Source organism: Hevea brasiliensis, chromosome 16, assembly GCF_030052815.1.
Source record: "Hevea brasiliensis isolate MT/VB/25A 57/8 chromosome 16, ASM3005281v1, whole genome shotgun sequence".
Taxonomy (NCBI): domain Eukaryota; kingdom Viridiplantae; phylum Streptophyta; class Magnoliopsida; order Malpighiales; family Euphorbiaceae; genus Hevea; species Hevea brasiliensis.
In genome coordinates this window covers 55083583-55189111 of record NC_079508.1, presented here as the reverse complement: position 1 = coordinate 55189111, position 105529 = coordinate 55083583, and the positions used below count along the sequence as shown (strand labels likewise).

General features: G+C 32.1%; 9 protein-coding genes, 2 long non-coding RNA genes and 1 pseudogene across 13 annotated transcripts; 8 read left to right on the top strand and 4 right to left on the bottom strand.

Annotated features, from left to right (window-relative positions):
• The first annotated feature begins 6777 nt into the window (after positions 1-6777).
• LOC110639261 (cytochrome P450 71B10-like) lies at positions 6778-9001 on the top strand (annotated as a pseudogene).
• Positions 9002-11739: 2738 nt separating this feature from the next.
• LOC110639251 (cytochrome P450 71B10) lies at positions 11740-13583 on the top strand. Its single transcript, XM_021790119.2, has 2 exons — positions 11740-12747; positions 12847-13583. The coding sequence occupies exons 1-2, from the start codon at positions 11827-11829 to the stop codon at positions 13459-13461; spliced, it is 1536 nt and encodes a 511-aa protein (XP_021645811.2). The 5' UTR covers positions 11740-11826; the 3' UTR covers positions 13462-13583.
• A 1441-nt stretch (positions 13584-15024) lies between these two features.
• On the bottom strand, positions 15025-25624 carry LOC110643660 (stomatal closure-related actin-binding protein 1). Of its 2 annotated transcripts, none has more exons than XM_058138094.1 (13): positions 25212-25624; positions 24333-24632; positions 23867-23995; positions 23151-23243; positions 22200-22340; positions 21769-21837; positions 19694-19777; positions 19004-19184; positions 17664-17780; positions 17453-17511; positions 16000-16134; positions 15526-15675; positions 15025-15402 (listed from the first exon to the last, which is right to left on the bottom strand). In XM_058138094.1, exons 2-13 carry the CDS (start codon positions 24612-24614, stop codon positions 15358-15360), a joined length of 1485 nt encoding a protein of 494 aa, XP_057994077.1. In that variant the 5' UTR covers positions 24615-24632; positions 25212-25624; the 3' UTR covers positions 15025-15357. The 2 variants fall into 2 exon arrangements, with proteins under 2 accessions (XP_057994077.1, XP_057994078.1); XM_058138095.1 differs by having other exon boundaries at positions 25380-25624.
• Positions 25625-43222: 17598 nt separating this feature from the next.
• On the top strand, positions 43223-53457 carry LOC110643665 (beta-adaptin-like protein B). Its single transcript, XM_021796122.2, has 16 exons — positions 43223-43422; positions 43875-43970; positions 44100-44297; positions 45058-45171; positions 45376-45626; positions 46202-46337; positions 46460-46639; positions 46773-46865; positions 46978-47189; positions 47280-47343; positions 47437-47616; positions 49585-49677; positions 50195-50607; positions 51474-51663; positions 51750-51953; positions 52768-53457. Exons 2-16 carry the CDS (start codon positions 43884-43886, stop codon positions 53068-53070), a joined length of 2718 nt encoding a protein of 905 aa, XP_021651814.2. The 5' UTR covers positions 43223-43422; positions 43875-43883; the 3' UTR covers positions 53071-53457.
• A 6862-nt stretch (positions 53458-60319) lies between these two features.
• Positions 60320-63752, top strand: LOC110643668 (tubulin beta-1 chain). The gene is made up of 4 exons (XM_021796125.2): positions 60320-60473; positions 61031-61438; positions 61750-62019; positions 62807-63752. Exons 2-4 carry the CDS (start codon positions 61045-61047, stop codon positions 63481-63483), a joined length of 1341 nt encoding a protein of 446 aa, XP_021651817.1. The 5' UTR covers positions 60320-60473; positions 61031-61044; the 3' UTR covers positions 63484-63752.
• Positions 63753-73525: 9773 nt separating this feature from the next.
• Positions 73526-75711, top strand: LOC110643659 (early nodulin-like protein 18). The gene is made up of 2 exons (XM_021796115.2): positions 73526-73828; positions 75087-75711. Exons 1-2 carry the CDS (start codon positions 73627-73629, stop codon positions 75575-75577), a joined length of 693 nt encoding a protein of 230 aa, XP_021651807.2. The 5' UTR covers positions 73526-73626; the 3' UTR covers positions 75578-75711.
• A 1489-nt stretch (positions 75712-77200) lies between these two features.
• On the top strand, positions 77201-81417 carry LOC131174521 (uncharacterized). The gene is made up of 2 exons (XR_009144858.1): positions 77201-77482; positions 78226-81417. It is a non-coding gene; the product is annotated as an uncharacterized LOC131174521 (long non-coding RNA).
• A 3240-nt stretch (positions 81418-84657) lies between these two features.
• On the bottom strand, positions 84658-85375 carry LOC110643676 (splicing factor 3B subunit 6-like protein). Its single transcript, XM_058138269.1, has one exon. It carries the CDS (start codon positions 85249-85251, stop codon positions 84877-84879), a length of 375 nt encoding a protein of 124 aa, XP_057994252.1. The 5' UTR covers positions 85252-85375; the 3' UTR covers positions 84658-84876.
• A 530-nt stretch (positions 85376-85905) lies between these two features.
• Positions 85906-87021, top strand: LOC110643667 (uncharacterized). Its single transcript, XM_021796124.2, has 2 exons — positions 85906-86343; positions 86591-87021. Exons 1-2 carry the CDS (start codon positions 86329-86331, stop codon positions 86816-86818), a joined length of 243 nt encoding a protein of 80 aa, XP_021651816.2. The 5' UTR covers positions 85906-86328; the 3' UTR covers positions 86819-87021.
• Positions 87022-87544: 523 nt separating this feature from the next.
• Positions 87545-95077, bottom strand: LOC110643670 (dihydropyrimidinase). The gene is made up of 13 exons (XM_021796127.2): positions 94794-95077; positions 94474-94641; positions 93265-93316; positions 92769-93038; positions 92447-92658; positions 90383-90503; positions 90100-90187; positions 89910-89988; positions 89507-89594; positions 89365-89405; positions 89233-89285; positions 88909-89065; positions 87545-87842 (listed from the first exon to the last, which is right to left on the bottom strand). The coding sequence occupies exons 1-13, from the start codon at positions 94881-94883 to the stop codon at positions 87651-87653; spliced, it is 1611 nt and encodes a 536-aa protein (XP_021651819.2). The 5' UTR covers positions 94884-95077; the 3' UTR covers positions 87545-87650.
• A 2270-nt stretch (positions 95078-97347) lies between these two features.
• Positions 97348-102542, top strand: LOC110643671 (protein LAS1). Of its 2 annotated transcripts, XM_058138660.1 has the most exons (9): positions 97348-97738; positions 97885-97976; positions 98215-98286; positions 98574-98680; positions 99047-99102; positions 99687-99861; positions 100790-100873; positions 101215-101505; positions 101589-102542. In XM_058138660.1, exons 1-9 carry the CDS (start codon positions 97559-97561, stop codon positions 102491-102493), a joined length of 1962 nt encoding a protein of 653 aa, XP_057994643.1. In that variant the 5' UTR covers positions 97348-97558; the 3' UTR covers positions 102494-102542. The 2 variants fall into 2 exon arrangements, with proteins under 2 accessions (XP_057994643.1, XP_057994644.1); XM_058138661.1 differs by lacking the exon at positions 100790-100873 and having other exon boundaries at positions 97368-97738.
• A 60-nt stretch (positions 102543-102602) lies between these two features.
• Positions 102603-103562, bottom strand: LOC110643672 (uncharacterized). The gene is made up of 2 exons (XR_002492693.2): positions 103260-103562; positions 102603-103056 (listed from the first exon to the last, which is right to left on the bottom strand). It is a non-coding gene; the product is annotated as an uncharacterized LOC110643672 (long non-coding RNA).
• Positions 103563-105529: the final 1967 nt, after the last annotated feature.

Sequence of the window (105529 nt, the reverse complement as noted above, 5' to 3'; positions counted from 1 at the left end):
CAAGCCGTGTCTACCCTGAAGGACCAGGTCCTAGCGAAGATCTCAAGCCGTGTCTACCCGTCCTATCTGTCACACCTTACCCCTCTGTAAGGCATAACATGATCCCGTAGAATACCTAATAAACTACCGCATTTCACCTACCGATAACTCATTAAGTACCCTACAAGGGATTTTAAAACAATTTTCAAACAATTTTCTTACTTTTGTTAAGTGGTGAGCATTTTCTAATAGGTATTTAAAACATATGATTAAAAGTAAATCTAGTTAATATTTTTAGTCCATTTTATTTTTCCGCAAATTTTATAAAAATTTTGACAGAGTTCCCTCTGTATTTTGAGAAAACAGTTCTTCAAATACCTGTAAAAAGCACTTCTAAAAATTTTTCTCAACAACTACTTCAATTTCACAATCAAACTCAATCCATTTCAACAACTCCACAATCATTTCAATCAATTTCTCAAGTTCAAAATTTAATAATCCTCAAAATACTAGCAATACATTTCATTCAAATTAAATAAAATAGTTTCATTCATATTTCATTAGAAACAAAACAATTTATATACATCATTACAAAATTTACATTAAGAGAATTTCAAACTACAATATATATTACAACTTTATACAAATTTTATACAAACTCTGCTCAAGACCCATTTTTACATGTCTATACATTTATGTGCAATATATACATCAAAAGAAATATTTACAGTTAGGGTATAAATTATACCCGAAGACTTTAAGCTGATAGTTCCTCACACCTCAGCAGCTCAATCTGCTGCTCCTCTAGTCTCTCAGATTCATGACAAAGAATAGAAGCTATCGCTAAGTACTAGGACTCAGTGGTGCACAACATACTAAAATAATCTTTATGCAAAACTTAAATCATATTTATTCAAAAATTTAATTAAACATGAGCATTAAACACAAAACACGAATTATGAAATTTTAATGCAAACCAAGTTCATTTCGAAGAATCAAAACACATTTCATAAAATCCACAGTTAGATCATGCCATTCGAAACAAATAGAATCTCAATAGCCAGAGGCTAAAGAGAAATCACATCACAAGGCTAGCTAGCTCAAATATATGGATATCCATTCACATCCTCTTCTACTGGCACACCTCAACACTTCTCCAGAGAAGGAATCAAAATTTGAAACTAATTACCCCCACTAGTCATGCTAGTGAGGTGTTCAAATATATGGTCATGACACTGTGGTTTCAAAACTTATCTTAACAATTTGCTAAACATTGTCATTTCAAATATACACAATAACTTTCAACAATTTAAGTCAAAACATCATAACTAATGTCACAAATAAATTTTCAACAATTGAAAGCAAATGTAAAATACATATTTCATTCACTTTATCACTACATTTTAAAGCATAGTGATGTTGTGCACAAACCTCAAGCGAGTCGCCCCTTAGCCTCGACTCGGTTCCTCTGGTTCCTTCCCGATATTCTTTTCAACTGAAACACACAATTTTACAATGTTTCAGTACTAGAACTTAACATAAATCCAAAATAAATTTAGCCTCATTTTTAGCTAGCTCTAACGTGCTAAACTCGCCGTTCTTGAAATTTTGTGCTTCGGGTTACTATTCACTATACTATTCAAGTCAATTTGTTGACTTTCTAAGGCTTAATAGGTATGGGAATTCCAAATTCACCCACATACCACATTTTGGTCATTAAATTTGTTGGTTTTGGTCATTTTCTCAAAGCTTGAGTCCTTTTAGCAAAATTGTCAAATTTTTAATTTTGGTGCTCCTAGTTGCACTATTCCATTGGTAATTTTACTGTTGGAATTTGGCAAAACTTCCTTCATAGAAAATGTTCCTTATTGTCTTAAGTTTATTCTTATTTTTGGATCACCCCAATTGGAGTTTTGTAGCTCAAGTTATGGCCATTTGAACCATGGCTGCCGGATTGGAAACAACCCAGATTTTCTGGGCAACTTTGGTGCTGGCAGTTTTAGGTCACCAACTTGGGGTGGCCAAATGACTTGGTTGCTGGCAGAATTTGGGTTTGTGTTCTTCATAAAAGTTTTAGGTCTATATCTCATCTAACCACTGGTAAAATTTCAGGTCATTTGGACCGGCTTATCTCGAGTTATGACCAAATGAACAAACACTGTTCATTTGGTCAGTTTGTGCAAGGTAGCCTGCACTTTTCCAACTTTGGTCAATTTGTTCACTAAGTTTTGGTCACTTTTTGGGCATGGTTCCTAAATGAAAATTGTGTCATTTTATGTCTATTTTCATCTCCAATTGGTCCCATATCAATTGGACTTGTAAAATTTCATTTTTGGTCCCTCAAAGTTGACTTGGTCATGCTGCCAGCAGCATGACCACACTCCCTCCGAATTTGATTTTAATTCCAACCATTCCAACACAACTCATTTGGTCCCAAATGACCATTTTTAACTTCAAAATAGGTCAAACATATCATTTACCAATTTCTCATAATTTTGCCTCCCAAACCCTAGGTCAAAACCCTAACTTCCATATCTTACTCACTTGTTAAATTCTAAATGCATTTTTAGTACTCATACCCTCACTTACACTTAACCCCTTCATTATTTGTATCAAAATTACCCATTTCAACATTAGTTTGCTGCTGGCCAAAATTCCTAGGGTTCTAGATAGGCATGATTTTGCATGTTTTCATGTATTTCTAACCACTTTCATCTTACTTCTATACTTATAATTCAATCAAAATTAAGGAAGAGAGCTTACCTCAAATGGAGCTTTCCAACTTCTTGATTCTTCAAGCTTCTTTCAATTTTTCTCTTCCCAATCTCCTTAACAAGACTCAACTACAAGTTTTAATTAAGAAACTTATAAATTTTATGGCTCAAATCTTGGGTTTAAGAAGCTTTTTAGTGAGCTTCAATAGAGGAGGTTAAGAAAATGAGAGAGATGAGAGAGGAGATGAGAGTGACGGAAATGGGAAAAAAAGGAACTAATTTTTTTTTCTTTTTATTTTGTCTTTTAATCATTAAGATTTATCCCCAAATTTTCAATTATTTAAATATTAGGTTTATTGCATCATGCATGATGTCATGCATGATGTAATAACCTTTTTCAACCTTTTTTTTTCTCTTTTTTTTTCTATTAGTTTTTTAATTTAATTCCCAATTCCGAAATTTTCTTTTCTCCGATTTTATTTGACAGTTAGGTCAGGAGTCAGCTCTCTGGGTCAATTGACCAAATTGCCCCTCACCGGTTCAACACGGTTTGCAATTAATTCCATATTTCTTCCGGCTCTCTGACCTAATTATTTGACTGGCTTAACAGTTCTTTTTTGTGATTTTCTCTTTTCCACTGTGTTCATAAGGGTCCTAAGGATCGCAGCGTCACATTTTACGGTTCGAAATTTGAGTTTAAAATGACTTCGCAGTCATTCCCGAGAAGGTCACCCATCGCTGTGACTCTCGGCTCGTTTAACCTCTTATGTTCTGTTTTTCTTATTTATACTTAACTAATTGAACATTACTAATTATTTGTGTTTATGGCTTTTCTAATTGACTTAAGTGTGGTTCTAATCCCCTTAATTTTTCGGACCGACACCGGTCACCGGAATAGTGAAATCTACCAGGCTATGCAAACGGGGGTGTTACACTATCCATAGTCCACACCACATCACACGTACGCTAATGCACGCACACTGCTCTAAATTACCACAACAACATCCATGGCACTTTAACAGTTATGAATGCAACATAAATCGTGCCTAAAGTTTAACTACATAGATATATACATATAAGTAATGCATGGGCATGCTTGAACATATAATAATATCGAAATTACAATTAAAATTAATATTTTACTCACAGACTTGACAACGGTCACTGTGGCAGCTGGGCAGAGGAAGAAGGCTGTCCTGGCTCACCTGACAATCACATTATAATTATTTAACACAATTGACTCAATACAAATCATGAAAAGACCAAATACATCCTAAGTCGTGCCGAAAATCCGGCTGAGTCTCCCCTATACCTAGAACCTACCCAACCTGCAAAAGGGCTCAAAACACACTTCTATATTCGCAACTCATATATCCACAATTCAATCATATCACATAGCCCCTCCTGGGCCCATCAAATCAGTCATCCATCATAATATGTAAAATTTTAATTTAGTTCTTATAATTGATCATTTTTGTAAAAACTACCCAAACAAGCTCTAAAAATTCTAAAACTTTGCCCCGCGGTCCTTAGCAATATTACTAGGCTATTGCAAAAAGAATCATAACTTTCTGAGCTACCGAGAATATTTTATGGATTTTTAATCCTATTTAAGCACTAAAAAATTACGAAAAAGCAAGATTCGGGTTTACCTTTGCCGATTCCGACTTCGGGAACGCGCTCGGGATGTCTGACAATGATGGGGTAGCTAAAACCTCGATCCAGTTCGGAGACTTTTTCGGTAGTGGGTTTGTCTGGCCAGAAATTCACAGACCCGGACAACTGTCGAATTTCCGCAAATTGAGGATACCTACACGAAGCCCACAACACAGGGGTTAGTACATAAATTTTACGGAATTTTCTAAGCTCATTTAATGCTCGGAAAAACACTGCGAAGTTCCGTGGGACCCACCGAAAAACAGTGTCGAAAAAATTCAAAATTTATGTCACCGCGAAGCTCTCGATGAGTGGAGCTCTCTGGTACTCTCGGTTTTCTCGTGGAGTTCACGGTTTGCGAGAAATCTAGCCCAAAAGTCAAAATGGGCTAAAACTTCCCAGGCAAAAATTGGACAAACCGCTCAATGGATTTCGATGTTCTTGATGTCTATGGAAAGCTCTCGACGAGTAGATGGATTTAGACACAAGACTCGGTCCGATTGGTGGCCGGATCGGCCGTATTTCGGCCTGGAAGACGAATCGGCTCCCTTGCGCGTCGCGTCGCTTCGGGCGCCGTTTTTCAGCGTTTCAGGCGGCAGTCGGTGGGCTGGGACGGCTGGGGATGGGCGCCGGCGAGCTGGGGTGGCAGGGGAGGCGGCGGCGCGGCAAGGGGAGGAGGGAGGAGAGAGAAAACGGGAGAGGAAGAGAGGAGGGTCGGGACGCGCGCGGGGAGAAGAAGGAAGAAAAAGAAAAAGAAAAAGAAAAGGCCGGTCCGATTCATCCGGTCCGGTTCAATTCAGCCGGTTCAATTCAGGATACAAACTTTTAAATTTTTACTCTGCCTTGGGACCGAAAATGAGGTCCAAAAATTTCGAAAAAATTCTAAAAAACTCAGAAAATTTTGTAGACTTCAAATATATTTTTAGTTTTGACACTTGGTCTGTAAATAAATTTTTAAAAATCATCAAAGTTTATATTTTCAGAAAATCGAACCCGATTTTTAAAATTTGAAAAATTTCAAATAATTTCTTAAAATTTAAATAAAATTAAAATATCAATAATACTCATAAAATAATAAAATTTAAAATTTTTAGGTGTTACAGTTATCCTACTACTATCTTGATATAGCTTTTACTATCGGGATACGTAAAAGATTTGTGTTCTTAAACTTTTCAACTCAGTTATTTCAATTAATCAAAATGAATCATTGATTAAATTATTGATCAGATAATTAAATTATTGACCTGATAATCTAATCTCTTCATTGACTCAATTTTTAAATTGAATTTAATAATAATAGTAATATTATTAAATTAAATATTTATATATAAAATTTATATATGTATTATAATAATTTAATTAATTTTATATAAATTTTAATAAAAATATTTAATCTAATTATTATTATATATTTTCGTTAACTTTCCTCTCTACCTACTAAATATTTTAATCGACTATGTGACGAGCTAAAAATTAGAAATTAATGTTTAATAAAACAGACATTATGCATGCTAGTACGTCATACGATAGCCACAATTCAATTCTTAATTCCCTTTAAAATAATTTATATATATATATATATATATATATATATATATATATATATATATATATATATATATATATAACTGCACAGAAGAAGAAGCTTTTTCTCAACACTGAGGAATCGATGTCAATCCAATTGATTGATTTACTGGTGTCAAATCAAATATCTATGATTAATAATTATAATCCAATTATTTTATTTTTAATTTTTAATTATTTAATTATAATTTTAAATTAATAATAAATATATATATATATATATATATGTACGTCCTTTTACCAATTATTTTTTAAGTGATTCAAATGTTAAGAAATATGAAAAGTGCTTTATAATAAAATATTTTTTACAAAATAAATAGAGTTTTTATTTCATATGTTTTAAAACTTATAGACTCTTTTATTTAGCAATTTTGGAAAAATATAGCTTTAATTAAACTCTCTAATGATAAATGTTAGAGATTAGGATATAGTTATAGTATTCCTGTACTAGTCTATCATAGTTTTAGATGGATGATCAACATCACTAGAAATCAAATTCATGATAATATTAATCAATGAGCTTTAATGGAGTCATCTCCAAAGTTATGAAGTTTGAGTTTTATTGTTTTAATTTTAATCAGAATAAATTATATTAAAAAATTCATAATATTAATATATGGAGTTAGATTTAATAATATAGTTTTTTTGTTTTTTTTATAGGATTTATTCTACGTCTAACTAATTCATAAAATAATTATTTATTGCAAATTTGCAATCTCTATGCTAATTTTTCTTTTTAATTAAATGAAAAAAAATATTATGATATAATACAGTTAAGAAATTTGATTCTTGATATTTATATATCCCTCCCCTCACTCACGCTGAACGGCACCATCCCCATCTCGTTTCATTTAATTGCCATCGACACCACCTCCACTGAGGGATACCAACTCTGGCAACACCACCACCGCGCAACGGCCAAATGGCTTCTCTTACCCTGCCTATAATGTGGTCACTTCCTCTTGTTCTGTTCATCCCATTAGTTTATATCTTTAAAAAGAAACTTCAAGCTAAGAGACAGAGCCAGAACCGGCCACCAGGCCCTCCTGGGCTTCCAATCATAGGCAACTTGCACCAACTGGGAATATTGCCTCATCGCTCTCTATGGCAATTCTCCAAGAAATATGGTCCTGTGATGCTTCTTCAATTTGGTCGTATACCAACTGTTATTATCTCCTCTGCAGACGCAGCTAAGGAGGTCTTGAAAACCCATGACCTCAACACTTGCAGTAGACCTCTCTTGGCTGGTACTGGAAAGCTATCCTACAACCATCTTGATATAGCTTTCACTCCCTATGGAGATTACTGGAGGGAGATGCGAAAGATTTGTGTTCTTGAGCTCTTCAGTGCCAAAAGAGTCCAGTCATTTCAATTCGTTAGAGAAGAAGAGGTTGATTTGCTTATTGATTCCATCTTGAAATCTTCTTCTTCTTCTCCTTCCATTCCTGTTGATCTCAGTGAGAAGACTTTATCCCTGACTGCGAACATAACTTGCAGAGTATCTTTCGGGAAGAGTTTTTAAGAGAGAGGGTTCAGCAATGAAAGATTCCAAGATGTGATTCATGAAGGCTTGGCTATGCTTGGGAGCTTCTCTGCAGCTGACTTCTTTCCTTACGTGGGCTGGATTGTTGATAGATTCACAGGCCTGCATGCAAGGCTTGAAAGAAACTTTCAAGAATTTGATGTTTTCTACCAAAAGATTATAGATGATCACATCCAAAAAGGAAGGAGAGATCCTGGACATGAAGATATTATTGATGTTTTACTAGAGTTGGAGAGACTTCAAAATGAATCTGGTTCAATTCATTTCTCCAAAGATCATATTAAAGCAATTCTCATGGTAAGCTTAAACTATTATTCTTTCTTCTTTCCTTCTGTTTTTTTCCTCTTTAATGATAATTATGATAGTCTTTCATGGTTCACTTTAAAAAAAAATGGAATTTTAGTTGGTTACAATCACCATTAGATCTAGAAATATAAAAATTAGCAGCGATTGTCACTTGATGTATAGAAATCACATAATTAAAAATTTTAATAAGGCCACAAACATTTAGCAACATGTGGATGCTGTTAATTATTGCTTTTTAATATTAAATTTTAATTGAAATTGATGATTTTAATTCAAGATTTTGGGAGATCGAAATTGAAACAATATGGCTGTTTCAATTTTAGTTTTAGTTTTGATTTAGTTTTAATTTGATCAAATTTAATGATTGAATTTTTTTTTAACTCTAAAAAAACATGATTTTGAGTTGAAATGTTTGACTTTAGATTAAACCAGTTCAGTTTTGAACTAATTCTAATTTTGAATCGATCGTTCAATCGGTTTAGTTTGCAACAAGAAAATATTGAATTCATTTCATCTTTAAATAAAATTCATTGATAGAACTAACTAATCGACTCTGGTACAAAAATCCTATAATATATCAGAATTTATTTATAGCTGGAGTCGACACTGGAGCAATAACCTTGGTCTGGGCCATGGCAGAGCTCGCTAGACACCCTAGAGTTATGAGAAAAGCACAAGAAGAAATTAGAACTTGTGTTGGAAAGAAAACAAGAGTATCTGAAAATGACATTGAGAAGCTTGGATACCTAAAGATGGTAGTGAAGGAAACACTGAGACTGCACCCACCAGGCACACTACTAATTCCAAGAGAATCCATGTCCAAATTCAGCATCAATGGCTATGAGATTCAACCCAAGACCCGAATCCATATCAATGCATGGGCAATAGGAAGGGACCCCAAGATCTGGAGAAACCCTGAAGAGTTCTTTCCTGAGAGGTTTATAGACAATCCCATTGACTTTAAAGGGCAAAATTATGAATTGTTACCCTTTGGTGGTGGCAGGAGGGGCTGTCCTGGAATCTCTATGGGACTAGCTACAGTGGAGCTTGCGCTTGGAAACCTTCTCTTCTGTTTTGATTGGAAGTTGCCTTACAATATGAAGGAGGAAGATATTAACATGGAAGAGGGTTCTGGCCTTACAACTTACAGGAAAGAAGCTCTAATGCTTGTGCCAATTCAATATCAACCTGCATAAAAACAAAAATTACATGTACTAAAGAATAGCTTTGCTTTGTACTAATGCTTTGTTTGGAATAAAATTAACGAAATAATTTATTTAATTTGCCATGAATTATAATTATATATGTTTTTCAATTAGACTACTGTCTTTGATTTACCAGTTATAATAAATCATTGATGATTAACTATTAATAATTAAAAAATTAAAAAAAATATGAGAAATCAAAAGTAAAAGATTTCTCGTGAATACTGAAGCTGGATCTATTATTTTTTATTTGAGTTGGTATATTGGAGTTAGTATATACATATAGGTGTCACCAACCAAGAGGAAATGGCTAGAAGGCACATCTTAAAATTTAATATTTGTGTAATTGTATATTGCTACCATTATTAACATCAAACCATCCAACATATACAAATGTGAGCCAATAATTTATTTTGCCCCCAACATATAGGGAGCTTGCATCAACTTGTCGTATTTTCTCATCGCTTTCTATGGCAATTCTTTAAGAAATATTGTATGCTTCTTCAACTTTGTCTGTTACAACTATGACATGGCCAAATCTCATTTGTTTGTTATATATATATATATATATATATATATATATATATATATTATCGTCAATTCATAATTATGTAATTGTGAGCATAACTTGCCAAGAAATTTTAATATTTTTTATTCATTAAATGTTAATCTTTTGCAATAAATATAAGATATTATGTGTATTTGGTATTGTGATTTAAGAGTTAAAAATTAATTTTCAGAGAAAAAAAGTTCATTTTTAATGTTATTTTATTATTCTAATATTTTAATAATTAAAATTTATTAAATTTAATTTTAAATTTTTTTAATATTCTCTATCTAATAGATTTAAAAAGTGTTTTTTTCAACTCCAACAAAACAAACTTTAAATATATAAATAGTGTTTTTGTTTTACTATTTTTTTAAATAGAAGGCTGTATAATTTTTTTCATTATTTATTTAATAAGATGCTTTTTCTTTATTAGTACATTTTTTACTTGTGGTATCAAAATTTTAACCCTTGTTAAGAATGTGAAATTTTACAAAAATTTAATTCAATTGATTCCCATTTTACAAATGAAAAAATTTAATTTTTTTAATTTAAAATAATTTTTCATTTTAAAAAGTAATAGAATTTATGTATAATTATGTGAGAATTTTTAAATTTTTTTTTATAAATGATTTATTCTAAATGAGCCTTAATATAATTTTATTCAGAAATTTTAGTAATTTTTTTATCCATTAATTATTGGTGTGTAGTGTATATAAATAGATTTTCTTTATCCTGTTAATGTTTCAGAGAGGATGAAGTATTATTTCTTCTTTATTAATATATTTCCCATCATAGTCGTGTACCAACAGTTATCGTCCGGCAACCGTCAGAGGCATAGAGGGTGACCTTAAATTCAGATTCAGACATTCGATGAATCGGAATTGTCGATTTCGGGTGTGAGTCCAATTCCCTGTTGGATTTCCCAGGAGACTAAAAGCAAAGCATGCATATTGAACAAATCCTGAAGCTCCAATTTTGCCAAGAAAGGCTGCTAGAGCTCCCGTCAAACAAGGCTGCTAGTTGCTAGTGCTAGAGCAAGAGAAGTGAAACTGTAAGTTCACCAAGATTGGTCCAACAAAGCAACTTTTATACCAAAGATATTGAGTTTTTGGGAAAATTAATTTTTTTAAAAAAAAAAAAAAAAAAAGAATGCCTCCCTTGAGAATTATTGGTGCCAATCTGGGTTTTGCATTGCGCAGAGACGCAACATTATGTTTGAAATAAGAAAATATGGAATTGATTTCTTTTTAAATTAAATTTTAATAATAGAATTATTTAATAACTGAATTATATATTGTATTAAATATATAATTTACATACAAAATTTACCAATTTTAATCAAGTTAAATTTAATAAAGTTTTTGCTCTTAATAATAATTAATATATCATCTCATTACAATTTGAGGGATCTATGATTAAAATCTAGATGGACTAAAAATTTTATAAAAATATTATAATAGAAAATATATAATTAATGACACTATATCTAAACAATGAATTTGTCCTTTATGTTTCTGAGTTCATCATCTTCCAACATTATTTAATTATGAATAATGATAATATAAATAAATTATTTAATTATGTAGATTCTATTTCAATATAAAATTAAATTTATTTGTAATAATAATCCATATGTTTAATTATAATTTATATATAAAAAAAAAAGAATTGAAAGGTAAACGTTTGATTATGAAATCATTAAAGTAGGACTAAAAAACCTAAGATTGAATTGAAAGGTAAAGGTAAATATAAATTAAATTAATGGGACTGAAGAATGTTTAAAATTATCATATATATATTTTGTACACGTAAATAAAAAGAGGCGTGTATAAACTAAATCTTTCCATTAGTCAAAAATAATGATCAATTAGCCTTTTGATACATTGATTCGGTCTATTTAAATCTTACTACGCCGAGAAGCAAAGAGCCATTACGCAATGTCACTCGGTTAATAATTTAATATAATTAAGCGTCTGTGTTGTATTGTACAAAATTCAAATATATATATATATATATATATATATATATATATATGTTAAATATATGTACGTGAATAATTTTATTTTATTTTTTATTTTTATTAAATAATATATTTTTAATTATTATTTATTTTTTAATTAGTATATGATAATATGTATATGTAAAAAGTTTAATAAAAATTGAATTATAAAAATCTAAAAAGTATTAAAAAGAAGTGAAAATGGTGATTTTTTTCCCCCCTCGGATAAGGTACTCTGTTTGTCTCAGAATTTCTCTATATATAGAGAGAGCCCATGAAACATTAGAAAGATGAAAAAAACGCAAATGGCTTCTCCTACATGGCTGCCTCCTCTTCTTCTTGTCATTCCTTTATTATTCTATATCTTGAAAAAGAGACTTCAAGCTATGAGATCACAGAGCAAGCACCAACCTCCAGGGCCTCCAGGCATTCCAATCATAGGCAATTTGCACCAACTTGGGAAATTGCGTCATCAATCTCTATGGCAGTTCTCCAAGAAATACGGTCCTGTGATGCTTATCCAACTTGGTCGTGTACCCACACTTATTATCTCCTCTGCAGATGCAGCTAAGGAGGTCTTGAAGACCCATGACCTCAATACTTGCAGTAGACCTCTCCTGGCTGGGACAGGAAAGCTATCCTACAACTATCTTGATATAGCCTTCACTCCCTATGGAGATTACTGGAGAGAGATGCGAAAGATTTGTGTTCTTGAGCTATTTAGTGCCAAGAGAGTGCAGTCATTTCAATTTGTTAGAGAAGAAGAGGTTGATTTGCTTATCAATTCCATCTCCAATTTTTCTTCCTCTGCCACTCCTGTTGATCTCAGTGAGAAGATATTGTCTCTCACTGCGAACATAACTTGTAGAGCAGCTTTTGGGAAGAGTTTTCAAGAGAGAGGGTTCAGCCATGAAAGATTCCAAGAAATTATTCATGAAGGTATGGCAATGCTTGGGATCTTCTCTGCAGCTGATTTCTTTCCTTGTGTGGGCTGGATTGTTGATAGACTCACAGGCCTCCATGCAAGGCTTGAAAGGAACTTTCAAGAATTTGATGCTTTCTACCAGCAGGTGATAGATGATCACATCCAAAAGCGAAGCAAACAGCATAGACAGGAAGATTTTATCGATGTTTTGCTTGAGATGGGGAGATTTCAAACTGAATCTGCTGCAATTCAATTGTCCCAAGATCATATTAAAGCGATTCTCATGGTAAGATGACTAATTTTTTCTTTCTTGTTCCCCTCTCTATTTCTTTGTTGATTAATATTTGATTTGATAACAAAATCTTACTGAAGTTTTAATTACCAGAACATATTCCTGGCCGGAGTCGATACGGGAGCAATAACCATGGTTTGGGCCATGGCAGAGCTTGCTAGACACCCTAGAGTTATGAGAAAAGCACAAGAAGAAATCAGAACTTGCATTGGAAATAAAAGAACAGTCTCTGAAAATGACATTGATAAGCTTGTATACCTAAAGATGGTAGTGAAAGAAACAATGAGACTGCACCCACCAAGCACACTACTAGTTCCAAGAGAAACCATGTCCAAATTCAGCATCAATGGCTATGAGATTCAGCCCAAGACTCGAATCCAAGTCAATGTGTGGGCAATAGGAAGGGACCCCAAGATTTGGAGAAACCCAGAAGAGTTCTTTCCGGAGCGGTTCATAGACAATCCCATTGACTTTAGAGGGCAGCATTATGAATTGTTACCATTTGGTGGTGGCAGGAGAGGCTGTCCTGGAATCTCTATGGGAATAGTTACAGTGGAGCTTGCACTTGCAAACCTTCTCTTTTGTTTTGATTGGAAGTTGCCTTATAATATGAAGGAGGAAGATCTCAACATGGAAGAGGCTGCTGGTCTTACAACTTACAAGAAAGAAGCTCTAATGCTTGTGCCAATTAAACATCAACCTGCATAAAAACAAAAATTACATGTTCTTAAGTTGCTTTTCTTTGCATTAATACTATATGTATGGAATAAAACCAACAAATAATTCATTAATTTGAGGACGAATTTAATAAAAAAAATTTTACGAATAAATTTTCATATATATTTGATATAATATGTTTTATTTGATTTTATTTTTTAGATAATTTAGATGACATAGACGACAGGGTCTTACATTCTTGATTGAGAAAAGTTAAGATAAGCCCCTGAATTATAAGTCATCCTGACTCCTCTCGATCAGCAAGCTGCTGAGTTTTTCTGCTTGGCCATCTGAATCTCCTCGGCAAGCGAAGGCATGCTGTTGTAAGATGGCAGGGCGTGAGCAAAGTCTGAGGATGCGAAACCAGTAGGCTATCGCGTTGCTGACGGCGGGGTTTGGTGATCATATTAGATGCTGAGATGAAGAGAATCGACGGCTTTAAAATCTCGATAAGGTCGCCAGAGAGGGAGGAGAGACATGGGGTGAAGCAGAGCTGCTTTCATGGAGGAGAGTTTAAGCAGAGAGAAGAAGGGACGGAGGAAGGAAATGATGAGGGAGGAGAGGTAGGGGCGACGCAGACAAAGATGAGGGGAAAGGAGAGCTAAGACAGAAAGGGAAGAAGAGCGTTCATGGTGGATGAGAGACAGAAAGAGAGGAGTGAGTGAAAAGATCAAAGAGGAATACTCTGATGCTTCAAGCTTCCAAACCCACACCAGAAAACCACAAACCTCCAGCAACCACACTGTAGCCATCAACAAGGCTATTCAGGTCTGCAGAGACACCCCTCAATGATTTAAGCACCGAATCTTCAAAAACACCAAAACAACCATATATACAACCACCATCCAATACTGGGGAGGAGATATATCTACTGTCATAGTGAGGGGATGAAGACCCCACCCTTGAGGAGTAGAGGAGGCCGCTAAAATAAATAATAATAATAATAATAAAATATACTAAAAAGATTGAGAACCCTAGCTCAAGGAACCAGTGAAACTAGAGAGAAAAGAGAGTTATTCTTTCTTCTTATAACAAAGTGACACTTGATAGCATACAAAGACCTGAAGCACACAAGAAAGAAATATGAATTTGGAAGAACTTTTTATTTGCTTGCATCTTATATCATTTAAAAGGAAAATTAAAAAAAAAAAAGATTTTAAATTATTTGCATTACTCTCTTTTTTCTTTCATTGATTAGTAATTTTTTATGTTCCATCCAATTAGTTTTCACAAAGTGTGCAGATTTTTATTTAAAAAAACAAAAAAAAAAGACCTGTGCTGGTTCTTAAAAATGGAACCTGCATTTGTTCTTAAAAATGGAACTTCTTACTAAGTGCAAATGGGAAGATCTGTGCTGGTGCAGTATGGAAACTGCTTACTAATGCCAATGCCAGTTTCTTCATTTCCATCTTTATTCAATTGACAAGTTTAGAGAAAGACTCTTAAATATGAACATATAAAATGCCATTTATACATGTAACAAGATTCCATTTCATTCCATTATAAAATACCAGAAAAGAAATAATGATTATTCTAGGAAAATACAGAACCATCTTCTCTTGTAGCAAACATCAATTATGTATTAGTCATAATACATAAATCTTGCAACACCTGCTGTTATTTTTTATAGGTATTACATACAGCTGCAATCAATCTCCATCTGTAATGGAGAATATGTTACACTCATACAAAAAAGGCAAACCAAAAAAGATGCCTTGGTGTTGGAGCAGGAGAAGAAAGAAACAAAAAAGAAATTGAAGGAAAAAAGAATGGTGGAAGCCCATAACACAATAGGACATGCCAAATCCTACTATTACAAACCTATAATACAAGATGAAACTCAACATAATAATTACAATTAGTGAAATGGAATACCATGGGAGTCATTTATGTTCCTAAGGGAGATCTGTCATCAGGCCCAGCAAGAATGATCTGGCATTTCAAGAATTTGCTAATGCATGTTAAAAGGAAAGGGAACAAAAAGATAAAGGAAACAGATTCTAGTACAAAAAACGTTGTCTGAAAATCGATTTTACAAATTTGAGAAATACTTACATTGCAATCAAAGGCAAACCTCCTTGCAAGCATAACGGCTGCATTTCTTTCTCTCTCTGATTCAAATGCTAACACAAAGGAGAGCCCTTTATTCACTTGCCAATACAAGGCCTGTGTTGCAGCATTCCCACCTCCTCTAACTCCACATAGCTAAAATATAAGGAAAGTGTCAGAAAGAGATGACCATTTTCACTTGGAAACATTTAAATGTATTAAGGGTACGCAAGCACATCAGAGAGAGAGAACAAGACAGAGTCGATGTACATTAGGTACACTGCTTGTGTGGACATTGTGAATTTTTTTTCTCCCCTATGCAATGTCCTTTGTAACAGTTCTTTGACATAGGTTGAATGAAACATTGTTTAATTAATTAAAATGGGAAAAATTAACCAAAAAAAATATTTAAACAAGGAATAAAAATTTCCAGCATCAAACCATATTCTGAAAACAAGATTAACTTGCAAATCACCTTACCTGCATTAAAGTGGAGTAGTACTCTTTAGCAACTGTCGTCTTTCCTCTACGAAGCTTCATCCTCATCTTTCCCACATGAACCACATGAATAGATTCTGATTTATGATCTACACCATTCATCTGGGTAACAACCACCTATAGAGGTGAAAACATAAAGACAGTGAAAATGGTCCAAAAGGATATCAAGAGAGTAGAGACAAAAATAACATATTTTCAAATATGTTAAGCTCAAATTTAAACCCATAAAGATGACAGGGAAAAAAAACAGATTAACAACATCCAAATATTATGCCACATAAAACTATTTTAATCCATTTCAGAAGCCTGGGTTGGTTGGACACCCATAACTACTGTTTGTTGCTGTTCAGTCTAATCTAATGAACTACTGTTTTGCCAGGGGAGACCCAGAGATTTTTTTTTTTTTTAGGGGACCAATGTGATATAGATTCGAAAAATGATTAACTACACTACCTGTCTATATATTTAGAGGGGGCCTATGTTTATTAAAACAAAGCCATAATAGAGCGTAGTTAAGCACTTAAGCTAGAAAATTTTTTTTGAGGTTGTCAATACTATAAAAGTTATTGGATATATGATGAGAAATAAATGGTTCTAATTTTCATATTACCAATATCATGATAAAACAATGAATTATTTTTGGGGGCAATAACCAAAATAAAATAAATTTTTTCTGGGTACATATATATGCAAGGGAATTTTAGAAGTGTTGGGGCTAAGACTTCCCCCTTGTAACCCCAGCCCCTCCCTCAGCCCCTGGTTGTTACTTCTTTCCCCATGCAGGACTCAAAAGCGAATCCACAAGCAATGTGTTATCAACAGATCTTCACAACAAATGAAATAATTTAATCCTTACAGCACATTTTCTAAGCAATGGAAAATTAGCAAGACTTCCAGAATTTGAAATAGAGGAAATAAGAAAATGATAGATTCTTGATTGCTCTCTACATCCTCCAACAATTTCTTCTCTACCAAAAATTGGTTTTAATCATAAGAAATGAACCTACCAGACACTATCTAACTAAATCATGCAAATTTTCTGATAAGCTCTTAGATTTGATATCAAGCAACAACAAAAGAAACCTAAGCTCTTGCCAATCTGATAAAGTATACTGATGGTCATTATTTTGAATAAGAAAAGAAAAGGCCATGTATGCACACATTCAAAGTTCACATACATGCACCCTTTTCTTTAACAATTGAAGGCAACGTCTAGGGAGATTTCATGTAGTGCCCCAGTTCGAGACTGACTGAGCAACCAACACAAAAGTAAGGCCAGCCCGAACATGAGCCATCTCCCACCCAACACAACAAAAGAGTGATTGTAGCATCACCACAATGATCATAAAAATGCACTACGTGCAATGTCCAAATAATCTAAATAATTCTCAATCACAATCAACAAAACAGTTCGAATGATACAAATACAACTTACATTGAATTCAACATCATGTTTCCGCACAAGCGCCTCCACGTAGCTCCCCAGACCAGCGGCTGGTAACAAAATTATGTCAGTTCTTTTTCCTATCGTAAATCAATTTGGGCAATCTATACAATAATGGCTCACAGAGTGAACCAAAAAAATCTTAACACGACAAGGAATAGTTGACTCATATCTTAACAAACTGAACAGAACAAAAGCAGACCAGGATCAATTGCACCCGTGGTAGTCAACATGACTTGCTGTCCATCAGCAATAATTTCCACTTGCAGGACTCGCCCAACATCGAAAGGCTCTGGAGCATAAACTGATTTGGTTGCTCCTGAAAGGAAGTTGAACTAATGAAATTAGCTAAATGTCAACGGTACAATATCTCACCACCAGCAGCCAATTTCAATTTTGGCAATCATCTCATCTGTATTAGCATCCTGATTTAAGCTATGGTTTTGAAAATATATCTTTTACAGAAACTTTTTCTCCAATATCTGTTGCATACCTAGCAGAAATCACACAAAAATAGAAGTATTTTCTTCCCATTTCATGAATATTTCCTTATTTTCCCTCCCCCCAAGTGAGATAGAGAGAAACATCTTCCTCAAGTTCCAAACTCAAGTGGCTTAACTGATAGCAATTTGATTTATTGTAAATTCATCAAAACTTCTTGGAAATATAATAACCATTTTCACAAAATTCATCGTACATGTTCCATTGTTTGAACTTAAAACAAGAACATTATGTTAAACTCAATTTGGGTTGTCAAATGAAAATAGTTTCCAACTAGATGCAGCCAAACTTCCAGATATCATACATTATCAGAAAGTCCCTTGTTACCACCAATAATTATATCAAAAATTCAAAAATGAATTTCACTAATTCTGATGCTGAACCTAATCTATTTGCTTCACTTGCAACACACAAAAGGAGGGAAGTCAAAGTGAATCACAAGTGGAAAGAAGTGAAAAAGGCAGATGGATACGAGAGAGAGAGAGAGAGAGAGAGAGAGAGAGAGAGAGAGAGAGAGAGAGAGGGAGAGGCTTGACTGTGGATATCAGAGAAAAAAAAAAACAAAAAGATACTCCTGTACTTAAGGGAAAAGAACATCTCCCATTGCCAGAGCTTAAAAGGATACTGAAATTATAGGGACCTAAAGGCTTCAAACAGCAGTTGAATTTTGGTAACTGAGGTAGCATGGCCCACTAGTGCCTGCTTGCTTGACCAAAAAGAGTAGTAAAGTCCATATCTATTCATGCTTTAATAAGTTTTGTCTTTCCTACTTCACGTTTGCACCAATTTAATACATGTAAGTATGCGTACCTTTTCCATGCAACTATTTGGTTGATGAAACAACAAAATTATTAGAAAGAAAGGAACATAATAAAAACAGTCCAAATTCAAAAGGACAGAACAGCCAGAAAATTAAAAATATTAAGCACTTATGACATCGGTATTTTATAAAAGCAGAATCAAACACAAAACTTCTATTGTGCCCTTGTTCTGATCTACTAAATCATGTAGACAAAGTAATTGTACATTGATTAGGGATACCTGATATAAGTTCCTTCTTGCCACCTTCAGATGACACACGATACCACTGAATTAAACACTTAGAAAGTTCTGGAGAATTATCAGAGCAAGGATTGATCTGTAAATAGGAACCTAAAGCTTCAAAGCCATCTAATTCATATGATTGGGATATGTTCTGATCAGCTCTCTTGCTCCTTGCCAACTGAAAAAGTTGAAAAGGAAAGCAGAAAGTTGAAGAAGTTGGTAATGGAAGCCACTTCATCACCATATTCATATGTTAATGTTCACATAAAAACAACACAGAAACATGTGCGTCTGGATGAAAAATCAGAAACGTGTCAACATTTTTAAAAGAGTATGTGTTTGTGTGTTGAAATTATGGCTCTTATTCAGAAAGGGTATTGTGTGCTTATGCTATAGGGAGAAGGTTCTGCATGGAGGAGCAAAGCACGAGGGACAAGTTTTCATTTGGAGGGTATTCATTTCTTTATTTTTATTTTTTTTCATTTGCTTAAAGAGCAATACTACCATAAAATGGATGTAAATTATATGATTGTGTATCTATCAATCAAAACCTCAAAGTGAGGTGCAGCAACCAGTAAGAAACTAAGCATATTCAGGACGTGCACTAAGCCAAGAGACCTTTGAAGAATAGGTTGGGAAAGTTTTCTTTATTTTCAAAAAAATACTAGCATAAAGTAATAAACTAACCTCTTTCTGAAGTAGAAGAGAACGTTTAGACTTCTCTGCAAGTTGAATCCTCAGTGCCTGTAGCTCATTTTCCATGTCCATAACCTACAAATTAAGTTCAACCCACTCATTATCAACAAATAAATTTTGGTCAATATAAATATGAAATTTCAGAAAGCTATTGATCCTGACAACTAGACAAGAGAAAGAGGGTTGCAAAAACATGAAATTAATGCACTTGAAAGTTGATACTAAACTCCCATTACAATTGTATTTAGAAAATGTTTAACATTTCATACCATGCCCTAGGCCCATTCTAAAAGCTCATAGCCTCATCCATATAAATTTGATAATAGAATAGATGCCAACCAAAGTTCTAGCAAATAAATAGTTTTGACCCCCACAAAATTGATCTACCATCTAAAAAATCATCGATAATGTCATATGTTGCTAAAATGGACAAATACATGCAACTAGCAAAATATGTGAGCATTATAATTTAAAAATATGAATGTTTAGTCAATTGCAATTACAGATAGATAGAAGGATGATAGATCAAAACTCCAAGAAAGCCAAATGTAGGAGCATAGTCACAAAAGTGCAAGGCACTTTGTCACAAAAAGTATCTGGGGCCTAAACATATTAAGCAAAATTTTATTGATGTGCATGTAAAATACTCACGTAGTGTTTTAAATTCATAGGTAGTAACAATTGAACACAAAAACATTCAACTATTCACTAAACAAATGAATATTTAAAAGAAGATAATTACTGAATTAGTTCAACATAGTCAATATGCATGCTAGAGCATAAGGAAATTACAAGCCCAATACGCACGTAACTAACCTCAAGCCATATTTTTATCACAGAAGCCAAGTGCAAGCAAGAGTTCAGAATATAACAACCACCACCATCCATAGCTCAACACACACACAAAACACTGCTTCTTCCTCTTCATCCATCTCGTTTAAATTAGTCCCTTCTCTGTCTATAATTTCTAATAGATCGAATAGTCCTAAACCTAGAAGCACTTCTTTGCCACTGCTCTAGACATTCAAGTTAAATGGAAGGGAGAAAGGCAACTTTAATTTGGGATTAGAACATCAAACCACAATGTGATATTTACCTTATAAAAGTTGATTCTATGCAATTGTACTTGTTTTATTAATGTTGAGATATCCCTCATCTCTTTAGGTTATATGTTGTACGTAAGTGTTACAATAATAGGAATACACTACCTATTTGTAATTTAACGTATATATATTCGTCTCCCAAATCATTCCCTTCTTCTCCCTTCTATTCTTTTATGGTATCAGAGCCTCGGTTCCAGTCCCTTAGCTCACAGTCTCTGCTCCTCAACCCTCGAAGCACTTCCTAGTTTGGTGGGAAGTTTTAGGTGTCACCGCCCACCTAGAAAGAAGCGCCAGATGCCAGTGAGGTCCCCAATAGAATACTGTCACCAGAGAAGGCGCTTGTGTTTCACATGCTCCATTTTTGTCTTTCTGCCCTATTTGCATGCGCCAGCGTGTGAGAGAGAATACAGCAAGCTTTTTCACCGGCACCAACTCTGGCTGACTCGTCTCTAACCAGCGACCCACCTGGGCTATTCACCACCTCCAAGCAGTAGACATTTCTGTGTGTTCCTCAAGTCACCCGATAGTTTTTCAGACCTTCTACCTATTAGACTTAGGAAGTGTATTCCTATAATAACACTTACAATAGATAACCTAAAGAGATAAGGGATATCTCAACAATTAACATAGATAGTAAAGTGAAATCACAAAGTTATAAAGTAAAAACATGAAACATTCAAAAATACAAGTAAAACCAACTAATAAAGAGTAAAGAAAGAAAGCAACCTCAGACACCTAGGTGCACACCTGACCCTAGGGATGAAGCCTAGCCTAAGACCACTACAGCACGTGACCTCAAGCATGGTTAAGCCTGAAGCCCATACAATCCTTTGATGATCATGTATAAGAATCAATTATGTTACAAGAACTACAAAATAATTAGATTAATGAAATAGTATAATTTGCTATACAACAAAATTTTGATCTGAAAAACAACACTAAGAACAAAGTTCAGATGTGCACCTTGCTTGGCTGATGCAACATTTTGATCCTTCTAGCCACTTGAACCTCCTTCATTAATTCCTCCAGATCCTAACGTCCCACACAATATTTTGTTAAAAATAAATTAGAGCATGACACGCTGCAAACAGATGCAGAAAGTACTAAATTAACAAATTCCAAACACAAGACGCCCCAAAAGAGAACATGAAAGGAATGTACATCTATGCTTATCCATTAAAAACTTTCAGAAAATTACTAACTAAATGGTAAGCATCAAAACTGCAACAGGTAATGCCACAAGGACATAATTGCCCATTGGCCACATAAAACTGAATCCATCTGTCACTATAACTTTAAAAGAATTAAACTCCGAGAATACTGGAACAATCAACTAACAAACTATGGAAGATGGACGAGTGACACTCTTAGAGCAAATAACAGATGATACAAACCAGCTTCCCTGAAGCTCGAGACATCCGTTCGTGTTCCTGAAGGGCTTCTTCCACCCTTTGAACTGCTGCTCTAGCACTCTCAATTTCTGCACGAGCAAAAGCTCTTTCCTCATCAACAAGTTTCCTGGCATCTTCTGAAGCCTACAAATGGATACAAGCACTCAGTAGTGAAATAGAAACTTTTTGCTACTTATCTCCCAGAAATATATATATAGTGTGTGTGCGTGTGTGTAAAAGCAGAAAGAGTAAGGACAGAAATTATATTCTATACAGAATATATATTACAACAGTAACAGACATGCAAATGATTTAAAAAAAAAAAAAAGAGAGAGAGAGAGAGGAAAGATCAAGAGGGAATAGAGAGAGAAATTTCTTGAGAGTACTACTAGAAATTCCAATATTTCTCTATCCCCATCCTTCCTGAATTCTCAATGGAAAAAAAAAGGAGGGCTTATCTCAGATATGTGGAAATAAGCAAGCAACAGAGATTTGTACTTCCAAAAATAGAAATGAACTTAAAGTATTAGAGGAATTCAAGGGAAAAAAATGCAAAATTTGGCTAAATCAACAAGAAGAAAAAATACGAATGTGTATATATATGTTTATATATATGGTAGGTTTATGTTTGTAACCAAAAAAAAAAAAAGTCTTGAATTGATATATAGTTATATACCATGAGTTAATTATAAGTTTTCCAAGTAACATATACTCACCAGCTAACTTGAATATTTACCACAGCAGGGGGGGGAGAGAGAGAGAGAGAGAGAGAAAGAGAGATGCAGGACGCAATATAAGAAATATGCAACATAAAGTTTACTCTTTTTCCCCATTAATAATTTGGCATGGTCCCCAAATTAGATAGGATAAGATCTCCATAAACATAATTTGTATAAATCCAGAATGGCATAAGACATATTCACAGTTTCTACTAGGAAGTAAGGGATACATCACCTGCTTAAGAAAATTAGCTAGCTTCTTCACTTCTGCTTTTTCTTGAATCAACACTCCTTCCCTTTGAGTCAGTTGAACTGCTAAAGCTTCAACCTGGAAGAAGTGACCACAATTTGGCATGTGTAAGTCATTTAAAAGGTACCAGAGGCAGCACCAATATGAACCAAGAACCTAAACAAACCCTAGCAGAACCATTCTAGATGGAAAGAAATCAAACTAGAAAAATACAAAGAATACTTATAGCATTAATTTGCTTTCCAAAAGGAAAATCTCTTTGATCATTTCCATTTCTATAAATCATTTCTATGCACATATTTCAGTAATCATTTAAAATAATAACAATAATAATACAAACACTTGGGCAATGCATTCAAGAACTAAGAAATGTTAAAACACAAGGCATAAAGTAAATGTGTGTACAAAAAACATAAATTCATCATAACTATTCTTGTTCCAAGCATAGGTTTCTTTGCAAGCACCAATTAGATTTTAGGCAATTTACAAAAATAATTCACATGCATACCTCGCTGATGAAGACGACCTTATATCACTATGCATTGTTGCAGTTTCAATTTTAATTACATGTAATTTACGTCAAGTTTTTTTATTTTCGTTTCACAGCTCAAAGTTTCAATTCAACAAGATATGATAGCTTTATAGTTTATAGTGGCTGTGCGGAAGAAAATTGATATAAGAAGCAATTATACAATACTAACCATTGCAATAGCCTCATCTACATCATCCTTGTTTCTGCCTGCCACACGCCCTCTTAACGATTCTAGTGCATCCCTAAGCTTCTTCAAAAGAACATGTTTTTCCAATGAAGCTGCCTCTCTGAGTCGAGCCTGTAATCCACAGATGACTAGCTTGAGACTTCTGACTTATTTTCAAACTTCATTCATGCTCCACTTAATCAGTTGCCAGACAAACAAAAGTATAGGAAGCCATATTATCACTCAACCAAATTTAAAATCAATTGGTAATTTGGTATAGTTTAACAAGGTTTCTTTATCCAATAAAAAGACCAAGGAAAGCATAAATTAGACTGTTATTTTCCTAATTCGATTCAATTTTCACAGATAAGTCAACTTGTCAAACAACTAAAACCAAGTTCTTCAACAATTCATGGAAAACTCAAAATAAGGCACCCAGAAGTGAAATACAAATTCAAACAAACTTCACCTCTTCAGACAGCTTAGCTGCAGCAGCCAACCCCTTCTCAAATTTACTGGCAAGGTCACGAACAGAGAGGCGTTTCTGCTGTTCTAAAAGCATTGCAGTCTCGCGGGCCACAACCTCCTTCATGGACAGTACTTTTGGGTCATGCTTTGTATCCAAAATCTGACTGTTTGCTCCAAGTTTGTAATTAGGAAAGCGACTTGTAGCAAACACAACGTCAGCTGATACAGCTGGGACAGCATCTTTATGCATAGTATCTCCAAAACCACGGCTTACCCTCGTCATTATTCCAAACTAACTACCCTGTTTGACAATCAGAAAGAGTAAGATCAACAAATAAGAAGTTAAGCTCATAATCATTGCAAAGAAGTAAGATTAACAAATAAGAAGTTAAGCTCATAATAATTGTAAAAGGACTTCTCAACTTAAAAGCAAAATGTGGGTCAGTGTTTACCAACCGAAATTAACTCGATCGAGTAATTAATCAGAGAAAGATAAAGCAGCCCTTTTGCTTGTTAAAAAATGGAATGAAAGAAAAGAACTTAAATTTCTCAATTTTTAGATTTTTAATCGGCTGGGAAAATTTTAAACTACAATACATTTTGTTTTCTGCTCCTTTCTCCCAGATTTCTAAGCACGCATACGCCATACGACAAGTTAGAACCAACCAAAATAACTAAATTTTTTAACAGGGCAGCAAAAATAAAAATTCAGAATGCTTGATTCTAGTATCATCCATCAATTTAAAACAAGGAAACCTTCAAATAACAGTCACAACATAGATCAAACAAACAGAAATTAACTCCAGCCAAAAACCCAGAAATTAACTTTTAAATAATTATATAAAAAAAAAGTAATCACATTTAACAATAGAAAACTCACATAAAAAACAAAGAAGTCCAACCCCAGCTCCGCTAAGAAATCGAAGAAAGAAACAGAGAAGAAAATGAAACCCCAACTAACTCTCTAACATTGTTTGGGTGGGAAAAAGCAATGCAAAAAATAAATAAATAAATAACAATGGAGACAAAAAAGGGAAGCTGAACTTACAGATCATGAAAATACATAAAGGGAAATAAATAAATAAACAGATAAATAAGGAAAAATAAGCAATGGGAATGTGAAGAATTTTAGATCAGACGCAAGGGATAGCTGAGAAATGGAAAATCTGGATTTGATTATTCACAGAGAGACAGAATGATAATTTTCATGGGGCAATTTAAGAAGATGAAGAAGAGAGAGAGAGCATGCAAAAGTGGGCTGGCTTGCTTTTTAAAAGTGAAGCAGATATTATAAAAAGAGAAAGAAGATAAAAGCCGCCCTTACGACTCCAGTGTTTCTTTTATTTAATTTTAATTTTTCAATTTTTTTTTTTCCAAAAAGGGCAGCAAAACCACTTGGATTCTATTGCTAGGTTACCATGTGTAGTATATATATTAAAAAAAAAATTTAAAATTAATTCTTTAACTACTGCAATATTATACTTATATATACAAAAGCTTCAGTAATTTTGTATGATAATATGAGAAATTATTTTATTTTTTATATAACATTGCACCTTTTTATATAATGTTATATATTTTTATAGGATATTGATAATTTTTAATACAAAATTAATAATATATATATATATATTTACATTCATTAAAAATTGTAAAAAAAAAATGTTACTTTTCTGTTTTGCAAGCATCATTGTACATGTCTAATGTAACAAGAAAAAAAAACTATATTACATTGAATTTGTACTATAAGTTTAAATTATTAGTAATATATCAATTATAAAATTAAGCCTTTATCAGCATATTTAGCAAAGAGTAACTCTAATCTATTATAGCGTAATAACCTAAACGTTATGGATAAAAAGAATTTAAGCATGATACTTAGATCATTAAGCTATTTTTATTCAGTGTCAATAAAATTATATTAAATAATTTATTTAAAAATTAATATGTATGGAATCATTTGTAATGAGTTATTAATTTGTTATGTTGTAGAAAAAAAATTGAAGAATTTGAAAAGGTTTGGTGTGAAATGGCTCTGAAAGATATGTTAATTTTTTAAGAGTCGATAATTATCACACATAATTATTTAATTTTATAAAATTTTTTGTAAAAATTATTTAAATTTTAATTTTTTTATAAAATATATTAAATTTTAATTTAATTTTATAAAAGTAATTGAAATCAAAAATTAAAAATTTTTATATTAACACGTTGATATATTAATTATTTTATAGATAAAATTACCTAACTAATAGCTATTAATAAAAAATAAATAGAGTAAATAGAGGTATAAATGAATTAATGACGAGGAAGTTAACAGGATGTATTTTATGCATTTTATTTTATATTTTTGAAGAAATTAAAAAGATAAAATAATTTTATTTATAAAATAATTTAAACCAGTGCATTAATATAAAAATCTTTTAATTTTTCAGTGACTGTTATAAAATCAATTTAAAATTTAATAAATTTTATAAAATAAATTAAAGTTAAATAGCTTTCACAAAAATGGTTAAACAATTGAGTGCGCATGAAATATTTATCCTGGAAGTTGAAATGGTCATTTTTAACCATTTTAAAGAAAATGGAAGGTGTGGAGCGAGCAGCGAGGGATGATGAGGTTTGTATATTTACGGAAATGTCCCTTTCTCTTCCGTTAGTTGACCAGATGCTGTCTGCATTAGTCTTCTTCACCGGAGCATCTGCACCTTATAATAATTAGCTACTATCAAATTTCTGTTTAATTCCAGCTTTGTGATCATTTTAATATTTTCTGATAATGACATTTTCTTTTATACTTTTTTATTATGCAATTGAGTTCATTTACTTCAACCCAACTGCACAACATATAATATTCATTCCTATAATCACCAACTATAACTAACACTTGGCTGAAACTTGTTAATAACTCAATCAATCCAATAAATTAAGACAGCTATATTAGTTGAGTTGATGTAAAGAAAGAAGTATGTCATGAGTTATAACTATAATTCTTCGAATTGAGCTGGTAGCTAGATTTAGCAATAATCTACTTTGATTGCAATATAAGAAGTTAATTTTCTATTATCATATTCGTCTATTTATCGAAAGTTTCACATATTTATATTTTAAGTATATAATAAATTAAGTTTAAATTTAATACATCAATTATTTTTCTTCCTTTTTTCATGCATTTTGCAATTGCAAAACTCATTGAAAGTACAATCTCTATTATATTAATCAAATAATCACATATTGAGCATGTCATTTGTCAAATCTGACGTAAACGATAGAAACCTGCAAGTTCAAAGCTTGTTTCAGTCATCAAATAAGTTTTATGGAAACTTTCTGGTCATACAAAGGCGATGGAGCTCAGATTCTTGGATTCCAAGAGAACACCAATCATTTCTGTTGACTCCGTGTAGCTCAAAATGAGCATTGTTTTTTATTATAACAAAACTCAAATAGAATCTATCCAACTCAATCTTAAGTGATGTGTAGATTCTTTCTTTTATTCATGAAGTATCTTTGAGGTTGCATATAAGGAGGAAGAGCACTCAATGGCATCTCAAGATGAATCAAAGTTGAGAAAGAATAAGATTATGAAAGCTAAAACTCAAAGTAAATGTATGAAAGTCATAGGGTTATAAATTGAGTCTTATGACTTGTGTAAAAAGAATAGATGAAAGTTTTAGTCAAATGGAGCTCAAAATTTATTTTTCTTTCAATTACTTTATAAAATTTTCTCTCATCATGACCTTGGATATTGCTATTGGAATATATATTTTTACTAAGGTCTAAATTTTATTTTTAAAGATTAAAATTTCAAACAGGCATCTGATAAATTAGTTTGCTAAAGTGTTTGCTAAAATATTAGTTTGCTAACTAGTTTACTAGGGGTATGCAATTTTCGGTTTAAACCGAAAAACTGAATCGAACCGATTAATTCGGTTCAATCGGTTCGTTTTAAATTTTAATCGGTTCGGTTCGGTTTATAATTTTGATAATTTCGGATTAATCGGTTCGGTTCGGTTGTTTTCATAAAAAAAATCAAAAAAACCGAACCGAACCGAAATTATTAATATATATAGGAAATAAAAAAATCGAACCAAATTGAATCGAATCAAATCGAACCGAAATCAAAGAAAACGGAACCGAACCTTAAGATTTTTTAGTTTTGATTTCTAATTTTTTTTGTTTTTATGTTTTTATTATTTAGATTTAATGTTAAAAATATGAAATTTTATAAATTTCAGTTTGATCGGTTTAAAATCGAACCGAACCGATATTTATCGGTTCGATTCGGTTTGATTTTCTCTTATCAATCGGTTCGGTTCGGTTCAATTTTTAAAATTTTTTATTTTCGATTTTCGGTTTTATCGATTCGGTTCGGTTTGGAACCGAACCGACCGTTTGCACACTCCTATAGTTTATTACTGTCGCCAAAATTTCATTAGTTTGCTAAATGATCAGAGTTGCTCAACTTCGTATAAAAAAACAAAATAACAGCTATTTTGCCTAGAACAGAGTGTATAACGTTTCAAAAAGATTTCAAACGTTTTAAAATAATTTTGGACTATAAATACACCTTCTTTACTTCATTTTACACTCGATGAAAGCTTACAATTGCACTCCAATCTTGATTTTTCATTATTGTTTTCGTTCAAGAGTTTTAAAGTGTTTGATCTACCATTGGCAAATCAACTCATCTCTCCTTTATAGTTTGATTTGTATTGAGCGAGAGTGAGTGTTAAAACATTAAATTGCATTTAAAAGAGGTTGTACAAGCACCCATTGAAGCTTGAGAGTGTGAGTGCTTGAGATAGCACTTGTCAAGGGTTCAAGCTACCTTGATAATAGCTTGGTGTTGAAAAAGTTGTAAAGAGCTTTTGGTCTCTTGCCTTTAAAAGAGCAAATAGTGGAGAGAAGACTCAAAGAGGGTTTTTTGAGAGAGTGGATGTAGGCTAGTTAAGCCGAACCACTATAAAAATTATTGTGTTTGATTTCTCTAAACTTAATCTCTTTACTTTTATGAAATTTAATTTCTATACATAATATTGAATGTTGATTAGATAGATTGAGTTAATATACTTGAAAATATATTGAGTAGGTTGAGAAATTAGTTGAATATTTTATGATGCATGTTATGTCAAAAATTGCTATAAATATCGATTGAAGTTTGAATTATAATTTATGGACATATTATTGAAACACATATCACTTTCACTATATATAAAGGAGCACCTAGTTGAATAAAGCCATAATTTTTTATTAGGCTACAAGCAAGGGCCGAAAAATTATTTAAGTCCAATTCACTCCCCTCTTGGACTATTTTGGGACAACAAATTGGTATCAAAGCTTATCTCTCTTGCTTAAGGTGTCACAAACTTGGAGTGATCCTCAATGGCTGGTTCATCTAGCAACACTACTGGTATGCCCGCACCACTAGCTGAAGGCTACTCAATTACTAGACCACCACTCTTCAATGGCACAAATTACTCATTTTGGAAAGTGAGAATGAGAAATTTTATACAATCTATAGATATTGATGCATGGAGAATAATTAAAAATGGTCCATATGTTCCTCAAAAGAATGGTCAAGGAAATACTAAAGTTCCTAAAAATGAAGATGAATATGATGACAATGATTAGAAGAAAATTTCTGTAAATGCTAAAGCTATTAATATTTTGCATTGCTCACTTGACCTTAATGAATACAATCGTGTTTCAGGATGTCAATCTGCTAAGGAAATTTGGGAAAAGCTTGAGGTCACTTATGAAGAAATGGATGTCGTCAAGGAGTCCAAAGCAAACCTCCTTATCCTAGATTATGAGCTATTTGAAATGAAGCCAGGAGAATCAATTGCGGATATGAGTACAAGATTTACCGATCTTATCAATCTTCTCAAAGAACTTGGTAAAAGATTTGAGGAAGCCAAACTTGTGAAGAAAATTCTTAGATCACTTCCAAAATCTTGGGAAGCAAAGACTACAGTTATCCAAGATACCAAGGATTTTAAAACATTCACCTATGATGAACTCATTGGATCTCTTACTGCACATGAGATTGTATATAAGAAATATGAAATTAAAAATGAGCAAAGAAGAAGAAAAGCATTGCTCTCAAGTCAAATAAGGATGAAGATAAAAAGAAAGGAGTTACTTAAAGTTGACTCAAGTGACAATTCAAGTGCTTCAAGTGATGATGATGATGAAATGGCTATGCTTGCAAGGAAATTCAAAAGAGCTTTCAAGAAGGGAGGAAGTAAATACAAGAAATTCTTGAAAAAGTATACTCCCAAGGATAAACGTTCCAAGGATTCAAAAGAAGAAATTATATGTTATGAGTGTCACAAACTAGGACATTTCAAGCCCAAATGTCCATTGCTCAAAAAGAAGAAAGGAAAAGAAGACAGGAGTAAGAAAGCTATGAAAGTAGTATGGAGCAACAGTGAAGAATCTTCAAATGATGAATCAAGTGGCAAGGAGACTGCTCACCTTTGTATGATGGCATTTGAAGAGAAAGTCGAAAGTTCACAAAAGGAAGAAGAAAGTGATAATGAGGTAAACTCTTTTGAACCTCCTAATGTAGAGGAACTTGAACTTGCATTTGCTAAAGTATACGATGAGTATAGAAACTATAAGAGAAAGTACACTAAAATGAATTTATAAATTGAATCATTGAGATCACAAAATATAGCCATGTCCAATGTGTATAAAGAAAATGAATTTTACAAAGGACAAATTGCTTTGTTTAAAGAGCTAGATTTGGAGTTAAAAAGCTCAAAAGAAACTTGTGAAAAGCTCATTGAGAAAAATAAGGTTCTTGAAGCTAAAATAAAATCTTTGACAAATGATTTGGCAAAATTTACAAAAGTAAAAGAAACTCTAGATGTACTTCTTCAAAACCAAAGAATTTCAAATGAAAAATATGAAATTGGTTTTGATGGTTTCATGAACTATGGTAAATACAAAAATCATTTCATTAAAGCATCTACATCCTCCTTGCCTAGTGTCACATTGTATTATTGCAATAAAAGAAGTCATATTATTAGTTCTTGTGCACTTAAGAAGGGTCTCCTTAAGATAAAAAAGGTATGGGTGCCAAAGGTAACCTTACCTAAAGTCACTAACCCACAAGGACCCAAAGTTGCTTGCGTACCTAAAGCTAAATGATTAAATTTCAAGTTTGTTTTAAAGAGATGAAGGAAAGTGAAAAATGGTATATAGATAGTGGTTGTTCGAAACACATGACCGGTGAAAAGGACAAGTTCTCAAAAATCACAATGGTAGATGGAGGACATGTGAAATTTGGAGATAAAAGAAAAAGAAAAATAATTGGAAATGGCACAATTAGAACCAAACCTTGCATTGAATATGTGTCACCTGTTGAAGGTTTGAAATACAACTTGCTAAGTGTAAGCCAACTTTGTGATAAAGGTTTTGAGGTAAAGTTCACTTCTTCGTACAATCAATAACTTAGATAATGACACATTGTTCATTGCTAATAGATCTAATAATGTTTACTTGCTTGACATGAATAACTTTGAAACTAATCATGATACATGTCTAGTATCTTTTGATAATTCTAGTTTTTTATGGCATAGAATATTAGGATATGCAAGCATGCATACACTCTCAAAATTGTCTAAGAAAGAACTTGTTAAAGGTCTTTCAAAGATTAACTATGAAAATGAATTTCAATGTAGGGCATGCGCACTAGGAAAGCATATTAGAGTATATTTTAAATCTAAAAATATTGTTTCTACCACTAGGCCATTAGAATTGCTTCATCTTGATTTGTTTGGACCCGTGTCTCTTGCTCGTTTTGGTGGGAAGACATATGCCTTAGTTATTGTTAATGACTATTCAAGATATACATGGACATTCTTCCTTGCTCACAAAGATTAAACTTTTGAGAAATTCACCTCTTTTAGTAAAATGATTCAAAATGAAAAAAGTTTTTGTATCACATCTATAAGGAGTGATCATGGAACTGAATTTGAAAATCATTTATTTGAGAAATATTGTGATAAACATGGAATCAACCATAATTTTTCAGCTCCTATAACACCACAACAAAATGGGGTTGTAGCAAGGAAAAATAGGACTTTGTAAGAAATGACTAGAACCATGTTGAATGAAAATAATTTGCTAAAATATTTTTGGGTTGAAGCTATTAATACTTATTGCTATGTGTTGAATAGAATTTTGATCAGACCAATTTTGAAAAAGACTCCCTATGAGCTTTGGAAATGAAGAAAACCAAATATTTTATATTTCAAAGCATTTGGATGTGAGTGCTATATCTTAAATAACAAGAAGGATAACTTGAAGAAATTTGATGCTAAATCCGATGAAGGAATCTTTCTTGGGTATTCAACAAAGAGTAAAGTATATAGAGTATTTAATAGAAGAACGTTAGTTATTGAGGAAACTATTCATGTTCTATTTAATGAGGCTAACCCTTCTATTAGAAAGAAAGATGTTTTTGATGATAATAATGAGCAGATGTTTGGAAAAGATAATGTAAAATCAAGTCAAGAAATATAACAAATTAATGACAAAGATAAAGAAACTCAAAGAGATACCACAATAGATGTCCATAATGCCAACAATGATCAAATCAATGAAGAAATGCCAAATTTGGAAGAATTACAAGTGAATGAACCCCAACATGAAGATTTACCTAAAGAATGGAGATTTCATAGAAATCATCCCCAAGAAGACATCATTGGTGATCTATCTCAAAGGATGATGACTAGAGCACAATTGAGAAAATATTTTGATAATGTTGCCTTTGTTTCACAAATTGAACCTAAATGTTTTAAAGAAGCTCAAAATGATGAAAGTTGGATTCTTGCCATGCAAGAATAACTCAATCAATTTGAGAGAAACATCAATTTGAGAGAAACAAAGTTTGGAATTTGATGCCTAAACCTAAAAATCATTCAATTATTGGTATTAAATGGGTTTTTAGAAACAAAATGGATGAAAAAGGCAATAGTGTTAGAAACAAAGCTAGACTAGTAGCTCAAGGCTATAATCAAGAGGAAGGTATTGATTTTGATGAAACATTTGCTCCGGTTGCTAGAATTTAAGCTATTAGAATGTTGTGTGCCTTTGCATGTTACAAGGATTTTATGCTTTATCAAATGGATGTCAAGAGTGCATTTTTAAATGGTTATATTGATGAGGAAGTATATGTTACACAACCTCCGGGCTTTGAAAGTCATGAGCATCCAAATTATGTTTATAAACTTACTAAAGCCTTATATGGTTTAAAACAAGCTCCTAGAGCATGGTATGAAAGGCTTAGTAAATTTCTTTTACAAAATAATTTCCAAAGAGGTAAAGTAGACAGAATACTTTTTATTAAGAAGCATCATAATAATATGCTTATTGTGCAAATATATGTTGATGATATAATTTTTGGTGCTACTAAAGAATTTTTTTGCAATAAATTTTCTAAGATTATGCAAAATGAATTTGAGATGAGCATGATGGGGGAGCTCACACTCTTTCTTGGACTTCAAATTAAGCAAATGAAAGATGACATCTTTATAAATCAATCACAGTAGATCAAGGATATGTTGAAGAAATTTAAAATGAAAGATTTGAAGAGTATGGGCACTCCTATGAGTTCAACAATTAAAATGGACAATGATGAAAAAGGTAAAAAAGTAGATATAAAGCTTTATAGAGATATGATTGGCTCTCTTTTATATCTTACTGCTTCTAGACCATACATACATTTTAGTGTTTGCTTGTGTGCAAGATTTCAATCATGTCCAAAAGAATCTCATCTAAGTGCAGTTAAAAGAATCTTTAAATACCTCATTGGCACACACTCAATTGGTTTATGGTATCCAAAATGTGAATCATTTAATCTTGTTGGTTATAGTGATTCAGATTTTGCTAGAAGTAGATTGGATAGAAAAAGTACTTCAGATACTTGTCAATTTCTTAGTCTTGCACTAGTTTCTTGGCACAGTAAGAAACAAACTTCAGTGACTCTATCTACAGCTGAGGCTGAATATATAGCTGCTGGTAGTTGTGTTACTCAAATTTTATGGATGAAACAACAATTGGAAGATTTTGATTTAAAATATAATCTTGTTCTAATTATGTGTGACAACACAAGTGCCATAAACTTGATCAAAAATCCAGTCCAACATTCAAGAATAAAATATATTGAGATTAGACATCATTTTATTGGAGATCATGTTCAAAATAGAGATATAAAAATTGAATTTGTTGCCTCTGAAAATCAACTTGCTGATATTTTTACAAAACCACTTAATGAGGAAACTTTTTATAAAATTAGAAGGGAAATTGGCATGAGTGAACGACTTGCTTAAAATTCAATTCATATAGATTTGACATATCTGCATATTATCTAATGTGTGAGTAATTTACTGTGATATTAGTTTACTAAGAAAACTCTAAATAACATTAGCTAACTTATTTTTATACTCGTGAAATTAATTTACTAAGTTGTATGCTACTGTTGCATACCTAAAATTAGTTTACTGTATCGTGTACTGTTCAATTCCAAGCCAAAAAGTGATTGTGCTTTGAATTTTCTGTGCGCCAATCAATGCACTTACTCATTCACATTTTCTTTGCTGTGTCAGATATATATATATATATATATATATATACACACACACATTTGAAATAAAAATAAAATTCAAATAAAGTACACTAGAAGAGGGAAAGCGCGGGACTCAAGAAACCTTACCCACTACTACACGAAACCTTCACCTATCAACACTCTATTTTTTTTTGCCATACCCAACTCTCTCTCTCCTCTGCATTGATTTATGGTACTACTCTTACCAATTTTATTTTCATTAACACTGACCCATTTTCATCAAAGCACCTATCTCACTCTCTAATCATCAATTAAAACTCTAATCTCTCATTCATTCCTCACTGTGCCAGAACCCATTTTAAAATTCCTAATTCTTCATCGCCTCTGGTTCACCATCTATGGCTTGCACCAAACGAAAAACCCCTACTGCTGCCGCCTCGCCGTCCTCTTCTTCATCTGAAGAACTCCCTATTACCACATTAAAAAGAAATTGAAGGAAAAGAGGAAAATACCAGAAACTGAGACCACCAGTGTATCCTCCGACCCATCTAAGGAAGTCGAACTTGCTGTGACAGCACCAGAAAAGAAAAAGGGAAGGAAAATGCGTGGGATTGATATTCAACGCAAAAAGGGTGCTGCAAAATCATCGGGCTCTGTTGTTGACAAAGCGTTTATCGACTGTAAGTTCATTAAATGGGATAGTTTTGATTAGGTTGATTTTCAATTTAAGGAACTATTTAAATTTTAAGAATGGATGAATGTTTGTGAATGCACTGATGTTTACTACCCTAGACTAGTCCAAGAATTCTATAGAACTTTAAAAGTAGTTGATGAAGAAGACATATTTGAGGTTTCTTTGAATGACAGAGCATATGATATTTATGTTGAATTGATTACTAAAGCCTTATAATTGCTGAATGATGGAAATAAAATCTCTACTCATATAGATGTTGCTAGAGTTCCAGGTTTTAATTTGACTGAATTTGAAAGTGAAGTTTTTCCTGCCAACACTACCACTAGTGAAAAATCCACTAGCACAAAAGCTTTTTAGCACATTAAGATTATTCACAGTATGATGAATTATATATTTTGTCCTAAATCTGACAGCTATGGATATTTGAATTACTTGGATATGTTCATCATGTGGCATATTGTTAACAGAGTAAGAATGAATTTGGCATATCTGATTTTCAAGAATACGTGTAAAGCTTATGGGATTGGGAAATTACCCTATGCACATCTCTTAACTGCCTTGTTTAGAGAGTTGGATATAAATATCTCTAAGGAGAGTTCTAGGGCAGATTTAATTGTGCTTAGAGAAATTCATTATGACACTGATGAAAGAAAGAAACGTTTTGAAAAAGGTGGATCTTCGAATTCCCAAAATGAGATTATGAGTGAGCTTCAAGGGCTAAGAGCTTTCATTAATGAGAAATTCAGTACATCAAATCAGTCTATTGAACTTCTGAGAAAATTTGTGGATATTGTTGATTACAAAGTAAGTCATTTACTTACTCTAAATGAGGAGTTAAATAAACAGATTGCAGATCTTAAGCAGGCACAGGAAACTGGTTTCGCAACCTGCAGTTGTAGAACCTGTAGTTGAGCCAACTGCAGAACCTACAATTGAGTCTACACAAAAGAAGGAAGACTCTCTAAAGGATCAGCAGGAGAGTGCTCCACCTTAACCTTCTGCAGCTGAAGCATCTCAGGCTAAGAAGAGTAAGAAAAGACTTAAGTCTACAGTGTCCAATCCATATCAGACTCTGACTGCTGCCCTTCAAACCCCATCTGATGAGGATGAGCCACAGTGTAAGGGGGACAGCCCGTTATCCCTCGAGGATTGGCCAACCCAGCCAAGCCGTAGGCCTATGAGATGGTGTAAGGGCACGATTAATGAGAATGAGAAATTTGGCGGACACTTTTATAAATATGGAAAAGTCCAGGGGGGTGTGATGGCTGAGACATACTGATGTCTCCTCCTACCAGAGGTCACTATGTTCCTAATGCTCTTTAGGGGGGTGTGACTAGTTGGCCACTGGTGCGCACGGTCGGGCCCAGCTAGTCTCCGAATTTGGTGTCAAGATCTCCACCATCCCCGGGGTCACTGGCACAAGGGCGTGACTCTAAGTGAGCTCCCTACGTATTCATTGTACTAGGCGGCAGGCATCGGGCTCTCGAGAGATAGGAGCTCGATGTCTCCATGAAGAAGGAGCTTCATGGACACTACAAGGCTGAAAGGCTTATAGTGCGCGTCTCTCCTAGGCCCGAGGTTTCTATATAAGGCCGACGATGCTGCTCGGTATACGGGCCAATGATGCTACTCGATCTAGGGGAACAAATATTCTACATTGGCTTTGGGTTCAGCCATACAGTCGGATGTTGCTTATTACCTTGCTGTCGGACGATGCTTGTTGCTAGGCTTTCGGTGGATGCTTGAGGATGTACACGATGAAGGGCGACATCGTGCTACAAGGAATATCAATGCTCGATGATCGGGCTAGATACGTGGGAGACCCTCGATAAGGATATTGGAAATCCTCTTTAAGGGGGAAAGACCCTTGAATACGAGTAGGCTGGCCTAGATTGGGTGGAAGTTTAGGCACCGCACGGGACTACTGTCTGAGCTAGGAAGTGGCCCTGTGACACACAGGAGCATGAGCCTTTGGCTGACCAAGTTTCTCAGCCACCTGCTGCTAAACCCTCCAGGAAGAAGATAGTGCCTTCCAAAGCTATTCGAATGAGCAAAAGACCTAATGTTTAGAAAATGATCTGCATTTTTAGTTTACTAATATGTTTACTACTGTTGTTGAATGCTTTTTCAGTTTGCTACTGTCTATCTTACTAATTTTCAGTTTGTGCTTACTTGGTTCTTTTTGGATTAATATCTCCTATTTTCTTTTTGGCTGATGACAAAAAGGGGAAGAATGGATGTATGCTTTTTTGGTTTTGGAAAATTGGATGTGTGCTTATACTTTGAAAATGAAAGTATGTTTATGTTTTAAAAATGTGTATGCAAACTATTGTGGCTTATGTGTGCAAACTATTAAGTTTAACATTTTGCATATTGAAATTGTGAATAGCTTATGAACATGTTTTGTAGCATAAATTCAGGGGGAGTTTTATATAGCTGTTAATACTTTTTTTTTTTTTTTAACTTGTGTGCATACATTTAGGGGGAGTATTTTCCACATAGTAACATACTTGGATATACATAAACTTATGCACACTTTTTATTTATTCTTGATTGATGATTCAGTTGAGTTTTGTCATCATAAAAAAGAGAGAGATTGTTGACCCCGTGTAGCTCAAAATAAGCATTATTTTTTATGATAACAAAACTCAAATAGAATCTATCTAACTCAATTTTAAGTGATGTGTAGATTATTTCTCTTATTCATGAAGTATCTTTGAGGTTGCATCTAAGGAGGAAGAGCACTCAATGGCATCTCAAGACTAATCAAAGTTGAGAAAGAACAAGATTATGAAAGCTAAAACTCAAAGTAAATGTATGAAAGTCATAGAGTTAGAAATTGAGTCTTAGGACTTGTGTAAAAAGAATAGATGAAAGTTTTAGTCAAATGGATCTCAAAATTTATTTTTCTTTCAATTACTTTATAAAAATTTTCTCTCATCATGACCTTCGATATTGCTATTAGAATATATATTTTTCTTAAGGTCTAAATTAGATTTTTAAATATTACAATTTGAAACAGGCATCTGATAAATTAGTTTACTAACTTGTTTGCTAAAATATTAGTTTGCTAAAGTGTTTGCTAAAACATTAGTTTGCTAACTAGTTTACTACTGTCACCAAAATTTCATTAGTTTGCTAAATGATCAGAGTTGCTCAACTTCGTATAAAAAGACAAAATAATTGTTATTTTGCTTAGAACAGAGTATATAATGTTCCAAAAAGGTTTCAAACGTTTTAAAATAATTTGGGACTATAAATACACATTCTTTACTTCATTTTACACTCGATGAAAGCTTACAATTGCACTCCAATCTTGATTTTTCATTTATTGCTTTCATTCAAGAGCTTTAAAATGTTTGAGCTACCATTGGCAAATCAACTCATCTCTTCTTTATAGTTTGATTTGTATTGAGTGAGAGTGAGTGTTAAAACATTAAATTGCATTTAAAAGAGGTTGTACAAGCACCTATTAAAGCTTTAGAGTGTGAGTGCTTGAGATAGCACTTGTCAAGGGTTCAAGCTACCTTGGTAAAAGCTTGGTGTTGAAAAAGTTGTAAAGGACTTTTAGTCTCTTGCCTTTAAAAGAGCAAATAATAGAGATAAGACTCAAAGAGGGTTCTTTGAGAGAGTGGATATAGGCTAGTTAAGCTGAACCACTATAAAAATCATTGTGTTTGATTTCTGTAACCTTAATCTCTTTACTTTTATGAAATTTAATTTCTATACATGATATTGAATGTTGATTGAATAGATTGAGTTGATATACTTGAAGATATATTGAGTAGGTTGAGAAATTAATTGAATATTTTATGATGTATGTTATATAAAAAATTACTATAATATTGATTGAAGTTTGAATTGTAATTTAGGTACACATTATTGAAACACATATTACTTTCACTATATATAAAAGAGCACCTAGTTGAATAAAGCCACAATTTTTCATTAGGCTACAAGTAAGGGTCAAAAAATTATTTAAGTCAAATTCACCCCTCTTTTGGACTATTTTGAGACAACAATTTCTTCACTCAATTGCCATTTCAATATTTAAATTTGTTTTAAATTTTTTAAAAATTTTATTATAAATTATGTGAAGTATACTTAATAATATATTATTATTTAATTTTATATATTTTAATTAATAATTTATATTTAAAAAAATAATTCTTTAAAATATTTAATTATATTTATTTAAATATAATATATAAAAATTTATAAATATTATCATAAAAATATATTTTATATTTAATTATTTATTTACATAAACGGATTCCTATAACTATTATTTGTTATATAAAACTCAAAATTAACACAAAATTATTTTTTAAAACTAATTATATATTATCTAAACTCATCGATTTAATTTGATAAAATTAAATACCAAAAATAATTAATCAATTGTCATCTCTAAATAGATTTCTGATACAATAAATATATATAAATAATTTACTCATGACTAAAGTATTTTTAATAAATTAAAATTTTGAAAAATTTTAACCTTTCAATTCATTATGGGGTTTTATTATCTTACATTCTATTATATTAAATTCAATTAGATTAACAACTATACCTGAGGTTGAATTGATAATTGAATTTGCTCTTAATTTGTTTTCTTAAATTCAAGTTCTATAAATAACACTCATAAAATAGAATTCATTCATAAAAATAAATTCATTAATTAGACATCACGTGAGTATAAAAATAATCAAAATATTAAAAATTAATACATATATAAAAAAAAATATTTAACACATATTAAAATAATTAAAAAAAATGTCGATAAAAATAACTTAATTATGTCCAATACATAAAATTAAGTGCGCTAAAATATAAATATAATCAAAGGCAGATTTAGGCCTAACAAAGTGGCAACAATTGACCCACTGTTTTGTGAAAATTTTATTATTTAAAAGGAGAATTTTCATCTAAAAATTATTAGTGACTTTATTTAAAAATTAATTATAAAAAATAATATTTCATAAAATTTTAAAAAATATAATTATATAAAATTAACAAATATCATCAAATAGAAAAATTTTCTATATTTGTATAAAATTTAAGTGAATTGATTTCTGTAATTTTTATTTCTATAATTTTTTTAAACATTATTTCTATATTTTTTTTAACTAGAGAGAAAATATTGAAAAAGATTACCATAATAATAAACATTATGCACATATGTATTACAATGTTTATATATATTTTTAAATATATATATATATATATATATATATATATATATATATATATATATATATATATATTTTATTTTAGGTATATTTTATAATTATTTTATTTTAATTTATTTTATTTTTTCTGTTAAATAAAATTACATTAATTTATTTAAAAATAATTATGAGTAAAATAAAATATACTTTATAAAAAAATTTGTGATTGAAATTGTTATTATTTTATTACGTAATTGTTTGGTCAATCTTTTTTAAATAAACTCACCTGAACTCAATTGCATTTCAACATTTAAATTTGTTTTAAATTTTTAAAAAATTTATTATAAATTATGTAAAGTATACTTAATAATATATTATTATTTAATTTTATATATTTTAATTAATAATTTATATTTTAAAATTAATAATTCTTTAAAATATTTAATTATATTTATTTAAAATATAATATATAAAAATTTATAAATATTATTATTAAAATATATTTCATATTTAATTATTTATTTATATAAACAGATTCTTTTAACCAATATTCAATGTATAAAACTCAAAATCAACACAAAATTATTTTTTAGAATTAGTTATATATTATCTAAACATATCCCAAAAAGATTTCATTTGATGTAATTGAATATAAAAAATAATTAACCCATTATCATCTCTAAATAAATTCTTAATATTATAAATATATATATATATAATTTATTCATGAGTAAAGTACTTTTAGTAAATTAAAATTTTAAAAATTTTCAACCTTTCAATTCATTATGAGGTTTTATTATCTTATATTCTATTATATTAAATTCAATTAGATTAACAACTATACATGAGGTTGAATTGATAATTGAATTTGCTCTTATTTTGTCTTCTTAAATTCAAATTCTATAAATAACACTTATAAAATAGACCAACAACTACTTCATAAAAATAAACTCGTTGACATGTGTGAAAAGTTAATTTATATCTCAGTGAGTATAGAAATAATAAAATATATTAAAATTATTATAAATATTATAAAATATTATTTGACACATATTAAAATACAATGAGAGAATAACTATTAAAATAATTTAGTTTTGCTCAATGCAAAAAATTAAGTGCTCCGAAGTATAAATGTAATCAAAGGCAGATTTAGGGGTAAAAAATAATAATTCATATATATTTTTTTGAAAAATCATTATATAAAATTGCAAATTTATCAAATAAAAAAAATTTTCTGTATCTAGGTAAAATTTTAAATCAACTAAAATAAAAAAATATATATCTTCTTAATTATTTCAAGAAATACTTAATTATTTTATCTAATGTCAAATTTTCGCCCCTTTCTCATTCTCATATTTATGAGAATCTTATCTTTCTTTTCATCTCTTTTTTTTTTTTTAAATTTTATTCTATTATATTATATTTCATCCTTTATCAATTTGTTTCGTTGTTTTTTAATTTTTATTATTTAATGAATCTTTGATTATTAAGAATTTTTTTTTTACAATATTGATAATGAAACGATTATACAACACTTACAAAAAAATAAATTTTCTTTAAGAATAATTATAAATTACAATTATTGTAAGAATTTATTATTTTGTGAAATTATTTTTATTTAATTTTTACTTTATTCTTTTACTTAGATATCAAATTTTTGAATGAATTATTTTTTTCCTCTCTCATTAAATAGTATATTATATAATATTTTCTTTTATTTGAATTGAGTATAATATTTTTTTATTTGAATTGAGTAAAATAATTTTTCTTGATCTCACTTAAAATTTTCACACCGCTCCAAATATATAAATTAATAATAAAAAAATGAAAAGATTAAAAAGAAAGGCTTAAAATGACAAAAAAAATAATATAAAAAATTTATAATTTTAAATATTAATAAAGATTTTAATTTCAAACAAAATTGAATAAAAAAAATCGATATAGCTGCTCTCAATCAATTAGGAATTAAACTTAGTTATTGCAAAATACTTTTATTAAATTGAACCATTTACAAATATAACTTTGCACAATTTAAATTATAATTTAATAAAATATAATAATAGTAGTAATAATAATAATATACTTTTATTTAGAAAATATAGTTTTTTAATATCATAATAATAACATTATTTCTATATTGTTTTAACTAGAGAGTGTTTGCATACTAGAAAAAATATTGAAAAAAATTGCCATAATAATAAACATTATGCACGTATGCATTAAAAATGTTTATATATATATATATTAATATTATTTTAAATATATTTTATAATTATTTTATTTTAATTTATTATATTTTTCTGTTAATTATTTTATTTTAATTAGCTTCAATTAATTTATTTAAAAATAATTATCAGTAAAATAAATTTTACTTCATAAAAAAAAATTGTGATCGAAATTGCCATTATTTTATTATGTTAGCGTTTGGTCAATTTTTCTTTTTCTTTTTTTTTTTTTCTCTAAACTCTACGACGGTTCGACTCGACTTGGTTCTCATACTTTTCTTCATTTCCTGAGATTTTTCATTTAGATCTACAAGGATTCCAGCTCTCAATTCACTCCTTCTCCGCTGCCTGAAACAACCACCATTGTGACTCCGCGGCTGTCGTCGTCGACCGCTGCCTGACGCCTCTATTTCATTCACTGATTCGTAAGTGGACTGTCCTCTTACCATTTTTCAACTTGCATTAGATTAGATCTAGGGGTTTCTCGTGATTTGATCGAACTGGATCATGTTTGTGGAACGATACGCTTGAACTTATGCTAGGTTTTGTGAATTTATTGACGAATGTTGTGATCTAGTTCAATTTGAGTTCGCTTTTGCTCAGCTAAACTACATAAATATGTGATTGTTTTGATACGGTATTTGAGTTTCTCAGGAATTCTGAATCTTTATTATTATAGAGGAAACAGAAGACCTGAGTACAGATCTTATGGATCGGTTAACTGATCCTCCCGAGTGGCATCTAATCTCTGATTGTTATTCTTCTTATTTTTTTTTATTGTTTTGCATCAAGGAAGATGTGCGTGCTTTTGTTCATGATAAGGAACTGTTTTTAAAGTAACCGGAATCAAATCTCTTTTTCTCTGCGTATGGTTCAGAGCCTAGCCATGAGTGGCCACGATTCGAAGTACTTCTCGACCACCAAGAAGGGTGAAATTCCTGAACTCAAGGAAGAACTCAATTCTCAGTACAAGGTCTGTTTTCCTCTCGCTCTCTACTCAAATACAACTTATATTTCATTCGAAGGTGTACAGGATTGATAGCTTGTAGGGTTCTGATTATAAATCCATGTGAAGCTGCCTCATGAATAACTTGTTGTGCAGGATAAGAGAAAAGATGCTGTTAAGAAGGTGATTGCTGCAATGACTGTTGGGAAGGATGTGTCTTCGCTTTTCACTGATGTAGTGAATTGCATGCAAACGGAAAATTTGGAGCTTAAAAAGCTGGTTTATTTATATCTTATAAACTATGCTAAGAGCCAGCCTGATCTAGCAATACTTGCTGTAAATACATTTGTGAAGGTAAGAACTACAGCAAAACCTCTAATCGCATACAGATTTATATAGTCTTATTTCTAACATATATACCATGGCTTTGAAATTAGTTGACATTTCATTTTATCTATTTTATATCTTTCTGAATCAATCTTTTGGTATATATAGTTGTTATGGCTTTCATATTGATTGAAACTTTTTTTTTAATTATTTGATAGCTTTCTTAACCTTTATTTCAAAGATTTTCTTTATGGTTGAAAAAATACTGAATGGTTTGCAGAGAAAAATGTGGTTTCATGCATTAATTGCTTCTTGTTCCTATACGTTCTTTAAATGACATTTATGCTACCATGAACAAGATTTTATTTATGTTTTAAACTTCAATTTTCCAAATCAATTGTAGAGCCTCTTAAGGCATCCTGGTGCTGTTGATGGTTTCTTTATCATAACCTTTTGCATCTGGTACAAATTGTTAGTTCAATAAAGAATTGTTGTTCTGCAAAATTTTCTCATACGCTCGGTACTGTTTTCATCATGGCCGAGAAGAGCTTCCAAGTATAGGTATTCATGTCATCTGGATTGACTTTGTGTCTGCTATAAAGGACTCTAAGACTAAATTTAAAATTTTCTGCAAAAGGGAGTTGCCCTACTCTCTCTCTCTCTCTCTCTCTCTCTCTCTCTCTCTCTCTCTCTCTCCCTTTATGTTGTTTTCCGTCATGTGTTCAACAGTGGTATCACATGCTTCTGTCACCTTTAAAGAACTTACTTTTTATTTTCATTTATGCAGGATTCACAAGATCCAAATCCTCTGATTCGAGCTTTGGCTGTACGGACAATGGGTTGCATTCGTGTTGACAAAATTACAGAGTACTTATGCGATCCTCTTCAGAGGTGTCTAAAGGTTGGGTTCTAAGAATTGATATAAATTTTTGTTCATTCCCATCTGTTGGAATTTAGTATTCTAGTTTAGTAGGTTGCTATCGTTGGATAATGCAGCTTTTCTTACTTTGTGTCGATGGAAAAAAAAAAAAGAAGAATTTGATTCTCCTATCTGGTGCCTCCCGTGTACCTTCTCTTATCCAGCATTTTGCATGTGTTTTAACAGGATGATGATCCTTATGTTCGCAAGACAGCAGCCATTTGTGTGGCCAAACTTTTTGACATAAATGCTGAGTTAGTTGAAGATAGGGGTTTTCTGGAATCTCTCAAGGATTTGATATCTGACAATAATCCAATGGTTGTAGCAAATGCTGTGGCAGCCCTTGCAGAGATTCAAGAGAATAGTAGCAGACCCATCTTTGAGATCACTAGTCACACACTCTCCAAGCTGCTTACTGCTCTAAATGAGTGCACAGAGTACGTTAACTATATTATGAAGTCATGTAGCCAAACTTTTCTTGGTTGGATGTGTAGAGACCCATCATCTATGCGGAACTGATTTTTGATGCTTGTTGCTTTTGTATTTGAGCTTGCTGAATAAATATGGAGGAAGCTAAAGCAAGATATTCAGAATCTGGTCATATGTACATAATGGCTGTGTGTGAAGTGTGTATTATGTGCATGTTTTTGCTTTCTTCTCAGCCCCTATCTCCTTTTCCTCTCTTGTTGCATTTTTGTCTCAAAACTAATTGAATGCTTTTTGTTGGGTTGAACATCCTTGTACTACTGTGTACATTCTGTTCTTTGTCCCTCTTGACCTTGTGTTGTATTTTTATTTAGTGCTTAGTGTGCATACTTGTGTGTGTTAGTACCTTGTTATGAAGCATACATGACACAATTTCACTGGTAATTGAGTGATTCTATGCTTTGAATTATATTACCAGCCACGAGATTTTTTTTTTAAGCATTAACTCAATTTCCTTGAACCTCTTGCAATTTGTTGCTGCTTGATTTGGTTTATGTCTAATTTGTTCATGTTTTACCTTTTTCAGGTGGGGCCAAGTTTTTATATTGGATGCTCTTTCTAGATACAAGGCAGCTGATGCTCGTGAGGCTGAAAATATAGTGGAGCGAGTTACTCCAAGACTACAACATGCTAATTGTGCAGTTGTACTTTCAGCTGTTAAGGTGACCTGCATTCATTGTTTTGTTGCTGTTCTGCTGCATTACTTAGATGTTGTTAACTTTGATAGTATTCAACTTGTCTAAATTTAATCAGTTCTTTGTTTTCCTCGTTTTCACCTTTATAGATGATCCTCCAACAAATGGAACTTATCACCAGCACTGATGTTGTTCGAAATCTTTGCAAGAAGATGGCTCCTCCTCTTGTGACATTACTTTCTGCAGAACCTGAGATACAATATGTTGCATTGCGAAACATCAACCTAATTGTACAGAGACGGCCTACAATCCTTGCACATGAAATTAAGGTAAATGGACATAGTCCTGTCCACTGGATGAAATATATAAATTCAGATGTGTAAAATTCCCACTCATACTTCGCATTCGATCATGTTTTTATCAAGGAGATCCTGCTCCAAAAACTTTTTTTTCTATTTCCAGGTGTTTTTCTGCAAGTACAATGATCCAATTTATGTGAAGATGGAGAAACTAGAAATCATGATAAAACTGGCCTCAGACCGAAATATAGACCAAGTATGCTCTTTTTCCTTTTCCTCTCTTTTTGTGGGGATGACCTGGTGCATGCATAATTTGTCTTTTTCGTCCAAGGGTTAACTTTTAATTCAAGTCTTGATGACTTTCGCAGGTTCTGTTGGAGTTCAAAGAGTATGCGACAGAAGTAGATGTGGATTTTGTCAGAAAGGCTGTTCGCGCAATTGGCCGCTGTGCCATCAAGCTGGAGAGAGCAGCTGAACGCTGCATTAGTGTCCTGCTAGAGCTGATTAAAATTAAAGTAAATTATGTGGTTCAAGAGGCTATTATAGTTATCAAAGATATATTTAGAAGATACCCTAACACGTGAGTTATAGTTTAAGTGCTCCCAATAGTTATTATGTGAAAGTCTGATTTCCTTCTAAACTTAATTTTGTATATCCTCTTCCTTTTCAGTTATGAATCAATTATTGCAACACTTTGTGAGAGCTTAGATACTTTAGATGAGCCAGAAGCTAAGGTAATTGTGTTTTTCTTCATTTTTTTTTCTATTATAGATTATGATTCTAGCTTATATTTTATGCTTTCCTATCTTTTCTTCTCCTCTCTTAAGGCTTCTATGATCTGGATAATTGGGGAATATGCGGAAAGAATTGACAATGCTGATGAGCTCCTGGAAAGCTTCTTGGAAAGTTTCCCTGAAGAGCCTGCACAAGTTCAGCTGCAACTGTTGACTGCAACTGTCAAACTCTTTCTGAAAAAGCCAACTGAAGGCCCTCAGCAGATGATTCAGGTTTTTATTTTATACCTAAATGATCGTACTTTAGGAAGTTATGATCTGGTTTACTTCTTCCTCTACTTTGACCTTGTGGCTTCTTAGACTTTGAACCCCTCTAGTTGGTACATCATCCGAGATAATAGAACTTCATGATATTTGGGCTTATGGGCCAATATATGGTAAAGGCTTTCAGCTTTTTATGTGGGGATACTATGAATCATGGAAAAGCCTATCACTGGCGTTTCCAAGTGTCGGAAACGTTTCCATCCCAGAAACGGTGGGACACGGCCTTGAAACGTTTCGGGGCTGCGTCCTGAAAATCCAAAAAAATGGAAACGCGTTTCCCATTCAGAAACGCATTTCTCCAAAAAAAAAAGGAGGAGAAGAGGACCCAACTCTCTTTTACTGTTTCATTTCCCATCAGCAAGCAACCAGGCCAACAAAATTTACCAAATCAACAAACCAAATCTTTTTTTTTTCCCTTTTAATTACTCAATAATACAAAATGTAATAAAAAAGATCAAGGCAAAGCAAAAGCACAGGAATTGAAAGATGAATTAGAAGAAAGAAAACCCTAGATTAACTAGGCAAAAGTTCAAACAATGACTCACTTGGAAGAGAAGAGATTAGATTGAAAAGACAAATTAGAAATGGAGGTTGTGAGATCTGAAAAAGTTGAAAGGCAATTAAGGAGAAAGAGAGAGGGAGATTAGGGTTTGATAGAATGGAACCAAAAAAGATGATAAAAAGCTAATAATCGGTGGACAAGAAGAGTATTAGAGAGAGAGAGCGTGAGAATGAGAAGAACGGGAGACTGGCTTTTAACGTTTTGTCGCACATGGCCAGAAAACAAATGCTAGAAATGCTAGCTTTTAAGGAGAGAGAGAGAGAGAGAGAGAGAGAGAGAGAGAGAGGCTGGCTTTTAAATTGAAAATTTTTATTGTAATTTTTATCTTATTATTTGTACTCTTTACATTATTTTTTGAATTGATTTTAATTGAGATGTAAACTCAAATTTTAATATCTTTAATATACTACTTTTTTTAATAATTATACAGGAGGTGGGAGTTTAAAATAAATAATTATTTTTATAATTTTTAATAGATTATTGATTTTATATATATACCCCTATATTTTTTATATTTATGCGTTTTCCCCACGTTTCCGTTTCTTATATTTTTGAAAATGCTGTTTCCCCGTGTCCACGTTTCTGTTTCCGTGCTGCATAGTGGGAATCCATGTGACTTTGTAGAGGGTTTGGTTTGGCTACAACATTTTATTGGAAGAAATACTGTCATTTAATTGGAAAAAATTGTTTAATTTTGTAATTCTGTTCAAGGAGAAATTGTTTAATAAGAAAGAAAAGATGAAGGAGAAAATCTGGATTCTCGGTAGCCAAAGAAAGTTCTATGTCACGCCTTGATCTAGTCTGTTTACTTTGAGCTAGTTGTCTCTTGGAGCTAAAGGTTCAAATTCAGCTTTAGTAAAGAGCTGTAAACTAATAATTTGCCATTCTAAGTAACTCACAAATTTAAAGCAGATATGCACATATCATTTACAAAATCTTTTCTGCAGGCAACAATGCCAAACTTTTCTGAAGCAGACAAAAGCAAATTTTTCGTTCAAAAAGCAAGGACAGTGCAGAAGTTGCGATTTGCAGTTCTTGTCTCTTGTTTCATCAAATATTCAAACATAGATTGATGAAATTTTAGTGTTATGAAGTCTAAGTTGTGATGTTGCGATACTGTATTGTATTGTCTATAGAAATTTCTTTTTCAACCTGCAGGCAACTAACATGATGTTTCAGCTCTGTTGCAATGTCTTATTGTCTAGCATCACTTTTTTAGTACTTTGATAATTTTTCCTCATCATAAGTACAATTTTTTAATTACTCTTCTTGATTTAGCGGTTGGTGCTTTAGTTACATTTGTTGACTTGGCATCTTTAAGTCAATTCTCATTGTAGAGATATTTTATTTCACAGGTTGTTTTGAATAATGCAACTGTGGAAACAGACAATCCTGATTTACGTGATCGTGCATACATATATTGGCGACTGCTTTCTACTGATCCTGAGGTGTGTGGTTTTACTTTTGACATTCGTACTGTGTTACAATCCATTTTCACATGCAGTTCATGTGTAGTTGTTTGCTTAAGTCGTGCTGATCCTTATTTGTAATATCTTTTTTCTTCTGTTTTGGGGTTGAGGCCTTTAGGGGTAAGGGAATGGAGATGAAGATAATTGTAATAGCTTTTTATCAGAGCACTCGTGATTATGCTAAATGTTCACAAGTTCATCCAGTTGGCTGCATGTACCTTAATCTGCTTGCTTGGGCTAGCTTTAGTTTCCATGTTGTCAATCTTGCTATTTTCATCCCTCCAATGGAAGGACAACTTCTGGATGATTTTGAACCGCATACAGTATTTGGACCAAATGAAATCTGAATCCCTCTGAGATTCTGCAGTTGTTATTACATCTGGAACTTCAAACTTTATGAAATTCTGTGTGTAAACACATGTATGCTGTGTGCATATGGAACAACTAACATTTTTGTCCAGCATGTATGTCTGAGTTGTGAATTTTAATCTTTCAGGCTGCTAAGGATGTTGTGCTGGCTGAGAAGCCTGTTATCAGTGATGATTCTAACCAACTTGATCCATCTCTCCTTGATGAGCTTCTTGCCAACATTGCTACGTTGTCCTCTGTGTATCATAAGCCCCCAGAATCATTTGTAACCCGTGTGAAGACAACAGCACAAAGAACTGAAGATGATGACTATCCAGATGGGAGTGAAACAGGGTATTCGGAATCACCTGCTCATCCTGCAGATGGTGCTGCATCGCCTCCAACCAGTTCAAGTAATGTTCCATATGCTGGAGCAAAGCAACCTGCCCCTGCACCGGCTTCTCCTCAGCCTGCAGCTCCTGTGCCGGATTTACTTGGTGACTTGATAGGCCTGGATAATAGTGCTATTGTCCCTGTTGACCAGGTGTCTACTCCTGCCGGGTAAGTGTGCTGGAACACCTGTGGATTGTCTTATTGAAATCTGTGGGACAGGGGACATGCGACCATGGTTTTAAATCGCGGTCACAGTCGCAATCGCGGTCACGATCGCAGGTAACGGAAACGGGCCTGGAAAGGCCGTAACGTAACGGTAACGGTCTGGCGCTACGCAAATTTTTTTGAAAAATTTGCAAAGTTCATAAAATGAGTAGATATTGGTAGAAATAAATAAAATTAAGATATACAACTATATGCTAAGCATTTATATATCAAATAAATACGTTATCATCTATCATATTTGGAAGAACAAATTTAGAATACTCAATAGGGGGCTGCTCGCTGCTGTCTTTTTGTTTTCAAGTAAGAGAAAATGAGTTATGAAGGTGGAGACTAGATAATGGAGCATTATTTGAAAGTAAAAAAGTGAGTTTGGACTGAATTATTACTCTGAATTATTCTCTGTTATTTTGGACTGAAATTAGGTGGTTTTTGGACTGTTTTGGACTGATAAAATCATGTAATTACTGCCCCCCACCAGCTCACAAATTCTGTCACATTGGTAACGGTCGTTATCGTTATTTAACGGCCATTACCGTTATTTAAAGGCTGTTATTCTGCAAATCAAAATAGGCCCGTAAATAACGGCCTAACGGATAACAGCCTCCATTAAAACCTGTAAATAAGTAACGTAACGGCCATTATTTGATTCCATACGTGCGACACTTGTATGGAATCACTTGCGTGCATAATGTTTGCAAAGCCTATTGTAATTTTATCATGCATTCATGTAATAATGAACCCTGCATAATTTGCAGCCCTCAATTGGTTGCCTAAAAATGATACTTACCAGATCTTTTAACTTGTCGCAGTCCGCCTTTGCCAGTTATTCTACCAGCATCAGCTGGTCATGGTTTACAAATCAGTGCGCAGCTAATTCGAAGAGATGGTCAAATCTTTTATAGCTTATTGTTTGAGAACAACTCACAGATTCCTATTGATGGGTTCATGATTCAATTTAACAAGAATACATTTGGTCTTGCTGCTGCTGGACCCTTGCAGGTAGTTTTAACTTCCATTGTTTTGACCCAGTAGTTTTATACCTTTCTCTCATATTTAGTATGAATTGACATCTTATTGCGTGTTAGGTTCCACAATTGCAACCTGGGACATCAGCAGCAACTCTGCTGCCTATGGTATTGTTCCAGAACATGTCTACTGCTCCTCCAAACTCACTTTTGCAAGTTGCTGTGAAAAACAATCAACAGCCAGTACTGTACTTTAATGACAAAATTTCATTGCATGTATTCTTCACTGAGGATGGGAGGATGGAACGTGGAAGCTTCTTAGAGGTAAAAGGAGGAAAAAGCTTTATCTTCTTTTCTTGGAGCATCTTGTGTCCAAGTTGATAAAACACTGCATTTGTGATGATATTTTTGGTGCTATTAAAGTGCACATTTGGGGATGATTGTGAAGCCCATCAGTTGATGTGCTTCACCTTAGTGCGGGAAAGGTCTGCACCTTTGATTTTGAACTTCATGTGCACTAGATGGTGCACCTAATGTTTAAGTGCTAGATCTGTGATTATTTTTATTATTAGTTTTATGGTATTTTAAACGCAACCCAGTGTTCCATATGCTAGCTACTATGCTAACAGAACAGTCTCGAAGACTGTATGAGGGGGGAAAGAAAAGAAAAGAAAAGAAAAGGGGTGGGGAACATGATTTTGCATAGCTGCTGTGAGTACTAATTAGAAGTTTTTAAGACGATGAATCATCTCATGTAGGATTTGGATTTACACAATTGGTGCAATAATAGCTAATAGGTTAATAAATCACTGATGCATTTTTTAAAGCTTTCTTTCCTATTTTATGTTGTATAAAAGCATCCATCAATCTTGACTACAGGTTTGTGTGCTTTCCTGCTCATGATGTTTTTCCCTTTCTTGGGAATTTGGGCTTAAATAGACTCATAATTTGTTAGGCAAAGCAAATACTTGTTTGGGTTCGACTCTAGTATGGGTTAGGAACTTGAATTCAGAAAACTTTTATCATTTGTCTCCGAGTAAAAGAAATTCAGAGTTGGCCATGCAAATGAAGATATCATTTGATCAAAGCTGTTTGTTGTTGTGTTGAAACCTGATTTTGCATGATGTTGCCCCTACAGACATGGCGGTCCCTTCCTGATTCAAATGAGGTCTCAAAGGACTTTCCAGGCATTGTAGTGAACGGTGTAGAAGCTACTTTAGACCGTCTGGCTGCATCGAACATGTTCTTTATTGCAAAGAGGAAGCACGCCAACCAAGATGTGTTCTACTTCTCCACTAAAATTCCTCGTGGAATTCCCTTTCTGATTGAACTCACCACAGCTGTTGGAACTCCAGGGGTCAAGTGCGCAATCAAGACTCCAAACCCCGAAATGGCACCACTGTTCTTTGAAGCTGTCGAGACTCTCCTGACTAGTTATTAGTTAATCATGTTTCCTGTGGCATGCTTATTATTTTTGTTTTCCATATCTTATTTCGGCAATTTTTGGTGTGTAAAATCTGCTTTGGGTAGTGAGGTTTTGATTGATAATTCTGACCTTATTAGTTTTTTTACTTTTTTTTTTCCTCCTTTTTATGACATCTGTATTAATCTGAACCATAGATTCTTGTATGATTTTATTGTTACTAATTTTTTTTTTTTTTGGGGCAGTGACTGAAGCACTTGTATTCTATTGGCTTGTAAACTACTTTTTTTTTTTTAGTAGTTTTTAGCAATGATGGCAAGAATTCGCAATGATTTTTCTCATCATAGATTCAGTGGTTGGGGGACATTGTTATGCATTGAAATCCAGAGAGATGCTTTTTCTTAACCGCTTATTTTTGCCTTTTTGATCCTTTTTTTTCAATTAAAGAGAATTCATTGCTAAGCCAAATTTGACAAAATGGACAATACAAAGTTGGTCTGATACAGAGGATTACAGCTAAAAGAAACGTATTGTTACTATTATTTCAGAGGATCATCGAAGTTATAGATAACTCGGCCTTGAATTTGCCTTGCATTGGGTTCCTCTGCTAATAAAAAAAAAAAAAAGAAACTATTTCATGTCAGTATGGTAAAATGTTCATGATGCACGTAGTTGCATGAACTGAAAGCCAAAAAATTAGGTATGTGCATCACCTTGATATATTGATCCCACACATGGTCATTTGCGATGACCATCTTTCTTGTCTCATCCCATTCAAAGGTGTTCTTTTAACTGTTGCACACTGCTTCTTCCATGTTTTCAGACGGTTTCTAACATGAGTTTCAGTCAAGTCAAAACGAAACCTTTCATTCATAGCCAATACAGCTGCTATTTATGCTGCCGGTTTTAATTTTTGTTATCCATTTTATTTTTATGTCCCATTCTCACTTACTCCACAAGTATCTTACTAAGACAGTGTTCCATATCTTTTGTTCGCATCATGTTCTTCACTTTGTCCTTCACTGTGCCTGCTTGTATAGGAAAAGCATCAATAGTCCCCGAAGCTTCATCAAAATTGCCCAAAATGAGACATAACTGGTCATAGTTCTCAATGACTTCTGCACGAAAAAAAAAAAAAATTCCTAGCATCAGGATTCTGTGGACAGAATAAAAGACTACATGATAGTAATGTCTGTCAGAATTTGCATGATCTACACATGAACAAGAGAATAGAATTTGAGATGAGTAGATTTTCATTGGAGTAGTATATGGTCTCCGGAAGTCCCCCAAAGATTCGCAATTTTATTTGGCAAGCCAGTTCAAATTCCCTAGTTTCCAGAGTGAATCTTTTCCAGCGTAAGTGTTTGTCTTCCCCAATATGTCCTCTCTGCAATCAATTGGATGAAACTCTGGAACACCTTTTGTTCTTTTGCCATCATCCCAAAGCAACTTGGTTTGCCTCCCCACTTGGTTTCAGCCCAAGAGAAGAAGGCTTTGGCTCCTTTCAAGACTGGTGGAATGCTATTCACTCTATTTCTCAGAACAGCAATCAAAATTTTTTGAGAATGGCCGCTTTAATTTGCTGGTATATTTGGAAGGCCAGGAATACTTTTATTTTCAATCATCTCAGCCTAGACCCTCTGTTTACTGGTAGAAAGGCTAAGAATGATATTAAGGAAGTGCATAATCTAGGCCTTCCACAACAGCATTCTTTGCCCATTCCTTCTCCTTCTGAAAATCAAGTTTGCAGAAACTGGCTCCCTCAGCAGATTGGAAGTTTCAAAATTAGCACTGATGCTTCATATGATTGTGCATCCAGTTTAACAGGTATTGGAGTTATTGTCCGTAATGCAATAGGAAAGGTTTTGGATGGATGCTTCTCAACTTGTATCGGTGCATCTGCTCCAGCTCTCTGTCTTGCGCTCAAAGCAGCTCTTGTTTTTGCTATAAATCGAGGATACACTAGTGCAACAGTTGATTCTCTAATTCTTGCTGAGTGTTTCTCTTGCCCTCAAGCTTCTATTCCTTGGCAGATTGAGGCTATTGCTCAACATGTTCATTTAATTCTGCAAAACAATCCTTTTATTCAGTTGTCGTTTGCCCCAGGAAGTGCAAATGCCTGTGCAAATTGGATAGCAAAAAGTGCAAGATTAGGATCTATTTCTGTTGATTGGGTTTCGAATCCACCTATTCAGTTATCTGTACTTCTTGATAAGGATTGTTGTAATTCTATTTCTTGAGTAATATTAATCTCTTTGCTGAAAAAAAAGATTTTCGTTGAAGTTAGACCTGGAAATGCTGTGATGAATATAAATATTCATCTGGAATTATACTCCAATAAGAATGCTGGTAATCTAGTAGAATTCTAGCGAGTCTAAGATTAAGCAACATTGCCCCATTTTATCCCATCAATTTATGTCCTGTTATCTTTCCAAATCACCATCATCAATGATTCAGGAGACTTTTTTCACTCATCAGAATCAGTGTATTAGCCAGTGGTACCCAAAGATTACTGTAAATTCTGGCCAGCAGCAGCATGCAAAAACATGGTAATAGTATCACATATTTATATCATAAACATTCATAAACTGGATTAAGTAAAAAATAAGTCAGTAAAATGTCTGACTGAAGCAACTTTTATCAGCACAGCTTCTACATTCATTGGGAACTGAAGGACATTAAGAAGGTCTTCAAGGCCAATGTTTCACTAATAATCAGATCCAAATGTGCTACTTAAAACCTTTTTGCAGTCCAAATGCACTCTACTAAAACCTTCTTTACAGCCCAAAGACTGTCAGGGTGCCATTATAAAGCATATCTCAAGCCACCCTTTATAATAGAAAATAACATATATAATATAAATTGCTTCATAGATTTGGATTCTAATCCTTGTGGCTAATAAAGGGAAAAAAAATCTCCATACAAAATGTCAAAAACATGATAAAAGTCTAATCTTGACCTGATTCTGAGCCTCTTGCTTTGAAATGAGCCAACTAGTGGCCTTTTTCTTTCTTTTTTTTTTTTTAATTGATTGCTTGTTATTTAATTATCCTACCTAACCTTATATTAAAACCTAAAAAATTCAGAATCTAAGGTATAGAGAATTACTTTTCAATTATGATAAGTCTATATTTAGATCAACAATCTCAATTATGCTTTGGACCAAACCATCTTCCTCACTTGGAGACAATGCTCCACTCAACACCAACCAAGATATAATCAATTCTTTCACATTTCTCTTCACATATATTTGGAATTCATGTTTATTTATTACTCCTTTGTCTATTTTTTTTGTTATTTAGTTTTAAAAAATAAAAAATATTATTATTTTTTAAAATTTCATTATTGTCTCTATTAAACACTAATTATATAATTTTAAAAAACTCATCTTAACACCCTTTTTTTTTGATAATTAAGTGAGATAAAGGGTAATTTAATCAAATGAAAAAATATTTTGTTAAAATTTAAATAATTTAACTGCTTTCATAATCATTGTATACATGAAAAAGTGAACGAAATAGTAAAAGTCTATTTTTTATTTATTAAATGAACCGCAAGTGCAATAAATTATACAATGAAAATGTCTTCAATTTGATGATTTTATATAATTTGTTTTAAATTAGTTAAATATTATTCAACAAGTCAACTAATGAAAAGTTTAATGAAATCCTTCATAAATCTGTTCATTAAATATTAAAATTATATATTTAATAATAAATTATATTTTTTTTTCATAAACTTTAATTATCATAATCAATAATATTATAAAAACTAAACCCACATAAACTATGAATCTTAAATTTAAAAATCCTTATTCTTTTTTTTTATTATTATTTTTGAATTAATAAATTTTTCACTCTCATATTGATAAAGGGGGTGAGAAAATCAATTAAGCAATTTTTTTAATACATTTATTCAATAAATAATGAGAAAATAGAAATTGAGAAGGTACTCAATTAATGTTTAGGTACAAAGAGAGTGAATGTGATATGTGAACTGGAATGAGATGATGGCAGTTGGTTGAGAGGTCATACGAGCTATATCTCTGTCTCATGTGTCCTTTGCACCAAGGTCTCTCCTCCCACCTATTTTTTATTCGCGAGAAAAGAATTTATAAGAATTTTTAAGCAATTATATATGAATTTTATTTTTTAAAAATAATAAATATTTTAAATTAAAAAATTGATTTTTTTATTATAAATATAAAACTAATTAAAAAAATTAATTAATTTAAAATTTTACAAAATTCTACATGTAAATTGAATACATATTAACCTTATTATCTTCTTCCCTTAATTTAACATGGACCCAACTCTAAATTTTTTAGAGTTATTGAATTTTTCATGTGAAATGACATTTTTATCTTTATCTTATAAGTGAACGTGAACTTTAATTAAATTATTATTAAATTTATTTTCATATAAATTTAAATTTCTATTAGACGTACCATATTTTTTATATAATATTATAACCTTTTTAATGTAATATTCAAAATTAATAATAAAAAATTATTGCATTCATAGAAAAAAAAAAGAAGGCATTTACAAATGCAAAACCTTAAGCATCTATGGCTAAAGTAAATTTTGTTCAAAAGTATGTATAAACCTAAAAAAATAATTAAATAGAGTAAACATTCCACCCAATTAATATGATATTAAATAATTCATCTAATATCTATAACTAAATTTATCTTTAAGTAATAAGTTTGTTGTCATCCAATTGAATGTAATGCATAGAACCAATTAAATCATTTATAATTAATTAAATAAATATTATAATTATGATACTGTTATTTGATATATTAATAAACAAATTCAGTAGGTAATATATATATATATATATATATATATATATATATATATATATATATATATATATATATATATATATATATATATCCATTCACATCATTTGAAAATCAATTTTTGTTTAATAATAATAATAATAAATCTGATTTTTTAGACATAATTATGACATTATCCCTTTAAAACATGAGAATTTGAAAATAAATAATGTTTCTTTTTTAAGAAAAATAACTTATAAAATTAAATAATATAATTTAGACTTGATAAATCAAACTTTTACTTTACTTTATTTTATTTTATTTTATTTTTTTTATGATAATGTACATTGAAAGACTTGCCTGCCATCCCACCATCATTATATTTTTTTGTAAAATTAACAATTGATCCTTTGTATTTTAAATATATAACTTTCTAACGATCTATTTAGTTTAACTATTAGATAAAACTGATAATTGTTAACTGATAGTTGTTACTATTAATTGATAGTTGGTAATTGATAATAACTGATTTATGTTAAGTATTTGGTAAAATTATGCTTAGCTATTACTATTGATATATAAATTGACTAACAAGAACATATATCATATAATTTATTTTATTATTAAAATAAAAATAAAATTATAATTTATTATATTATAACATTTATTTTGTCATTAAATTAAATATATAATTTTTAATTTAATATATTATATCATTTATTATATTATTAAAATAAATATATAATTACCTATTTAATATATTATATCATTTATTTTATATTTGAAATAAATATATAGTCATTGATTTATTATATTATATTATTTATTTTATTATTAAAATAAAAAAGTAATTAAATTCTTTAAAAAATAATTAAATAACTTTAAAATTGTAATTATAAAATAATAAAGTAATTATTATTGTTGATAAAAAAATTAAAAAAAAATTATAATTAATTTTAAATTTTTAGATGTAGAAAATTAAAAAAAATTATAGTTTTAAAAATAGAATCGATATAAACTACAGCTGAAGATCATGTTAGTTATTCATCGCTATAATTTTTTTTTTAATTTATTAAATACTCTAATTTACCTATTTAATTATCTAGCATCTATTAGATACATCCAAAAGGTGAATTAAACGGCTCATAATTCAAAACTTTTAATCATTACACCTAAGTTCAAACTCTATTGTGCTTCTTCTCAAAATTTAACTTTTAAGTTCTCAAATTATAAAGCTAGTTTCAAAATAAAGAATTCAAATGATTTAATTATTTTTTAAAATTAAGGGATATTGCAAAGTTTTTTTTTTTGTCAATTTAAATTAAAAATAATATTTAAAAGGTAGCACAGAAGAAATTAATATTAGAAAACAAATTAAAACTCTATTTATTTCTCAGAAAAATAATTTATTTATGAAAAATAACTTTTAAATAAATATTAAAAAAATAATTTCTATTGTTTCATATGATATTAAAAATCAGTTAAAAAATTAAATTTATTGTCAAAAACTAAATAAAAAATCAAAGATACTAATTAATTACTAGTGCTGTGTTGAAAATCCGTTAAAAAAATTAAATTTATTATCAAAAACTATGTAAAAAGAAAAAAAAAATACTAATTAATTATTAGTCTTAGTGATCCAAAAGTTTATATGGGCCCATAAAAAAAAAAGGACAAATGATAGTAAAGTATTGGGTAAATAATTTTCTAATCATTTTTTAAAATTTGAATAGCATTTTTATTATTAAAAAATATTTTTTTTATCATATTTTTATTTTTAATTTTAAATGATAAAAAAATATAAATATATTTTATACTATATTTTTTCATGAAACAAATAAAATTTAAGAATATAAGTCTTAAAAGGTATTATAATAATTCAAAATATTATAATGATTGTAAAAATGTCAAAAATGAAAGAGAGTGCGTAATCGCAATATCAACGTCCATTTTAATGTTAATCATAAAATTATGAAACAATTCAAATATTTATTAATATAAATATTTGAATTCAAAATTGAAACGTTTCTAAAAACGTTAGGTTTTGCTCTAACTTCGATCCTATCGTTAATCACCATATTATTATTATTATTATAATATCTGAAGTATAATTGACGGTGCATCCATACAAAATAAGTGGGCCTGGGTCATCCATGGACCCCACTATGGAGCCCACTTCCTCGTGCATGCCGGAGGACTATGATTTTTACTCGTCCACGTGGCGTCAGCAAGTTTTGGCCGTGCCGCTCTGGCTGTACAATAAAAGGGCAATATAGTCATTCAGGCAAGGCCATTACCGTCAAAAAAAAAATCTTAAGATTTTCAAAAATCAAATATCATTTCCTCGGTCAAAGCAGACCAACATCCTAACCGTTCAAACATCCCCATCCAACGGCATCCAGCATACCAAAACAAAAAATGGAGGGAAATAACATTAGCCGTCAGATCCTAAAGCCTTGCCCTATCTGTTTGTTATATAACCGCACATTTTATACCCAAGATATATTCGCAAGCACACCACACAAGCACTATTATCACTTCTTCTTCTCCATCTTCTCACTTTTTCGAGCCTCACTCGGGCCCTATCACCAGAAACAACTCATTTCCACCGACTGTCGCCGGTTACTAGACGTCGACTGTAAGTTTCGCTTTCTCAGTTCTGATATATGTTTCTAGTTTGAATTCTGTTTGGATTCTTAGAAAACAGAGGAAACAGAGTAAAATAAGTGAAGCCTTTTGTTTTGAGCTTCTATTTACAATTTATTGAGTTATTTTTAATGTTTATTTACTTGAATTCTCTTTTACTTTCCTGCATTTTCCGGCAGCCAAATAGGCAAGATCTGTGACTGCTTGTTTGTATATGTTCTAATTGAAGCTTAGTTGAGTTATTCTTTCTAGGCAATTGTATCCTTCAGTTTCCTTTTCTTTCTATACATTCTGTGTTATATATTGCAGTTAGATGATTGTTCTTAAATTCATTGAGATGATTGTTCTTAAATTCATTGAATCCATTGAAATTCTCGGTTGACGTAATTATGTTTCTTCTTCCATCCCATTTAATTTTCCAAGTAATTATTTAAAATTTTCTCCGATCCGATTTGTTTTGTTCTCATTTATTGAACTGTTGCTGGAATTCGAACGGTTTAGATAGATGATTGGGGTCCTGAAATTATTTTCGATGTCGTTTGTTTACAGAGAAACAAAGAAAAATGAGAGAAATCCTTCACATTCAAGGTGGACAATGTGGTAACCAGATCGGATCCAAGTTCTGGGAGGTCGTTTGTGACGAGCATGGCATTGACCCTACGGGACGATACACTGGATCTTCTGATCTGCAGTTAGAGCGCGTCAATGTGTACTACAATGAGGCCTCATGCGGGCGATTTGTACCTCGTGCTGTGCTTATGGATCTTGAACCTGGTACCATGGACAGTGTGAGGACTGGTCCCTATGGTCAAATCTTCAGGCCTGATAACTTTGTGTTTGGGCAGTCTGGTGCTGGAAATAACTGGGCCAAGGGGCATTACACTGAGGGAGCAGAGCTGATTGATGCAGTTTTGGATGTTGTGCGGAAGGAGGCCGAGAACTGTGACTGTCTACAAGGTGTATATTCTTGCTTGGTTTGTGTCCTCAATCATTCTTTAATCCATTTGATAGATGTAGAATCTCCTTCTTGACTGCATTTAATTTCATTTATGATCTCCAATTCTAGCTTTTCAAATATGTCCTTCAATAAGCTCTATGAAGTTCTTTTAAAAAAGCACTGAACTCATGAAATTGAGATTTCTGGTTGTGTTTCCCCCTTCGAACAAATTGATTTTTTTCCATTTCTTACTAACTCTTTCTAGTAATTGAGCTTTGTTTGTCATTTGATTTATAATTTATTCCATTTTATTTGTCTTCTGTTTGTGTAGGTTTTCAAGTCTGCCACTCTCTGGGTGGTGGAACTGGTTCTGGAATGGGAACTCTCTTGATTTCTAAGATCAGAGAGGAATACCCTGACAGGATGATGCTCACTTTTTCCGTGTTCCCATCACCCAAGGTTTCAGATACTGTTGTTGAGCCATACAATGCCACCCTTTCTGTACATCAGTTAGTTGAGAATGCTGATGAGTGCATGGTGCTGGACAATGAGGCCTTGTATGACATCTGTTTCAGGACTCTCAAGTTAACTACTCCCAGCTGTAAGTGCATCTTAGCTCTATGTTCCATCAAATGTTGTATATTCTAGTTAAGTGTTTGCCAATTATGCAAATTTGAAGGAATGTTTATTTGATTAACAAACGATGACTTTGGTGAAATTTTTGGATAGGTTGCTTTTTTGGGTTAGATGATTTTATTGCCGGAACATATAAACATATTGGAAAAATAATTTATGCAGTTGGTCGTAACTAACTCAGGGTTCAGGCTTAGTTTGTTGAGCTTTATAAAAACTGTGAATCTGATCTAAGGGAAAAAATAATGTAGAACATAAAAATCTTTGTTTTGATTGTATTAGGGGTAGCTGTTCTCATATCCTTGGTTGCCTGGCTGCTTTCTCCATCACTTGTGAAGACATAGGTTACTGTTGCATATAGTATTTGTATTTAATAGTTGCTTCTTTCATTTAATGTTTGCTTTGACTGTTCATTATTGACAACTGTTTGTTAGTTGTGAGTAGAAGAAAAGATTTAGGTCTGGTAGTCAGTGAAGTTTGCTTATTTGTTCAAAGACAACCCTTGTTTAATTTTCTAGACAACTGGCTTTGAAGAACAATGGATTTGCATCTCATCTTTATGAATTGTGGTCTTTTTTTTTTTTTTTTTGTGTAGACATTGTTATGCTTTTGTTCTATAGTATTTTATATGCTTTTTACTGTTGGAGGGATGCTTATATGCAAATGTTCCCATGTTTTCTTCATTGACATTTTCATGTTTTCTGTTTCGTATTAAGATTGAAGCTCTTAATTTGTTGTTTGTTGTTTTGTGACAGTTGGAGATCTGAACCATCTGATCTCTGCAACTATGAGTGGGGTCACCTGTTGCCTTAGGTTTCCTGGTCAGCTTAACTCTGACCTCAGGAAACTTGCAGTGAATCTCATCCCCTTCCCCCGTCTACACTTCTTTATGGTTGGATTTGCTCCTCTGACATCACGTGGTTCCCAGCAGTACCGAGCACTAACCGTCCCAGAACTTACTCAGCAAATGTGGGATGCCAAGAATATGATGTGTGCTGCAGACCCACGCCATGGGCGCTACTTGACTGCTTCAGCCATGTTCAGGGGTAAGATGAGCACAAAAGAAGTGGATGAACAGATGATCAATGTCCAAAACAAGAATTCCTCTTACTTTGTTGAGTGGATCCCCAACAATGTCAAGTCTAGCGTTTGTGATATTCCTCCTAGGGGACTTTCTTTGGCATCAACCTTCATTGGTAACTCAACCTCAATACAGGAAATGTTCAGGCGTGTGAGTGAGCAATTCACAGCCATGTTCAGGAGAAAGGCTTTCTTGCACTGGTACACTGGGGAAGGCATGGATGAAATGGAGTTCACTGAGGCTGAGAGTAACATGAATGATCTTGTGTCTGAATATCAACAATACCAGGATGCCACAGCTGAAGAGGAGCTTGACTATGATGAAGAAGAGGAAGGGGTTGCTGATATTTAATGAACTGGGAGATGCCTTTACCATGTCTTTTACAGCATATGATGTCTAAACATATGTTCTGCTTTTTGTGTGAATCGTTTCAATGTTGAAGAGAGTTGTAAAAGTGACTATATTTAGTCACATGGGTGCTTGTTTCTAGTTGTCAAATATTAGTGATGTGGGAGATGAGAAAGATGTTTTGTACTGTTTACTTATGGTTTCTATTCTGGCTTTGCCCTCCTTTTTCATATTCCTGTGAAGATAATGAAGTTTTTGGAGTCTTTTAAGCCTCTCCATGTGCCTTGGATTTTGATGTTTCAGGAATCTGAATTCTCAGACATTATGCATTTCCTTTTGTTTATCCAAGTATCAATAATTAAGTGATGGTCAGTGTTAGAACACAACTGTCAATTTGGACATTGACCCAGTATTATGGGCCTCAGTTTAAGTTTTAATTTAGGCTTTATTTTTATTACCACCTTTCTTTTTATTTTTCACTCACTTGTATGTCCAGACCTGTAACGCACAGAAACGAGGTAAACAAAAAATACTTGCTCTCATCTTCATCATTACTTTCCTTATCAATTTAGGTTGGCAGGCTTGCAGTTGTTGGGGAAGCTCCATCTCTTTTGGCCTGAGAAAAAAGACAAATGATAGTCTCAGGACAGCTGTCATTATTTGTCATGTTGTGTCTCGTCAAGCCGGTCAGGCTGTACGCTTGATTAGGAATGGGAAAAGTATCAAACTCGATCTACGTAAGCCATCTCGTTCAATAATATATTTATTTTTTATGAAAATATAATTTATTTTTATATATTTAAATATTATAATTTTAATAAAAATATAAATATATTATTAAAATTATAATTAAAATTTATATTTAAAACTTATATTTTATTTTTTAATAAATAAATTTACATTATATAATAATAAATTAAAATAAAAACTAAAAAAGTCGTCGCAATATAATTCACCCTGCTTTATATATTAACTGTCTTATCGTAAACTTACGTGGGGTAGAGATGAAGGAGCAATCCTCACCTCCAACCTATCTCCATAATCATTTTTATGCTATTATTAAATAGGATATATTCTATGCTTAAAATTATTTTATTATAAAAAAATAAAATAATTTAATAAAATTTTATGATCATCTTATAAAAATTTTATAAATTTATAATTTTTCGTAAAATTTAACCAAAATACTCCATTGTTCTCTATCAAATTTCGTGTAAAGAAGAGTTATCCACCTGTTCAAATTTTACATAAAGGCTTTCTAGACCTATAAATAGTTACAAAAATTCCATCCTTCATCATTATACATGTTGAAATTGAAATCTAATTTAGTATTTATAGTTGATCATTGAGGTTTCGTTTCACCTTTGCAAAAGAAATGCCAAAAATTTATCCAAGTACCTTACCCTCGTTAGCTTGACTCTATGATTCTCTCTCATTCATCAGTAATTAACAACCAAATCATGAGAGGCAATTTATCCCCATTGATTTAATTGAATGCACTTTTATAAGATGAATCACTCTCACCCAATAAAAGGATACGTAATTTATCTTAATAATTTTTATAAAATTTAGAAATAAGAGATTTAACTTTGAGATAATATATATTAAATCATAAAATTAATGTACGAATTTCCATACAAATACATTATTCTATCCCTTGTTTTAAGAGCGAAATTTCCTCTTAACAAAGTCCTTTCTTCTTTGAGCTTTCAAGCCTTTTTATTGCCAAGCAGCGATTGCCCTTGCCTTTAGGGAATAGGGGTGGCTCTCCATCCCTCCTTCTAGTTGCGGGTTGCTCTCTTCTACCTTTGGGAGGCTGTAGATAGGTTTTTGGTTAATGGTTCTAAGCAGATCAGAGTTTCAATGTAGAGAAAGCCTTGCCTTAATCTCTTATTCTTATTACTTTGGGTTTATTTTTTGCTGGCTTGCTGCGTTAATCTGGCGTCTATTTGAGCCAAGAGGTTTGCATGTGTAAAAGAACTAAGAAAATTTGGAATAAGAATTCTGATGTTTATTACCCCAGAAATCAAAGATATATATAAAAATTACAGCTAACAAATAAGTTCCTAATCAAGCTAAACTACCAAAATTGTATCAGAATCATACAACAAAAGGTAAGAACAGATATGCATACAAAAATTCCTAAACAAATGCCCTAAATAAATGCAAAATAAGTGGCAGCTAACAGCTGCCTTTCCAATACTCCCCCTCAAGTTGGAGCATGGAGATCTCGAATGCCCAACTTACGAAGAAGAAAGTCAAACTGATCCTTTCCAATGCCTTTGTGAAGATATCCGCAGTTGCATTGAACTACGTACATAATCTGTTCGAATGTTACCATTCAATATCTCATCACGGATAAAATGACAGTCCACTTCAATATGCTTAGTACGTTCATGATAGACAGGATTAGCAGCTATATGCAGAGCTGCCTGACTATCACAATACAAATTCATAGGTTCAGTATGCGCCACACCAAGAGAATTCAATAATCCTTTCAACCATTTAAGTTCATAAGTTGTAGTACTCATAGATCGATATTCAGCTTCAGCGGATGAGCGAGACACTATCTGTTGCTTTTTAGTCTTCCATGAGATAGGGGATTCACCCAAAAGAACAAAATAACCGGTCAAAGACCGTCTCGTCAAAGGATAGCTAGCCCAACTAGAATCACAATAAGCAGACAATTTGAGATCACAATTGGCATGCAGTAGTATACCCTGACCTGGATTTCCTTTCAAATAATGCACAACTCTAACAGCTGCCTCCCAATGAGCTTTCTTCAGTTGTTGCATGAACTGAGCAAGAATATGCACACAATAAGACAACTCGGGCCGAGTTATTGTTAGATAAATAAGCCGTCCACCCACGCCTATCTTGGCGAGGTCATCCATATCATCACTCTCGGTAAGGGCCAGCTTGTGATTTTGTTCAAGAGGAGTTTTAGCCGGCTTGCAACCCAGTAATCCAACTTCTGAAATTACATCCAACACATACTTATGTTGACACAAGAAAATACCATTCGAGTTTCTGGCTACTTCAATCCCTAAGAAAAATTTCAGCTTCCCCAAGTCTTTCATATGAAAGCAACGACTCAAATAGTTCTTGAATTTTTGTACAGCGTAAACATCATTGCTGGAGATAATAAGGTCATCCACATAAATAAGCACATTCAATTGAACAGTCCCAGCTCGAAAAGTGAACAAAGAGTAATCTGAATATGATTGCTAAAATCCATAAGCTTTCAGAGATGCAGTCAATTTCGCAAACCAACATCTAGGTGCTTGCGGCAAACCGTATAGAGATTTTCAGAGTTTACAGACCTTCTCTGGTGATTGAGAAGCAAATCCAGGCGGCATCTTCATGTAAACCTCTTCCTCCAAATCACCATGTAAGAAAGCATTTTGGACATCCATCTGATGGAGTTCCCAATTCTTTGCAGCTACAACGGCAAGAAAGGTGCGAATAGTAACTATTTTTGCTGTAGGAGCAAAAGTCTCCTGATAATTTATGCCTTCAACTTGATTATTTCCCAATATCACTAACCGCGCCTTATATCGTTCAACACTTCCATCAGAATTGTATTTAATTTTGTATACCCACTTGCTTCCTATTGCTTTCTTCCCAAATAGTAGATTTTCAACTGTCCATGTACCATTATCCTCCAAAGCCTGTATTTCTTTTCTCATAACCACTCTCCATCGTTCATCCTTAACTGCTTCTGCATAAGAGCTTGGTTTATGTCCTGTAGTAATAGCCACCAAAAAACATCGGTGTTGTGCAGAGAATTTATCATAACCCACATAATGTGCTATAGAGTAAGGCGTACCTGAGGAATCAGATTGGGAAGGTGAGCATATCGAGGGGCTTGTTTTGATGGCGTTTGTCTCATAATCCTTCAAACGAACACTAGGTTACTTGGCTCTTTGTCTCCTACCTAGTTGCTCTTCAACAACTTCACCTCTATCCACTCCCTCACTGTTTTCATGGATCAATTCTTCCGTTTCAGGATTCACCTCACTTTCTCTACCCACACTTTCATCGTGCTCCTTTCCCAAGTTGTTCTCTAAACCATCAACTTCATCACCCAACTCCTCAACTCCATTTTTAATGAGTTTATCACCCATTGTTTACTCATTTGCATATGGAAATTCTGTTTCAGCGAATACCACGTCTCTTGATACAAAGTGTTCTTTAGTTTCCAAATCATACAATCTCCATCCCTTCTTTTCAAATGGATACCCAACAAAAACACATCTACGACTTCTACTACCAAATTTATCTTTATCCCGATTCAGATTATGCGCATAGCACAAACAACCGAAAACCTGAATGTGTTTGTAAGAAGGTACTTTCCCAAAGAGCATCTCATATGGGGTTTTACCATTTAATAACATAGATGGAGTCCTATTAATCAAATACCCGGCTGCAAGTACACATTCTCCCCAAAATTCTATGGGTAAACTTGCTTGGAAACGCAAGGCTCTTGCCACATTAAGAATATGGCGATGTTTTCTTTCCACTCGGCCATTTTGTTGAGGTGTTCATACACAGGAAGTCTGATGCAACATCCTTTGTTCATCAAAATATTCTTTCAAGCACATAAATTCACTTCCGTTATCACTTCTGACAATTTTCACATTTTTTTCAAATTGGCGTTTAACCATCACAATAAATTTCTTAAGAACACAAGCTATTTCTTGTTTTCCATTCAGCAAATATATCCAAATAGCACGAGAGTAATCATCAACAATTGTTAAGAAGTAAATTGCTCCATAAGAAGTTGGGACTCTATAAGGTCCTCACAAATCACAATGTATCAATTCAAAATAACCATCAGCTTTATTGTCACTAGAAAAGAAAATCTCTCTTGTTTGCTTTGCTCTAAAACAAACTTCACAAGTTTTATTAGTTTTTCTAACTATGCTACCAGCTTCTGGAATTAACTCTATCACCTTATAAGAAGGATGATCCATTCTCTTAAGCCAAAGCTCAAAAGACCCCACATCAGCTACCTTGCAAGCATGTACCGATGTCACTCCCTTGAGAAAGAACAGCCCCTCGCGTTGTTCACCCACTCCAATCAGGTTCCTCGAATTTAGGTCCTGTATAGCACAAATTTTGTTAGTGAGTTGAATAACCAAATTTGAATCATTAAGTAGTTGTGATACAGAGATCAAATTGCAATTCAAATTTGGCACATAAAGGACTCGTTGCAATTTCAAGTCTCCTCCAAGCAACACAGTTCCTTCTTTCACCGCAAAGGTCTTTTCTCCATTAGGTAACCCGACTGAGCATGGCACAATGTCACGCAATTTACTCAAAAATGCCAACGTTCCTGTCATATGATGGGAAGCTCCTATGTCAATAATCCAAGGAAATATCCTCTGCGTACCTGTCAGCCTCTCATTGCCACCATTCTGACAAGAGTTCAACATGCCCAGCAAAACAGCCCACTACTCTTCATTTAATCCACTAAGACACTTTCGATCTAAATCTGTCACAATTTCACGCCCACCATCAACTCCAGTTGCTTGTGTGGCGTTGGCACGAGCAACTCCTCCCTTGCTACGTCTTGCTCCATTGCCACGCTTTTGACCTCCTCTTCGTCCAGCAAAAGTTCCACGTGATCTATTAACCCAACATTCTGGATAACCTATTAGCTAGAAACAACTTTCAGCATCATGTCCGTCTCAGTTGCAATTAGAACAAACTAAGGATTTGTCTTTATCCCCCCCCTGAATTTCGACTACCTGATCGAATTGCAAAACTCATAGGATTGCCTCTTTCTTCCTTGGTTCGTGTCATAGTTCGCACCCGCTCTTGCTAAACAATCATAGCATAGGCACGATTCAAATTGGGCAAGGGTTCAGTGCTCAAAATATTAGAGCGCACTGCTCCGTATCATTTTTCATCCAAGCCCATCAAAAACTGATGAACTCTCTCTTCTTCACGCTTTCTTTCCAATTCAATGGTAAGATTGCATCTGCAGCCTGCATAGATACATACTGGTATCTGATTATAGTTGTTTATTTCATCTCATAACGTTTTGAGTCTTCCGAAATAGGACACGATCGGTTGACCTTTCTGCCTACAATTCGCCAGACTCGATCTTAGTTGCTGCATTCGTGGACCATTCCCAATCAAGAACCTCTGTTTAATATCCTCCCACAGATCCTTTACGTTATCCATGTGAGAGATGGTCGAGCGAAGCGTCGGTTTAATGGTGTTAAACACCCAAGAAACCAGCATAGAGTTAACTGTCCACCAATCTTCGAGTTCCAGTGAGTCATTTGCTGGTTGCTTGACAGATCCATCAATAAAACCATATTTCTTTTTGGCCCGCAATGCAGTTCGCATAGCTCGCACCTATTCTTCGTAATTCTTGCCCTTCAATTGAACTTGGGTAATCAAGTTACCTGGGTTGTTATTTGAATTCAGTGTGTAAGAACTAGAGGTTTTCTTCCCTGATCTAGAACTCTTATTTTTCTTTTCATCAGCCATGGCTCTGATACCATGTAAAAGAACTAAGAAATTTTGGAATAAGAATTCTGATGTTTATTGCCCCAGAAATCAAAGATATATATAAAAATTACAGCTAACAAATAGGTTCCTAATCAAGCTAAACTACCAAAATTGTATCAGAATCATACAACAAAAGGTAAGAACAGATATGCACACAAAAATTCCTAAACAAATGCCGTAAATAAATGTAAAATAAGTGGCAGCTAACAGCTGTCTTTCCAATAGCATGCACTTCTTCTATTTTCCCTAAGCTTTGGCAAAGAATGGATTGCTAATGCAATTTTAATCCTTGTGTTTGTGTTTACTGAGTATACTTTTTAGGGTTGGTATATCTGTGTGATGTTTCCAGTGCCATCTATAGTCACCTAGTCTATTAAGTGGCCATTAGAGCCTATATAGATCTGCTTGTCGCTTAATGAATCTCTGAAGGAGGGATCCTGTCTCAATGGAAATTTGTTCCCTTGAGTTGTAAGTTGAGTTGTTTTTAAGAGCTTCACTCTACTTTTACACTTGGTTTTTCAACTTCCCTAATTTTAGAGTTTTCTCCATCTTTGGTGCCGTTATTAGCTTGACTATTCAATTTTTGGTGAAATCTCAATTGCCTTATGGTGATGGTTGAATTGAGTTTTCGGATTAGGTTTTCTGCAAGGGAACTGATCTTTATGTTGTATTGAGTTGGGAGCCATGGATTAAGCTATATACATGCATTTATAATTTCTCTATAATGGGCTAAGCAAGCCTTTTTTATCAATGAAATTTTATATGTATTGGCAGGAAAAAAATTTTCCAAACAAATGTTATAACTGACTTTGATTTTCATATAATAATTTTGTTAATTAATTATTTTAACTAAAATTTGAAACAATTGAAATAATTATTTTTAAATTCAAAAATTTATAAATATATAAAATTCAAATATAAAAAATAAAAAAAAATAGGAAAATAAAAGAATAAGAAGGATAAAGCCATAAATAGAAGAATGAATGGAAGTTATGGAAAGGTGCGATGGCAGTGACATCAAAGCTATGATCACGTGCCATGTGTCCACCGACACTGCCTTTCTTCTCACGCTTCGCATCAAGGGATTGCGTGTGCCTATCTATACACTTCGGGTAAATTACATAACCATATTCCAACTTAGATTAATTTAGATTAATGTAACAATAAAATTTTTTATATTTATTAATTAATTTTTAAATTATTTTATTAATATGAAATTTATTAAATTAAAAATTATATTTTTTTCTATTAACTTAATATTTAACAAGAAAATAAGTTATTTTTATTTTTTATTTATTTATAATTTCAAATATTACATATTCATATATTAACAATTCATAATCTATTTATTTAAACTATTAATTCATAAAAATATAATTTTTTAATTTAATAAATATTACGTTAATATAAATAATATAAAAATCAGCTATTAAAAACTACAAAAAAAATTTTATAATACTTAAATTTTTTAATTTAAGATTTTATGTTATAAAATAAAATTTAAATATTTTATTATTATATACTCTTAAATTTATACTATCAGTATAATTTACCATCTACATTTCCTAAATAAATAAATGTAATTAAAACAACATTTTTTAAAATATATTTTTAATAATATTTTTTCTCCTAAAAAAATAAAAAAAGTTTTTTATTGATATTATCGATTTTTTTTTGTATTATATTAAATTTATGTTATCAATTTAATCTTCCATATAAAAAACATGAATATAACTAACCAAATCCATTTTTTTAATTTATAAAAAATATTTTTTCTTTAAATACGTAAACCATTTTTATTATGAACATTATTCAAAATATTTTAATAATTATTTTATTATTTTTATCAACTATAACTCATTTAATAATATAAAACATAATTTAAAAAATTTTAAAGTATAAAAAAACTAATCAGACTATCCCTCGTTAACACGAATAAATAATTATTTATCCTATATATTGTGTTTAAAAACATAGTAAATAATTATTTAGTTATTTTTAATAATTAAATTAGATATTGTATATTCTAAAACTTTTTTCAATTTTCAGTTATAATTTAATAAATTTAAAACTATCTTTTAAATTATAAAATGATATGTTTAAATTGTAATAGAAATCAAATAACATAAATTTCAACTAAAATAAAATATAAAAAAATTGAGATTATACCTTACTTACAAACTGAAATCTTAGTTGAATTTAATAAAAAAAAAACACACTTAAAATCATTAGACATAATTTTAAAAAAAGTCATTTGCAATAAAAAAAATTCAATTTAATTATCATATAATTATATTATTTTCATTTTTTTGAAGTGAAATTTTTTAAGAATTTATAAAAAAAATACTTAAATTAAATTTTTATAAAATTCTAATTTTCAAATGAAAGTGAATATTGTTGTATTAGGTAAACAACAATTAATTACCTAATTGGCCAATTCAATAATTTCTAATAACAAAAAGTGAGAAAGTTCATCCACTGAACATGTGATTATATATTTTCAAAATTCAATTATTGAGTGCTTTCTAGTTCATCTAATTGAGAATCACAATGATGTTTTAAAACTTAAAACCTAATTTTAAATCCTTTAACACTCAAATAATTAATTTAAAGAAATAAAAAAAATTAGGTTTGATGCTAATTTTAATTTATAAAGTAATAATTTAATCTAAAGATTGAAAAAAAAAATCTTATTATTTCCCCTAATCTATATGGTTAGTTACTTAATTAGTTGATTTTTAAGTGGGAAAAGATAATGTAATTATAATCTCCTACCTACTTGAATTATATGCATGCATAAAAATCATGGGCTTCAATGATGAGTTCAGTGATACACAACCACTTCTCTGAACTGGATGCAACAGAAGAAATAAAAATGCAATAATGGTAGGCAACTCAATAAATCTCATTATTTACATATAATAAAATTTGTACTTTTTTTTATTCATTAACTATTCTTTAGTTTATTAAATTTTTATTAAATTAATATAATTTATAAATAAATCAAATCAATTTAAAAATTTTAAAAATAATTTTATATATTTATTTATAATTATTTTTAAATTTATAAATTAAAAAATAAGCTTTGAGAGAATTGATTTTTTATTTTAATATTTATAAATATTATATTTATAAATTAATTTAATTAAATATATTATAATATTATTCTAAATTAATTTTAAAATTTTATTATATATTTTATTTTATCCTATGATTAATTATTAGATATACTGATAGTAGTAAAAAATAATATTTATTTTTTTATAAAAAAAAATAAATCTTCTCTGTAATATATGTAAATAATAAATTTTATATGATTATAAAAAATAATATATATATATAATAAATATACCTAATAAATTTTTATTATCCCACATCCTAACAAAATCGGTGATAGCAATTAAAGATGACATAATTTTTTAGTCGAATCACGATTTATATCTATTAAAATATATTTAAACCACGTACAAACAACCGGTAATTTGATGGAAAAGAATGGCCTGAATTTTAGATATAAAAGTAGAGGCATATAACAGCTCCATTGCCATTGCCTTTATTCCTCAGAATAGGAAAAATCAACAGTTTTCCATATCTGCAAAGATCACACACCTCGAGAAATCGATGGAACAGACAAGATACAGAAGATTAGCAGGCTCTGTAGTTCTTCCCTTGTATTGTCTTCTTTGTGTTTCAGGATCTGTTGAAGCTTACAAAAACTACACAGTGGGTGATTCCTTGGGTTGGTATGACAATACTGAAAAGCCTACTGTAAATTACCAGAAATGGGCTGATTCCAAGAACTTCGGATTGGGAGATTTCCTCAGTAAGCTCTAAATTTCATTTCTTTCTGTCTTTCTTTTTCCATTAATGGGGTTCCTCATAAATGTTTGATGAGTTCATTCGTATAAGTCTCTCTCATACCCGAGTCATCTGATCTCTGACTGAAATTTACATGAACCGATAGATTTGTTGCCTGATTTTCCTTTTTTCATCTGTTGATTTGTTCATGTTATATTAATCTGATTTATTAAATTTTTCTGCAATTTTGGTAATTAAACAAATGATGAAAATTAAAGTTGAGAACAGAGACAATGATGACCCCTTCCACAAGTTTCTGATCAAATATCTCCTTTTTTTAGTTTCTTTTTTTTTTTTTTGAACTCCCAATTTTCTAGTTGAATTCAATTAATGAATTTGAAGGACTGATGGAGTTTCATCACACAGTATAGAAGCACAGATCCTGCATGGTTGTAAGTGAGAAAGCTCTGCTCAAAAAGGACATTAACAAGAAATATAAATTAAAAAAAAAAAGGTGAGATGTAGTGCATGATGTCGCCGACTGAACTGCCAACTAATTTGATTACTACCCTTGTTATTGTATTTTTCCTTTTTATTTTTTGCATTTTTTTTAAAAAGATATCATAATTTAATTTTTAAATTATAAAATTATACTCAATTATTGAATTATTAATTTATTTATTATATTTTTTACTCGTTTATTAAAAATTTTAGAAAAATTAACTGTAAAAAATTTAAAATATTAAAAAAAAAAAGGTTGAGTCGGCGTGGTCCCCTGGACAATAGCAGAAAAGTATGAAAATGAAAATGCTCGCTGACAAGTGGCTGGCAGAACCCAAGCTGATAAATATTTCACTTGCCACCGCCGTTTTCAGTCTAACGTGCCACTCTATCATTGGTTTCTCGGCCAAAATATTAGATTTTTTTTTTCAATTTTTTTATATATTGTACTTTATTAAATATATTTATTTATTTAAAAAACCTGATTTTTTTAATATATATTAACTATTTCTCCTGGTTTTCGTAGCCGTACAGTTCTGCTACTTCCTTCCATTCCTCTACTCATTGCAAAATGCTCTTAAAGCAAATAATTTCTCAATATATTATTAACATTTCAGTAATCTCATGTGCACATACCCATTTGATAAAAGATGGATTTTTTCTTTTTTAATTTGTTTTGACAATAATGATCCTTTAGCACTAGAAAATGATTGAATAGTCATGGATTAAGTTGAGTTAATTTGGGTTTTTTTTTTTTTTTTTTTAATTTGATGTTAATGCAGTTTTCAACACCAATAACAATCATTCTGTTGTTCAAACCTACAATTTGACAACATACAAGTTTTGTGATTATGACAATGCTGTAGACAATGATACCATAGAATGGTCAGCCACTGATCCTTCAAACACTGACACTCATGGAGTCACTGTGGCTGTTCCTCTATTAAAGGAAGGAATCACTTATTTCTTCTCTGGAGATTATGATGGTGATCAATGCAAGAGTGGTCAACGTTTCCAAATTAATGTCACTCACGGTCAAGGTTTGCCGGAAAGTCTCAAAAGTCCTGAGGATCAGGCTCCGGCGCCAAATAGTCCTGATGTCAATGGTGCTGATTCCGTACCAGATACTATTGTACCAGCCAATTTCGATCATCCTCAAGATGTAAGCGACGATGATAAGGTGGATTCGGGATCTATTTCGTTATATTTGGACATCATAAGCATGAAATTGAATGGGATTTTGCTTTTGTTTGGGATTGTTTGCTTGTTTTGATGGGTGTTGCTGTTGTGAGGTGTTATATTTTAATTCATTTTATTTATATTTTCTTTTGATACCTATGTATCTTAATTAATTATTTACAAATGATTATCATCTTATACAATACAATATATATTTATTTTTTTTAATTTCTGATTGTTTGAGTATAGAAAATAATTTATAGTTCAACTAAGAGTTTTCCTATAGAACTAGAGGAGAAAAATAAGATAAAAACAAGAATAATTTACAAGTTTGAGGTCAAGGCCTGTATCTTTGTTTCATCTCCAATAGGCTGATGGCTCGGATCATCAATAGACCCTCTAATTCCAGAAGGCAAACAGAGGAGCAGGGATGAGAACCTTGATGATCTGCAGCTGCAATTCTTCCAGTGAATTGATGATGTTAAGCGTATAGACAGGGACAGTACCCTTATGCGTGGAAAAGTGTATGCAGAGGTCACATTTTAGTAGTATAGGCATCTCGGTAGTGGAGGTGGTGGTGGGTGGTTGATCGAAAAAGTCCTTGTCCTCCTGCATTATTCCTGAGAAGAGGTAAATTCCTGACCTGATGCATGAAAGTCCCTAATGAAGCCAGCATCTGCGATGGGTTCAGAGGTGGTTGTTCTACAAACTCCTGCATCAAATTTGCAGACGAGACATGGCCAAGGGTTCACTCCATCATTAAAGAGTCTATATAAGCAAGCTTTTGTGGAATGCTCAGTTGATTTAACATCCTTCATTCTCTAATCAACAGGTTTTGATCCTGGAGGAGGAGATCATTCTGCAATCTGCTTCTGTTGGTTCCCTGATGGTTTGGCGTGTATTCTTGCTAGACAAAACAAGAAAAAAGAAGACCATACACACTTAGTCAATCTGATAATGCCTTATTTAAAAGCCATTTTTTTTATATGGTAATTTCATATTTGATTGTAGGAAAGAAATTTCAACATAAATAAGGAATTCAGTAATGGTTTCTGCTACATTATGTATGATTGATTTACCATAAGTGGCCATTTGGGAAACTATAAACTACAAACACAAGCTTTAGTTGGAGAAAATGGGGATTGATGTGGGTATGAACTCTATTTCTTTCTAACGGAAGGAAACTGTAAGGGATCATCAACGTTGAGAGTATGTGTAGCCTTCATAACTGCACCCACAAAGTTGCCAGCAAATTGCCTCTGATTAGGATTGTGACCCTCAATTCGAGGACTTTTTTGATTCTTTCCCTCACGATTCGCTTGTGCTTGACGTTTCTTCTTCTCTGAATTAGAGAACTTGCTGCTGTCGTTGTTGTTACCCTGAAACTGGACTTCATCCTTGTTTTTAGGCTTCCGAAAAACATAGTCCCTCTTCAAAATATTATCAGGAAGAACTAGAGGCTTCTTTGTAGGCTTTTTAGCAGGCTTCTTAACAATCTTCCTCTCGGTCTCAGGAACCTTGGTAGTGGTGGCTTCCAGGGACGGAGGCAACACTTGACCAAGGGGGACACTGGGCCGGCTTGATATTTTCAAAAAGTTTGAGGGTATATCAGTAATTTCACTTTTTAACTCTAAAAATTTTTTAAAACAGCTGCATCACTATTTTTTCACTGGTCTGCCGACAAAGGAAATCATCTCTTGGCTATTTCTCTCTTTTACCTCACCTCACTCCTTCCTTCTTTCTACTTTCTACTCAGGGACGGAGGCAACACTAAACCAAGAGAGGCACTAAGCCCCCTGAAATTTTTAAAAAATTTGAGAGTATATTAGTAATTTCACTTCCTAACCCTAAAATTTTTTTAAAACAGTTGCATCACTCATTTCTCCACTGCTCTGCCACAAAGGAAATCATCTTCTTTGTTATTTCTCTCTTTGACCTCACCTCGCTTCTTCCTTCTTTCTACTTCACAATTTCTTGAATCATTTGGCTAGCTCTATATGTAAGTCTTAACTCCTAAACTCACTTTAACTCTTTTATTTATTTAATTTTTGTCTTTTTTTTGCATAAATTTTTTTTTTCTTATTTTATATATATATTTTTTGTATAATCAATCAAAGAAGGAGGCCATAGAATAATATATAGCAAATCTGAAAATTTATTTATTTTTTATTATAATTAATATTAATTTTTATTTTTATTGGTTAATTATTGTTTGACAATTCTAGTTGGGCAATTCTTTTTCCAAGTAATTCAATTAAAGAAAAGATAATAATGCATTAGAAAATCTATCATTTCATTTATTATTTTATTATGAGTTGATACTTAAAAATAGACATTTATAAATAAATAGATGTATTAATATTATCTGCTATTGTTTTATGGAAAATATTAGATAGAGCATGAATTTAAAGTTTTGAACTGTAATCAAAATTTAATTAACAAAAAAAGTATACATTTAAAATGAATATATCAAAGAAATCATAAGACTTAACTGGATATTTCATTAATTATTTATAATGTATGTCCAATCTTGAAATCTTTACTATAAAAGAAAGGTAAAAATTGTAAAATATCCTTGTCCTTTAGTTTAATAATAAAAATTACTCATTGTAATAATTGATATTGTTATCTCTTTTCTATATAAATCTTTTATATATTTTATTTGATAAAATTTATTTCATAGTTGCATTAATATTGTTTTCTCAATTTTATATAAATATTAACTGTTTTTTATTTTTATAGACATGGCGCGATTTTTAAAAGAAAATCAAACACTGCAGACTCATTATCAATCAATCAACCTGTTCAACCAACACCACGTAAGCAGGTGATTTCTGAGGAAGTTGAGGTCGATATAGAAAATATTCCTTCTGATTCAGGACTACAACCTAACATAATGAGCTATCCACCTGATATTAGGAATCAGGTATGTAGAGTTTACTTACGTAAAGGTTCATGTCAACCACGCCATTATAAATTTCCTCAAAAGGTAGATGGAACTTAAAAACGGAGATTTATTGCATCTTAGTTTGATGAATTTAGTAGTTGGTTAGAATATAGAATTAAAAAAGATGTTGTATATTATTTATATTGTTATCTTTTTCCAACTAGGCATAGTGAAAGAGGTCATGATGCTTTTGTATCCAAAGGTTTTACTAATTGGCGAAAGAAAGAAAGATTGAGAGAACATGTAGAAGACTATAATAGAGATCATAATAAATGTCGGTTAGCTTGTAAAGATTTGATGAACCAAGCTCAACACGTTGGAGTTTCTTTTTTAAAACAATTAGAATAGTAAAAAATTGTGTATCGTTGTAGGTTAAATGCATCAATTATATATCTTCGTTATATCTTAATGCAATGATTGGCTTTTTGGGGGAATGATGAGTTTGAAAATTATTTAAATCAAGGAAATTTTCTTGAATTATTAAAAGTTCTGGCTTTATGTAATAAAGAAATTAATAATGTTGTGTTGAAGAATACTGCTGACAATCTCAAACTTACATCTCTTGATATTCAAAAAGACAAAGGCTTTCATTATAGTTTTGGGAGATGATTTGCTCTCTATTTTAGTTGATGAATGTCGAGATGTATCAATTAAAGAGCAAATGGGAGTTGTCATATGATATGACAATGAATTTGGATGTGTCATTAAAAGATTTATTGGTCTTGTGCATGTCCATTATATAAGTGCAGCTTCTCTTAAAAAAGGTATTAAGTCTTTGCTCTCTACTTATGGCTTGAATATATGTAGTTTGAGAGGTCAAGGCTATGATGGAGCTAGTAATATGCAAGGTGAATTTAATGGCCTTAAAAGTTTGATTTTGAAGGAAAATTCTAGTGCTTATTATATTCATTGTTTTGCTCATCAATTTCAACTCACACTTATTGTTGTTGCTAAAAAGCATTCAAGTATAGGTTCTTTTTTCAATATTGTTACTCGTTTGGTCAATATTATTGAAGGTTCTTGTAAATGTAGGAATATGCTTCGAGAAAAGCAAATAGAGAAAGTGTTTGAAGGAATTGCAAAAAGTGAAATAAAAACTGGACAATGTCTAAATAAAAAAATGGCATTGAAGAGACCGGAAGATACTCATCGGAGTTCTCATTATGGTACACTTATTAATTTGATGCATTTATTTTCTTTTGTCATTGATGTTCTTGAGTATATTGGAGAAAATGGTAGTGATGATCTACAAAGGGCTGAAGCAATCGATCTGCTAGATATTAACAATCGATTTAAATTTGTCTTTGTGTTGCATCTTATGAAAAAGGTTTTGGGAATCACATATGAGTTATCACAAGTTTTACAGAGGAGGGCTCAAGATATTGTAAATGTTATGAATCTGGTTAAAGTCTCAAAATATAATTTGCAAGTGATAAGAGAAATGGTTAGGAATCTTTGTTACTTGAGTTATTGGAATTTTATGGTAAATATGATATAGCTGTATTAAATATAAAGGATGTCTATGTAGCTAAAGGGAGATTAAGGCGTAAGAGTGAAGAAATGACAAATCTTCATCACTATTGTGTTGAGATGTTTTATTCTGTGATTGATATGCAGTTTCAAGAACTTAATAATTGATTTGATGAAGTGAATACAAATTTGCTTTTACGCATGACATGTCTTGATCTTAAGGACTCATTTTCTACATTCGATACAGACAAATTGATTCAACTCGCAAAATTTTATCCATGTGAATTTTCTCTAATTACTCTAATTGAACTTGAATCTTAACTTGAGAACTTTGTCTTTGATATGCGTATGAATAAGAAATTTTATGAAGTGAGTGAAATTGGAGGTCTTGCTGAGAAAATAGTTGCTACAAGAAAGCATATTATTTTTCCTTCGGTATGTTTGTTAATCAAATTAGCATTAATCTTGCCAGTTGCTACAGCCACAATGGAAAAAGCTTTTTCTGCAATGAATATAATTAAACGTTCACTTTGTAATAGAATGGGAGACGAGCTACTAAATTATTATTTGGTGACATACATTGAAAGAGATGTATTTATAAGTATTGACAGTGAAATTATTATAAATAGATTCAGTTAATGAAAAATAGACGAAAATTATTATAATTTAATTGTAATAATTTATTAATATTTTCCAAGCAATCTCCTAGTTAATTTATATTTGTTTATGTATATTATTTTTACAAATTGCATATTTTAATTGGACGTCTCTCAGTTGAATTACTGACTTCATCACTAGCGGCTTAGACCAGTTTCAATGCCTTTTCATCATCTAACGCAGCAAAAGAGTTTCCCAGTGAGAAAGCCATGGTGAATGCCCAAATCTCCACACACACGCGCAGACTGAGATGTTAAATTTGATGCAGGAGAGTCCTTTATATGCATGCATCATTACTAGTCCTTTTCCAAACATGAGTTGGATTTCACTTTTAAAATTTAGTATTTTCCATGCTTGAATTGGATTTCTCTAATTTGCTGAAGGAAATATTTTACTAACCGTTTATGTCAAAATGAAACACTAAACTGACTTTATTTTCCTTCTCTCTCTCTCTTTTTCTTTTATTCGTTCTCTTGCGTTGTATGTGGTAATTGCCTTTGCTGAGAACCCAAACCTCTGGCTAGACGGTTTTAAACAACAATATTTGAAGATGGACAAGAACAGCAATGTTGATGGAGTGGCTTTTAGAACTATTTATAGGTCTTACACATGTTGATTATGTACACTTTGTTGACTTCTTATCTCTTTATTTTACATTAAAGTCGGAGTGCCCTTTGTTATGGGAACCTCAGGGAGAGACCAGGATTTAAATAAGACCGTAGAGAAGCAGAAAGTTTATGCTGTGATGTCCCCACAAATAGGGAAGCAGGTGATCAGAATTTGTATCTCTGGTTGATTTAAAGATGAAACATAAACTCATCATATTCCATGTCCTTATGGATTATTATCTTGGTAGGTAATCTCTTGAAGTTATGGATATTATGGCTGAGCAACTTCCTAAAGCTTTTTCTGGGTTTTACTTGAATCTTCAATTGAGTACTGATCTTTCACCTTGCCGTCAAGTACTAGGCACCCCTCTTTTGACATTGTTTTTCCCAACTAGGAATGAGGGTTTCGTTAAACTATAGAGAGAAGAACAAAATTGGTTTGCTGTAAAGGATTACAAGCAAAATCAGTATCATGGAGCATTCTTTGGGCTAAACTATGGGTTACCACATTAAATGACGATTAACATGGATAAAATTAACGTTAACAAAATCAACAACGAATAAAGAAATATCATGAAAAATGCCTGAAATGACCATTTGAGCATCAACTTCCACACATATATGAAGAAAGGATTTGTTCTTTGCTAGTAAGATAACTTCCTTACAAGCAAGGGATTCAAAAGTTAGAGGATATGTGACTCCCAAAATCCTTTTATAAAACCAAGCAATGAGATGACCTCATAAATTTCAACTATGGCAGCAACAGCCCCCATTTGTCTCCATTTACAAATAGCAACATCAAAATTAAATTTGATACGAGGAGCAATTTGGACGTAGCCAAGATGGTTGGCGTTGATGCTGAATGTAATTTGGCAAGGTTCAACAAGTTGAGACACTGAAAATTCTTCCAAAAAAATCGAAGCTCTGGAGAGAATTTCTTAGAAAAAACCAAGTAGTATATTATTAAAGACTAAAACATTTCGTCTTTTCCAGATAACCACAAAATAAAAGCTAATAATGGCGGCATTTCGCAAATGCCAATTCCTTTTACTATTCTTAAAGTCAGATATAAGTATCATTTCCTGAGTTTGAAAGGAATAGAAGTTGCCTGACATTTGATTTGCTTATACAACTATAAGGTGACCACAATTCAAGAATCGTTGGTTTAAATTTAATAAAATTATGAACTTCGATCAAATCATTATAAGATAATTTAAAATACAATTCCTAAACCTAATTTCAATTCGAGCCCCAATTTAAAATAATTTGAAAGGCTATTAAAAAAAAAAACAATTCAAGACAGTTTGGAGAGCAATTTAAAGACTGTTTAAATAAAAAAAATTATTGATTTAAAATTAAATTATATTTGTTAAAATATTTTAATTTTTCTTAAAAATCTTCCAATCAAAATAAAATAAAAAAAATAAAATTAACTTATCTTTAAAAAAATTCAATAAAAAATAACTTAGACTTAATTAAAAAATTAAAGATGAAATTAAATTTTTTAAAGAAATTAAAGTACATGAACTTAATTTTACTAATGTATCATCTTGAAATTTAGAGAAATTTAAATTTTCAATTCTATTACTTGTCATTGTACGATAATTTGATAATTAAAAAAGTATAAAAGAAAAAAAATTAAAATAAAGAGCATTGAATTTTTATTGAGGATATAAAATAATAACAGAGTAATTGAAATAGTAGTAAAAATTTAAATGAGCATATAAAATAATAAAATAAAAAAATTGAGTGCACATTAATAATTAAAAAAAGTATAAAAAATAATTATTTAAAAAATTTAAAAAAAACTAAAAGAGCATTAAAAATTAAAGAGAGTATAGAGAATAATTATATAGAGAATTTAATATTTATACAAATGAATTAAGAGTAAAGTGATATATTTATTGAATTCTTTTGTATTTAAACTGTGAATTTGATCCGGTTTTAAAACCGTCGGTTCAAATCGATTCAGAATCACCGATTCACAATTTCTGAAAAATATGAACTTGAACAAAATTACAGAAATATAGTTTCAATCCGGTTCAAAGTCAATTTCGATTTGATTAATTTCAGCCCGATTTTAACCAAACCAATTTTACTTCGATTCTGATTTGAAACCAGACGGTAGCCACCCCTGTCTGCAAATGCTAACCAATGTCAAATTCTACAAGTACACCAGAGAAAGTAATAATTAGGAAAAGGCTATTGAAGTGCCAATTGACCATTTCTTGATGGTAAACTCATACCTCAACAAAATAGAAAGAAACTTTCAAGAGATTGATTTCACTTGTTAAAAGACGATTCCTGTTCCTCTCGGCAGGGTGCCGAGTCTTCATCATTGTGGTTAGTTCTATTTTTTATTTTTTTATCAAGCCCAACAAATGAAAGATTTATTGACCAGACTGACTTTAGGAACACTAATAAATAATTATAAAAAAAAAGCTTAAAATTACCAACTTAAACCTACCATCGACATGATATACAGCTTCCTCACTTTTTTTTTTTCTCTCCGGCTCTTTAAATTATGCTACACAAGGACAAATTGAAATTACATCAGTTCAATAAGAATAGTCAATACAAGCACACAATCAAAATATACTTCAAAGCTCCTAAAACTTCATAACTTTTCTTCTGTTTTTGTAATTTGTTTCCATTGTAAACATATAGAACTGCAATTCATCACCTCTACTTAACCAGAAAACACTTGATTATCCCTCATAGAGAACCTGACAGGCAACAGTATGGCCAAATCTTCGCTTAATAAAAATCTATCATCGTTAACTCATCATACCAATTTTGCAAATGTAAGGTCATCAACCAACTTCCCCAATAATCGATTAGCAAAAGATGCACCATATCTCTTTTCAGTTGCATTGCTCAGTTTAAAATTCAATCCATTTAGTTACGGTGATTTCAAGTTCCAAATCCGTGTCTACCATAGAAATGTTTGATGTCAGACAGAAAGATCCAATGGAAGCAAAAATCTTTACCTCTCTCTCTCTCTCTCTCTCTCTCTCTCTCTCTCTCTCTCTCTCTCTCTCCCTACAACTAAAGACCGCTCACATTTAGATAAAAATCACATTATTGATATCAATTCCCAAGCTTCATTACATCCACTTCCCCCCAACCCTCCTTCCTTGTTGTGTCTCTCTCTATCACACATTTTTCACTAAAATTGACAGATGAAACAGGGAACCTCCAAGCACATGACCACGCAGATCACACTATTGCAAAAACGCTATCCTAGGTTTAAACCTTGATACATGTTGATAGCATTTCCGAGCCCTGGTTACCAAGAACATACCCAAGTCACTAATTAAAGAACTAACTTCCATAACATCAAAGAAATCCTGTCCCAAAAAGATTCCTAGCCAGTAAAGGCTTACGATTTCTAATAGAAAGGGGGAGACCAATCTCAGCTATTGCAACTCATCAGATGGCCAAAAAATAAAGAAAGACCCTGCTGTCTAATTGACTTAGGGCTCAAAAACAGATTCAATCACACCTTTTCCAATTACTAACATATCATTCACAATGTACAAGTTCATAACAAACAGTACATCACACCCTAAAATTAAAAGAACGTAGATGATAAAGCAATACCGGCCATAACAAAATATACATTACATTAACCAAATAAGAAGAGAACCACAAAATTCCCAAATACAGAAGTAAATTTTATGAGGTTTGTTTTCATTCGAATTAAAGAGTTTACTTATCTTTTGTAGAAACCCCATATTTCTCCTGCATCTTAGCAATCTCCTCCTCCTTCTTCTTCTGATCAAACTTCTTGCTCATCTTGGCCTGCTGATAGTACAAAACGATCAAATACCTATTTGCAACGTTGAAACCCGACAAGTGATCCACGGCCGTTTTGGCGTCGTAGATATCCTCGTAGACTACAAAGGCCGTCCCTCGCGTATCCTTGTTAGTGCCGATCCGTATTTGGCGAATCGCCCCGTACTTGCCGAAAATATCGTACATCTCTTCGCTCGATATGTTGAAGGGAAGGTTTCGTACGTAGAGGACTCTGTTCACCTCCGGCGGAAGGCGGGTATTGCCCTTGCGGAGATTGATAGTGGTCATTACGACTATGAAGGAAGTATCCGCAGTGTCTAGCTGCTCAGAAAATGAGGCAGAAGCTTTTGGGTTCAGACAATGCTGGTAAATTTGACTTATATACGAGGATTGTTAAGGGGCTTTTGTTGACAGACTGGGGGTCATTTTATAATTTTATCATCTTCGAAGGCGGTGCCCTGGTGGCCAGACGGTGGAATGGAGCACGACGACCAAATTAATTTAATTTATGGACTTATACATATTTAAAATTTTAAGTAATTATATATTGAATTAAATTATTTATAAATAATTAATATATTTAATAAAAAATCATTTATAAATATATTAATTATTAAAATAATTAAAAATAATACTAAATAAAATTTATAATAAAATTTTAAAAATTATAATTAAAAATAATATTAAATAAGATGTATGATAAAATTTTAAAAATTAAATGATAATAATATAATAAAATATTTAGTAAGTACATAATTTTTAAGCATTAAAAATAAAAAGTTAAATATTTTTAACTTATTTTTTAAAATTTATAAATTTAATTTATAAATTTAAAAATTATTATAAATAAATAAATCAACATATTTTTAAAAAATGAATATGAATATCACATAAAAAGTTAAATAAAGTAGCAACTAATTTTAAAAGGAAAAAAATGTAGTTTGAAATGCATTCATATGCTAATCTTTAGGCACCATACCAGGAAAACCACCCAAAACTCCAGTCATCCACACTACTGATAGATATATGATCTAAAATTTGACATTTTCTTTCATAATTTTTCTAAAAGTTTTCACCAACCAGACTAATTCAAGCACTCTCTTAACCAACACCAGTTTTGGGCAAATATATCTATGGTTCATTATGTTATTTAGGGGTAAGAAATCTAACTGGCAAATAAAAAGAGGAAAAAAAGGAAGAAAGAAACATTTCTATTGGCAGGAAAAGAAGTTGTAATCCTCAATATATAAACTTTTACTGAGCAGAAAATGATAGATTCCTTACAATAAAACATATAGTGAGAGATTTGTGTAATCAGAATCATATTATTTCAACCTTCCCCTCTCCTTGCTTTCCTTGTCCACCATGGAAAAGCGGGAGGTAAGCTATTCATAATTTCATAATAGGGATCCTTGAACTTGTATTTGGTTAATATGCGTTGATGACCAAGGGGATATTAACCAAAACAAGCTCAAGAAGGATTTTAATGTCGATTCAGTCGAAAAACAGATTGCATATAAATGGGAAATACATCTAAGCTAATTCCTTTTATCGAATTATATTTGAATAGCAAGTCATTGGCTCTTTAAACTTCTAAGAACTTTTCAGATAATTCTCTGTTCTGCAGAAAAATGGCTGGACGTCTGTTCCTCAATTTGGAGGGTGGGACTCCAAGGCAACAGGAGCAACCGATTATTCCATGGTTTTTTCACAAGCTCGAGCTAATAGGAAGCAGCAGAAGACAAATATCAAACATACCAGTCTTGGAAATGAAAGAGAGTTGATTGCTGCTACAAGTCAACAAGATGATTCGGTCATGGTAAGTTTCCAGTTTACTAGGTTTCTATTTGCATAACTTAGTCTCATTAGGTTTACTCATGCTGCCTTTGAACAAAGGAAAAGCGTTGCTAGATAGGAAAATTCTTGTCTAAGTTAGGTTTAATAGATGGACTAATGAAATTCAAAAGCTGCAACATCAATGGCTTGGTTCACATATGAAACTATGGACCTAGTTTATACAAGAAAAATCCTAAAAAAAAAGCTTTCTTGCTCGCTACCATACTTACCTTGTAACGATCCATATCCCCTTGGTCAATGCATGTGAATCATTACATGGTAGAGTGTGACCTTGCAAGGAAAGCAAACTATATGAATTCTGCTTTGGAACAGAGAAAAAGAAAGCAGAGGATAAACAGAAAAGATTTTCAACATAATGTGACATCTTGCTTTCTAATCCTTCCACTATTTATTGCCATGCAGAGGAAAAAGAAGATCTTGACCTACATTAATTGCTGTATTAAGCCTTGATTTCCAGATAATCTCAAGGCATTGTCGATTAATCTCCTATCATTTTTACAATATTAAAAACAATGTTTGGCTAGTAAATTTACAGATGAAATATGTCCATCAATAGACATTTCATCTGGGAACTTCTGTAATCTTTTAGTGTGCTATATATGTATAAATAGTACAAATCTCTGATTCAGCATCTGCTTGGAAAAGCAGGAAAGAAAATGTTGAAACTGGATAAAAACAGTGAATATATCTGTTTAACATCAATAATACTTTTTGCAAGGAGGGATAAACAGCATTTAGAATCCAATTTATTTCTTCAAGACAAGTTTCTGCATTGTGCATAGTTTACATATGCATTTTCAGTATAGACTGAAGCAGCCTAATACCTGCACTTAAGTTGTAGATTTAAATCGATTAACAGGAGCATGGAAGGAAGCAAGGTATAATTCCTCCGCCTTGTTAATTCCATTAAAAAGGTAACTGAAAGGGGCCATTTCTATGTACTTTCCAGAACCAGGGACAACCTTCAGTTCATCATTTTCCCATACAACTCTTCCTCCAGCAATTGTCACCTCAACCTTTCCCTGAGGGGAAAAAGAATATTAGCATTCAAACACAATATTGAATAACTAGGTCAGGATGCTAAAATGAATACATAAACACACAAAATGTTTGCACTAGAATGTAGACAACCACACACAGGGAGAAGGAAAGCTGGCATATGAGCTCAACTGCAGCAGTGATGGGGACTAAATTAAAATTTTCTTTGGAATGGTAACTGGAATTTTGCTATGTTCTTTCCAATGGCATATTTATGTAGTCAAATTAACAAAATATAATACTGCTAATGAAAAGTTCCACATATGTTACCATTAAACCTGATCTATTGGGCCAGGCCTAATCAGTTCTAGATCTTTTAGGCCTTGATGCGGACCTGACAAGCGCAGATATCAGGCCTTCTTAATTGCTCAAGCCAGGCCCAATTGAATAAAAAAATTTTAAAATATAAAAATTAAAAATGATTTGGTGGGCCAGGCTAGAATAGGCCCAACTCATTTAAGGAGCCGACCTTAGTTAAGCTGGATCAGGGCAAGGGACCTGTTTAAGAAGCAAGAAAATGTATCTTACACGGTGAATAACAACCATGAAATAGTAGTGGTACCTAACCTAGCATGAGAAAAAATAATATCATATTTATGAGACCACATGTTTTCTTTATAGATAATCTTGTTTGCAAGCAAATAAAAAGCCAAGAATATTGCTTGAGGATTCTTCATTTACAACGTGAGAGCTTCTAAGGTGGGAATATACTGATGAAAAGTCCAGCCATCCTGGTCACAACTAGAAGGATGCAACATGTTAATTTTTACCTGAAGATGATTCGTAGATAGAACAATACTGGAAACTTGCACAAAAATGAGGGCTAATGGTCTGATAAGTCTTGAATTTGAATGAATTTTTAATTCTACTAAATGAACGGGAAGCATCATAGGAAAAATAAGAAACAGTCAAGGGCATAAGATATTGATGCTTCAATCATTTTCACTTTCTAACACTCATTGGATAAAACCAGTAAGGCCGTGTTCATGTATTTTAATTTCATTGGTTATCAACAAAAAGGAAACTAGTAGACTATAATGAAATTATTACCTTCCCTTTCTTGCCCTCATAGACATTTGTATCTGTTCGAGAGTGGTGAGACCTTGCACTAATTTCAAAGCTTGAGTTTGGATTGAATATAATTATATCTGCGTCAGATCCAGCAAGAATTGCTCCTTTTCTTGGATATATATTGAAGATCTTAGCACTGGAAAAATTCTCAAGGGATCAAAACAATTTTACATGCTTCAGGCATCTAAACATACATCAGATTGTAAAACATGTTACCCACGCATTTTCCTTTCTATCCCTCAACTTGATAGCAAACTCAAAAAGTGGTTATATATTGTTCAAGAGATCACTGATAAAACATACCATTCTGTGCTTGTCACCCGAACAAAATCAGTAACAGAAATTTGGCCAGATTCCTGTAGACAAGGAGAATTTGAAAGTGATATGAACTTATAGGTTGAGAGAAGGATTAGTGAAGAGTCCAGAAGAGCTTACCACCATTGTGTCCCAAACTAGATGCATCCTCTCCTCAATTCCTATATTCCCAATTACAAAATATAGTAAAAAGCAAAATGGCTTAAACTAAGTCCACATAATGAGGGTGTACATTTAACTAACAAAACCATTTTTCTCTTACCATTGACACCATTTGGAATTTTGCGGAAATCATCAATTCCGAGGGCTTTTTGTGTAGAATTAAATGTGCAATGATCAGTTCCCACAAGCTGCACAACCAAAAGATTATCATGGGCAATAGATTTGTGAGATCTGTTAAATAAGATATTAACGAAGATGTCATAGGCAATCAGAAGATGAAACATCAGAAGTTTTGACAAGCTATGACATGTATCTCATAACAGTTGTCTATTGTATGTATATTTTAGATGGCAGTATAAGTTAATGACTTAATGATAAAACCTTCTTGTTGTTCTGGGTTCAACAAAGGGATACTGGGAAGCACAAATTTGAACTGTTAAATGTGTTCATCACACTTTAAATTCAACAATATGTTAAATTGTTCATCATGCAAAGAGAGAAACCTGCAGAACTCCAGTTGAAAGGGCAGCTTGTAGGGCCTTGTCATGTCCTGATGCTCTAATAGGGGGACTCATGACATACCTGAAACACAATAATTTCTAAATGCTTAGATTACAGAATAAACAGACTTAACTGATTCCAAATAGATTGATAAATAAACCAACTAATGATGAACGTAGTATAGGTTTGTACTTTGATGCAGTGGTGAAATCAGGATCCCAAAGCTTAGAATCATCAAGAACCAAACCAGAAACCACAGGTTCTCCAATAACCCTCTGTCCTGCAGTTTGAAGAAAGCGATCATGCCTTTATGTTTTGTGAAAATTAAATCAATATAGCAACAGGTGGCAGTAGAATTGTAAGTTAGATACTTATATTTCTAAACAGAAGTACAGGTCTATTGGGCGTCCAAATGCATTTTGACCGAACTAAAAAGCAAACAAGCATATTGCAATTAAGTGGGATGAATTCACACCTGACTTTCGAGCTCTAGCTATCTCTTCCATTGCATCAATACTCATCACATGAACTACATAGAGAGGTGTGTTCACAAACCTCGCTAAATGAATTGCACGAGCAGTTGCCTCACCTTCCAGCTGAAGCATCAAACTACAAGCTAAGTTATACATGAAACCTAAGTATGCTTGAAATAATCACAAAGGAAATTAAACACACACACACACACACACACACACACACACACATACATATATGAGGGGTTATAAATCAGAGCTCCAACTAGAAATATATATAAATTGCTAAACTTTGTAAATCATTCATCACTAAACAATCCATTCCTGAAGAACTATGTGACTACAACCAATGCAAGATCAGATACAAGACCTTCCTGGCGCTTCAATTGGCTAAAACCATTGAACAATCCTACGACAACAAGATTGACCACATACAAACTACACAAGATATCTTGAAGTATGGAACGCTGACAAATACACTAAAAAATAAATAAACAACTACTTCACGAGTCTGCAACATTCTAAGCATAACTCCAACATAAAGTTTGTCATCCTGGAAATCTAAAACTCACAGAAGACCCATACCACACTCACCATATATATATATATATATATATATATATATATATATATATATATATATATATATATATATATATATATATAATTAAAAAAGAAAAGACTAAGAACGAGTAGTTTGATTAAAGATGAGAACCACACATTCAGTTCAGTCAACAAACAGCCAACAGACTATTCACTATTTCTGTTATTAACTAATTATCAGGGCTACACGCAAATCCAAGTTAGACAAGTGAAATTTTGATTTTCTGGAACTTCACAAGTCCAGATTCTCTGATCTGAATTTGGGGAATGCTGAGAAAAATCAAGGATGTTAAAGTGGCGCATACCTACTGTTACTGCCACACAGTGTAGATGCATTTAGATAAATGAGGGGTCAATTGACCCCTATTTTCCTTTGAAATTGCTCTTATGCAGATATGTGTTTTTATAAATTAACCCCTCTCAAATTTAAGCATTGAACCCTCTTTTTTGGCGGATAATATACTCTTATAATGAGAAATTAATTGATTTCTATTTTTATTAAAAAAAATAATATCTATATTTATTTAAATTGACTCTTAATAAGTTTAATTATAACATCTTTTTAATAAAATTAAAATTAAATGTATAATGTATAATTTTTTATTATTCCATCATCTCACAAGTCACAAGGCAATTTAATGAGATAAGTGAATGGATTTCAATTTCATTACTTCACAATAGGCCAAATAAATAATAAACAAAGAAAAATAATGGGTTAATGAAAAGTCATTAATAACAACTTTATAATCTAAAAGTCACAATAGCCCATTTCCTTTCTCTTCTTCTCATCTCTTCTTCTCATCTCTTCTTTCTCAACTCCATAACATTCTCCTTTCAATTTTTCTTTTATTTACTTGCACAAATAATCAATAGATATTTGAGCAATTCAAGGTATGTATAATTTGATAATATTAATAATGATGTAATTCTATAATTTGATAATATTAATAATGATGTAATTCTTGATAGTTTTTAGTGTATTGAACCTCATCGAGTACAATTGTAAGAATAGTTTTATAATATTTTACCTTTTTTTTTTTAATATGTTGAGCCCAGAAGAATAATTTTTTCTGGATCTGCCACTGCAGCCACATCCTCACCAACTTGGTAGGATATTTCTTCACTATATATATATATATATATCAAAGGATAGACACAAAAAAAGAGCGAAAATATCTAAGGCAACTTTATAGACCACGAGTATTTGCAAGGCACATTAACATTCCAACTCCCAAAACAACAGAACACCTGATCTGGTAAATTACAATCATGGCACTATCTACCCTCTTCCAAAGGAAGTGCATATGTATGCTTACTATCACAGTATCACCATAGAAATCCAAAGGACTCTTGAGAGTAAAAAGTGTTAGAAATGAGGCTAACAAGCAGATCATGCGCTAAAAAAAATAAATCCAGAAGGCAAAGTAAGTTCAGAAAGCTAGATAATATGATTTGAGATTTACCACTGGTGGCCTCGAAAGAGCATGCCCCTCTGGACCAGTAATACCAAGTTCTATCATTCTTTTCTGTCCTTCAAATACAGCATCTCCATTTTCTGCATGGACCATGGCTAAGGCACCAAGAGACTTGCACATTTTGAATCCTTCTAACATAAGCTCATCATTGATCATAACAAACCCCTTGTATGCCATAAAAAACTTGAAAGAGTTTATACCTACGAATTCCAAATGTATATACAATTTATTGCAAACATATAAATAGCACAAACTGAATCAAAATCCAACAAAATCTGGATTAGGCAAAATGGAAATTAATAATACCGACCTCTTTCCTTCACCATAATTTCCATTTCCTTTGAAACAACTTCATCCCATTTGGTGATTGCCATATGGAAACCGTAATCCATGCAAGAGTTCTTTGCCTTTTTTTCATAGGCTTCAAAACCTGCTGTTAAACTGCCATTGATTGGTAAGACAAAATCAATATGCATTGTTGTTCCACCTGCTAAAGCTGCAGCCTGACCACTGAAGAAGTCATCAATGGCCTCGGTACCCATAAATGGTATAGCTAGATGGGTGTGGGGATCAATTCCTCCTGTTAATGTTTCAAGGAAAAAAATCAGTCATATGATGGGCACTTAGTACTTAATTACATATTGTGTTGGAAATCATATTAGACTTTATTTTAAGCCAGATGCCCTAGATTGGAATTACTTAATAATTTCCACCAATAAGCCCCCAAGATTTTCCTTCCATTCATAAAAAGGTTAAAAATAGCAGCACTGATAAATCATGTATGTATCCATAGCATGACAATTAACCTGGCATGACAAACTTTCCAGTCGCATCAAGCACCTTAACATCATCACCAACCTGCCAATGGAAACCAAACAATTCAAATGCGAATGATGGGGAGCACAATAAAAAGGAAAGACATCAAAAATAAATACCTGGCTGAGAATAAGCCAGAAAACTAGGCAACTGAGCACCAGGAGAGGGCAATGGACAGATATCACATTCTATATAGAACAGAGAGGTTCATTTATAAATTGTAAGGGCATTAGTAGATATAGACTTCAACAGTAAGAAGTCCATAACTACAGAGTCAAAGAAGCTTGCACTTTTTAACGCCACTTCTATGCCAAGTTGGAAGGCTTAGTTATTACTTGCTTCAAGGTGTACCACTGAAATGCAGGAAACATGAGAAAACATAGTTGATTGTTTTGAAGAAACTCTATGAGTGATTTCAAAATTAATTTTCCAAAAAAAAAAAAAAACAGTTCAGAGTTTCTCCTTTTTCAAAAAGCTTTTCAAAGAAAATTCTTTTTTTTTTCATGCTTGGAATCATTGGAAGTCCTTCAAAATCTCATGGAACATATCTAGATCAACCAAAGTACAAGCTAAATTAATGTTTATTTTTTGTTAGTTTATCAACAACAAAATCCAAATCTAGCAAATAATTTAAAGATCGATTTTGAGTGGCTACTCCTGAACCACAGTCATGTAATCCATTCCCCAACCTGACATCAAAAGATCTCAATTTGGGTGAAGAGAACCGCAAATTATAACCAATTTCTAGTAATGAAACCAAGAAAACATTGTAATAGCTTTTCTGTTTACTGGTAGATTGGCAGATCATTTGTACCTAAGATAGTTACATACTAACAGGGATTGGCAGTATATGAAGGAAGTACAAATCAGAGCCATAATTACTGGAAAGTTGCAGAAAAAAAAAAGGGTACAGCTTAATTCAGCAGTGATGTTTTAATCCTTGTATGACAAACCTCCTCTGCGACAATTCAAACAGGAAATATATGAAGCAAACCTATTTTATCTTAAGGGCCTGGAACCAGTGAAATTTGTTGGATAGCTTCAATTTACTTGCTCGTATCTTTTGCAATAGCTAGCCAATTTTTTGTATTCTATTTGTTTTTGAAAATTCTGGGTTACTCTCAGTCTCCAAAGTAGACTAGTCATGCGCTCTAGTTACATTAAAAGCTCAATAGATAAACAAAAACCAAGAAATAGACCTTGAGATTAGGATTCACAGCTACAATGATCCCATCCTTAACATAAACATCAGCAACCTCTTGATGATGAGCATTCACAACAGTTCCTCCCTTAATCAATAGCTTTGATGATGATGATGCTGGAATTCCACATCCAGCTTCACCATATCCAGTCCCAACTTCACAGAACTGCAAAAAAACGCCATAAAAAAAAACCCATCAATTGAAATCCTTTTATTTTCAAACCTCGAATGCTTTCAGTACTAGTGAAGTCATTCCAATCATTTTCTGGGTATCCAAACAGAGTTAAGATCAAACCGGAAAAGGCAAGTTCTAACTACCTGGTTTGATTGTGATACTGAAGGACAAGTAAAGAGAAGAAGTAAGAGCGATAAGAGAGAGAGAACACAAGCTGTGGAAGTCGAAGCCATGGGATCTGCAAGCAATCAACTACTGCAAGTGATGCCTGGTTGGTCATCGACCGCCTTCTGCGTCGTTATATCCATTTTAAAATTTTATAATCTTTTTTTTTTCATAAATTATTAATTTTTTTAAAACTAATTATTAATTTTTTATTGAAATTAAAAATGTAACTATTTTTAGTATTCTAATATTATTGATTTCAAGTAGAGAGGTTTATTATAAATTATTGAGTTATAATAAATCTAATTTAAGAAGTTGGTGAGCATAAATTATAAGAAAAAAATTGGTGTACGTAAATAATTAGTGAAAAAATTAAGACAAATTGATTTATTAATGTGTTCATCGAAGTATAAATTATATGAAAATAAATTTTTATTAAAATTATCATAATTTTAATAATAATTTATTTTTATTATTAACTCGTATCTATGTTTTATCTTTAATAAAAATAAAATTTATAAATTACATATGATGTAATTCTTTTTTTATAGTCTTGTAAATAGCATTCACAGGGGATTTATATACAATGAATGAATATATGAAGTAATTTTCATTTCCTTTTTATTTGGTATGAAACTTTGTAATATTTATATTCAAAGTTCTCTTTTGTAATTGGTCTAATTTTCACTTTCTCGGCAAGTGTTGTAAGGTGACCGCCATTCTTTGGCTAGTTTTCACCCTTCCACTCCTTGAGCTTTAGGGTTACATCAGCATCATCTTTAAAGTTTAGTTTATATCACAAAAATATTTCAATTTAACATTACCATAATTCCTAAAGTTACCTTCCCATTGATATTTCGACTAATCAGTAATCCCTGATGTGAATATACTTGAGTGGAATAAAAATTATAAAACTAAGTTTCTCTATTATTAAGTGACCTTTTAATAATAAAAAATACTTACTATTTTCAAACTGATTATTTAAGAAAAAAAAAAAGTTTATCAGAGAAAGAGAGAGATCTATATATAGAGATAAATGAGCTTAGTATCTCAAGCCGATTTCAATGCGAGATTCTCACAATGAGACTCAATAATTAATTTGATGTCTTATGGTCCATTTTGAAAAAGTCTTTCCTTTTAAATCAAAATTTTTGATGCCTTCAAATCATTTGAAAATAAAAGATGTATTGCGCACACACACGACTCAGTAAAAACTAGATTATTATAACTCATATTATTATAATATAATATAATATAATATAACTAACTAATTAGTAAAATCTCATAAATTCTCGTTACACATAATATAGAGTAAGAGTATTTCAAGCTAGATAAATAATATTGAAGTACTCTGTTGTAGAATCGAATTATAATTAACAAAGTATGAGAGCTTTATATTTATTAATTAAAGTTAAGCATTCAATTAAAATCAAATTAAATCGTTAAAATTAATTTTATAAATATTATAATATGAACAAAAACTAAAATATAAAAAAAATAAATTAAATCAAATCGATCTAATTTACTTTAGTTTGATTAGAATCCATCAATTTAACTTAATAAGCTTTTATTTTTTTATTTAGACATAATTTTGACATATTTTTATGGCATTGGCTTTGGTTTAAATTTAATTTTTAACTTAATTCATGATTTTTATCTTAATTTAAATTTAATTTACATATAATTTAATTTAATTCGATTTTACTAAAATTTTTTATAAAAAATTAAAATAAATTAAAATAATAAAAAATTTTAAAAAATAAAAGTAAACCAAATTAAATCAATTCTATAACTTATTCAATTTGAATGAAATGGGCCTCACCCCCATCATTCACTGGAGTAATTCTATTGGGTTATACAGAGAATTTGGTATTCCTGGTTATTTTATAGACATCGGCAACTCTACGTTTCATAGCAGATTTTTTTAAATGAAAGAAAGATTAACCAATTATACATGCCGTCACGCAACAATATACAAATTCTATACAATTCGTAAGTCAATGCTAACGATAACAAATCTACAATCACTTTCTAATTTTATTGATTTTTTTTATTATTTTTTAAATATAAATAGTTAGAGAAATTAAAATATATAATAAATTTAAATTTCTACTTTATTTATTTTAAAATTTATTATTTTTAACTTACATATTGAAAAAGGAAAGGAGAGATTTACAATCAATGGCAATCTTGTGTAGCATGTAATTTATTTTTTGTTATTTAAAATATAGTGTTTATATAAAATAATGGATAAAATTATAAGTGAAAATATTTTTAAAATAAAATAAATTTCCTAGGTTGAGCTTTGGAATATATTAATTAATAATATTTTATCAAAATTAAATAATAGGGTCTTAAATATTAACGTATAAAATTAATAAATTTTTTATTTTCTATTAATAATTTAATTACTAAATCTTTATATGAAAAAATTATTTTAAAATTTTTTAATAATGTTAAATCAGCATAATTGCCATATTATACATGTATATTTTTCCATTTTCATGCCAGCTCAAAACGGCATAGTGTTCAGTCGTTCTAAACGCTAGGGGAAAAAATGGCTGCGTTTAGGGTTTAGGGTTTAGAACGAGCGCAAGGTTTTGCTCTGTTGGGAAGGTCGGTAAGTTGCAAGCAGCATTTCAATATTCCTAACGTATATTAAAACTAAAGGATCAAGGTTTTTAGTCCTTGTAGCCTTGTACGCTCTATCTGCTTGAAGAATCTGCTAGCAGGTGCTTCTTCAATGGAGGCACTGTTAGGATTCGAGGAGCAGACTCTAGTGGTTGATGCTGATGACCAAGTGAAATCGTCATCATCGCGTAGTTACAAGTTGGTGCCATGGTTGAACTGGGATGAGTGGGAATGGGTTAGAGATTCTCTTTTTTCTGATTCTCCAGACAAGATAGTATCTGCCATTAAAAGAGTAAGATCCCATTCTCTTTCTCGCTATTTGGTCTCTCTCTCTTTTTTTTTTATTCCCTGGAAAATGGATAAATTTCTTGGCATTCTCATTGTAAATGCCTTATTTTCTGTATGTGTCTATCAATACAAATCTTCTTTTGGGTTTAGATATCGACATGGCGAAGCAGAGGATGTCTACCCGTTGTGATTGATGTCACAGCTTCAATCATCGAAATTCAGCAAAAGGATCCTTTCTTTAGGTAATTTCTTTATTCGAGTTTGAGCAGAGTCAGGTAGGTATTTTCTAGGTTATTTTTTTAGAGCAGATTTTATTTCTTTCAGAAGCCCAAATTCGAGCAAAAATAAATGAGAAGAAAATTGCTATTTGAAACGCATTAGTTTTGTTGTTTTAGGGTTCTTATAGTTTGCACTTATCCTTGTTATTATTATTTGATTTAGATATCACAAATAATATTTCTGTTTTTTCCCTCACTGTAGAAATGACCTACCAAGCGATGCTATACATTCAGAGCAAATGCTAGCCATGCTATATTGCATGGCAATCTTGAGGTAAGATTTCTTTGCTTCACTTTGGTTTTTATTCTTCCTTTCTGGCTCTGCAATGGTATTCATAAATGCTGCTCGATAGTTCTCTAGAAAATGATGATGATAGCATGGGCTGCTTTCCAGCCTTACCTTTTAGTTACATGGACATTGAACTTTCATGACATGAATGTTGTTGGCCATGAAACTTGTGCAAGGTTACACTTGAGGTTTATCTGATTATGTTGGTTAGTTTTGTATGACTCTGTGTGAATACAGAATTGTTAGGCTGACATTGAGTTTTATTCCTCAAGGCTTGTGAACTGTGTTGTTGAGAAGACACGAAAAAAAACTGAAATTTCAATTGCTGAGGCAGCTGGTGCAATTGGTATTCCGCGTACACTGATTGACATTCGTCATGGTAAGCCCAGTCCATTCTGGACAATAACTAATGTAGTCATGTGAATAGAAAATTGTGTTCCATTTTCTTTGGAAATTTAGTGTCTTTATGATTTATTGGCATATTTCAGAACTAGAATTGTAACTTTTGCAATTCCCACAATTCTTAAATAACATAATGATTACATTACTATTAGACAATTGTGATTAAAATATACCTAAAATGTATTAAATTCTTTAACTGCTTATAAGCATGCAGAGTGAATTATCTTTACTGCAAGTTCTGTAGTTGTCCAATAATTTGATGCATGGAATATATTCTTGACATATTTTGGTTTGAAAACGTGGGAACTCATTTCTTTATTTGTTGATGTTTTTCTAATTGTAGAGGGTTCTCACCGTGATCTGCCTGCACTGACCCTAGTTAGGGATTCAGCAGCTAAGGTATGCTATCTTTGTAAAATTCTTGTAATCATTTTAGTTGATTGTCTTCTACAGGATTTAATTTAGTTATTAGAGTTTGTCTAATAAAACTGCCATATCAATTGCTTATGGTTTCTTTTCGGGCTACCATTGAACCAACTACCCCCCAAAAGCCAGTTTTTGCCACTCATTTTCACTGGTAACTGCTTTCTAGAAATAACTCAGGCATACTCCTTAAATTAATGTTTGCTAATCTTCTGAATGCACTGGCTCTTGCTTGAAGACATCTTCTATTAAATCTACTCTAATTTTTGACTGGTAATTGTACTAATTCAAGTAATCTTAAACTTGTAAATACTTGGATCTTTAGTGGAAGAGTTGAGACATTTTTCAGTGTAAACAATTTGGGACTGCATATTATATTCATAAAGGCCAATAGATTCAGTTGGCTCTTATTGTTTCACACAAAATGTTTTGCCTGTGGATAACACATTCTGTTCATTAATTGAACTGTATTATGATAGAATTTTGTGAGAATATTTTTATTTTGTGGCATCTAATGTCTACAAAGTGCAATTCATCATATCTACTGTTGATAATTTCAGGCAATTCATTGGTTGAAATCTTATTATTGGGAGCCTCAGACAGAACAGATTCCATTGAAGAGACATGGAACTGCTGAAATCAGGAAAGAAATCAAATCAAAACTCCGAGAATTGGCATCATGCTTGAAAGTTAGGCAGAGTTCCCTGCCTGGTTCTTCACTAATCAGAGGAAAACGTGCGTTTGGATCTCTTTCTTTTCCTGTTTGTTTGATACTATGATGCCTTTTCTCTAGCTTATGTAATCTGTTGATGACTTTATGGAGTTTTCACAAAGGATTATAGGCTATTGTGTATCAAGTTTTGCCTTTCTAACTTTAGCAGCTGTTCTTGTCTATAAATATTCTTAAAGCTGTCTTCTTATTAAGTAGTAGTTTTTTGAAAATAAGTCTGCTTGGTTCATTGAAAGTAGCATTATAGCATTTGAAGCATTAAAAAAAGAAAGGAAGCTGTTAAAATATAAGTAGTTCAGATGCTGACATGATTTTGGGGCTTTCAGTTTAATCTCTTTGGTATCTACACATTAAAGACAAATGCTGTTTAGGCTGTCATATACTCAGATTTTCTTTTAACCTTTACGTAGACTGCATTAGTTCTTTAATAGGTACATCTTAGCCTGAATCCTGATATGATATTGCTATTCCCAGTTTTTCTCATAAGGTCAGAAAAGCAATTATTTTGTAGTGCCTTGTTGAATACCATAGGAACTGCTCAACTGTCTGCCACTGCTAAAGCAGTCTCAGTTTAACCATAAACCTTAGGATTTTCTGTATCCTAACAGGGACAGTGCATGCATGTGGTGTTATATTCTTTAATTTGGTTTAGCATGTTCTATTATGTAATTACAAATCTTCATTGTCACCAGTTTAGGATTTTGCAATCTTCATTGAATACCATAGGAACTGCTTAACCATCTGCCACTGCGAAAGCAGTCTCGGTTTAACTGTAAACCTTAGGATTTTCTGTATCCTAACAGGGACAGTACATGCATGTGGTGTTATATGCTTTAATTTGGTTTAGCATGTTCTATTATGTAATTACAAATCTTCATTGTCACCAGTTTAGGATTTTGCAATCTTATTAAGCAATAAGCATAATGTTTGTAGGTGGCAAACATCGGGAACAGCTTTGTGGCCGTAATAAGTTTTTTTCACTTATGGCCAGCAAGCTGAATTTGTCCAAATCTGGGGGTAAGATATTGTGCTCTGTTTCTTTTCTAGGAAAATTTTGATAGATGCCAAAGATATTGTGCTATGTTTCTTTTCTAGGAAAATTTTGATAGATGCCAAAGTTATCTGCATATCATGGTTTTCTTTCCCTCTACAGTCTGAAAGCACTAGTTAATTTTAATTCATGGTTTTATTTCACTCTGCAGGGACTCATGGTAATTAGCTTCTGTCCTCAAATATTAATATATTTATGGAAAAAGGTCTTTTTTTTTTAAAGAAAAAAAAAAGGAAAAGGAAAAAATATTAGTATTATCAGCACGTATAAGATGCATTCTATTTGCTGATGATGTACGTATGTTCAGGTTCTAAGAAGCACACTACGAAGACCTTGAAAAATCTTGTTCATTTATATTCCTCCTCCTCCTTGGAAGTACTGTCTGTATTGTTGGAGTTCTTGCTCAAGGCTTTGGATTCATCAAATTTGGTGCAGTTTCCTAAAGATTACCAAATTGGCCAAGACATGCACAAACTGTTGGACGATTGGAAGCTTTTAATAACTAAATTATCAAACAAGGTACCAGAATTACTTCTAATGCTTCTGAAGGCCATTTTAAATATGATTGAGGCTCAAGAAGCGATAAAATATGAAACAGGTAACTTCAAATGCAGCAATGTCTTCTAGGTTCACAAAAATATTGCAGGATTCTTGTTGACTTCATTTGAAATTTTTATTCAGGAACATATTTGGCATCAATGGAGTATAGGACAGGAACTGACAAAATTGAACAACTTTCTTTTTTATTCGCATGGCTTGTTGGACAACTTAAGTTACTGAAGCCCTTTTGCCACAAAAGTGCCAAAAACAAAACTGAAGTCTTTGCAACAGAAACAGATATGTCAAATCCAATTCTGATGGAGGTGTTGCGTAAATGTCTTATGATATCGTCATGTGGCAATAAGCAACTTATGGATTCAGCATTGCATCTTGCTGAGCTTATGGGCAACAGCCATTTGATGGAGAAACTCACCAAACTAAGTTGTGTGTGTTTTTCAGATTTAGTTGTCACTGAAGAAATTTTTTCTCCTAAGAGTTCTAATAACCTACTTGTCCAGCAAGATGAGTCTATCCATCAAGCGGCCAATAAGCTGGAGTCGGTAAAACTTCACCTAGCTAAGCACAAAATTGAGAAGACAACAGATGGTGATTTGGGAAGAGCAGGCAGATGGTCTGTGGTGAAATCATGGAACCCATGTCCGATTGGTATGTTGCCTCGTGATCTTGGGTCTTCTGGCTGTCTTCCTGTCCTTGACCATAATGATGTCAGTAAGAAGTCTGTGGATTCATCAGAAAGGACACAGATCTCGGTAGCGAAACATAGTGGTGCAGAAGAACCTAGTTCTAGTATTCAATGTGATAACCCAAGTGCTGAGAGAAGGAGCAAGAGGGAAGCTAGTTATGATATTTGTTTATTAGATAGGTCAAGTTTTAAGAAGATGAGAGAGACTGTATATACTTGTGATTCAGATGAAGATACTTTATTACCAGATGATATCACAAGCTGTCTGGTGATAAATGGGGTCTGGAAGAAAGTCGGGGAGGAGCTTCGTGCTATAATGTCTGGTGTAGGGACTTTGGTTTAGTCACTGCTTTATTTATCATTTAATTATGCAATTTATTTATGAAGATCAACCTGGAATCATGAAAACATTTGCACATTTTAGGTATTGAAGCAGGAATGTGAACGGAAGCTACTGCAGACACATAATTATCAGCTATTGTTTGCGCACACATTGATATATACATAAAAACATGCATACATGCTACCTTAGAGATCTCATTCCATGCTATTGGCAATGGAATTGAGAAGCCGCATTTTTTAATTTGGTTTTACTAAAACACCTTGCATTTTCTTGTCATTATTGTATGGCCTCTCCGCCATGTTCTGGTCCGTCAATGTCGAACTTGCCCTGATCTGAACAAGCTGGCATTATTGCCATCCCAATCAACTATATAATTTATGGCGCATTAGATGCACTATCTTATCATTTCAGATCAATACTAAGTTACCAACTTCTGAAATGGACTCCATTCAAGCACTGTAAGAATTGGATGGAGGTTGACCATGAGACTCTTATTTTGCAGCTCTTTCAGAGACACAGGTCACCTTGTTGATTTACATGCCTTGCAAGAGAGGCAATTGAACCTGTCAACAAACATGTACAATTTTCTTAAAACATCTATGAATAAATTAAATTCTTTGAAAATGTTGGCAAACAGTGTATTTGGTTAAAGAAGTCACTTCACCTGAAAATTTACACCCAACTGTAACTACCCATAAAAGTTCTCCCCTTGTTTGTAAAATAAATAAATAAATACAAGTGAAAAAATAAAAGTTTAAGAGGGTACCAGGTGGGCAAATTTCATTGGCTGAACTCCATCAGCAATCTATATATCATCATCATACCAATCTAGCAGGGGAGGAAAGCCCGGCAGGGGTGACCTGAGAACACACGAAAACACAACCAATAGAAGATAAGGGAATATGTGAGGGTGGCCACATGTGATCTCAGGTCGCTCCTGTAGGAATTTTCCACATTTCATATCTTACAAATCCAGGGTAATGCAAGGGGTAATTGATTCCGAAGTTATATATAATCACAAGAAATTGTACTACACAACACTCCATAATAAATACGACCATATGGTACTTTCTATTACCAAGACATTTCCATTCTATAGAGATAGAGACCATATATAGTTGTACAAATTGTACTGTTTTCACCCTCAATTGTACTATAATCAATCCACTGGGGGCCATATCATTGTGAGAAGACGATTCTAGCGGCAGTACATGACATTTCAAGATAGTACATGGCTAGTATTAGCATACAAAGTATCATGGATTAACATTTGGTTTGCTTGTTTCCTACAAATTTGACCAGATTTTTTTTTTTTCCCAACAAGTTACGGGGTCATGACATTCCTCATCTTTTCTAATTCCGTCACTGCCTGTAATTTTTTTTTTTTTTTTCATAATGGATAATAATGTGTTTAACTTAAGAATATCAAAATAAACAAATATTATTAATTAATTTAAAAATAATGAAAATAATTGTTGGATAACTAATCATGAAAAGAACTTGTTTATTTGATCTCCTAATAAAGTCTTATCTTTTAATATTAAAAGGTAATCTTTTTTTTTTTAATAAAAAAATTGGGGCTTGTGAGTTGGACTTTAATGATGAAATTACACATGTTATGCTGGAAGGTTTAAAAAAGACTATTTATTAGTGTTGTTTGAAGACAATCCAAGTAGTTAGACCTAATGATAAATTAAAATTTGTTTCCTTGTGAGTTTAGAGATTGTGTTTTAAGGTTGAAGGATCACAATTTGAGAAAAGGATGTTTATCATAATTAGTGCACACCAATAGAAAATAACTCTTCAACTTCATATGTGGGAAATGGGATTTTTTTTTTATAATAATAAAGGTTAGTAATTTAAATCTGAAGCATTTTTTTAGATATAATTAAAAAGGAAATTATTCATTTGCCCAAAAGCTTGTTGATTAAAATATATGAACTTGATGCAAGCTAACATGACCACCAAAATCTAGCCCATTATGGACCTCAAAGCCCCTACAACTTTTAAGGAAATGGAACCAAAAAGTTGAAGCTCTCTTCCATAATTGGACAATACCACTCAGTTTTTTTTTTCATCCCTATATACTTATAATCTAATTTAATTCAATGACTAAAATTGTGTCACTCGTTTAATAAATTTAATTTTGAGTTGGAACTTCTTTAATCCTCCTAATATATTGTTAAATTTTTTAATATAATTTTTTTAAAAAGAATATAAAAAAAAAATGAGAGAGAGAAGAAAAGGGAATGAAATAAGTCTTTCCATCAACTTTTGAGTACAACAATGAATGAAATTTGTAATGCTTTGGCAGAGCTTGACCCATAATGTAGTCTTTCCTAGTGTTAAAAGAAGATGATGTTTCCCTCTAAAGAAAATTTTGTCTTTCTGGCCAACCCATCACCATTCAACACCCAAGACCATCAGTATCTTTTCTTTCTTCTTTCTCTATAAAATTGAAAAAGCTTCATTAACATGGCATCATTGTTTTCTGAAGTGATCACTCTTGGTTTTCTCAAGCATCTCCATAGCTTACTTTCACAATGGTTCAAATTTCAATCACATATGCCTGAATATACCTCAACTTTCTTTTTTTTTTTTCTATTGGATCCACTTATTGATGGAGAGAATTGATTGGTGGCTTTAATCATTATAATTTTTATTATTTCATTTCAATTTAAATTTTCTCCAAACATAGGATATCAATTATAAATAATTTATTATTTACTGAAATTAAAAAAAAAATTTAACATATAGATCATGATTATTATGATCCTTCTTTGGTGGCTATTGACAAGTTCATGAGTGGTAATGATGCAAAGATCCAAGAAGCAAATCCATTTCTTTTATGGAATGTAAATGCATTATTATGACCAAAAGTTGGCTTAGATCCTCTGCATGTGCATTTTCATGATGTAGTTGAAATAATATATAATTTTAAATATTAATTTAATATTATTAAAATTATTTTTAGAAATATAAAATCTTGAATTTAATTTTTAAATTGAAAGTAAATAAATATATCATTTTAATCAC

Bases quoted from the DNA above. Each gene is read 5' to 3' on its own strand.
- LOC110643670 (XM_021796127.2), bottom strand. From the start codon at position 94,883: ATGGCTTCGACTTCCACAGCTTGTGTTCTCTCTCTCTTATCGCTCTTA. The intron at 89,286-89,364 runs GTAAGCTCTTCT...CCTTGTCTACAG, and splicing joins TAGTTTGGGACACAATGGTG to GAATCTGGCCAAATTTCTGT. The intron at 87,843-88,908 runs GTAATAATTTCA...TTTTCCCCTCAG, and splicing joins ATGAGGGCAAGAAAGGGAAG to GGAAAGGTTGAGGTGACAAT.
- LOC110643660 (XM_058138094.1), bottom strand. From the start codon at position 24,614: ATGACGAGGGTAAGCCGTGGTTTTGGAGATACTATGCATAAAGATGCT. The intron at 23,244-23,866 runs GTTAGTATTGTA...CACTTCTTCCAG, and splicing joins TAGATGAGGCTATTGCAATG to GTTGAAGCTTTAGCAGTTCA. The intron at 16,135-17,452 runs GTAAGTTGTATT...TCACCTCTATAG, and splicing joins AACATGATGTTGAATTCAAT to GTGGTTGTTACCCAGATGAA.
- LOC110643671 (XM_058138660.1), top strand. From the start codon at position 97,559: ATGGAGGCACTGTTAGGATTCGAGGAGCAGACTCTAGTGGTTGATGCT. The intron at 99,103-99,686 runs GTATGCTATCTT...TGATAATTTCAG, and splicing joins TTAGGGATTCAGCAGCTAAG to GCAATTCATTGGTTGAAATC. The intron at 99,862-100,789 runs GTGCGTTTGGAT...TAATGTTTGTAG, and splicing joins TTCACTAATCAGAGGAAAAC to GTGGCAAACATCGGGAACAG.
- LOC110643665 (XM_021796122.2), top strand. From the start codon at position 43,884: ATGAGTGGCCACGATTCGAAGTACTTCTCGACCACCAAGAAGGGTGAA. The intron at 46,640-46,772 runs GTAAATGGACAT...TTCTATTTCCAG, and splicing joins TCCTTGCACATGAAATTAAG to GTGTTTTTCTGCAAGTACAA. The intron at 51,664-51,749 runs GTAGTTTTAACT...ATTGCGTGTTAG, and splicing joins CTGCTGCTGGACCCTTGCAG to GTTCCACAATTGCAACCTGG.
- LOC110639251 (XM_021790119.2), top strand. From the start codon at position 11,827: ATGAAAAAAACGCAAATGGCTTCTCCTACATGGCTGCCTCCTCTTCTT. The intron at 12,748-12,846 runs GTAAGATGACTA...TTTAATTACCAG, and splicing joins ATATTAAAGCGATTCTCATG to AACATATTCCTGGCCGGAGT.
- LOC110643668 (XM_021796125.2), top strand. From the start codon at position 61,045: ATGAGAGAAATCCTTCACATTCAAGGTGGACAATGTGGTAACCAGATC. The intron at 61,439-61,749 runs GTGTATATTCTT...CTGTTTGTGTAG, and splicing joins GAACTGTGACTGTCTACAAG to GTTTTCAAGTCTGCCACTCT. The intron at 62,020-62,806 runs GTAAGTGCATCT...GTTTTGTGACAG, and splicing joins CAAGTTAACTACTCCCAGCT to TTGGAGATCTGAACCATCTG.
- LOC110643676 (XM_058138269.1), bottom strand. From the start codon at position 85,251: ATGACCACTATCAATCTCCGCAAGGGCAATACCCGCCTTCCGCCGGAG.
- LOC110643659 (XM_021796115.2), top strand. From the start codon at position 73,627: ATGGAACAGACAAGATACAGAAGATTAGCAGGCTCTGTAGTTCTTCCC. The intron at 73,829-75,086 runs GTAAGCTCTAAA...ATGTTAATGCAG, and splicing joins CGGATTGGGAGATTTCCTCA to TTTTCAACACCAATAACAAT.